Here is a 128,237-nt window from a genome sequence, read left to right as displayed (position 1 = left end):
GCATCAGAGAGAAACTTCAAGTGAGTGTGTTGGAGTGTTTGCATGGAAGTATCTGTGTTAGAATGTGTGTGTGTATATCTGTGTGTATGTCTTAGCGGTGTGTGCCTCATAGTGTGTGTGTGTGTGTGCATAGAGAGTGTGGACAGACTGCATAAATGTAGAAAAACAGAAATAAAAACATTTTACATTCAGCCGGTGTAGCGTGGCCCCTCGGTCTTACATGATCACATTACGCAACTTGATTTGGAATCACTTTGGAGGCAGACGGCGTCCAAACGTTTATTATACATTACGATTCTGGAAACTTTGAACATCGGTGCCAAATTGCTCCAGCCTGCTTCTGTTCTGCTGCCGAGACCCGACCATAGCGGCGACAAGCGAAGCCGGGGTTAAAACAGGGAGTACGCGCCATCCGTCGCGCTTCCTGTGTCTGCACACTGCCAACGTCCCCTGACCCTCCAACCCCCCCCCCCCCCCCCCCCCCCCCCCCATCCCCATCTTCTCCTCCTCCCTCCTCCCCAGAAGACAAAGCGGACGAGCTGGAAAAAAATTGAAATGGGCTAGGGGAGTGGAGTATGTAGACAGCATTAACACAGGCCTTGTTCCATGAACACCTCCCGCTTTCTCTCTCTCTCTCTGTCTCCCTTTCTCCCTCTCTCTCTGTCTCCCTCTGTCCCTGTCTCTGTCTCTCTCTCTCTCTCTCTCTCTCTCTCTCTGTCTCTCTGTCTCTCTGTCTCTCTCTCTCTCTCTCTCTCTCTCTCTCTCTCTCTCTCTCTCTCTCTCTCTCTCTCTCTCTCTCTCTCTCTCTCTGTCTCTCTCTCTCTCTCTCTCCCCTGTGATCTAGGGCTTTGTGCATGGAGAAGATAAACGGTTTGGAGCTGCGTGGGTTGTACTCCCTCCGGAAACCCCAAACAATGCCAAGATGCCGACAGTGTGTGTGTGTGTGTGTGTGTGTGTGTGTGTGTGTGTGTGTGTGTGTGTGTGTGTGTGTGTGGGGGGGGCTCTGGGGTAAGGTTTGTGGTGCTGAGAGGTGGGAGGAGGAGAAAGACAGCGAGAGCGAGGGTGGTTGTGGTGGTGGTGGTCAGGGGGGGGTGGTGGTGGTAGTGATGGTGTTGGTGGTGTTGGTGGTGTTGGCGGTGGTGGTGTTGGTGGTAGGCGGTGTTCAGGAGATGCGCAGATGCCTGTGGACCTCAGAGACCTTTCAGAGGAAATGGAATGGAGGTGCCCCCCCGGGTGGGGCTGGCATCGACCAGAGCGACCCATCCCCCTCGATACAGTTTGCCATTTTCCCACCCCGGCCCGCTGAGACCCCCCCCAACCCCCCCCCCCCCCCCCCCCCTCCCACCCCGTCTCCCCTTCCAATCAATGGCTGCCGTTTTGGCTGGCAGATCTCCACTGGCTCGCGGAGAACACGGCCGAGGTAATAAATGCTATCAGCCCCAAACATGATTAGCCTGAAATGGTGACGGCTCTGCCCCAGTGGACCGCTTTACACAATCGCCGCTCGGCTCCGCCTGTGAGTGTGTGTTTGTGTGTGTGTGTGCGTGTGAGTTGTGTGGGCTTGCACCAACATGCGTGCGTTTTGGCGGGGGTCTTTTTTTTTTTTTTCGTTTTTCCTTTTCTTTTAACGGAGGGGGAAGGATGTCATTCGTCCTCGGAGCGACTTTAAGGGGCTCTGGCGACTCCCCGGTGTGCCTCTTGCCAAGATCAACGTTATTGCAGACCTGAAATCAGGAATTGATTTCTGAGGCCGCAGGCCCAAATCCACCCCTCCCACCGGAGCCCCGCAGCCTCTGGTGGTGTCTGCAATTTCAAATATCAAGGTTTACCCGGTAACCCAGCTCCACTGAGCAGCGCCAATACCCAGCCCCCCCACCCCCCCCGCGCTCGCTATCTCTCTCTCTGCTCCCACCGACGTACTTTTGCCTCATTAATATACATCTATGTACTTTTTCCTCACCATCTGTCTGACACTGAAAGTGTGTCAACACATAGGCTTATACGAAAAATAAATGTGTGCATGCGTAAACCGTTCGCTTTTTTTTGTTTTTTTATACACATTCCGCATAGAGTAAGATTATGATAATTGGTGTAGCTACGAAGCATACATACACTCCACACTCAGATCAACATTATTTTAATCCCCCCGCAATCTATTCCACTCATCGAATCGCGTACGAAACAAGAACACAAAAAGAGGTTTGAATTGGGGACACAGAGAGAGTGAGGTACTGAACAGAGGACAGAGGGCAAAAGAGAGATGAAGGGCAAAGTGAAAGTGAGAAATGTAAGTCAAGAACAGTCAAGATATTATTAGACTATCGCGAGCGGTAGAGCCGCACATTGACTCTCTAGGCAGTTCTGCACATTATAGGCTATAGTTCCACTACTGTCCTCAATTTGCTGTTTGTGTGTCTGGGGATGAGCTCCACTGTGTGGTATAATGGCCACATCTTTGGTTCAGTTTCCCCCCTAACATTTTTTGAAGGAGTGGCACTTTTGCAAATTACCAAGAGAACAAAAAAGTATATTGTTCTGAAAACAACACAAAAGCTATTATTCAGTCTTTATCTTTATCGAGCAGAGAGAAATGTTGAGTCTCCCAGTGTGCAAGCGTGTTTTCTTCTAAAATGTAGGAGTCAAGTTCGAATTTGACCCGGACAAATTTAAATGTTAAATGTTTCAAAAGTTTCGCTAGTTATGTATTTGTGGATTTTGCAGGAATGTCACTTCACCGTACTTTGCTGTGCACGTTCAAAAGAGACACCTCTTGTAAGTGGTTCTGGTTCATCAGGCATGAATATTAAAACATTTCAATGAATGGACATTAAAACATTGATAATGAATTCCCCTTACATCTCGTAGGGCAGGCGCTTAAAACCACCAGGACAACTGGTATTGAGATTCTTTGTTTTATTCAAAAGCATCATTTCCATTTCATTGAATCGATCTGACACAATGACATTCCTCAAGTGCAATGCATAAGCAATACATACACATATACTCCTTGGTTATACGATGGGATATCACATCACAAGGATGCAATGATATATCGTTTCAAATAAAACACTGTATAACAAGAGAACGGTTGATCCTCCGATTGGCACATGCTGATGCATTTCTTATCGTATGGCTGGGGGTGTTATTGGAGCAGAAAGAGAGCGAAAGCCTTCCGACGGTGCAGAAGACACCATCCACCACCCACACCGTTTTATCTCCCTCGATTCAGGAAACACACTTAATCCTGTTCAGCATCATAACCACACACACACACACATACACACACACACACACACACATACACACGCACACACACACACACACACACGCGCACACACACACACACATGCACACGCACACACACACACACACACACACACGTCAAAATATCGTCAAACACACAAACCGATTCACATATGCATACGTTTGTGCACACATATGCTAATCTCGCGCCTCTCCTCTTCTGATGTGACCAACGACAAGACAAGCGCAGCCGAGCAAGGCATTCAGACAATGCTAACGAGAGCGCTTCCCGCCCCTGTTAGAAGCTAGCTCTTGATCTAAGGAATGCTGGCGAGCCACCAGTAGCGCCACCACAAGCCAAACACAACCACACAGCAGCAGACAGACAGGGAGAGCATCCATCGCTATTATTAACACGGTTGCTAAGCAGACATTTGCTCTCAATGTCTTTCGATGGAGCGAGCGGCTTCACTTCCTGTGGCGACGCCTCTATAGCGACTGCTGGTCTTCAAGACATAGTCGCCTAGAGAAGACACACACTGTGGCTCCAGACCATTACCTACGCTGAAAGAACATCCAGGCAGTAATAGCCACTCATTAGTTGTATAAAAGTAATCAGACGCTGAATACATTCACACAACTATATAATAGCACTCTCAATGTACTTAGCCACTATAATGAGGATTCTTGCTATATATATTATCAGCCTTATACTAATACTATTTATGATACCCAATATCACCCATATGGTTGACTGGACATGGAGGAGGACATCTGTCGGGGCAGGTGTAAATAAATCCCATTCCTTGTACGCCACATATTCAAGTCTGAACAGCCAGAACTCTGGGCACAGGAGTTGAGTCAGGCGAGATTTCTGGCAGATTTATCTGGCTTTGGTGGAGGATAGAGATGGAACGGGGAGGAAGGCGAGGAAGGAATAAGAGAGGAGAAGAGAGAGGGAAGGGAGGGGTAACAGTTAGAAGTGCCACAGCTATTTTAAGTGGTGTGAAACTTTGTGAAAAATAGCAGATGCAATGCCTCCTCGCTGCATATTCAAGCACACTTCTCCATACATTTTTTTTTCCCCCGTAGAAAAGTTCTGACATCTACTTGACTGTTTGAATTTGTCTCTCTCTCTCTCTCCTTTCTTTTTTTAACAGGAAAGGGGAAGCAGTCACTTTGTACACGCCACAAAACTTGGGGGCAATTCTTTTTCCCCCGCTGATGTATTTATCAGTGATGCACGTCTCTGAACTTGACAGAGTGTTAGGCCTACTTGAACGCGCACTATCGCGGGCAGACAGCAAGCGGATGTCGCACATCAGAAACGTTCATTTGATGGGCTCACACAACGAGAGGCTCCACTCTGTACGTCGACATACCACCAATGGACAAAACAACGTATGGCAGGCAGTCGCACACAGACAGACGCACGCACACGCACACACACACAGATTAATACATACACAAGCACACACAAACACACACACACTTATACATACATACGCACGCACACAGACACACAAACACGCACGTACAAACATTCCGCGATGTATGCCTTTACACTGGCAAAGAGACCCTAGGGCACGTTGGGGACCAATAGGTGGCGGCACGTTGCCATGGAAACAGAGACGACCGATAAGCCGTGCCCGGGTGCGTTAAAGCGCTTTCCCAACCACATTTCTGTTTATGGAAACGCCACAGGATCAGCCAGCAGTCAGTGATCAACTAGCGAACAGCTCCTCCTGCTGAACAGAGCTCATTGTGTGAGAGGAGATGATATCTCAAGCTGTCTCGCGTGTCCACACTTTTAGAAGAGCAGGAATAAAGTCCAATTTAGACCAGCTCTCTCGTCACTCTGACACGTGTCTCTCGACACGATACATCCTGGTCCACTTGCGTCTATGTGCTTAGGGTTTTTGCCATTTCTATATTAACGAGGCAAAGCATGACAAGTTATTGTCAATTATGCAAATGTTAAAAATAGGCAGGTGGAAAAAAAGTCTGTCATAATGACTTTTCGGTCAAATCAGTGTAAACCTTGCAATCAGTCAAATATCAAAGATGAGGCTGGATTACAAAGAGAGGGTTGCAATTAAATCGCTAACCTTGAAGATTACTGATTCGTTCTGTTTGGCGACATAAAGTGTTTGCAGGTGTGTTTTTGGATCTAAAACGGTGTCGATCATGAGACGTCAAGAGGGGGAAGTTGCATTACCGGCGACGCTAGCAGGCCGGAAAAAAGATTTTCCGGCCATGGCTCAATCAGCATTTTGTTACCTCATTTGGTGATTGTAACTTAACGGGTATCTATTTACCTGAAAATCGCATCGGTTATTTTTCAATCAAAATGTTTTACGAAAGGTTGCAATTCATTTAGAACAAATATCATAAAAAAACGTTACATCTCAGTTATTGTTTTTTTCATAGATAGAGAACACACTTAAGATTATTAATGCAATCAATTAACCTCTTAATCAAAATTAATAATTGCAATCAGAATATCGGTGAAAAGTATTGCAATGCTAATCTTTTTCATAATCGTTTAACCCTAAACAGAGCAGAGTCTGTTCATAAGCACAAGCTGGGCGGTATTTTCAATCCGCAGCAAGGATTTCATTGGAGTGACACTGAAATGTGGCCACCGCAGACATAACTGTGATTATGTGAAGAGGCCAGCAAAATATCTACATTTACACTTTGGTATGTGTCATAGGGGCGAGGTAACAAGAATTTAAATGTTAACTTATTCTATGTAAACGTGTCTACATATTCTGTCTGTCAAAAAATTAAGTCATTCAAGTCATGTTTCTATAATGAAATAGACTCAGAGATGAAATTCGTTCAATATTAAAACATTTTTCACATTTTGTGAGAATAAAATGCGAGTCTCAAGTGGCTTTACCCTTTGATAAAAGGCACAGAATGATGAGCAGGAATGGAAAAGTGACAAGTACCCATTCAGTCCTGCACTTGATGATTGTAGAGTCCTTTGGTGTGATTACTAATTATTAAACCTGCACTATGTCACTTTTTCACACCAGCCAACACTTTTGTTCAAAATGATTTGAAATGACGGTATAATATTAATAAAAATCCCATCCACTGCTCCCCCTTGGTTATTAAAATGGTACCAGTTGATCACATTACTTTTGGCCATTATTCCAGAGGCGGATAGATTAAATGGATTTAAATGTATTCTTTAAATGTTCATCATTCAAATACTTTTTATCGTCCAAAGTGGCTACAGTGAAGAGGTTCTAAAATATAGAGATGAGATTGCATTGTTTTCATTGTCAAATCCCCCCCCCCCAAAAGACTTCAAGCTGACGGTATCACGGTAACCTATAAGCAGCAGTCAGGCGTTTGATTTGAATGTGTTTATTGTTATCCATGTTACAGTACTAAAGTAAAGGACATAGAAATACATTTATCATGTACATATCAGTTCCATATCCCCAGATCACATCCACTCCCCTAGTCAACTAATGACAATAGAAATGCTTTAACTAGGCAATAGTTTTTAATTTGAAACATAATTTTTAGCAGAAAGAGCACAATGAAAATCGACAATCAAAACTGGTTCCTTCTGCTTTGAGTGAAGCTACATTGTTATTCTATTACATTTATACATTGTGTGTACAATATATGATATGTGTAATTGCACTTTTGACCAGGGGTTTCTACAAGGTAGGGGACACTGAGGAATTACATTTACACCTAAGTAAATGTAAACAAGCATTGTTTACATTTGTCCACAATGCATTTTTATTTGTTTAGCTAAACCACAAATGCACAAGGAATACAGATGAGTATGTATGCTGATGCGAGACAAATAGCACTAACATATGAGAAGATAAATGGTGTCTCCCCAAATTGTCAACTTGCCAGGTTGAACGCTTACCCTGACGAAACGAGTTGTTGAGGAGAAGGTCATGATAAACACAAGATACCATTGTAAACATAAATAGCGCCATTATTTTGTCAGGTATGGTTAGGTTGGTTCGCCAAAGACAAGTGATTGTTCTCTATTTAGAAAACACCTTAGGCGGGTGAGAGAATACAAGACAAGTCTTTAGTTAAAGAACTACAGAGTGGTTGTTACCTTTTGTCAACCTCTGGATGAAAACGGACAGTAAAGTCCGTCTAACAAATAGTGGTATGGTAGCGCACACCGCGGTCAACAAAGACATTCCTGTCCTGTTTTTCTTCCACAGTAAACCAACCAAACACCAACCTCACATTGTCTGGTCAATACTTTAAATCACAATGCGACACAGAGACGGTTTATTTGCCTCCCCTCTAAACAGAGGGGAGGGAATAAATACATTGACAAACACCTGTGGTGACCCACAATGATCGCAGTGTGCCATTACGCAATGACAACAATAATAACAATCAGAACAACAAAGCGCGCTGCTTCCCGATATTCTTTATGGATGGACTGGTCAAGCAACCGCCTCGACCGCAACACAAAAACAGTGGCGTTTTGCTTGGAGTCGATATGACGATATAACCCTTAATAAAAAAAGAAAAGAAAAAAAGAACGCATGCACTTCATCCATGGGGGAGGGGGGCTCTCAGAAGAAGGAGGTGTCGGAGGAGAGGGCCCCGGCCAGTCTGAAGTCCTCCCTCAAGAGCACACAGAACAGACGCTGGGGCAGGGCCTTGGAGTACGGCGCCGGCCGCGGGACGCACGTCCGCAGAAGGATCTCGCGCCCCGCGGGGGGCGGGAAGTCGGGCACGTTGAGGCCGCCGCCCATCGGCTTCCTGTCATCGGCCCCGCCCCCTGGACGGACCAGGTCGTCGTCCATGGGTGCCAGTAGGGCTGCCTGGGTTGGGGGGGGGGGGGGGCAGAGACATTTTAAACTAATTTTATGGGCCATGCACAGATGCATAAAACCAAGAGATTTGCCAACGCCGAGGTCTACGGGTGTTCGTTAAAGCCTCCTGAATCGTTGGTACGCTGCACACATAAAGCAAAGGGGTCCACCGGGTCCGTCTGTTGTAAATGGCCAAAGCAAACCCAGGCAATAAAACATAATCCTTCATTGATTTCATCGATCGTGTTCATAAAGAGGAGGGGGAAATGAAGGTAAAAGACGGATTTGCCAGGTTTAAGACTAATGAGACATGGACTGCACGGAAAGGTTGACAATTCGATACGGGGAGACGTGCTGGCACACCATGCGTACGCCACTAGCCTGAGTCATACCAGACAGCTGGGGTACAGAGCGGTGACATTCGTACCTACAACAGAGTGAGGCATGGTTAAAACATACTTTTTTTTAAGGGTGGATAACATGGCACCAGTTAAACGGGAGCTGACTCAGGTTTGTACCTGCAGTGTTATTTATTACAAATGAATAACAAAAGATAAATCTTTGAAACAAAGCTTGAATCTATGATGGGGCCAGGATTGGTGTTATGGCGGGGGTTTTGATACAAAACCCAATGTAGTGAAAGATGTTGTGCCAGCAGGTATTCTCTGGATCAATGGAAATACAACTGCACCGAGATAAACATGGAAAAAGGAGCCCTAGCTTAGGGACAAAATAGCCCTGCCAGTGTAAATGATGGTCCTCCACTCACAACCCAAAACCTCCCTCCGGTTCCACATCCCTTCACCACTGTGAAGACCTACACACCGGAATCCCCAAGGATTGTTATCCGATTGCTTCAATAATGGCTGAACTGGTTAGCCATTTGGGACAGTGGTTAAAGCAGTTATTAAAGGTTCAGGAAGGAGAACTAGCACTACTGTACTACAAACCTATTGCTACAAAGCTAATGCTACAAGACTAGTGATCGGTGGTAAGGACAACAAATATACTAGCGTTTGCTATGAAGGATGGAACGTCCCGCTAAAGCTAGGCTACGGTGAAGCTCTGTCATACAAACCTCCATGTCACCCAGAAAGCCCTGATCCCCCACGCACCAAGGGTCCAACGAGAGAAAACGAGAGCAACAAAGAGCAGAGGGGTTAGCTTGAGAGGGATCAACCATTCTGGAGAAGGACAATCCTTCCTGGGACAGGGTAAAATGGTGCTTTGGGTGTAGCTGATGGTGGGTGGAGGTCAGCTCGGTGAATGGTTGGTCAAATTAAGGAAGGCGCAAGGGAACACCGCTGGTTTCCATTGTGCTCTCAGAGTCCAGCTCGTCTGAAAGGGACTATTCCTTGCACCATACAATGACACAGAGGGTGGCCAACAGGGACTGCGGCAGTCTCTAGCAATTTGCTCACAGGGATTCGGCTTGTGGAGTTGCCCATATGGACATGTCCGTGAACAGATTGGCAGCCGGTATACTTTCTGCAAACACTCATGCCTGAACTGGTTCGCTATTTCCTATATTTGGTAGGGATTGAGAACATGGATATGTTAACATGATGTCGTGCCAAAAAGGCTTCCTAATACTCATTTCAATGAAACTGGGTCACCCGGGGAGAAGGCCCTAGCTGCATTATGCTGGGCGTTCTCTAATCCTAGGATCCCACCGCTCTGTGACTCGAGATCCTATCATCATCACTAATTTACAATGGATGTCCCATTAGAAACAGGCTGAATGTTAAAGGATCTTTAAGTAACCGATAGGCCGAAACCATGTTGGTTTCTAGGATTTATATTATTTTCAGGTAGCAGCACCATCCTTCCAAACACTACAGCTCTGCTCCAACTTAGGTCAATGCCGGGCTACAGAAAGCTGCACTCAATAAGACCGGCATCTCAGGGTTTGTGTTTGATGCAGAGCACTTTGGCTCCAGCCTTGCATATTCTTGGAGTGGAGGATCGGCCTCACAGATTTAAAAATGAATACAATATATGTACCACACATTAATCTGGTGTTGAACTTTGATACGAATAATTTTGTACTAAAGCTGTGTTTGCGAAATTGAAACATGCTTGTTATTGTTTATCGTAATGTTATGTAAGACGCAATGAGCCAGTGTGGACTTTTGCGCTGTGCCAATCATCTACACTAGATATTAGTGCCAATTATAGTATCTAGTCTTTGGTTGAGACTTCTGACCTGACTACAAACCTCAAGTCACAATCATTATGCAGACATTCTCTGTTGGCTTCGTACCCAAAGCAGCTCCGGAGCCCTTCCTTTCTGCGGCAGACTGCTGCTCGTATTTGAAGTACACTACAAGCTTCGCACTTGAGTCTGTGTGCGCGCATAATCCATTGGGAGGGGTTTCAGTTCCTAAGAGTGAGTGTATTAGTACAGAAATGGCCAGTGTATTTTCCCAGAGGAGGGGGCGGGAGGGAGTTGGTCTAGTTGCTAATGGTTACCTCATCACTGGTGAAGTCAGTCAGCTTGACATGGGTGATAGGCAAGCAGCATTAGGAGAGAAAAAACGACACAAACACAAAACACATGTAACACAATGGAGGTAGACCAACCCCAGGAACCAACCGCACACAAAAACATCTCCACCACAGTAAGAAAATAGAAATAGTGACAGTAGGAAAAGGGAAATAATTGAGGACCAGTTATAAAACTGACCGACGCCGTTTCGTTGACGTGAAACACGTTGAAAATACTAATGAGCGTGCAATCGAGCCATGCCAAAGACTAGCAAGGGTCCAGAAGAGAGGGAAGGAGCGAAGCCACCGCACAGAGTTTTTCGTGTCTACTGTCCAAGCAATCTCACAGCTCAGGTTTGAGGCGGAGCCCATGCCGTCAAATCCACAGTCTGTCTGTCTGTCTGTCTGTCTGTCTGTCTTGTGTCTTTCTACTGGCAGAAACTCACCTTTATGCTGTGTGCTCATTTCACCTGATTTCCATATGCTGGGGATAATTGCTAGCTTTCTATTTAGAGTGTGGCAACGCACAGGCTATAATTTAATGCTCAGACATCTCACGCCGGAGAAAAGAAGCAAAGGGGTAGAAAAGTGATAGTGGAGGTGGAGAGGAAGAGAGATGGAGCGAGAAATAAGGAGAGAGAGCGAGAGATAGAGTGAGAGAGAGGGAGAGTGTAAGAAAAGGGAGGGTTCTCTTCTCACACCATTGTTTTAACTGCGCGGCGCATGCACGCACACACACACGCACACACACACGCACGCACACACAAAGAGGCAACGGCGCAGCAGAAGGTGTGGAGCCAAACATTCACTCCAAGATTTTTCTTCTTGCATTTCTTCGCGAAAACAAGAAGCGTGGCGAGGATCTGAAGCTGCAGGCGCCTCATTCATTAGTTGATGAACTATCGGATACAAAGTTACACCAGAAAGTAAAACTATATACTGTATATATATATATATATATATATATATATATATATATATATACATATTTATATAAATGAAAACTCATCCTTTCAATTGTGCAGAAGACCAGCTCCTCCGGAGACACACATTATCCCAGTTCATGCTGGTTTCACCAGTTTGGACGGATGTGCATGAGGTGTTTATTCCACACAAGGCATGGCGGGAGCGGTGGAGGTTATTCTCAGACAGCTTGATTTACATAACCAATAACACATGCTGGGCGTCCAGGCGCCAGGTGTGGACGAGGCTGGGGGGAGGGGGGGGGGGGGGGTGGCTGTTGTTGTGTTGTCTTTGCTGTCATTTCAAATCAGGGTATATCAGGCACGTTGAAGCACATGCGCGCGCACACACTCCCCTCGCACTGTTGCACGTACACGCACGCAAGCACACACAAATACGCACGCATACACCTGTTCCCCGACCCTTCTGCTGATTGTAACAGAATGGCGGAGGGGGGTAGATAGGAAAAAAATGGCTTTGCTTGTGTTTTTTCTTGTAGTGTAGCCTCTTGAGCAAAGTCCTGCTCAGGAATAAAAATGTTTTTTTTTTTTTTTTTAGTTACGGTAAACTCAGCAATGTGAGGCTACGTCGTGACAGTTGCTGCGGCAACGACCCATCCTAACTGCTGACGACACAGCAAACCGCTGAGTCCGACCCTAACAAAGTGAAGCCTCCCAAACCAACTGCCGACTGCAGTTTGCTTTTTCACCAGCCAGTCTCTAAATGGCAAAGGTCAAAGGTCTTCAATCGAATGGATCCCGTCTGGGGGGACTGTGAGACGATGGGCCGTTCTGTGTCAAGGTTTAGCTCTCAATGTGTTCAGAATTGCTTTATCGCTGTGCGTGTGTCTGTGTGTGCATCTGTGTGTGCGTGTGTGTCATCCATCCCAGCATTCATGGTAAGGGAGGGAGAAGTTACTGTAAGGGATGTGTCCAATTAATCAACTAAATGTTGCTGTGCTTGCTAGTCGGCCCCAAAAGTACTCCTACAATAGTACTCGGCTAAACGTTTGGGTTTTTGGTGATATACACAATTGAAATGATTGCCTTGTCAACCCTAATCAAATATTTATAGAACATTTGTTAGTCCTACAAACAGTATTAATGCGTCATTATGCTGGACCATATTCGCTATGTGGTATCTGGACATTTAACAAAACGTTAACATCAAACCGAATCAGATTTTGTCAAAGAATAAAAGATTAAGCATTTCAAACTGCTCTTATGATACACGCAACATTTTTGTAAGACCAGGATTAGCCTCTTAGATTGCAATGTGCTCAATTTCATCTGATTTCTACGTATATCTTTATCCTTCCAGTGGAAGGAACACCCCTTCTGATTATTTGCCTGTTCTGGATGGCAGGTACCCTGTTCAGTGTGAACCTCCTTTGGGTGCCAGGGGAAGGGGTGTGTGTGTAGGAGATGCGGGTGCGTTCGGGGGTATATCGCTATACGTGCCTAGGGAAGGTGGGCAGTGTGTGTGTGTGTGTGTGTGTGTGTGTGTGTGTGTGTGTGTGTGTGTGTGTGTGTGTGTGTGTGTGTGTGTGTGTGTGTGACACAGAGGGGATCTCTTTACCCTCTGAGAGCTGACAAACAGCTTGTGGATGATGCTGCCAGCCGGCCCGCGTCCAGCACCCAACACCGCCACCTCGGGCTCCTCCAGCAAGGAGATGACGAACCTGAGCAGGACGTAAGACAGACAGACAGACAGACAGACAGACAGACAGACAGACAGACAGACAGGCAGAGTGAGGGATGGAGGGAGAGGAATGGGAGATCGTGAGAGAGGAGAGATACAGAGAGTGACAAATGAGAAAGAGAGAGACAGACAGACAGAGATGGGGGGGAGAGAGAGAGAGAGAGATACACATAGACATGAGCGAGAGACAGAGATAGATAGAAAAAGGGGGGAGTGAGAGACGGAGAAGGGGAGAGAGAGCGAGAGAGCAGGTAAGAGATATATAGAGAAGGACAGGAGATGGAAAAAGGAGAGAGAGCATAAAACATAGGTATGAGAAAAGTAAGAATTTGGAGACGAGAGAAAGTGGAATATGACAAAGGAGAGAGACAGAAGGATGGCAGAAAATAATAAAAGAAGTACAGAGGTGATAAAACAGAGGGGAGAGAGGAAAGGAGGAATCAAAGTACAGAGAAGGTTCAGCGCAATTAGGAGGATGTTGTCAGAATCTGTGCCAAAAAAAACAACCTGATTTAACAAATTTCTAGTACTGCGAATCAATCGATGACATTTGATCGCTCTTGCCTTTTCCACAATCTGCCCATTTGTGTAAAACAGGAGGATTCCTGACGAACACCCACACAGTGCTCTACCAATAAAAACAAATCACTGCAAGAGCAACCAAAACACCGCAACAGCACTTACCTTTACAAGTTGAGCCTGCCTCGTCCAAATTCCCAGTGTTTTGTTTGTTTCTCTCCTTCTTTTACTTAGCCAGTATTATCCTATCCCAATTCCATCCATCCATCTCACTATATTAGCAAGTATGGGAATCTGCAAATGTGGCAGATTATACCCAATATCCGTCAATGTCCAGGAGTGGGTAAGTAACGCTTAGCATCTTAAATTGCAGGGGGGGGGGGGGGGGGGATGAGTTCTGGGACGTAGCCGGGACTCAGGGCTCTCTACTGACACAGCAGCTTATCCAGGACAAGTGCTCTGGAGACGGGGAGAGAGGACGTCGCTCCGGGCCTGCCCTGGGTGTCCTCTTAATGAGTCCTAATGCTGTGTGTGTGTGTGTGTGTGTGTGTGTGTGTGTGTGTGTGTGTGTGTGTGTGTGTGTGTGTGTGTGTGTGTTTATACGCATGTGTGTGTTTAAGTGTGTGCGGGTGTTCCGTCCTGTTCTACGGAACATAAAAGGTATTTGTGTGTGTGTGTGTGTGTGTGTATTTGTGTGTGTGTGTGTGTGTGTGTATGTGTGTGTGTGTGGGTGTGTGTTGATGAATGTGTGTGCATACATGTGTGTGTGTTTGTGTCTGTGTGTGTGTATGTCAATGCATTTGTGTGCATACATGCGTGTGTGTGTGTGTGTGTGTGTGTGTGCGTGTGTGTGTGTGCGTGTGTCTACCAGAGATGCAGACATTGTTCATGTGCACGTGTGTGTAGGTTCTGGGACTGATCCGTACACTGTGTTTGAGTGCGTGTCATCTAAGTGTCGGTCATGATATCAATCTTATTTTCTCTTGAAATTAATCGAATGGAAATGTATGAAAAAAGTAGCAGGGTAATAACAAATTCTGGTCCGCTCATAACTGAGAACTTCAGGTTAAAGAGATTTAAATCTTAGAGTTATGACACTTTTAAAAACACCATTGCACACGGCAAGAAGACAAATTGTAATGTTGGTTTAAGACTTCTCCTAAAATCTGAAGAAGGCCGAATATTGTCAGCCTCTGTCTAAATTGGAAAACACAATGCAAATATTTGGAACATGCCTTGGGTTTTGAATACATTTGGTATACGTATGCACACGTTCACACACAGACACACACGCACACACTTTCTTTGTTATTAAAGAAGGCTGACATCGGCTCCATGGCTCATGGTGACACTGGCCTCCTGTTATATGGGACTTTAATACTTTTAATAAAAACACAATGCTGGTTTTAACAGAGGCTGGAGGTGGTGAAGGGCGGGAGCCATACACCATTACCCTTCACGCCCACCCACCCACCCACATCGCCACTCGCTTCGGCCGACATATATTAGAGCTCCCCCAGGAAAAGAGAGCGAGAAGTGAGAGAGAGAGCACGAGAGCAAGAGAGCGAGAGAGAGAGAGAGAGAGAGAGAGAGAGAGAGAGAGCAGAGAGAGAGAGAGAGAGAGAGAGAGAGAGAGAGAGAGAGAGCAAGAGAGAGAGAGAGAGAGAGAGAGAGAGAGAGAGAGAGAGAGAGAGAGCAAGAGAGAGCAAGAGAGAGAGAGAGAGAGAGAGAGAGAGAGAGAGAGAGAGAGAGAGAGAGAGAGAGAGAGAGAGAGAGAGAGCAAGAGAGAGCAAGAGAGATAGAGAGAGAGCAAGAGAGCAAGAGAGAGAGAGAGAGTTGGAGAAAGAGAGAGGATCAGGCGCTGGTGGTGAAATGAAAAAGCAGCTTGTGATATTAATAAAGGGAGAGAAAGAGGGAGAGAGATAGAGAGAGAGGCAAAAGACATGGAGGAGTTTGGATGGAGTTTATGCTTTAGTGCTGGGTTAAGACCAGTTCAGATAGTGGATCTCCAAACCACAAAAACCTGCAGAACCACAGAACGGACTCAGAACCCTACAAAGGGTCAGCTTGTAAAACCAGCAAAGTTTGGGACTATTTCGATTTGCCCGGACAATGAACCACACCAAGTTGGGTGTGTTGGCTGTGCAACAATGAAGTGCGGCATACAACATTTCAACTGGCACTCTGAGGAACCAGTTTGGCTACAGCCATGTTGGCATTAAATACAGCCGAGAACAGACCTTCAGAAGCATTTAAAATAGAATCGCTCTCATGAAATTAGATTAAGCGTTTCAAATGGCTCTTGCATTCCCACAATATTGGTTCCGCCCATGTTTGGCCTCTTCCATTGCAATGTGTTCATTTTGAACAGATTTCTAGGTATTTCGCTTATTATAGATTGGTCTACAGAACCCCGGGGGCTCGGGAGTTGTGATGCACACCAAGAGCTTTGGCTGCAGACTTCTCTGTTTGTTTGCTTCGGCTGGGCTCAGATCGGATGAGCGGCAGCCAGACATCAATACACATACCACACAGAGTATAGCTGTGGCTGCACCACATGTCCTTTATACCTGGTGGACAATACCTAAGGATGTTCTCACTGCTACGTGGAGGGCATCAAACACCAACTGATGGATGGATGGATGGATGGATGGATGGATGGATGGATGGATGGATGGATGGATGGATGGATGGATGGATGGATGGATGGATGGATGGATGGATGGATGGATGGATGGATGGATGGATGGATGGATGGATGGATGGGGGTGGTTGGAGGGGTGTGTGCGTGCATGCGTGGGACACTCACTTCTCCAGATCTTCGGAATCCTCTCCTGCCTCAGCTTTGCCTATGCCAAACTTTGCCTTGAGGGAGCGGGCCCGGGCAATGACGGTCTCCACCGCCACCAGCTGACTGATGACTTCCTGACAGCAGGGGAGAGCCGCGAGGAAGAGACACGGTGTTCAAGGGCATTGGACGTTCATCCCCCTCAACATTGAAGGAAGGAACACCATAGACCAGGGTACGCCCGTTCAGAGGGTTTGCTCGGCCATTAAGGTAACCCGGGTACTGATGTTAGGTCAGTTGAGAAATTGACAGATGTGCCAAATCCAACAATAACGTTTGACGAGATTGATACGTAATGCCCCAGCTGTTCTTGACTTATTATTGTGTTGTGTTGATTAGCATCCTCGTTTTGATTGGCAGCATTGAAGACACTGATGACTGACAAGACATTTGAGGATGTTGACATGCACAGCTCACTCATAGTTTTTGAACTGCCCGTCAATCGATTTCTCTGAAAGATGTTTCCGCTCCGAAAGTGAGTTGTACTGTGTGCCATTGTAGGTCAATACTGTGTAAAGACCCAACATGCATCTTGTTTACGTGTTTGTGCGTATTTCCGGATGAGTGCGCCAAAGCACTCGGAATATCTTATTTGGATCTGATAAACTAGGTGCTGGGAAGCGGGAATTGCTCCGGGGAGAAACAGTGGCAGGAAACAGCGCTTTAGCCTTGTTGACATTAGGGTTGGGCAATATGCATTTTCATACACAGCTGTAAACATTGAGGTTTGCGGTCCAGCCGTTTTGTTCAATTACGCGAGAGCGCCCTCTTACAAGTCCCTGTCATCATGTGCTGTGGCGCGCTCTTCTGCCACAGGGTGGGACCAATCGTCTGCAAATCAGTTTTTTTCCCCATTCTTGTTTCATACATTATAAACCCATTAACAAATCCAGTATAAGGCTACTAGGCATGTTTGATTAATAGACTAGGGATGAATTATGACCTTCATAAACGTGCCATTCGTAGCGTTGTCTAAGTGGGTTAGGCTAGGCATACAAGCCGAAAGGAATCGTTAAATCAGCGATATATCTGGCGATCGGATGCCTCAAACGGGGGGGGGGGCTTTGAAGCAGTTCTACCAGGAGATGGAGCGACGACGCTGCCAGTCAGCTTGAGAACAGCATTAGCATCGTGTTTCATTATTCTGCTCCATACTCTGCATGAAGGCCGATTTAGTTTGAGACCTTACATTTTACCTTACTCATTTGTGCTCATCTCACATGCAGTTTAAGGTCTTGGAGGGAAAAAAAAGTAATCAGCATACCAGCACTTTAAACTTCTGCTTTCATCAATATTTATATATCCTAAGCTTCGCTCACATATCGACCTTAAAGCCATAAAGGACGGCTTATTTGGGGGGAAACAGGGTTTTGGATCGGGCACTCAACTTTTTACACAACCGTGATATACTGCTCTATCGGGAAATCCCCCATCCCTTGTGGACAAAAACCTGGAGTAAGCAGGTTCCAAATGGGTTTGTAGCGTGCATGTAAACGCACTGTTCGTCTGATAATTTGCATCCATCTATTGGCTAAAAGGCACTGACTCGGGATTGAGGCCAACGATAACATAGGGTGATAGATAGAAACATAACAGGGATAGAACAGACAGAAGAGATTGGACTGACTTCGAGCTTCTTGTGGTCGGGGTTGGGGTGTCGTAGCTGCTTGCTGGCATGAGAAGTGGCCTGCTGGACAGCTTTCTTCACTGAAGGGATGTCCTCCAGGGACTCTGAAGGAGGGGAAGAACCCTAAATGAGATAACATCATAACAGAGGACGGAGATAGAAACACAGAGAAACACAGAGAAAGGCTTCCGGCCTGGTTGGCCTTCTAAATATTCCTATGTAGGCAATTGGCCTTCATGGTCTTCCTCTTAGCATTAAACTTTCATAGGTTCTCCGTCCCTGGTGCTTAAATTGTGCTGCTCACTTACCTCAAGATGTGAGGTATTAGAATAAAAGAGCCCTTCTAGCATTTCCAACCAACCCCATCCTTCTCCAAGGCTAACGCCCTTAACCCCCACACAAACACACACACACACACACACACACACACACACACACACACCCACTCCCCCCCCCACACCACTCCCCCCCCCACACCCAGCCACCCCAACCATCCCCTTTTCTCCCCCCACACACTCACTAACCTCCCAACACCCACACCTTGAAACACACACAAAAACACAGACTTGTAAACACACACATCTTTAAACACACACACAAACACTGTTAAACACACACACACACACGCTCAGACACACACTTTTAAACACACACACACACACACACACACACACACACACCCTCCTCCTTGAGCTTGAGCACAGCAGCATGCAGGATGCATGGCAGGAGATGCCGGGTCAGGTCAGCTGGTTTTTGGACTGACAGGTAGTGCAGGACCTGAGAGAGAGAGAGAGAGAGAGAGAGAGAGAGAGAGAGAGAGAGAGAGAGAGAGAGAGAGAGAGCGAGAGAGAGAGAGCGAGAGGGAGAGAGGGCGAGAAAGAGAGAGACGGGCGAGAGAGAGGGGCGAGAGGCGAGAGAGAGAGAGAGAGAGAGGGGCGAGAGAGAGGGGCGAGAGGCGAGAGAGAGAGAGAGAGAGAGAGAGATTGAATGTTGGACCTAAGCTTTACTTGTATTTTTCTCCCTGCTTCAATTCTACGACCCTTTGGCTCCCCCCCCTCCTCCCTCCCACCCTCCCTCCCAACCTCCTCCCTCCCACCGACGATGATGATTGCAGAAGCTGTCATGGACCCCAGCGCGGTGCTTGACATTTCTAAAAGCCGTTATTCTTTTGAGTAAGTGGCTCGCTCGCACACTTTTGCCTTCCCCCCCCCCCCCCCAAAAAAAACCTTTTAAGTTCCGCTCGCCGCACGCTGCAGCCCCAACGCCACCAGGCTGGCCGTAGCGGAGGACTGGGCTGCATCCTAATGCACCGCCTCGCACCTCCGAAAACCCACCGCCAGGGTCATGTGTTCGCACCGGACGTGTAGGAGCAGATGGGCGGGGGCGCGGGCGGGGGCGGGGGGGTGATGAGGAGGAGGATTTGGGAGGGGAGGGGGGGACGTGGTTCTACTGTCCCCCTGATCACAGCCAAAGGCTGCTCTATTCGAGAGGTGCCAAGAGGAGCCCGTAGGAACACGGACGGCGAGCCTCCTCTCTCCAGTGGGGATCTGGAAGGCAGTCAGCGGCAAGAGCCCTCCGACCGCAAACCAGCCCTCAACGCCGGGCACAGATAATCTAAACCAGCAGGATACACAGAAATCAGTATGGATCTCTGTATACATTTTGGTATGTATCTATATTTATATAGAATTAAACCAATATATTATTGTTAATCAATAAATATACTTTATGAACATATATATATATATATATATATATAATTATCAATAAATACATAAATATGAAATGATATATATATTTATATATATAATTATATAGGCCTACTTATATAATAAGCGCAGTTCTGCCACCTATTCAGAGGGCAGCTTATTAGAGCAAGGAGAGGAGGGAGGTCAGTCCACCAAAGAGGGACAGAGGGGGGGTGGAGGCGGGCTTGTGAACGCGAAAAATAAAAGGGGAAAATATTCAAACCAGCAAATTAATTCCGAGCTAAATCCTGCACCTGGAGTTTCCCCCCAAAGAGCAGCGGTAGCGTCGCCGGTTGGCAGACAGCTGAAGGACAAGCCAGAGCCGAGCCAACCGAGGGGTGGCTGCTGACTTTCAAGGCTGGCCAAGGTCCCCCTGAACTCTGGGTAAACTCTCCAAGAGTGGAGGAGGAGGGGGGGGGGGGGGGCAGTATTGTAAGGGGGAGGGGGGTTAGCGGGGACCCTTGTCACGGACATCTTGTGTTCTGACCCACTTAGGAGCGGGCTCGGCTTTGCTGGGAGAGGCTGGGAAGAAAAAAAAAAAGGGAAAAAAGTATCTGGGCCGAGCAGGCAGATTGCGACGGCACCTGGAACGGTGGGACCGTATCAGCACTTTCACGGTCGTACTTTGAACCGAGCGCGCGCATATGGCTGCTTTGCACGGCGCCGGGCTGGAAGCCTGCGCCGCCACTCCGCAGAGCTTTGTTCCACCTTCCTTTTTAAACCCTGCCTTTTTCCAAGCAGGATAAATACAAGGGACTGAATAAGAAGTGAACCGAAAAAGAGGGGCAGTGCTTAATGCCACTTTGAAACAGCGGCTTTGAAGGAGAGAGGGCCCGTGCTGCCAGCGCTGCAGGGGAGCCCGAACGGACACTGTTTAAAAGGTAAAGCCTTTCCCTGGCTTCTCCCCATGTGGAACGCGGCCATATTTTCTAAAACGGGCTGGTGAACAATTTCAGCCGGTACGTGGTGGTGAGCACAACAGGCACAACAACATATACACAACAACTTATAAAGCGTTGCCCTCCTTAGATGAAATGCATGCATTATACAGCCAACAAAAACTCAAGGCTTCCCGCAGTGTCTATCACACTTTTTCCCAACTATTTCTGGAAGGTTCACAGGCCTAAAGGTCACTCTTTTCCCCAGTAAAACATGGGGAGCACTGACGGAATACTAAATGGCCCTCACCTGAGCCCTAGATGAAGCCACTGCCTGCAAGAAAGTAATTGTAATACCCGCAGGATCAGAAGGAGAAAAAAACGCAATGACAGCGCAGTTCGGTCTTTAATACTACGCAGTGATCGGACGCTGGGAAACAGAGCACCAAGTCGTCCCAACTTCCAGATCTTGTGACGTCATGGACTAGGCTTTCAAATGAGGATGTGTTATTTTAAAGCGTATCGGCATTCATAACACACCCACAAAAGACTTTATACAGCTCATTAAGTCAGCTTTTTAGCTGACATTGAGACACTTTTGAAATGTTCCTGGCAGAGTAGAGTAGTTTTGTAGTGGACACATCCTCTGTGATAAATATGTTTCGGTTATTTCACTTTTTAGACCCTGTTGTCCATCACTTTAAACGGGGACGGATTCTCCTGTAATAAAAGGCTACATTGGCCAGTTCAACAGAGAGAGAGCAGGATGAATCAATTTAATGACATTGTAATGTAAAACCATGGAATGGTTCTTCTCCTAGCCATTGGCTAGAAGAAAAACAACACTTTTGAGGCAGACATTGAAACACATTGTTGCTCCTGGCTTTTTCATGCTCCGTCAATGAGAAAGACAAAACAGAACTACAGGGCTTGGCCTTCCTTTAAAGAAGATGTGCAGGCTGGCACACCTGGTTAATTCATGTGGAGAAAAACAGGGGGAAACGTTGCACAGTGACAAGCTGTCACTGTAAAAGTAGAAAGAAAAAAGATGTTGCACATTATCTTTCCCCCCCACACCTTCATCATCCATGACCCGGGGGCCAAGCCAGCCCACACCTTGCTCTAAAGGCAGGAGATCTGGTGGAAGCCCTACCTTCTCGGCCTCTTTGGTGTCGTCAAACAGCCGCTTCTGGCGGCGCGCGGGCACCGACCTGGCCGTGTCCCAGGCCTCGGCCCACATGTTCCCCGGGATCTTCATCCTGGCACTCAGCTCGCCCCGGAGCACGGGGGCGCCCGCCTCGTCCACCACCTCCTCCTCCACGTAGTCCCGGGGAGAGTACCAGCGCACAAAGTCCTCCAGAGAGCAGCCCGGGTTGGCGGCCTGCGGACACCGGGGGGGGGGGGGGAGCAACGTGTGGGTGTGAATAATCAAATAGGAAACCGTGTTTGCCTGCGAAGCGGCAAACGCCACGCCCCTGAGTCCTTCATAAGCGACTGAGCTGCAGGTGCTGGTTCACAACAATGATAGAGATGCAAATTGTACATGCAAAACAGTAACTGTTGGGACGACACAAGCTCAAAATAACCTCGGGGTGATTTTGCAATGACGGTAATGTAGAAAGACAGCCAGCTGTAGTTACAGAAAAGTGACGCCATCACCTGGAAAAGCTAGAGTTGAAGTTAAACAAGTCTTCTTCCCTTAAAACAAAGCGTGTTCTCAGCAGCCATGCCTCCCCCCTGGACTACATGGCGGTATATTTCTTTTCTTTCACCCCAGGCATTGCATACAAGGTTAGTTGCAGAACAATGAGCGAGCGTTAGCCTAATGACAGAGGGTGAGTGGGTCTTGTCGTCCATGAGCGACTCACGGTTCCGCTAGTCTACCGTGTAATGTTAAGCACAATCATTGAGCCTCGTGGTGTCACAGTACCTTACGGCACAAGCATTTTATTCTCTGTGACCCTTCGATTTAAAGAAACGGTCGACGGGGCACAAGAACCACCGTACAGTGAAAAGGTTTCAGTGGCTTTGTAATGCAGGAGTTGACAATATGGAGCGCCCCACCCCCTAAACCCTTTACTCCATGGCTGGCCGTGCTAACTGTGGCACAGGGTGCAGCCATTCTATGCTCCAGCAATTTCAATGCACAGTGGACACCGCAGGGCATTGTGGGGCCTGGCAGCCCGTTTGGAAAGCATTCGGACACATTCAATTGTTCACACACTGCACTCTTGGGCAGCAGCGCCTGCCTAGCATACTGGAACAGGGCGGGTAACGATGCTCTTCGGTTGCTTTAACGATTCAATGTGAACGTTGTCTCTAAGTGCCGATTTTGTTTAACTCTCGAATTGTTGTGAGTTAATATCAGTTAGGAGGTGACCAAAACAATATGCATTTCAAAGGCTACGCATAGATGGTTCTGCTTGTCCAATATGAATAAAATGAAATTAATGAGTTTGTGTACGTGTGTGTACGTGTGTGTGTGTGTGTGTGTGTGTGTGTGTGTGTGTGTGTGTGTGTGTGTGTGTGTGTGTGTGTGTGTACACGCGCGCGTCCGTGTGTGTGCGTGCATGTGAAATGAAGGGAGCTTGGGGAGAAAATCATTGGTTTTTGGTACACTGTTTTAAGCCATGTCACAGCGCAAGCTCTACCAACACGCCCTCCTTCTTCCACAGCTATATGTCCTCCGTCCCCTCAGCATACAGGCAGGGAGACCGCCAGTCCCTGTCCCCAGCATAGCGGCAGAGAGACCGCCGGTCCCTCCGTTCAGCATAGCGGCAGAGAGACCACCAGACCTTCCCCTCAGCATAGCGGCAGAGAGACCGGCCGTCCCTCCGTCCAGCATACAGGCAGAGAGACCATCATCACCCCCCCTCAGCACAGAGGCAGAGAGACCTCCCGCCCCTGGGAGACATCCACTCTTTCCTAGGCACTGTCCGTCTCATAACACAGAGAAGCGGAGCTGGCCGATACACATCAAGGCTGACAGGTCCATTAAAAATAAGGCAGGCCAGCCCCTGCTCCCCCCCCCCCCCCCCCCCGAGTCTGCCTCTCAAATTATTCCCAGTTCGATCAGGGCCACATCCAACCTCGAAATGAGATAAGGCAAAAGAAAACACACACACACATACACCCCAGTGCAACATAGATGTTATTCTACTCACTCCTTTGACAAGTGAGCCGGTGTGTGTGTGTGTGTGTGTGTGTGTGTGTGTGTGTGTGTGTGTGTGTGTGTGTGTGTCTCTCTCTCCCCAGGTACTATCAGGGCCGTCTCCCAGTCCCAAAGCAAGTCCAAAAGTCTAGCTTTTGATTGTGTGTGTGTGTGTGTGTGTGTGTGTGTGTGTGTGTGTGTGTTTGTGTGTGTTTGTCTGTCCGCCTTCATTCAACAATCACAGCCTGACACATTGAGCTCATAACTGCACAGAAAAAAGCAGGTGGCTGCAAGTGTGTATGGATGTCAATAATGATCTTTATGTGTGTGTGTGTGTGTGTGTGTGTTTTTGTGTGTGCGTTTGTATGTGTGTGTGTCTGTGTGTGCATTTCTGTGTTGCGTGTGTCTGCGTGTTATCCATTAGGGACTGCCCTACCATGGTACATGTTTGCAACAAAACATATGAACGGGTAAGTGGTTGGCCTGGTTGGGAGAACTGGTTCAGTCTGCGACCACCTGACTAATATACCCAGCATTGTGTTCCTACTATTGTTTGACCTTTACATCATGCAACACGATGTAGTGTGTGTCTAAGTGTGTGCGCTGTGTGTGTTGATTGCTGAGGAGTTTTCTTGTGTTCCTTCCGTAGGGTGTAATTAACCAGAAGGCTCTTCAGCAGCACAGAGGAGGGGGCGCTTGATGTGAGGAACGGTAGGAAGTGTGTAGGATGGTGTAGGGAGCTGGAGAGCATGGGGGGGGGGGGGGGGGGATTGATGACGGGGTCTAACCCAGTAAAGTGGAGACAAGGGGGGGTGGGGGACGGGGGGGGTGTGTTGCTGTAGCCCCAGGGGGGTGAGCTGCTACTGCTCATGTCCCCTTCAGGGAAAGATACTGCCTGTGTGCAGTGGCGAGGGTGTGTGTGTGTGTGTGTGTGTGTGTGTGTGTGTGTGTGTGTGTGTGTGTGTGTGTGTGTGGGTGGGTGTAAGCGTGTGTGTATGTGTGTGCACTCATGCAGTCGTGGCAGCAGGGTACAAAAGAAGGAAAAGAAAAAAAAAACTGAAGAGGCCTTGGTGGATCATTCAGGATGCTAAGGCTGTCATATTCTGGAGTTGCACCATTCATCATAGCCATCCCAGTCGGCCACGCGCCCAGAGGGATCTGGTAATTAAAGCCAAAATGCCAGATTATGCTTGGCTAAGCACAATTACAGGCCTGCACCCTGCTAAATTTAGAGGCCATTCTCCCTGCTTAGGGGGGCCCTATACCGCAGTACCTGATGTGTATCCACAGCGTTCCCGCATCGTCGTTTAGAAACCCGGGCCACTGCTGAACTTGAGGCTTCTCAGGTAGGACACGCCAGAGGAAAATCCTTCCAAAGTAGAGCGTTCAGCGGGACACTTTAAACAGGGCACCGTAATGCGACAAAACACACGCAGGAAGAATAATGGAACGCCGTGGCCCCGTTTGACGTTGCGAGGAAACGCTATTTGTCAAATGCTAGCTCGGGAAAAGTCACCAACGGGCGTGTGTACCCCCTCGGGATCGCCGCAGATGCAGCGCGGTCAATGTTCATTTTGCCAAGTAAAGTCGGCTGAAGTTGATTAATCAGAGAGAAGGGTACAGTCTAACCCGGTTAGCTCGGCAGCAGGTTGCTTAGCGAATCACTCCCGTAATTAATCAACGTGGCCTTGGGTGTCACTGCTCTAAAGAAACATCCTTTTTCTTTGAACAGAAGTAGTCTTCACGTTTACTTCAACACTAACCAAGGCTATATAAAGACCTAATTGTTAACGCAAGATGAACAAATTCTGGTTCATCTGTTGTGGAAAGGGGATAGATATTTTAATGAGGATACTTGTGAAAGGCCAATTTTAAACTGCATTAGCAGTACATGTAACTTTTCATTCCCGGAGTTAGGATTAGCCTGAGCATGCCTCTATGAACATGATATTAGATGATAAGAGCCTGATTTACTGATATTACAAGTGTTGGTGTACCATGACTCCTTGCGAGGTATAATGCTGCCAAACTTACGCAGCTTAAATTGCTGCAACCACGAAGACAGAAACGACTTTAGTCTCGGTGAGCATGAATCAATTTTAGGCAGCTTATACATTAAAACACTATGTCTAAGAGAGCCGACTGCACGACAGTGTTGAAAACGTGTTTTGGAACTTCCTTTTTTCATTGTGTTTTTAGAAATGTCTCAATTGTGCAACACAAGGCGGAAGCTCGTTCCTGGAAGCTCGTTCCTGTGAAGCGCGGGTGATTTGTAGATCGGTTGTCTCGTCACAGTTGACCAGTTAGACACCGAGAAGTCCTGAGATGCCTTCTGTTAGGTAGACAGGATGGGTTTTGGAATGTTGAAACTAGAGAGACTACCGTAATTAATACCAATTCATTCCTTCAAAATGTCCAAGTCTGAATTGATTTTTTTACATATGGATCGATCGTGATCCCGACAAGCGATGCATTCGAATCGTAAAACACTCAAATCGGCCCCCGATGCGCATCGGTGAATCTTAACATCCCTAATGTTAATGAGGATGCATTAGTAGATAAAAACCAATAAGGCGATTTATTTCTAGGACTCATCCCAATCAATTTGAACATATTTGACACCTGTATCCACAATTACTCAATCATTCAGCGCACGCCCGTTATCAAATGTCAATATCATGTTTATTGGTAACATTTCTTTTCTTAAATGCCCAAAAAATAACATACGGCCTATATGAACCCCTAATGTCTGACACAAAGAGTTAGCATTATAAAGATCAACACTGGGAGCAGAAAGACAAATGGAAAAAGTTGGCTGCTGGAATGCACAAATGAACACCTGCTTTCATCGATATGAAAGCTGCAGGAATGAGTACAGATAATTGCCTTCGTTATTAAACTGGAGGGAGGGGGACGGGGGGAGTGTAGCCTAACGTTTTCAAAGGGTCCTTAAAGTTTAAAGTAACAGCCAATTTTTCCTCCTTAAAGAAATCTTTATATTTATTGAATGCTGAGGTGGTGGTCAAACGTAAACAGGGGCTCAAAGGAAAATGTATCTGCTTGAGGAAAAAGGAAGGAACGATCCAAAACTTTCCTTGTGAGTTCGGCTGCAACCTTTTCCCCAGACCTCGCCCCCGCTGCCCCCCCCCCCGCAGAGTGGTCGACACCAAAGACGTCCAGACTTACCCGCCACCGGTCCATTGATGATGTCATTAGCAGGACGGTGCGCCCTGTGTCCGTGTGAAGGGTGGTGGGCTGAATCTAATCTATGGCCTGCCGCTGTGACACATTGACTGAGGGCCACAGCACAACATTAATGGGCTTCATGTCAGCCGCCCTCGTGTGCAGTCTCTCTTAGTGTCGGGAGGTGTTTGTGTGCTTGTGCGTGTGTGTGCGTGTGTGTCTGCATTCATTCACCAATCACAGCCTGACACATGAGCTTATAGCTGCTCAGGAAGAAGCAGGTGGCTGCAATGGCAATAACGACCTGTGTGTTGTGGAGTGTGTGGTGTGTGGCGTGCATGTGTGTGTGTGTGTGTGTCTTGATGCGCCCTCATCTGCCATGACATGTGACTCGCAGCAACAATAACCTTGTATCTAACTGAACAAGGTCCTACCACTGTACTGGGAGAACGTTGGGCCTGGTTCAATGATAAAGGAATTAAGCCACATCTCCCCCAAACAAAATGTTAACAATATGTTTCACAGCGTTGTTTGATATCTAAACTTTATATATATTTTTATTACCTTACTTATGGTGTACACAAAAAAAAACAGGTCTGCAGTATGCTAAATCCAGTGCACAAAGAAGCAGTGTTCCCCATTTCTAGCACGTTCCGTCTATTTCCTGTGTTTGAGCCGAGGGGTCGCAAGAAGGTGCAACAGAGAGGCCCACCACGCGCCATCACCTGTTTGAAAGTCCAATATTTCAGCATAATTCATACGCATCTGGATTTAATTCCTGGTTGCACGTCTGGGGTGGCACTTTAGTCAAAGTGTGTGTGTGTGTGCGTGTGTGCGTGTCTCTCACCTTGAAGGACTCCATGTCGGAGAGCAGGCAGGCGCTCTGCATGCGGGCCCGGAGGTGGGCGCCCTCGGCCGTGGTGCCCAGCTTGGCCAGCACCTCCGACTGCTCCTCCAGGAGGTCCTCCGTCATGGGGGCCGGCTCCTGTGGGCACACGCACACACGCACACACATTAGCACGGGCACGCACACACACACACACACCAGCACGGGAACGCACGCACACACACCAGCACGGGCACGCACACACACCAGCACGGGCACGCACGCACACACACCAGCACGCACACACGCGCGCATACACACACCAGCACGCACACACACACACCAGCACGGGAACGCACGCACACACACCAGCACGGGCACGCACACACACCAGCACGGGCACGCACACACACACACCAGCACGCACACACGCGCGCATACACACACCAGCACGCACAAACACACTAGCACGCACAGACACACACATGCGCACATACACACACACACACACCAGCACGCGCACACACACATGCACGCACGCGCATGCACATGGGCAGACACACACACACACACACACACAAGCATGCAGACACCCACACAAGCACGAACATTCACACGTGCAGACACATGCACACACGCACACACACACCCACACAAGCAGACACACATGCAGACCCCCACACAAGCACGCACATGCTCACGTGCAGACACCCGTACACACACACACACACACACACACACACACACACACACAGTTGGTTACCATTATCCCCTCCGGTCGTTGTTTGTTATAAAGTGATGTCACGAGCGCGGCGGGTAAAATCATTAATGTCTGAATGATCTTTGTTCGTGATTATGTTTCCAAGTGTGTGCGCCTCCTGTACTCGATCTCAAAATGAGGTCACTGTTGTAGCTTGTAGCTTATTGAGCTTACCATCAGCATCATTGGAAAAAATCCATTTCTTTATCAAACCGATTGTACATGCTACAATTACCATTTGTGAACAGCATCAAGGGCTGCTACCAGGCTGTTAATAAAAACGTCCCCTCCTTGTTTGTATCGAAGGTTCAAAAAAGGAAAAAAATTAAATTAAAATCAGATTTTGATAGCGGGCCAAAGAAAAAGGATGGAGACTGTGAGCTGACCCCTGTCACTTACTGGCCAGACATCATCCTACGATGGCGAGAAATCGCTGACAGCTCCATCGCTAGCGCCCGGAGCCGATCTCAACTAAGGGGAGCAGCTGTTCCGTCAGGAAAAACAATCACAGCCTGCTAATCAATCTGTGTGGCCCTCGCTGACAATTGAAGTCCGGGTCCAACTAACTAGTACGCACTAACAAGACAGGAGTACGCACGCCTCTGATGGCATGTTATGTAGGGTTCAAACTCGGGGACCTCCGCAGTAGTAGAACACGCTGGGCCACACAGGGGGTTTAGCCTAGGTCTAGTATTCCAGATTTAGAGCTAATACGCGGGCATTACAAGGCCTAGCGGCCCGTCTTCATACCAAGGCAATGCCAATACACTTTTGTGACGACAAGTACGGTTGTGTGTTCCTGGTGTTACTGGGTCAAAACAGAAGAGAGAGCATTGTAGTCTGAAAATATCGGCCATCAGCTTGTTCTCTGGAAGTGAGATTGCAAATTGAAATGAAGGAGGAATAACAAGACGAAAAAAGTGAATCCAAAGCGAGCGACAATCAAAGACTTCTTGGTTGTGAACAAACCACTGGAAGGAAAGAGATGAATTGAAGGAAGAACTGTTTTTATCTTTATTGCATTTTTTTTTTTTGCGCCCCCTCCTCCTGGCCTCTGCTCCTTAATAGCTGTGAGCTACAACTGGGCTGGCGCTATTACCTCCCATACGTCCCCTGCCCTGACTTAAATGCTTTCTTTAGCCTCTTGTGCGGTGGCGGCCACTAATGGCCCTCCTGTGACGGCACCAAAAGTGCTTTACTTAAATCGGTGGCTTGGTAGCCGGAACGCTTGACACCCGGTCTTTCGAAGCGCGGCTGAGGCGCTCACCTTGTCTGAGCTCTAAATCAGCACTATAGCTGCCGTCGCCACCGTGAGTTAGAGGGAGAGGGAGACAGAGAGAGACCGAGAGAGAGAGACCGAGAGAGAGACAAGAGACCGATACCGAGCGAGAGAGAGAGACCGAGAGACTGAGGCCGAGCGAGAGAGGGAGACCGAGAGAGAGAGACAAGAGAGAGACCGAGAGAGAGACAGAGACCGAGAGAGAGAGAAACCGAGAGAGAGAGAGGCGAGAGAGAGACCGAGAGAGAGACAGAGACCGAGAGAGAGAGAGACCGAGACAGAGACCGAGACAGAGACCAATACCGAGCGAGAGAGAGACCGAGAGAGACGAGAGATGAGAGATGAGAGACGAGAGACGAGAGACGAGAGACGAGAGGAGAGAGGAGAGAGAGAGAGAGAGAGAGAGAGAGAGAGAGAGAGAGAGAGAGAGAGAGAGAGAGAGAGACAGAGACCGAGACCGAGCGAGAGGGTAGGGTTGCCATGTATTTGTGATGTCGTGCATGTCATTGCGTGACGGCTTGTCTTTTCCCGTCCAGGCGGATCGATAACCAGTGAGGTGTATGTGGGGAACAGCGCACGACTCGACGTGTCATAATTGTATTTTTGTTATAAAAGGGTCGATTATCGCACGTAATGAAAAAATGTTAATGAAATAATCATCGCTGGCAGCGGCGCCATTAGGCCGGCCCTGAGTGGGCGCGCCGGGGGTTTAAATGGGCGCAGAGGAGCGTGGGTGAATGCCCGCCCGTTTCCGCGGCGCAGACTAATTAAAGCCGGGCAAGGTGAGTCGCGAGCCGAGCCGTCCGCCTCATTACAAATGAAGTGGTCACGAAGGCCCCCCCCCCCCCCCCACCCCGTCATACCACATCCCGTACCCTGACTGACACACACACACACACACACACGTGCTTTCCCTTGCCGCACCCCGGTACTGTACTGTACCGTGCCGTCACGGGAGAGGCGAGAACTATGTATGGAAAAAGAGCAGATCGGAAGAGCATAGCACCGAAATCCTTTAAATCAACAGCGGTTCAAACTATTGTATTGTAATTAGACAAAAGAGACCGGGCTGTTTCTCCGCTCCTTTCCGATATCTGATCACGGAACCCTAATCCGATGTTCCAACTTCCTATTGGCCCGTCGTTGTGTACAAATCCTAGACATGACTTTCATCGTCACCTTCAAATCGAAACGCCGCAGCAACCCATATAATATTGGACGTCTGTCACACACAGACGGAGAGACGGGGACAGCGACGGGGACAGGGAGAACCGATAAAGGATTGATGAAGAGGGAGAGGCCGTGTCTCGTAGATATACGGCACCAGGACAGAGAATCAAATAAAAAAGAGGGAGAAGCAATAATCAAACATGGAGAGAAGATAAAAAAGACCAAAGAAGTGTGTGGAAGGTGTGTGTTAGGTACAGTGGGAGAAGAGAACAGAGGAAGAAGGGGGAGCCTTTTATTTTAAGCAAGCCAAAAGGAAATCGAAAAAAGGATCTTCTGGGTCCAGGATCCAAACCTGCACGAGATGTTCAAATTGTTGGAGGCGCTCAATTTCGAGACGAATGTGCACATGTGCAGTTATTGTTTTTCGCCTTTCCCTCCCAATTGCAGGCAAAACAAACAGACACACAGGAATACACACACACACCGACACACACACACACACACCGACACACACACACACACACACACACACACACACACACACACACACGGCCCCAAGAGAAACCGTCTGGCCAGCAGCAGTATTGCTGATGCTTGTATCTTTTTCTCCCTTGCACACTTAATAATTCCTATTCTACTTCTCCCCGTCTTTCTTATTCTCCCCCTCGCTTTGTCTCTCACTCTCTGTGTCTCTCACTCTCTCTATCTCCCTCTTTTCTCTCATTCCCCATGTGTATGTCTCACTCTGAATCTCCCTCTTCCTCTCTCGGTCTCTGTGCACGTCCCCGTCTCTCTCCCAGTCACCCAACACTATTTCCGTTGTGATCCTCCTGCACCGCGGCGTTCCCCCTGCACCACACCAACACACATGTTACCTATGTGATCTTGCACGTGTGAAGAGGGCATTGGAGATTGCGCCGGTGGGGTACGGAGGCAGAGATGTACCTAAGGCTACTAACTAATTTCTCGAGAGAAGCACATGCAAAGTTTGGATTTCAAACTATTCGATATCATAAATATTGGGCTAAGCCCAAACTTTGGTAGCCATCAGAGAGAGAGAGAGAGAGAGAGCGAGAGCGAGAGCGAGAGCGAATGCAGGGGTCTACCTTCCACCTCATCCTCACTCGTCTCCCACTGTTAATTATTGAGCAGGGTCAGCTCTTTCCTTGTCTTTTCCTTGTTGTTTCTGCATTCATTAGCCCCGACCATTCCGCCTCCCTGTATAATAGATGAAGGGGGGGAGCGGGGCGGCGGCGGTGGCAGAACCTCCCCTGGCTAGCTCCCAGCTAAATCCCCACCCCCCACCCCCCCCCACCCGAATCCTCCTCGCCAACGGGAAGGTCCGGCGCCAACTCCCACCGCCTCCAAACTGGGGCGACGGCGCCTCACTCACCAAGCGCTCCCTTTAAGATGGATGGAAAATAGCCGGAGAGACGACCATGGCCGAATATATATATTCGGCTATATATATATATATATACATATATATATATATATATATATATATATATATATATATATATATATATATATATATATATATATATATATATATATATATAATATATACACATGGACAAGTCGATCCGTCTTGGGGAGCAGCGAGGGTCTCTCTCCTCCTCAAGCCAATTAGGTGAATTATGCTGCAGTGATTTATCGTTAGTGCGCCGTGTGATTCAGATTAACCCCAGAGCAGGAGAGATGGGGGGGGGGGGGGGGGGCATGAACAGAAGAAACAGTCACTGCGCAGGGAGGTGAGGGTGCACCTTCCGCATGCTTTGATGACTTTAACCCGCAAACCGCTTTGTCTTAGCTTTTATTGGGGGTTTTGAAGCCGACCACAACGGAAACGAAATGGGCGAAGAAGGTTTGAAATGTTCTTTCTTTAGATTGGAATAAGCCACCCCATTTTTTTTTTACATGAAGACAACCAGATCTAGAAGAACAGGATTATTGAACCCCAGCTGGTACTGTGTGTCAGAGAGAGAGGCAAAGAGAGAGAGAGAGAGGCAGAGAGAGGCAGAGAGAGAGAGAGAGAGAGAGAGAGAGAGAGAGAGAGAGAGAGAGGCAGAGAGAGAGAGAGAGAGGCAGAGAGAGAGAGAGAGAGAGAGAGAGGCAGAGAGAGAGAGAGAGAGAGGCAGAGAGAGAGAGAGAGAGAGAGAGAGAGAGAGAGAGAGAGAGAGAGAGAGAGAGAGAGAGCAGGGGTGGCATGTACTTGTGACGTCGTCGAGTGTGTGTGCATGTGTGAGTGAGGGTGTGAGTGTCTGCGTACGTATGCACGCGCGTGCCTCTGACCTGCGTGACGGGGATGTACATGGGCTCTGTGGACGGGTTCAGCAGGGTCATGGTGCCGTGGGGGTGGAGCCTGCCGTCGGGGGGCTTGGCCCTACCGGCTCCGCCCTTCTCCGCCTCGCCCTCCTTCGCCGCCGCCGCCTCCTCCTGGTCGCTCAGGCACTCGAAGAACTCGTCCTCGCTGTCGCTCCACGAGTCCCACGACTTCCCCGGGGAGGCCTCCCGCGCGGCGCCGGAGCCGGCCGCCGTGGCGGCCGTGGCGCCGGCCGCGCCCTCGCGGCGGCTACGGCGCCCGTTTTCGCCGCCGCCCGGCAGCGGTCGGTCCCGCTCCTTTCCCCCGTCGCTGGCCTTCCGGGACTCGTCCCTCGCCCGCTTCCTCTCGATGCAGCAGTTGAGCATCTTGGTGGAGAACCAGACGCCCGCACACAAGCGCACACACCCGCAAACAAACACACACAAATACCCAAACACACACAGGCAGAGACAGAGGGTGCTGTTAGTAACACACTGCTATGGTAGGTCTGTGTGTCTGTGTGTGTGTGTGTGTGTGTGTGTGTGTGTGTGTGTGTGTGTGTGTGTGTGTGTGTGTGTGTGTGTGTGTGTGTGTGTGTGTGTGTGTGTGTGTGTGTGTATGTGTGTGTCTGTGAGTCTGTGTGTCTGTGTGTCTGTGTCTGTGTCTGTGTCTGCGTGTGTGTATCGAGCTCAGAAGTGTCGGTACGTACATGGAATACCAATATACAATAACAAAGGGACTCTTTATCATTCTTTGCCGTTTTGAAATGTCTCGCCTTTCGGCCCATTCTTCATCTTTAGAGCGAACGACTCCACTCTCAACAACCTCATCTCTCAAAGAAGCGCCAGGCCTGCCACTTAATAACCACAAAGAACGGCTGGGCCGTAACAGATGGTGGCCGAAAGGGTTAAAAACAACAAAATAATAGAAACCGAAAGAAAGGGAGGGGTGGGGGTAACTCAGGTAAAGCAAGAACAATGAAGAAGGAAGAAACGGAGCGAAAAAGGAGAGAATACGCGAAGCATATCTCACTGGGGGACGTCTCTGTTCCAGAGGATTCTAACCTCTCCTCCCGTCTTCTATCAGAGCTCCAGATGTCTCTCAGAGGCCCATTGCCTCGCTCTATTTTTACACAGCTGAACATGCCCAGGGCCAGAGAACAAAACACCACTGCAGGTAAATGACCTAGACTGTATGTAGGGGGGGGGGGGGGGGGGGGGGGGGGGGGGGGGGGGGTTGGCCGCATCAGAGCGAAGGAGAGCACAAAGTCGGCTTCTAATTGATCGTGATCAACCAGCAGCTAATTGTTACAGATGAGGCTCTTGTTTCAGCTCATAATTCAAGTCTTAATGCAATCAAACTCAACATTCTTCCCCCCGTTGTAGTGCTGCTGTTTTTTGGGAGGGGGGGGGGGGGTTTGTGTAATTTTTCCAGCACATTAACCTTCGTACTGTTCCATGGCATCAGCGTTGAGCGGTTGGCCGATCAAATTAGCCGTTCATTTGGCTTAGCGGCATGATTGAAACGCAAATAAAGCCGGTTGAACAGAGAAATTGCCCAATTAAAAAACGTCAAAGTTCTTTAAATAATAACAATTGTGTATTTCGTAAATTGGCCATGACAGAGATAACTAATTTAACTCAATATAAGGGCAGTTAACACTTTTTAAATTAATCTCATGTTTGCAAGAGGATCGTTCAAATTATACGCTTTTACATTAACGCAAAATATCTTGACATTGGTTAATTATCTTTGATTTCATTAACTCCATATTAGCTACAGCACCCTATTTCCTTCCTATTAAAGTAGAGCAAAGCCGTTGTGAAGTTAAGTATAGCCGAGTTATCTCCGATTTTAATGCGCAAGATGACGCACACCATCAAGGTGATACCTGAAACATTTCAGTACGAATTACATCTTGGGCTGATTTTTTTTCTTCTCCCTTCCTGTTGACAGCGTTATTGTGCGTGGGAGGTCATCGATTCCCTTTCCTGGCGAGTGAATCCGTTGTGATGCGATGCACACCATTTGATAGCCGTCCCCTCCCAGCGCTTGCTCATCAGCTTCAATTCAAATCAAACACTCACAGGCCCTCCTGGGACACTGGTAATTTTCTCCTAATATGTTTTGTATAGAGACGGGCGGCTCTCGGCTTGCAAAAAACACATATTTTAAATTGCTGTGTGCTTTGTTGGCTTTCTTTTTCTGCCTTTGTTTTTTTTAAGAATCTCTGCAACATTTTAAACCCCTGTTTCATCCTTTATCACCATTTCAATCCTTATCCTGAATTACACTTTAAAAAAAGTAAATCAGGTAGACAAGTTGGCTTTGGTACAGGATTAAATTGGGAACCACCCCAATCGTGCGTTCAAAGTCTCACGGGACAAGAGACGCAAATTCTTAACCGTGGTGCTAGTGATGCTTCAACCGTGGACACATGCGTGGGCCAAGACTGCAATATCCCCAGAGCTGAAACCCATCTCCGGCTATTTCTGCACCGTCCAATGACACACAGATGCAGAAAGCATCACACTGGATTTATTTTTGATATCACTGGCTTTCAATAAAAATAGCTTGGTTAAAAACGACAGATCTCTTTCAGAATAGTCTCATTTGGAAGACTGGACATTGGACAGTATTTCGCACAATTAGATGGCTGATATTGATATTTAACCAATTTTTTACTAAAATCAATGGGACATCGTTTTTAACACTTGGGGAACTGTTAGACGTTGTCCAATGTGTTCTTAAAACAAGACTAATCTGAAATAAAGCAGCTCTCTTTTCTACAAGCTATTGAATTTGTGTGTGTGCATTGTGTGTGTGTACATACAGTATGTACGGGGTTTTTGTGTGTGTTCGCGTGTGTGCGTGTGTTCGCGCGCGTGTGTGTGTGTGTGAATAGGTGTGTATGTCAGTGGTTACCTGGAGCTTCTGATGCAGCAGACAACAGCGGAGATCAGGGGCTCCGCTGGCCAGCCTAGGAGTTGGAGAGGAGGTGAGAGGGAGTCAGAAGAGAACATTCAGACCTGCAATACCATTCTCTAATTCGGGCTCTAAGGAGGTCGCATCCTAAGGGACACACAGTGAAGAGATAAGGTTCATTTAAGAGCACAGGTAGGGGTTAGGGCTAGGGTTGAACCAGGAAACTATATACTTTGGCTTTGAGCAAAAAGCAACCATAGCCATCTGTTTGAAATTGTTATTGTTGTTGGGAGGATAACCCCTTGAGATGAAACTTCTCGTTTTCGATGGGGTCCATCTACATCTATCCATGTCAGATGGCATGCAATTCAAAAATATATATTTGCGGTCAAATGTACAAGTTGTATTATTGACACAAAATATTCATCATGACTTTAGAACAGTGCCGCGGTATCCAACTCAGTGATTCATCAAATGACAGCCCTGTGAATCGGCTTGTGTCAGGTGTACCACCAATGCTCTGAAGGCAGGAACTGCACAGAAACGCACTAGTACATTCACTAGAATAAAAAGGCTGAAACGACAAACGGGAAACGTTGGTGGATTTACAATGCGCACACTTGGAAATCCAATAGCATTCAATGCGGAATTATATTATGCCTTTCCTTTCAAAGTTTGTACCTGTATTGTGCTCGCCTAATATCTATTATTATGCCCCTGTGCTTCCCCTCTGACTTCCTATGTAGACCGCGTGAGTTCATCTGAACGTCTTTGACGATGCCAACTGAATGAAAGCAGCCCTCGTTAGTAAAAATGTCATACAAGGTTGTCGCCATGGCAGCCGCCATACTGTGTATCCCGATCGGCTCTTTTTATGGGTCTCATAATTGAGACCTGCCCTCCTTGTTTAGAATGAAGAGCTGGGTTCCATTGAGGTGACTTTCTGTTTTCCAGTACTGAACATGATGATGATGATGATGATGATGATGATGATGATGATGACAAATAGCTGCATGCAAATAAGGGCGCTGGCACCATTAAAGATGTATGCTTTTACTATTTTGCGGTTGAATGTAATATGCAACGCTACGTACGGCTAGGTGAGCGATTGCGCGGCTTTCCACTTCAGGGTGGAAAAGGTTTAGAAAATGAAGGTCAGCCCTACCCTTAGCTGAGACCCCATGTTCTAGAAGAATTCCCGGGGGGAGACGGTACAGAGCCCTGACCCCAAACCAAAAACCTTAAGGGGCGCAGTTACAGCTTGATGCTTGTTTGGTTACAGAGGTATTCTTACGAAGAACATGGATTTGCGCAAGTTTATGAAGAGTTCAGAAGAGGGTTTGAATAAGTGTATTTCTTTAGTGGTCAGACAACAAGTTGTTGATATGAAATCTTAACAGACACATTACTAGTTACCAACTGCTGGCTGAGTTTGGGCGCGCCAATTACGTACTTCCAATCATGTCGCCTCCAGTGACATGATTGGGTAATCAAATATGAAGGGACCAGAGAAGTGAAACGCTTGATGGTCTGCCATCAGCCTATAGATATTAATCTAGAGTCTGATTTGAGAGAATAGACCTACCCGTAGACTAGGTGGTTGTTCTCCCAGCGGAAGCGCATCTCTAGGACAAACTCCTGCCACAGATGGGCCAGGGCGCGCACGCCACCGTGGTAGAAGTTTACCAGGCACACGCACAGGGCCAGCCGATAGGTCAGACTGTCGCTGGGTGCCGACTTCAGCTGGTTGAACAGGTTCTGGAAGGAGAGGGAGTCAATGAGACGGGTGGTTGGCATGAGGGACTTTGCGGGGAAAAGTTTGGACTTCAACTTTTATAAACGTGGAATATATAGTGGCAGAAAGGGAATACCAATTATTCACTGGCTGCATGAAATGCCACTTGAAGAACTAATTATCGCAGCCTTTTGTACACAGACGGCATTTTCACAGATACAAAAAACACAAAGCCGCTTCTTTTTATCTGTCTTTAATGTGTAAATGAGCCCAGAGATTATTATTTTTTCCTGCTCAAATTGTGAATTGTGCTTACTTGTAAATTGTGCACAATCCGATAGTTTGGCGAGGTGTTTGTTAGCGCTTCATCCGATAAAGGCTTTGAAGTGGCTGCGGAATTTCTCCTTTCCCTTATCTAAAGCAGAAACCTCTTTTTATCCTTGAATTGGCGTATTCAAGCCGCAGAACTACTGCCCTCCCCCCATAGCTCTCTTTTCTCTCCCTCCCTCTCTGTGAACACCCCCTTTTCTCTTTAACGTGCCATTAAAGAGCAGCAGGAATAATTTGTGTCGATGGGAGGCACGTTAGACCCACATAATCGGAGTCTTTATCGGGCTCGCTCCTGCCGCCGGTGCTAGGTGGCGGCGCGGCCCGGCCGTCGCTGGCGTCCGAAGCCCCCGTCGAAGACCTCTCCACCGCCGCGTCCGGGAATAAATACTAAGAGGGGGGAGGGGGAGGGAGGGAAACGAAGAAGGGACGAAACACAGACGCGTTTTAAAACAAGGATATCTACCTACAAACACACACACACACACACACACACACACACACACACACACACAAAGACAAATATTCTGCCTGGCAGCATTAGGCTAAACTCAAAAACTCTGCAACACGTGTTTCTTAAGAAAGAGGAGCTGTGTGGGGGGAGTCGGATGAGCCGAAAACATAAATAAATGACCCTAGCAGGGATGAAAGAGACGGGGGGGTTCTGACGGCGGAGGGAGCTGCGGTCCCCTTGGGAGGGCTTGTAGCTCCCTTTCTTTTAATAAGCTGTGATGTTTTATTCACAGCCCCGCTCACCGGCTGGGCCTCTAGGGCGGGTTAAAAGGCCAGCCAGAGTATCGGTGTGGTGGAGGGGGGCCTTTGGTCGGTGGACCCCCGCCCCCCCCAGCAGACCCCCAGGTGCTGTGTCAGCTCCTCTATGATGTGGCGTATAAAGGAGGGGGGGGGGGGGGGGGGGAACCGACCATTTGCCAAAATCACACATAGACAGGGTCCGAAATGAACAGCCGATGGTGGATAACTTTGCTAATTTGGATTCGTAAAAAATAAAAAAAGGTGCAGGGTAACTACGAAAAAATTGCTTGTCTAAGTGGATTTTCCGTCTCCGGAAGGTAAAAAGCCGAAAGGGAATTTTGGACCCTGCAAGACAATGTTCTGAGAATGGACGAGATGATTAGACGAGACTGGAGAGGGAGAGGGAGAGGGAGACAAGACTGGATGGAAGGGGGAGGAAGGTAGACTAGACTGGTAGGTGAGGGAGGAAGATGGACTAAGAGGCAGAGGGAGAAAGGGAGACTGGATGGGAGAGGCAGAGGGAGGATGGGAGACTAGAGTGGGTGGGAGAGGGAAGATGGGAGACTAGATTGGGTGGGAGAGGCAGAGGGAGGATGGGAGACTAGAGCAGAAGGGAGAAGGAGAGGGAGGATTGGAGACTAGAGTGGGTGGGAGAAGGAGCGGTAGGAAGATAAAATAGACTTGATGGGAGTGGGAGGAGGGGGGGGGGGGGGGGGGGGGCCCCGAGTGTCTCACCAGCAGGATGGAGTTGAGCACGTCGTTGCTGAGCGGCGACTCGTCGACGCGGCGGTGGCGGCGGATGTGCTTGCGGGCGCTGTGCACCATGCTGGAGACGGACAGCTTTGACATGGGCGCGGCCGCCGGCTCCGTCAGCTTGGAGAGAGCCGCGCTGAGGTCAGTGTTCTCTGCGAGCCGCGGGACGACAAGGGAACAAGCGGCGTGGTTAAGCTCACCATCCCTGCAGAGTAATTACTAATCAAGTTAGCCGACGCAGGCAATTACACTGGACTCAGTATTTTTAACAACGATGATCCATTATATTGTGAGCGGGCGTGTGCGTGTGAATGTTAAGCCACGGTGTGCTTAAGATACAGACCTATATTGCTGTATCAACATCCATGTATCGGGTAATGTCTAATAACACCAGATTGCTACAAAAAACGGTACTACTTTCAAGCTCGGAGAGAGCTTAAAAACACATTGTCTAGCCCTGTGGGGGGGGTGGGGTTTGCATTCAGCTACGTGCCTTAATGGCTGTATAATCTTTGCAGTGTACCATCAGTGCACCTCTCTCTCTCTCTCTCTCTCTCTCTCTCTCTCTCTCTCTCTCTCTCTCTCTCTCTCTCTCTCTCTCTCTCTCTCTCTCTCTCTCTCTCTCTCTCTCTCTCTCTCTCTCTCTCTCTCTCTCTCTCTCTCTCTCTCTCTCTCTCTCTCTCTCTCTCTCTCTCTCTCTCTCTCTCTCTGCCAGGGAAATTACCAGGCAACCGAGAGACAGGATGATGCTGAGAGGAGCATATGCTGCTTTGCATGCAGGGCTAAACAAACATGTTTATAGTCCCAGACTACCAATACATAAAGATACTGCAGTGGGCGCTTTGGTTATTTTCAGAGCCGCGTTCTGGGACATCTTTTAAAGAAAAAAGAATGAAACTTGCAAATGCGTGGCGATCTACAAAGGGCTATCAAAGAGTACCGGTAGATAGATCACAAAATGTTGAAAGTCAGGCTTTGGGCTGGTTTTGCTTCTTTCCGGGGGAACGTAGACATCGTGTCTTTCTTTTGGAAAGCAGTGAGCGTTGGCGTTTATACGCAAAGGCGGTCGCACTGCTGTCGAAGACAGCGCTTTCGACAGAGTACAATACACTGTTCGCCTAATGATGCGAATGGATGATCCCACATGGAATCACTCATGTGGTATTGTGGTGCAGAGCACCAGCAGACAGTCAATTTGGTGGCAAACCTTGCATTTGGTCTGTGCGGGTATGGCAATACCGAGTCAGATTTAAGGGTAGCTTTATATACTTAAGGGTGTGAAGTGAGTGGGCGATGGAGCATTGCAACTCGTATGACAATACATTGTTTTTGGCAGTCAGCCACAAGCTTAGTTGTTTGAGGACAGTTTTTGGTAATTGCAAGACAGACCGGAAGCACAACAATAAGATAATCAGCAGCACAATTTCCTGTAATCATCGACATAATATAATGTGAATGTAAATGTTACACCTGCACAGGCTTAATTTTCATTATTGCACACTCTCAAAACACCTTAATACACAGGCATTTACATTTTCACACATTTTTCATATTCCACACTCGTTATTTAACACGTTTTCACAGATGTCGCTGATGAGCTATGAATATTCACGTGGAGCAAGAATCGCAAGATTATAGTTATTATTCCAGAATAACACCTATGTTTCATTTAGCGCCTATTGTTTGTTAGCTGTCATTCATCCTCACCGATATTAATATTGCAGATTCTCTAATGGCACAAGGTCCTAATCTACCCCGAGATAACCAAACGGAAAATAAATCTATAAAGCTGTCGTCGATACAATCTGCTAACCCGACCCCAAAAAAACAAGCTCCTCCAATGGCGAGACAGAATGCTAACCTTTGCCCTCTTCCTCGGTCAATCCTCTGCCCAATATCTCCTCGGTGGATTCCTTCCTACAGCAAAGCTTGAAGAACTCGTTCAGGAAGTCTCCTGGGGAAGAGAGGGAGAGGTGGGCGATGGAGAGAGGATCAGTAAGCTCTGGGAGCAGACGAAAAACAGATGCTTCAGTGTGCATCTCAATTCTGAGGCTACAAAGCTACACCGTGCTGTGTTTATTAGCTATAATGTACAGGGTAATTAAAACATGGTATCTAATTTATGTAGCTGGCATTTTATTTACCTAGTTGAAGCCCCAATGAGGAGAAGGAAAACATTATGAAACAGTAGACATTGTTGGGGTGAATCCTAACCCAAATGACAAATTCTGAAAGTTTGTTTGTCCCCCATTTTGCAAACAAAAAGATAATAATAAGATAAGTTATTTTGATGTATTGAAAGGTTCCACGATAGTGGGTAAAGATGTTGGAAGAAGGGAAAGTAATGCGCTCATCATTTCTTAAACTAAACTGCCAGACATTCCATCAATGTTACAGAGCTTGTATTTAACCCACATCATAAACACATTAATCCAGTTTATGGTCACAAGAACAGAAATTCAGAAATTCCCACTGACCGATGTTTACTGCCATACCACTCTGTTGGTTTGTTCTTTTAAACCACACTCTGTTGTCCATAGACTGTGACTAATAGGCAAATGAACAGCATGCGACAGCTATGACTGCTATGCGTGTTTTGTTGATCATGCACAGAAAACAAAACGAGCAAATAGCCTTTTTCTGTCCATGTTATCAGAATATGAACACTGAAACAATCTTTTAAAGGGCTTCCACACAGACCTAACCGCTAGGGGGTAGCTCCTTCCCACCAAGCTAATGGAACTTTCAACCAACTTTAGGTGTGCCACTGAAGGAGTCTATATGGACAGAACTGTGGAAGCTCTTTATTAGCACTATGCGCCACACCCGTGGTTGCCCTTCCATGACACATCTGTGCAAGGGATCCGTGCAGGCCATCAACGCACAGCAGGAGGCCTATGGGGGGATAGGGAGTCCGCAGAGCAAGCACATGGAGACGGCCTCTTACCTAACAAGCATTGGGGATTTTCCGCTTTCCTGACTCGCACAGACCAGTGGGGGGCTTGGAGAGGGTCCAGGTCGCTGCCGGGTCACACACACAGAGCGCATATGGTCAGATGATCACACACAGAGAAAAGCAGAGAGCGCGTGTGTTCGTGTGTGTGTGTGCGTGCCAACCACATCGTGTCACCTACACCGAGTACTATCAAGGTTGAAAGTATGCGGGGGCTAACTCAATATGTTCTGGTATTTTGTGGAGAGATATGGATTCCCACAATGTTTCACAATCCAATGAGAAGACCAAACACAATCCAATGGATCTCCCCAAGTTCCTCTAAATTGCATGCATAACCTTTAGCAGTATTCTCATAACTGCAAAAACATTTAAACAAGCGCTTTCACATTTGCCCAAGGCTTCAAAATGTGCCACAAATAGCTGGGAATGTGAACCCAATATTTAGTAGTCGGCACATCGTAATATCTCTTAGTGTATTCAGCAGCCCTGCAGCCTCAATTAGAAACGAGTTTTTAAGTCTACATTGGCATTCGCTTTATTTTACTGAATTCCCTTCCCTGGCATTTGCTTTTCAGATGTATTGCCACCCTTATTCTCCACTCTCTCGTTTTCGGGTGGAGGTATGTAAAGGAACAGCGTTGACAATGTCTTCTCGTCCTTGAATGACACACAAACCCGATGGAGGAGGTTTGAAGGCGAGGACTGTGTTTGCTGTGGTATTGTTAAAAAAACAACATAAAAAACGAGTGGTTGGAGGGTTGGGCTTGTGATGAGATAAACACAAACATTACAGTCGACTATAATAACTCGCTGGCTGAGCAGCATTTCCTCAGCAACGCAGTGAAGCAGAGAATGATTCATTTGGAGTGAATCAGTGACTCTCATGATGATGGAAAGGCGCTGGATGAGACTACGGTCCTTAGGCTTTCATGTAAGTAAATATATAGAAATGTATATATACACTTCCCGATGTACATGCAGGTACATAGTACTTAGAAGTGAATCATGATGATTAATCAACAGCAGAGCAGGTGGAGAGTTTATTTTGCATACAGTTTGGCCTTCTCTTGTTGTTCAAAAAAACCAAGGGAATTAAAACCGCGTTTTACCACCGCCAAAACATCAATTCTCCCACTCCTCATGGCGAAGGCTGTCGGAGAGAGTGCATTCTATTTTAATTAAGTAAAAACAATGAAAACACACGTCGCCATTTAATTAAGTGCGTTCCGGTTTTTTCCACTCGCTTTCTCGACGTACGTGTCTCGGTCGAGGAGCAGAGAAGGGTTAGAAAAAAAGATGGATTATGAAGTGGCGGTGATTGACACTTACGAGTAGACGTCGTTATCCACCACAATGCCTTCGGTCAGGTGCGGCCAAGTGGTGGCGAGGTGCAGCTCACTGAGGCGGTCGATAACGAGGAGGGAACAAACGAGAGAATGTCATTCTGCATTTGATTATTCAATCAACCGTCTTACCGGCGCATCAGTGTTGTTCCGTCCCTGATTTGACAGAAAATATCTCATTTAAAAAATAGTATTGAAAATGTAAAAAGAAAGAAAAAAAAACACTGAAATACAAGGGATGGCTGTGGGGGTGAGGGCGTGAGATAAATTAGGCGTGCATTGTCGTCATGGCTTCGGTGCCCTCACCTGATTGGGTCCTCGCAGGCGCCGAACGGAAGCTTGCCGAACTCCACCCCACCCACCTCGCCTCCGAGAAGAGCGTCAAAGTCTGCCAGAACATATATCGAACACACCCCTCGCTCATTATCACCGTATGGGCTACGGATCAGAGTGATTTATTGCCAAAAGGACGGGTACCAAAACGCAACATGTAAACAACTCCTACCGATCGCCTAGTTCATAGCTCTGAGGCGGGCAAAAAAAAGAAGAAGCAGGGTCAAAGCCACAGCCCACGTCCTTCAAAATACAGAATCGAAGGAATAACTTGTAAATGACCTTTCTGCTCTAACTACTGCTGCTTTCTCACACTGCAGGGGGATGGATAGATGCGTTGCCAGGCGGGAGTTATTTTTATTTTGGACTAAAACAACATATTTTGTTGACCTCCTTGTGGTTCCTCTGCTTTCTCTGCTGAACGACTTTGAATGGGGAGCTTCTCTTCGAGCCGCTAAAGGCCGTTGGGTAGAACACGCTGGTGAACACACAGAGCACGGCAGGGATGGGGGTTATATCAGCATCGCCCTCCTGTTGGGCGGCTGATACGCTTGGGTTCACTGATCTCGTACACATTACTCACTTGACCTGCCGTGCATCCCCGACCCATGACTGACATCGCCATTATTCCTGTCAACCTTAAATATGAATTAAATCTAATTCTAAGCATCCGTTTCCAACTCTGTTTCCCATCAAGAAAACTACATTTAATTTCAGTGTGCCGCATGAGTGGGCACGCTGAGAAGATTCAGCCAACTTTATTTTCCACCCATTCCCTGATTGGGCAACTAGCGTGAGCCGATTAAAAAAAAAGGGAGAACGACAGACCCTTGGAAAAAAACTGAAAACGATGAAAGATCAAGAAAGGAAGAAATGGCAGACTGTCTCTTTAAGGCCGGGCCAGGGGATTGGCAGGTATAGGACCCCCCCCCCCCCCCACCCCGCTGTGTCGGGCTGTACCTGGAGGCTGCTGGGGCCAGGAGTACTGCTGCCAGTCTTGCAGGACGTAAGTGAAGCGGATGGCGATGGTGACGGGGGGCAGGGGGGTCAGGGGACAGCCCTGATGACAGGAAAGATAGGAAAACAAATAAAGAAGAGGAAGAAGAAGAAATATGACATATCACATACATTAAGATAATGTATATCTAGATGGAAAAATACCGGGAGGAAAGTGAACGCCAGAGAGCGGGAGGACACATGAAGGGTATCAAAGAGGAGAGGAATTAGGACAAGGGCAAGAGGAAAGTCAGCTGTGGGCCTGCGATGCAGAGGACACTTCAGGACAGCGGGACCGGGATTAGATTCATGCCCGTGGTCCACTCACACGCCTGTCCGAGCGACCGTTTCTGCCCCCCCCCCTCATTGACGTGCGTCCGTGACACCACTCACTATCTTGGCCTTGAAGATGTCGAGCAGGCCAGACAGGTGGTTGTACTGGCTGGGCACCTTGCGGAGGTGGACCATTTCAAAATCGGTGCGCACGCCCGGACCCTGGCACTCCCCGGCGTACAGCCGCCTCCACTTCTGCTGGATCTGCACAAACATTGGCACCTGACTGCGGACACCGGGGCAGAGGAGGGACGGGTGGGAGGGAGGGATTTAATAATAAAAAAAAGTATTGTAAGTCCGTGTCAGGTTGTTCCGTCAGATACCGTTGTAGGCGGTGGAGCAGGTTTTGCTGCTCACCCCACCACTCGCCCCCCTCCGGGCAAGCACGATTTCTACAGCAGCTGCACAGTGCCACCAGGTGGACGCTTGCGGAAATGCAGCCAATAAACGCAAAGCGTTGAGAACCTCGGGATGTTGCGTTCATGTCGTAAACGACGGTCATTTCAACGTGAGGAGAGAGAGAGCTCACCCACTAATGACACTGCAATGCCACATAGGAGCAGTTTTGTGAACATTACATTCATTGTCTGAGACAGCTCGCGTCCAGTGTCATTTAAACCCAATATAATTAGCATATTCATGACTGTTATGTATTGTATCTCCCCCTATGCCTTTCTGTCTACAGCAGCAGTGAGAGAAGAAGGGGGGTAGGGGGGGCAGGTGACCCGAGCTGTTGCCGCCTGCTGCCGGCATTTCAGTTGCTATGGATACTGATTGACCCAACGTGATCCGACGCCACAGCGAGAGTTCTGCACGCCCACCATGTTTCTATTTAAAAATCAAAGGGCTGCTTGATGTATAACAACCTGCGGATGCAAAGAAATAAAGAAAATCTGCCTTGATCACACATTGTTTTTTTTCCTCACATCAAGTCTGCGCTCGCTTCCTCATTGCGGGTTAACAATAAATAAATGTATGATTTTGTATTATTTAAAAAATCAGTTGACTGTGAACCAGATCACGTGACCCAGCTCATATCAAGCAGCTGATGAACAACAGCACAGCAGACAATCTCCACCAGGCCACAGCCAGCTACAAACAAACCCTTTTCACCTCACACCTCGCACAGACACACACACACACACACACAACAATCAGTGTCTGCAAATTAATAAATGTAGAAGTAATCCACTCCTGGGATGTCACCATGGATACACGACGTCGCTGGTGAGACGTGCTGATGTGCATAAGCTGTCCAAAAAATGCACAGTAACTTGGCAGCGATTACAAAGCAGCACAATGACGCTGTCAAGCAATTATCTTCGCCATTGTCATTGCACCTGTAGTGAGATGTCTCATGTCAGTAATGTTGGGAAAATTCCTCAGAGGAAAGGAAAGTTGCTATCTGACAAATGACGGATCATCGAAATAAGCAACAGTACCCTGTGCGTGCCATATTGACTCAAAGCAATTTCTACTCCTGATTCGATTTTTTTAGGACAATATGATTGCATCAACTCTAACAACAAAGTTACCAAAGTTAGCAAACAATTTTAATAGCTTTCTTTTTTTTTTAGCATTTGAGCTAAATATTGGCTTGACATTTTTAGTCTCAATTAGTCAACCATAAAGCAAGCCTTACCATTTTCAAGTAAAATAAAGATTCCAAAATATGTATCTTCCTATAGAAAACGATATGGCTACGGGTATATGTCTACTAAAACGCCCAAAAAACAGGTTCCCTACCACTTTGGCGCAGTGGCAGTGAAGGAGCTGGTTGGGGCACCATCAAGGATTAGTGATTCCCAGTGTGGAACCACCAATAAATTACCTAAAGTTCGTCCCACACTATTTAGGTCTCGTTTTTTTTAGAAAACACTTGAAATGTAAAAATCTACAACTTTTGAGTTTTAACTCAATGGTCGGTTCATCGATATAAATCAAGAGTAGGATGGTAGGATGTGATCTTGTCACTCATGCACACGTTTTTCAACCAGCTCGCCGAGGATCCCACTGAATCCGTTATTTTGTCTCACAACAGCAGAACGAGTTCATTCATTGCTCATTGAATTGTCAGTGCATGTAGTGCATGCATTGGATATTCATGAAATACCCCCTCATTCATCTCCGTAATTGGTGGCCAGCTGAGCACAGCCAGCGAAAGTGTAGGAAGAGAAACTGGGAACCGAGAATATGCTCCTCGACAATGTTCGGAAAAGCAAATGTGCCGACAAATGCATTTGCTTGCATTATGGCAATGCAGGCACAACTTAATCAGCACATTTTAAAATACTAGAAACTAAAGGCTTAACTGTGTGCTGCTTTACATCTGTCATCAGGGCTCACTCAAGGATCATCTCTGCATTGCTTTGTTTTTGTGTGCAATGCATACTACTCCATGGTAATTGCACAATGGAATAGTGTATCGCTTCCATGATACAATCCAAAACATATCTCCAGCACTGCACTTTAGGGTATGTTACTTTGCACACCACTTCGGTGACATGCCTATTCCAACATCGTCATGACTTTTCACAGCCCAAAACTCATTAACTATAAAACGTCTTCCTTCTGGAATGTAACCGCAGCTATCTCACAGGGAATCAGATTGAAGATCCTCCGTCTCCATTCTGTGACTGTCTACATTGTGCTTTACACAAGATATGCAGAGAAGATTGATCAATAACGCAACCCTGATTTTAACCCAGCTCCAATCACACATCAGACCTACGGTAGATCAAACATACCTGTTAAACCTTGTGAAATGAAAAGCATTCTCAACCTAATAACTAAACCTTATTTAATTTCCGATATGATTATCTTATAACAAAAAACTCATTCTCAAAAAAATATTTGTATCTATTTATACCCAAGCTCAAAGATCGTCATCCAATACCTTAAAATAACCATTTATACTTAAACCTAAATAACTTTTTGTGCACACATGCACTTTTAGATTCAAACATTTTTAAATCATGACTTAGTCTTCTTCTCAAGAATATAACTCCTCGACCAACGGCTTAATAAATCCAGTGTTCTTCTCTCTAAATCAGATAAATGGTCATGGTACTGTAGCAATAAATGCAATCAGTGAGGGAGCGCATGTTTAATACCTAAACATGCATGCAGCATCACGTTAAAATGCTATCAGAGAATGAGCAAACGGCGCGTCCTCTGTGCATTCATGGATATGATTTCCTCCGTCACGTGGTATGCCATCGTTTCCATTCTCGTCCTCTCCTCCTTATCGCAACTCGCAGGCTCCCCCATCTGGTATAAATTGCCATTAAACGCACACAGCCAAAGTTCCAGCAACGTATACAGCTATCTGCTCGCATTAGGACCACCATTAGGAGCCACAGGTCACCCAAAGGTTTAAGTACGTACTGACAGCATACTGTACACGAGAGCAGCACAGCATGAAGGAATAAATTGCATTTGTATTTTGTCTTGTTGACACTCATAGACAACAATGAAAAAAATTCAATAAGAACGATGCAAAATATCGATGAAAGGTCAAAATAAGACATTTTAATGTATACAGAGTAAAGAGCAGAAAGGGGGACAGAGAGTATGCAGTACATTGCTTCTTAGTTTAAAACTAAAATTTAAAATTGAAATGGGACTCACCAGCCGCTGTTGGCCAGAGATATAGAGACGGAGCTGAGCAGTAAGTTGCACTTGGACTCGCTGGTGATGGCTTCACAGTTGGCCCCCGGTGAGATGACCAAGAACTCTCGCATGCCATACCTGTCGGAACAGACCTGGGAAATCAATCTCAACGCCCCAGAGCACAGCTTGGTTATTTCCCCTTATCCCTTTCTTTCCGTTTTAATTAGGATCTTTTTTTTTTTTTTTTTACCTCCTTCATGTCCCTGCTGCTGTGAGACAGCTAAATATCCTGTCGGGGATTAAAGCTAGGGTAGGCAATTTGGAGATACCAGCCAGAGTAAACTAGATTTTAAAAGTATCCAACCCAAAAAAACAAACTCTCTCTTCAGGACTCCCTCCCTGGCTAGCTTAAGTAATAGGTCTTCCTAGCCTTTTGGAAGACTCTGGTCATGGGCAGTCAGTGCACAGGCAGAATCCGCAAAGGTAGCTGGGTAGGTAGTTTGAAGAAGAGGTAGGCGATCCAATGATTTCAATCGTTTTATTTTTTTGTGATAGCTTTTGAAAGATTGATTGCTGTCGGGGGGTAAGGATTTCTACAAATATGGCAAAAGACTCTTAGAGAGTTTGTTGGAACGGCGAAGTTGCCTTAGCAAATACAAAATGCAGAAGATCATCTTCTTGGCGTATTGTGTACTGTTCTATATGGAGACAGAATCTAAGTAACTCAATGCATGTTGATGTACGTCCATGGCTCACTGCATGTACTGTACATTTATAATTATGTATGTGGCAATAGATTTGATGCTATTCATTGCATTCATATCAGGACATACTAGTACAGCCGGCCAAGTTGCAATAGCAAATAAAACTTCAGAAGATCATCTTCTTGGCGTGTTGCATCCGTCAGGTTTATGTCTACCATGTTCACATTTTGATATTCTGTGTGTGAAAAGGGGGGCACTCACCATCGCACCAGACAGTGCGCCCTCGGAGGAAAATCATTGTTCATACACAGGAGGTCCTGCATAGCCAAGGGAAATGCATCTAGAGACACAGAGCAGATCAGTTCAGAGGGAATGAAGCACTTCTATTAAATAAATAAATCAATGAACAAGGCAAGGGCCAGAAAATCTCAAAAAAATTATTAGCATAATCGATTTTGAAGTTGAATTGAATACAATTAAACTGTAAACTAATTTACTAAAATAAATAGAATCTATGATTAAGTAACGGAATCGTTTTCTTGATATACATTCAATAAACTGTGCCATACTTATACATTTTAAGTGCAACAAATACCATATTATACATAGCAATGTGGGTTATTCTGATATTTGCCATATCGCCATGGCAGAAGGAAAACTAAATGACTACTGTACCTTCCTCGAGTTCCTCTTTCAGATCACTCTTGTCTGATTCCTGCTTCAAGTAGTGGTGGGTTATAGAGAACTTGAAGTCAGCGAAGTTGATCTCCTGAGACTTTTCCTCCCAGGTGCCACTGGTGTATTCACCCTGATAAGAATACATAATAGGTTAGCCCTTTAAGTAAGTAACTTTGGCAATGTTGAGCAACCGCAGCTTCACCTCAGCTGCATCACCAGTCCCGTTGTACATTCATATCCAATGAAAGGACTCTCTGTCCTGGATTATTCAATATATACCACGGTTATCAACAATGACTTAAGATGCCACCTCATCATTAACATTGTTGATTTGTTTTATCTACTTAATGAGCTGAAATGAACATGTGCTTCCAAATGCTTTGGGCATTTATATTTTTTGACATCAAGGTAACATATCGTTGGATTTTGTATTTGACCGTTGTTTTTATTGTCAGCTTTGTAGCAGAGGTGTCTGTTAACCATAGACACCCTTGGAAAGCAAATAGACAAATCAGGTTAAAGTATTCAACAATGCTTTATAGAGAATATAAATAGGTATAAAGAGGAATCAAAATATGTCTTCTCAGAGGTCTTACTTTGGGGAAAAAGGTAAGGACCAGTGAAAAGATGGGTTTACCTTCTCTGGAGAAGCCCTTCCGGCAGAGCTGCCAATGAGCTTCCAGTCATTTAACACTTCCTCAACTCTTGACACAAACCTGTCGAGGGACAATCAGTTTTAGTTCTGCTTTCATTCAGTGCATTAACTGCGGGCTCAGAAGCAATCAGCGTAAACATGTACCAGGAAAAATAAATGCAAAGCAAAATCATCCAGCCTTTAGATTAATTCAACAGCTGTATGTGAGTCAAGATGTACTTATTAATACTACACAGGATTTTTAAATTAAATTAATTTAGAACGTTTTAAATATCTTGGACCCTCCCCCATTTTGGCCCCCCTGCTTTCATATACGATTCTAGCTATACTATAGCTTCAGACATGTCACTTGTAATAAGCAACCAACACTGCTCTATGTGGAGACAGAATCTAAATAACTCAATGCATGTTTATGTTTGTCCATGGCTCACTGCATTTACTGTACATGTATAATTGTGTACGGAGCAATATAGTTGATGCTATTCATTGCGTTCATATCAGTACATACTAGTACAGAGATTGAACGTTTTTCTGAAAAGTTCAATCATATAGCGCAAGGCTGAACATAGAAAAATGTAACACCCAATAAGATGATTGTGCAAGCAAGTTATTTTATGGCAAGGAACAGATTAGCACTTTCAACCATGTTTTCTGCTTGGCTATCCACATGTCTCGCATGAAGTTGAACATGAGGTCAAACACAACACTCAAAACCTCACTTTATTATTATCAATGACGAGTATTGTTTAAAAACGTAGCTAGAAGTATCATAAGAGAGGTGAAGCCAAAGCTAGCTAGCTCTCTCCTCACAGCACCTTTCCCATTCGGACGCGGTAGTGAAGTCCGTGATCTCAAACACCTCCGTCTCGGGCTGCGAGGAAAATACATTATTGTCACTTCAGTCGTTTATAAGCATGGGATCATATTGCTGAAATAGTGTCATAGTTGTTAAATAACTCACATCACTGTCCGCTGCCATCGTGAATACCTCTTGTTTACTTTTTTGTCATATGTTTCGTTGCATTATGGGAGTGCAGTGACGTCAGCACCAAGCCGAAACAGCTCGTGCCTGACGTGGAGCATCAGAGCCTGCAGGAGTCAGCATAATGGATGTAAAGGAAAAACCGCAACAGGCTGCCCGTTGGGAGGGAAATCATAAACAAAAATCATGTTTTGCCACCAGTGTTAAGTGATAAGAGAGTAAACAATCGTACGACAGTGCATCTAATTCAGAGGGACAGAAAGTCCCCGAGACAGGATAGAAGGGGATGCCAATGCTATACCTTTTTTGTGATCCTGCTATCCCATATATATTTAATTCTGCAGGGGTTGTTGTAGCCATGTCACCATTCGTATAAATGGCATTCGTAAAAATAATCTGCCTTTTTCTAGTTTGAGGAGGCAGTAGGAACGTCCGAAGTAGGAATTCTAATACATCGGACAACATAGGCTACATATGCAATAGATTGTATTGTTTTGTTATTTTCATTTACACATGAAATAAATGTCATCCCAAAAGTTTTTGATACATTAATTAATTGCGCAACGCGAATTAATAGCCAATAATGTGGAAATAGCATGTCCGCAAACAAACGTATTCACAAATAGGTTTGCCTAAAGTGACCAGCAGAGGTCCCCGCATGATGCCAAATTATTATTCACCATTACAAAATAACTTTATATTCTTTAACATGATCAAGCTAATGTATCAGTCCTAAAGTCCTAAGCCTACATAGCTGTAGTTTGAAATGCTACTCTATATTATTGAATAGTGGTATGGCCCTGGTCCTGGTAAATTATGGTTAATCTGAATGCAATGTCTTTGACCTCACAGGGGCCAGTTCTACACTACAAGATACAAGTGACAAGAGCTGAACTTAAACTACAACCTCATTCCTCCGAACCCCAGTGTTCCAAACTCATCTGCATTTTTACATATTTAATCAAATAAATGTAACATTCTTTGCAAAGCAAAAAATTGACCAAAAGTCTTGGACCATGTTATAAAAATTGCTTCAATCACTCATAATCAAACTCATACTTATTTGAATAGGCAATGCCTTATAACGAATATTCTAAGAACAATAATTGTAAAATGTACACAACATTTACTAACCATTCACTTAATTGATATGGAAGATATTTCTGAAGAAGATAGTAAAAGGAGTGATGTAGTTAACAGAAATTAAAATACTGCTTCCATGCACCCAGTGTGCTGGTCAATTGGGTCTGAGCAGGGCCTTAGAGAGAATTATCTCTATCATTTTGGGTCTGAGTATTAACCACGTATCCTGCACAATAACCTGCTCACACGTCACACCTGCCGCTCCGCCTTTTAATGCCGTACCTCTTCATCTACCCATCGGTCTTCCTCTTGACGCACTGCTTGCTCTTTCTGTCCCTTTCCCTTTCCCTGTGGCCGTCCCTCCAGTTTTCTCCTGTGTTGGGTCTTGGCTGAATGCTTTATACAACTACGGTACCTTTAAGGACGCTGACGTAACCATTTGCTGGATCGTGATAGGCTTATTGAGTTCCGCTTGCCCGGCTTGAGCAAACAGCATGGCGGAGGAACTGTGGAATAAAGTAAACATTCCTTTTCCAAGTGCTGCTTCTTCTGTAAAAATAAATCCAAGAATCTTAGAAGGTATTTATTTTTTCTGAATCATGTATGAATCCATCTGAATTTGACAATGTAAACAGCCGTGGCACGTGTGCTTTTTGTTACCCACGAGGCTATGACCTATGTAAATAACTTGCAGTAGTGTGTGACAATACGTTTTTGTTTCGTTGTTTAATTTGAAAATACTTTGCATTTGTAGATGCTGATATTAGATGGCTGCTGAAGAAAAACGACACGGTCCTTGGTTTGCTCAAAAGCCACATTCTTCAAACGGAGATCCGAGTTCTTTATGAGCTGCTGTTCACTTGTAAAAACAACCATGGGACAAACCTGACGTTTCGGGCTTTAAAGCAGGTAGGACAGTGATTCGACGCTTAGTGTTCCGTACACGGGCTTAGATGTGCATTGTAATAAGTGGCGAGATCGGAGGGAAGCAACATTAAACATGCATTGTTGTTATTTTTGTCCCAAAGGTTGAACAGTGTATCAACAGACTGAAGGAGATGAAGCTTGATGCCGCCCTCCTAAATCTTGCAGACTGTTGTGCAAGCAGGTTTAAAAGGTATTTGGCCAGTGTGATGGATGACTGCACCAGTTTCTTCAGACTTGACAACGGTGGAGCCGATGTAGTTACCCCTTTTCCTGATCAGCTGTATTGTTATTTTTGCGGAACATACTTGAAATATCTTTGTGTTTTTTTTGTAGCAAGATCTACCCCGCAGCGGCTTCGTGTGTTAGCTCATGTCCCAGTCAGCCCATGCTGGAGTGGGTCTCTCTCAAGGTCCTGGGAGCTGCCCGGCTATTGGCCTGCGTAATGGATTACTGCAGCAGATCATTCACGTATCCTTATGGGCTGTTGAGCAGCATTTGGGGTGTATGCATTTGTATCTGACCTATACTGGAATTCCAAAGGTTTTATAAAGGTTGCTGCCTTAACTTCTATCTTCTATCACGGATAGCCGTGCAAGGCAGCAGCTTAAACAGGACGAATTTATAGTCCTAAGTGTGGTAATCACCGGCATGGTTAGTCGTCTATGGTGAGTGCATCTACATTTTATCTATTTGTATTTATTTGTAATAATAGCATAATTCTATTTTATTTAATGTTCCTCTAACTCTGGCCCCACAACAGGGTGTATTTCAGGGCCATGGTCGTTGCCCTGGTTCCACTGTATGGACACATTCAGATTCTGCTTGCGACGGTGTCCCAGGCACAGCCCATGCCCTTCCTCACTGGCTACCACCTGCCAACCGACCTGACGCAGTTCATTGGGCCATCATGGTCCTCACTGATAACCACAAGCTTCAAATCGGATTGGCTCCTCAATACGCTCGCTCCCTCAAACCCCGGCCTCCCCCCCACCGACATGAATAGTTACGATGTGGGCGTGGCACTCCAAAGAGGTGTTTGGATTACATGATCTGCTCTATTCAGAAAAATATTCCTTGTATTCCTCCTGTCCATCTTAAAACACTTAGAGGTGCTGTAGGTAAGATTCGAGAGTGTGGCTGCCTCTATCATTTCTGATAAGCCTGCTTCTTTTCCGTGATGGTTTGGAAATATATCTTGCCTTTTGATCCCAGTCGTATAAAATGCTAAACTTATCAAGGGCTGAGATACGTATCAAGAAGAGCGCAAATGAGCGAGGGGATGTTTTTTTTTTTTTGTTTAATTTCAAAAACTTGCTCTCTTTTCTGCTGTCTCTCTTTACAATGCTCAAATCTTATCTACAGCACCTTTTTAATTAATAGTTAGCATATTGAAACTATGTGGCGAGGGGCATAGAAATCAAATAAATGGGCGAATTGGACCCTGAACGCAGGAGCGTTTCCATATGATTCCTGATGAATTTTCCATGCTTACTTTTCAGTTCATGACGTAGACAGTGATCAAAATCCTTCAATCAAGATCTTCAAAAATGTTAGACGGGTATGTCAGCTACACTGCTCTCGTGTTTTGGATTTTAGAAATTACTAAAAGGAATATAATGATAAAATAAATTCACTGCTGTTTTTATTGGTTGTTCCCATACAGGATCCCATGCCATCTTCCTTTTCATGGAAGAGTGAGCAGGGAGAACAGGAAAGGGTTTTCCTTGCACAGGTCCGATCAGCTGCTACTTGTAAAGATTTGGCCACCCACCTGAAGGAGATGATTGCATGGTGTGTATCTCAGAAACGGAAACGGGAGAAACCGTATTTCTCGTTCCTGCATCTTAAGTGCAGAAGGTTGGAGCGCCTTGAATTGGCAGGAAACAGGTGAGAAGGACGACTAGAGCCCTCGTCTCAAGGATGTACCAGTTTATCATTGTGTTTACCTGTGTCTTTAGAGGTCTACTTTTTGTAACTGATTTGACATTTAAACAGAAAAACACATTTATGAACACGAATGTTTAAAATGTAAATCTCCAATAAAGACTAGGGTCAGAATCACACTGGTATGATCCTTTTGTCTTCCAATGATGTGTCAATACTTTGTGAGGATTTTGGAATCATCTATAATGTCATGGATATTGTGTGTCAACTTATTTATTTTTTATTTTTTAGTTTGCCGAGGAAGATGCGGCGTCTCAAAGGCGAGGTCTGCTGGGTTCTATCCCCCTCGGACCCGCTCCCTGTATCCTGCCACTCGCTCAGCACCTTATGGAAAAGGACCCATCCCAAGAACCGCTTCCAGCCGATCAGGTCTCGATTACGGACCACGGGAGCTCGTGTTAAGGTTGGTGCCCAGAGGGAACCGCAGCTGGTGAGGCGACGACCAAAGCAGGGAAGAAGGACTTGCAACACAACCAACGTGTCTGCCTCCAGTGGGCAAGATGAAATAGATGACATATTTTCTTCATTGGATTTTTGAATGCATTATTGGGTTTACATACCTCACAAATCTTTTTGTGGTTAAAGGAGACCCCAACTTTAAATATCAAAACCAAATGGACTCCTACAGCTTGTTTGCCACAATCTGTAAGGATATTAGGCAAGCTTTTTATCTACTTGCTGCCAGGATCATCTAGGCTTGAATGACGGTAAATCTGGCTGAAGAACATAGAGTTTGGATGTGCTTATTTTGTGCCGACTCCAATTGCATGCATGCTGCATCAGAACTGTCTGCAATTTCTGGATAAAGTGTTTCCAACAAGGCTTCTCCAAATTAGGAAAAATTATGGCCGAAGATAATTGCGTAAAAATAAATAAAAGGTTTCTAGCCAAACTTAGTTGATTACGTCCTTGTCCTCAAGTCAGCTGTGAGCTTGCTCTCTGACAATTTAAGAAGATTTGAACTCCCTGATTAGTCCACATTAATACCTTTATGGTAACAAAGAAAAAACTGATTTTATCAGTACTGGATTTATCCACTGAGTAGACAAAGAACAATATGGCCTTAGTGTTTGAAAGGTAATGCTCAAAATCAAAAACCTGGCACACCAGTATTTGGATTAGGTGTCTGCTTTTAATGACGTATTTTAAGGTTCCTTCATTATCGAATGCCTTTACTGCTATGATGTCAAAATGTAATTGTTAAAGTTATAATGGAATTTATCAGTAAGTGCTCAGGATCCAGTGAGATATAGATACAAAATTGCAATATTGAAAGAGGTTGACATATCATCATGGTACTGTGTCTGCACGGCTCACCCATATTTTTGTTGTATCTAGCCAGAAGCAGAAATTTCCATTTTCATTTGTATTGAAAGTACCAATGGTATATTAAATGGTGACCTGTAATGTTGTAGACTCATTGAAAGCTTTTGACAATGTACTGTTTTGGTCGATTCAGGCACATACACTTTATAACATGTTTATTAATATAATGTAAAACAATAAATATTCAATATAAATGGTTTCAGGTTAAACGTTGGGGAAACTAGTAAGAAATAGGATTTTAAGAAACATATTTTTGTCTGAGCATGTTGTGACATCACATCCGTTCCGCTGTCTTCCTGGTGGCAGCACATCCGGAAGGTGGGGTCTTCGTTGTAGCGGTTTGTTACCGTTTGGAAGTCGGCATACATTGAACTCGTTGTCTTCTACCATATGCACTCTCCTGGATAGTATCAAGCAAAAACAACAATTCAATTCCTCTTCTGGTAAGATTTAAAAACATTTAATTTGAGAGAAATACATGTTTTCATAAATAAAAATGTATAATTGGAAGGGGTCCTTAATAAAGGAACCGCGACGCACTATGGATAATAACACCGATATAGGAGGAGAGTATTTATTGTGTTCCCTTAATTCCTATGTCCTTTCTTAACATGCTGGTGGGTGTTGGTCATTTGAAGGGTTTCTGAGCTTTTAATTAATGGGCCAATCTCGCATCGTTCTACTGATCATCGCCCCCATGCAATGAAGCGGGCGGCAGCATGTAGGCAAGAGACCACTGATATGAGTCGCTACGTTACACCGACGTTTGTGTCGTACAGTAGTCTACATTAATCAGGGCACGTTCGTGGTTCCCCTGAATACAACTTTGTTCAATGGTTTTTCCGTTTAAGTTTTTTGTTGATGAACGCAACCATATTGAAGACAGCGGGGCAGATCGACAATAGCGCCGTCTGATTTGAGTTGTGTTGACGGGTAGTCTATGATGCTGTAGCGAGGTTGCCATTTGACATGCAAATATCATTAATTCAGATGCTTACTTTAGACCTGGGGACATGCCGTTTTCCCATGAGGCTATGACACGCCCAAGGTTATTTGCCTATAGTTGAATCCAAGCCAGTCAGCACAAAATACTGTTTTCACAACAGTTAGCTTTGGTCAAACCGTTTTATTATGCGTTGGTGGCGCGCATCTACAATACTGTCAATACAAGGGTGTTCAATAGATGGTGATGAGTTCTTCAAACCTGTAGCGTAAGGTCATCAATCAATATTCTTTGTGAAAGGTTTTAATGACACACACACACACACACACACACACACACACACACACACACACACACACACACACACACACACACACACACACACACACACACACACACACACACACACACACTGGGTCAGTTAAACTACATCCATTTCCTCACTTTGAGTTATACCTTGAAACTGAATTCCTAATTAACCTTCTCACTTAAATGATGCAAATAACTTTAAAGAATAGCTGTTTGGTCGTGCCTCAAAAACGGCATACAAATCAAGTTTATTTGGAATGATTTTCTTTCAGATTTCATTGCCCCCTGTACATACGGAAGACTCATTATATAAGACATATGCCATGGAGAGAGCAAATTCAGCACATCTAAGCATTAGAGGATGAAGCTCATCATTAACGTGGATAAGATTAACCTGATTAGTGGAAACGATCATTCTGGGATTATGTCCCTTATAGCAGTAAATCAATTTACACTGTGATAAAGCTGTGATAAAAGCAAAGCCTGTATACATAACAGTTAAATTTCTCAAATGAAATATAGGCCATACACCGATTACTGAAATTGCACTATGCTGTATTGTTTACATGACCACTTAAATAATCCAACCATTGTTTTATACCGTGTATAATCTGGTTATTATTGTCCAGGTCAAGATGATTTTTGAAACGAGTTGGAGTTGGGTTTGGCTTTTAATAGGCCTTTGGACCATATGGGAAAGATGTGTCTCATTAATGTTTGTGTAATGTGTTATAATGTTGTTGGTATCTCTATCTCTGTGGTGTCCTTAATTAACACAAGGGCGAGGCAAACCTTCCATAAAAAGGCTTCTCTGAGCAGTGACATACAGTCTATGGTTAACATGGGTCTCCGCCAGGAAGAGCGATGATAATTTCAGCCGCATACTTTTAAATGGCCACTTGTTACCAACATTTCGTAATTTAGATTATCTAGGAATTGTGGGTCACTGGTGGTTTTGGTCTTGAAACAGCAGTTTATTATTAAAGCTTACCCATTGCACCTCAGCAGTTCACAAAAATACCTGATGGGTTATTTGACGAGCATCCGTCAACATGTACTTTCCAAAGTTTCGATGCAACTACATGTTCATATTGTTACCACTATTGACCATTGTATTCATGTGTGTGAGTGTGACTGACCCATGTAACCCTGGCATGGGCTGACTTTGCATTGATCCTTCCAGTTAAGGAAGTTAAAAAAAACAGCTTGTTTAACCACAGCTATTAGCAGATTGTTTAGCCAATTCTAGATAATTTTACATTGACAGAGATTCCTTTCATGGTTGCACCTAGCATTCTCTTTAGTGAAAACAATTGAAAACAATCTTTAGTGAAAACTTTGGATAAACACATATTTTCATGTGTTGTGTGCTTGATATATTGCCTCTGCAATAAGATTACAATATTGAGCTGGGCACCAGACGGGACTAGTTTCTAAGCTTCTTTGGCCTGCAGCTTCTTCTCTTCTGAGAGGCAGACAAAGGTCATGTGAATGGAACTAAATCAGCCGTACATTTCATTTCCCCCACGACTGGGACCATCTGATGTTTATGCTAGTGCTTCCAACAACTTCATTTTCCATCAACCTGTCAGAGAGATATTTCCAATGCATCGGTGTTTTTTTTTTTTTTTTGAGAGGAACATGTCATGTTTTTATTCATGATTTTATATCCCAACTTACAAAACAGCGATTGCAGTATTCAAAATAGTATTCAAAATATTATTTTGTATTCAAAATATTGTCCATAATCAAACTTTGGGTTTGTTTGCCAGGTTTTGGGACTTGCCATATGATCCATATTAACCAATCAGGGTTTGCCTTAAACGTTTTGGAGCAGTATCTGAGGTTTGATTAACTTTACCCGGCTTAATCTCATCAGAAATCTATCTGTTGATGGCAATGATGTTATAAGTCTAGGCAGGATGACAATGCTCACCAAGTCAAATGGACTTTCCACGCCGGACGTGAGGTTCTGGGGAAGGGTTATTGTTTGATCTATTCCCACCGGTGTATATCCCTTAGAAAACCCTGGGTTGTCTCCCGTTCTCCCAGAGCAGGATGTTGGTCCAAACTCAAGCTGCAGAGTCGTGTATCGTGGCGCATATCTGGCATCCTATCTCTTTTCTTCCCCTCTGATAGACTGCAAAGGCTTGAACAACATCTCGCCTCGAACGGCCAGATGTTTTGTTTAACAGTAACAGAAGGAAGATGCCAGCGCAATTAGCTTTTAATGTTGGCCTCAGTTGAACTGGGGTGACTTTGGTCTGGAAGGAGAGTCCTCTCGTTCACAGAAATGGTTTGAATTGTTGTGTCATACTTCTTGAAGTAAAGAGACGCGATCGTTTTCAATGTCATTGGTTTCATGTTAAATGGTTGAAGTGCTTTTTCTTTTATAAACAAGGGATCATGACTAAAAGCCAAGGTAACACACTTAATAACGGAACATGATTCTTGATACAAATTGGCCTAACCCAAATCAAATTCACAGAATGTCAAATCCCTAAATGACTTGATTGTGCTCTATTTCAATATGAACTAGCTGGCCTTGTTATTGTGGTTGTTCTGCCAGATCTTATAGACGTATGCCAGTGGTGTGTTAGGGGATGAGTAATGTCCTGCTGTAATAAATTCCTCTAGTGCTGGCATATATTACAATCTTTATAGACATCATGTGCTATATACTACCTAGTACCTACAATACAATTGCCTATGCTAAATCTAGTACTCTTAAATTCGTTTTTGTGGTACATTTACAGAACACTTACTGTGAGTGGGTTTAAGTGGCTGCTTTGAAAGGCTTGGACCCAACCCATTTGATTCGGTCAAACTAAAATATCATCAAACCCGTGATCAGGGGTATTTATGAATTTATTTGAAGTTTTCTTCTTGGTGCTGATATTGAGTCTGAAAAAATGTACCATTCATTTATAGGATAATATAGCAGTACATTGTAGTTGTCATTCTTGAAATATGGCTCTTAATTTCCTTCGTAATTTAATGACTAGATATCTAATGAGAGGATGAGTTTCTGCTGCTGTCTCTGAGGATGAGTGAATTGCCACATCTGCTGCCTGTTAGATGACTGGAGGAGTGTTTACGTCCAATGAAGAGGTGCATCGGTTCTCTGTTGGAGCTCATATTTACAAATGTTACTGATTTGCAAATTTACTTGAAAATAGTTGATCATGGACTCTATAAAAAATATTGTTCAAATATGTTCACAAGCAGCAAGTGCGATATTTTGTTTGGTAATTCAATACTATACGTCGTCCACCGTACGTTGGTCATTATTTCTTTTTAGCGAATGAAGGCCAAGACACCATAACAACTAGATATTTCCTATTTGAATGGATGACTTCTGTGTGCATCCTCTGTTGCTGCTTAGCATCAACAGCTCTATGTGACAACTGGAGTTTCATGGAGCTGCACTGGTTTGTTTAACTCTGTTCGACTACTTCCTCTTACCAAAACTTTTACCATTAATACATACCCCCCCCCCCCTTATGTAGGTTGCATAAGTTTTTATCTGATCATCTCACCAGCATCCTTTCATTATGAAGAGCAGAACTTGATGATTATAGATTATAGATTATAGTCCACCCCAGCCAACCAGCCCTTGTTAGTTTTCCGCCAGCAACCTGACGGTTTTCACACCATTACTTTGAATAAAGACTGACATGATGAAAAGGGTTTTACAGATGGACATTTGTTTCATGTATAATGTGTATGGGTTATTTAGTCCAAGCATTAGTCAACTCTGAAAAGGGAGTAGCCTAGCTTTTGACTTTCTGCGTCAACTTTTTGGAATGCTGAAGTAACAGGAGGGCGGTTAAAACGCCAACGGAGGGTTGGCTTTAACAGTGATTAATTTACCCTCCCTTGTGCTCTCTGAATCATATCGATATGCATGGCTCTGAGAACCAGTCCTGTCCTGTGGCAGTTTCTCTATTTCCACTGGGTGTTGCACTTAAAGCACTTGACTTTTTTTGCAAACTTTATGCAAATTCCACTTCGGGGGTCATGGGTCAATTCCATTGAGTACGATTTCCCTCCCCCATGTACAATTTAATACATTTTCAAGCAACATTTTCTGCTTATGTAATTTCCAATATCCCTACAGAAGTTGATGCGTTGAGTGTTTTCATGGAACTTTGGGCCGGATACAGCTTTAATAGTTTTTACACATCAAATAAACATTTGATTCTCACACCCAATCACATCAAATTAACAGGATGTCTGATATGCATCTCTGGTCTTTGGAAAGATTTTTAGCCATATTTTAAAATCAAATCACAAAAGGCGCAACAAAACGGCTCCAAAGACGTGCCATACTTTGGAACCACTGTCACTGTAGGCATAGTCCAAATAAAGTGTTTCAGTAAGTGTTCGTCTGTCCTGTCATTTCCCTGACATTGAAAACTAGCACACCGTTTTCATGCCCTTGTCACTGCCGTGTAAACAGATCAATGAGCAGAATCACAACCGTTTTTATTTTAAAGGAACTCCTATCGAATTGAGGGGAAGTGAGGCAGCAGAGTGTGTTTAAGGAAGAAGAAGCCTACTTAGTAGCTACTGCCAGCGTAGAAGGGTTTGGTACCACAGTGGAGAGGATTTAACACCCCCCTTCACCTCACATCTTTTACTCAAAGCTTCCTCTGTGCAACTTGCTGGAGCTGAAGTTAGTTAGTATGCACCACATCGGATCTGTTGTTGAACCTCATGGATGCATGTTTTCGTGAGCAACCCCGTGAATTTAGTTTTTTTCAACCCAGCCATCCCATAGACAGGCTGTCCCCTATCTTATCTCCCCGGCTTTTTTGTTTGAGATGCTGACAAACTGGCATCTTTTCCCTTGTCTCGTCTGTTTTGCTCTTCAATTATTCATCGTAACTTGTTCATGCCATAGCACCAACAAGCCAGAACAAGTAGGATTTCTTTGCTTGAATCCTAACAGAACGACGAGAGAAAACAGGTGTGGTAGATGTTGATGCCTCACACCAGGAGTTGACTTGAAGGCGGGGTTATATTATTGAGAAGCGTTGCATATTATTTGGCAAATAAAGTGTTATCATTTATGAATAAATAAATAATGGGGAGAGCTAAAATACAATTCATAAACACAAGAGGCAGAAAGAGGCTGCATTACTCATCGATTGTGCCACCTGTAATTCAGTTTACACTGTGCAGGCTACAGCCGATCAAATGACTTTTAGCTTGGTTTGGATAAATGAAAGGCTTGAACGAAGCAAGGTCATGCCTGATAAGGATTTTAGTGTCTTTATCTTTATGGACCTGGCGTACCCACTGTTCACTGTACGCTACAGACTGACAAAGGTCACAAGGTCAGCATTCATATCATTCATTGTTCTTCTGGTGTTCATTCTTATCGCACATGTTGAGACTATTTGATGTTATCCACATAAGGGAGCCCTGCTAACCTCCGGTAACGGTTCCCAGGTCCTGCAAAGAGGAAGTGGAGGGAGAGCAGAGGCAGGAACTTGGGACAGGTAACCCCCCCCCTCACCCCCATTCTCAACCGATATAATGCAGAGGACATTTCCCTCCTGTTGTTTTCCTCTGGGCTGGAGAAAGGAGGGGGAGGATGTATGGTAGACTCCTCACGCACACGCACGTACACACACACCTAGTTGTGCGTGGAGCTATGCCGGGCCATTGTTTGTGCCTCGCTCCATTTCTCTCCTCATCAACTCCTGTTTTTGTCTAACTTTTTTCTACCATCAGCAAAGCAGCCCCACCTCACCCCACAAACAAAAGGTAGAAATTGCCCACAAGCACCACCGTGTCTCCCCTGTCCTGGTCTCTATATCTCGGCTGTCTGGCTGCACTATCCACAGGGGGGGAGGCGGGTTGGTCTCTCTCCTCCGACTTTTCCATCCCCTCATGGCCGTTTTCTCCCTTGTTGTTGTTTTGCTTTATTTCCACTGAGCGCGACAGGGGCAATAGGGCGTAGAGACGGGCCGTGATGTCATCAGCAGACTGTTCTGGAACAAACCGTCTCCTCCAAAGGTTTAGGACAGGAACACCCGCACGAAGAGTACTGAGAAGAAAAAGTTGTCTTGTATTCCCATGGGATTCTTGCTTAAAACCCATTATTAAAAGCAATCAGAGTGTATTATAACCTTCTATGTATTCATGCAGCCTAAATAGATGATTATAGTACCCCCTGTTTTATTATACTCCCTCTTTAATATTTTGAATCTATTATGAGCTTATAAATGGTGCAAAGATTTGGTCAGTCTATTGTCACAGTGACCAAACTATGCAAAATAAACTAAAAATTTGAGTTGTGATTGAGTGGATATGTGTTTGTGTGTGTGTGCACAGGTGTTTGAGTAAACATACATCATTGGGCCTGTGCATTGGGGTCCGGCTGACAGCCATCAAATGAATCTTCAACCCGTCCCTCTGGCCTGCCTGGCGGGCATGCTCTCTGTCATCTATATTTCAGCAGCGGGGCCCCAAGTTATTAAAAGAGAGAGAGAACCCTTTATAATGAAGCTCCCATCTCACTTTCTCTCCCCACCCATTGCCGTCCCGTATCTAGGTCAAGAAAGACGTCAGCAGTTTCTCTTGAGCCACATCTACTATCTCTTTTTAGTTATGGGAATTTCTTTTGGGGGGCGGTGCATACTGGAAGAGGCATTGCTTTGGTCTTCTTTCAATATGTCATATTGGAACGTGCGTTTGGCCCAATATTTAGTCCTTGTTGTGTGACATTGTTATTTTCATGCCTGGCAGTGCATGGTCGGTGTGATCTTTTTCACATTCGCTCATTGATTCAAACTCACAAATGTGTGTTTGTGCATGTGGCCGGGTGGCCCACTTCACAAAGCTGCTGAATGACAGTAGTTTGAACGACAGCAGGAGAAGGGGGGAGTGTGGATATCCTTCTTGGTATATAGCCCTCTAATTCCCATGACAACAGGGAACAAAGCCAGGAAAACTCCAGGGCAGAACCCAGATTTCCTGGTTATAGAGTGTGAGGACAGACCTGGCATCCACCCCTGACCCCTCCCTCAACCCCGAGGCCACGAATCGGTGGCGTCATCACATTATAGCCCAGTGCTAAACCCATGACTATGGCTCCAGCGTTAACTATATAGTTGCTCTTTGTCGAAAAAGAGTGATTCCATTAACTCACGCCAATATTCCTAAATAATCCATTTTAAATGTTGCCAGATTCCATCCGTAGGCATGTCATATTGGGTAGGCACAATGTCATGTGAGATCTGGTTTCATAACACTATTTTGCAACTGAAACCCCATATCTGCTGAATTCAAATAATGATATGACCACCAGGCCACATCATTTTCAGCTCAAAACAAACAAACACATTTTGCTCGATAGCAAATAATGTCGATCGATATATAAAAGTGCAGTGCATACTGTGCATATATAAATATATGACGTGGAATGTTTGGCTGCTTGTATCTTCTCTGGAAGGGCAGAAGTTTGAAGGAGAAGGAGTTCTTATGAGCGTTTCTTTGACGTGTTAACAGTGTCTTTGAGGTGGAATGATTCTACTGATATCGGGGGGGGGAGGCCAGTGATTTTGAAGGATCGGTTGCTGATGCGTTGGAGTGCGTGTGGCTGCCTGGCCGAGCTGTGGTAACAGACCGCTATGGGGGATGTGAGAATGCATTCAATGATAGTTTAATTATAGGAAGGGTGTAGGAGATGCTGTTTGAAGTAGGGGAGCCAATTTCTCTGCACTCACGGAAAACAAAGACTTAGAGCAAATCAACAGTCACGGTTGGTACATTTGCTGATATCTCTGTTTTTGACCACCTTGTGAATGCCTTGTAAAGAACGGGACAAGAGTGTGTTTGCCGTTAAGGATTGCAACAACATCTTTTGGGACATTTGGGATTCAAATATATATATTATAGCGGATAAGCTGCCCATTTTACACTCAGGGTGCGCCGAAATTGTAGGGACCACAGGTTGTGACAAAATATTTTTTGGTCAAACCGGTGTAATTTAAAATTGGCTGTTGAATAAAAAATATAATTTGATCCACTGAAGACGCAACATTCCAACCTACTAAAATGATTATAACATTTATTTATAAACCCAATGGTAGTACAGTACATCACGTGGAATGCCAAAAACGTCATTAACGGTCGTGTTCGGGTGTCCAGCAGGCTAACCGCTGGATGGGAGACAGACGGCAGGAAATGAGAGGTGGAACGAGGCCAAAAGCCGCGGCTCTCGCTGAGGCTTTTTGTCGGCTCTGGCATGACACATTTCAACGGCAACAGTTGCTAGAGAGACGGCCTCTGGACTGCTGGCATGCTGATGGGCAGGAATCAGGTGATCACGAAATGTGTCACAACAACACAGGGGCCAGGAGACAACTAATTCAATGAGGAACCATTGAGTTAATATTTTCAGGGAACACAATACAGTATTAGACAAAAAAATATATAATTTCACTATTACTGAACAGAATTATAATATAACTTAGCGGAGCAAGGAAATCTCTCCATAAATGAAGTTGAAAAATCGTGACCTCGTCATGTGACCAGTATCGAGTTTAAATCCATATTGTTCATTAAAAAAAAAATGTCACTGAAGTTAAAATACTGTTGTATTCTGTGCCAAGACGATGACTGCTGAGGTTCACCGTCACCTGACTCTAACAAACTTTGATGGAGCCTGGGCGCTCAGTGGTACAAAGGCCACTTCGTTTTAAAGAGACTGCAGGCGGCCCTTTATTAACAACATCCACCAGTACACCTCATCCTCAGCTTGTTAATTTGGATGTGGTGAACGCTGGTCCGACAGAGATGGAGCACACACCACCAGTCACCCAGAAGCAGCCCCTCTCTCGATTCCCCTGCCCCTCTGGGGTTAAGAGTCACCGGGTGCAGACCGATGTCCTGCCTTGTCTTTAAACGAGGTTCGACCCTTGTGCCCTTCTTTAATACACTCGTAAACGGCTTCCTAAAGTAGAGGGCCGTGAGTCCTCTAGCGGCAGGGACCTTTTGATGGGGACCCCGGTTGAGTGGGGGTCTTTGTTGGGCCAAATCCTGGGGATTTGGCAGAGTATGTTATTGCCATCTTGGAACTCCATTAATGCAATGATTACCGTCTGTCCTGGTTTGCTACCACACTCCGGAGAGTCTCCATATATCTCTGTGCAAGGCCGGACCCTGGTTCCCAGTTTGCAATTGGAGAAAAAGGCATCGGCCTACATAATGTTTGTCAACGACTAATGATTTCACTTTTTGTTTTCCGCACATGCAGGTGGCGCCAGGTGTGTTTTCGGGGCAGTAACCAGGAAGAGCGTGTGCGTGCGTGTGTGTGCGTGTGGTTGTGTGTGTGCGTGTGTGTGTATGTGTGCGCGCGCACGAGAGAGGGAAACCGAGGGATTCAGCGATGGCTAACAGCAAGAGCAAGAACCAGAGCTCTCTGGCCCTGCACAAGGTCATCATGGTGGGCAGCGGAGGAGTGGGCAAATCGGCCCTCACGCTGCAGTTCATGTACGACGAGGTAGGCTGCCAGCTCGCCAGCGGTTGCTTCGGATAGTTGATCAACAGCCCTAAGGCAGACACCTGCACACCCACGACCCACTTCACTGTAGAGATGTAAATACACCACTGGCAATGCAGCCTTCCTCGCAAATGATATACTGTGCATTAGGGTTGCCGCGGTATACGTTATTACCGGTGTTGCCGGTGTGTAACACCGAGTAATTGGTGTTGGCCTCAACACCGGTAACACCGGTAATACCGTATACCGCTGCGCCAAGTTTTTTTTTTTTCAGTAATAAAAAACAAATTCAGTAAAAATGAATAATATAATGAAGAAAATAAAAATGTGTAAAAATAGGCCACAGTTTTGCTCTGTGCGGAAGAGAATTGGCGCGCTTCCTTACAAGACCGATAACCATAGCAACGCCGGTAAACAAACCCCGCGAAGCCCAATCCCTACGTGAGCTCCCCGCGCTACGGCCATCCGGAGGCGCACAGAGCTTTTGGCCGTGATATTATGATAGATAAAATGATATTATACTATTATTTATAGAACGTTATAAGACGCCAAGAATTTGTGCGCTGCCAGCCGCTGTCACCGAGTGTGAGAGGAGAGTTGACGGAGAAGATGGCGGTTGACCTAGTTTCAAAGTTAATACCGTTTATACCGGTAATACAGGTGTTGACACAAGCGTATTACTCGGTGGGAAAATGTCCACACCGCGGCAACCCTACTGTGCCTTCACACATGGTCTGAATGGTATTGGTTGAAATTAATTAATCGAGTTCGAACCTTTCCAAAAGGAACAAAATTGTATGTATTGACATTCAAGTATTGAAGTTTAAAATTATACATAATATACTCGTATTCAGTATTTTATGATAAAGAAACCGTTCAAACATGCCTACAATGAAACATGAATGAAACATATCTTCATGGTGATTAGGCCTTTGATTTGAGACGCACACCATCAGAGGAACATCCTTAAACATCCTTAAACAACCTCAACAAGCAGGCAGCATGGTGAAGTGCCCTTGAGCAAGTTGTTAAACCTTCAGTGGTCCCATTAGAAGTGAGTCTGTTGCCCAGAAGATGACTTGTGTATGAGATGTTGTGCTGAGCCAATATCCACAGGGGCCACCGTAACGACAACCCACATCCTCAGACAACTTTGCCTGGAAGGGCAAAGAAAACACGGATTTATCAAACTAATGGCTTTCCCTCAACTCAAAATGTAAACACAATGAATCAAGACACACATTGTGGTGTTTTGCACATCCTTTTTCGAAATGTTCGACACTTACTTATATCATATCTGTTGCAAATGAATTGTGTGTGTGGGGGGGGGGGGGGAATTTGGCTAAAATCTAGAAGTATAACCCTAATTATACCGTCCATAATAGCTCATACTACTAAACCTTTTATTATAACAGACAAGAGTCCTACCTGTCTTATCAGTATTTGAGAAGGAGGCAACAATGTCTGCAGAGCAATAATCTATTATATACTGAATGGGTGTTGATGTTCCCATTATCAGCAACACATTTTTTGATGTTTCTTTGTTCTCCTCTGTAAAAAACCCTCTACTTCCCTCTGCATATCATTTTATTTAAAAAGTATGCGTGATTACAATCTCACAAAGACGGTGGCAAACAGTATTTAGTAGAGCTGTCAGTTAAACGCGTTATTAACGGCGTTAACGCAAACCAACTTTAACGGCGTTATTTTTTTTTTATCGCGAGATTAACGTAATTATTTTATAAAAAAAAAAAAAAAAAAAAGATTTCTTTGGCTCAAAACAAAGAAGCAGTAGCCTGACTGCTATGTTCAAATGACATTTGTTCAAAGCAGTCGTTTAATTGCACTATAGGCTCTTTTTTTGTATCGTCCTGTTTTGATCAGTGTATATGCCAATGTTGTTATCAATACAAAATCATTTGCACAAGGCAAGCCGATGCACTTCACCATGTTGATAAGAGAATTAAAATGAGAAGAATTATGGGACAAAAAAATCAAGGGATATTTAGCATAGAAAAATAATTTGCGATTAATCGCGATTAATTAGAGTTAACTGACATTAATGCGATTAATCATGATTAAATATTTTAATCGCTTGACAGCTCTAGTATTTAGCTTTGGAGTTTTACTCTAATATGCACTTTGAAGGTGAAAGCCAGACAAAGAGATGTTGATTCAAAAGACTGAATGTGCATCGCCTTGAAGGTGATTTACCCAAGAAGTGGATAGCAATTATGTTGTCCTTGGAACTGAGCACATCTTTCCACTTCATCAGAAAGTGGTGTCCTTGTTCCTAGCAAAAAATGTAGTTTCAGCCTCTCTTGTTTCCCTTTCCTCCTGTTTTGATGAATCTAATGGAAAATGAAATGGTTCTTCCTGGCTTCCAGCATGTAGTGGTCGCATGTAATGCAAGGGTCTATTTCACGTGGAACATATGAGTAGGGTGGGAATAGCTTTTACTAATGTGGCTACAAGTACACCAGTTGTTTTCAAATCTGCAATTCTAACCACACTTCATCAGTCACCCAGAGGAGCTTGCTGAAAATTAATACCATAGCCTTTTGAATATCGATCACATCACAACACTAAAATGTGAACGTCAGTAAAAATAAGTTCTGTGGCATGCATTTAAAAATACTGATACATCAATTGAACCATTGTGTAAGTGTTATACCGAGGTGTTGCTCCACTTCCGGTCCCATTGTACCAGCAAGCCCACACTCACAACACCCCTCCCCGCCTTCTCATTGCACCCAGTTCGTGGAGGACTACGAGCCCACCAAGGCGGACAGCTACAGGAAGAAGGTGGTGCTGGATGGGGAGGAGGTCCAGATCGACATCCTGGACACGGCTGGCCAGGAGGACTACGCCGCCATCAGGGACAACTACTTCCGCAGCGGCGAGGGCTTCCTGCTCGTGTTCTCCATCACGGAGCAAGAGTCCTTCAGCGCCACCGTGGAGTTCAGGTACCCGCCCCCAAGGTCTTCCCTTACTACCACTGCCTGAACGCTGGTCTGTGCGTTATCTAACTTTGTGTTTTAAACCAGGAAACTGGGTTGGTTGCTAGTGCAACGGTTTGTCATGGTCGAGAGCCAAATTTATTATGGATGTATTTATGTGTCAAAATACGTCTGTACGGGAGATTGACAGACAACATAACAAAATGTGGTATCTGTGTTTCTTATGGCATCTATCTTATCTAATCCAAACAGAATTTCATAGCTGAAATAAGAAAAATATATATTCCATGCAATTATAAATATAAGGGATATACTGTAACCTGGGATGAAACGGTGCGTTCCTTTTGTTTGGGTGCTTTTTTTTTACAAAACCTCTTCTTTGTAAACTACACCAACATAAACCATCTCATATGTTGGCTCCCCCCATGATTCTGGCCCTCTCTCTGAAATTGGGGGTTTACAACCCCCTTGTTCCATTACTATAGGAACACTACCGCAATGGGGATATTTTTCAGGAGAGATACAACAACAAAAAATGCTGCGACTTTGATAAATCCAACATAAAAAACACAGTTTATACAGTTAACTTGAACATAAAATGTGGTTTCAAATTCCCATGGGGAGGTTTTACGCCGACCTACGCATCTCACGCACCCAGCAGAAGGCTGACTTGGTTGTCCCATTTTCCCAGGGAGCAGATCTTGCGGGTGAAGGCAGAGGAGGACAAGATCCCCTTGCTGCTGGTGGGGAACAAGTCGGACCTGGAGGAGCGGCGGCAGGTGTCCGTGGACGAGGCCCGCGGCAAGGCAGAGGAGTGGGGCGTCCAGTACGTGGAGACCTCTGCCAAGACGAGGGCTAACGTCGACAAGGTAGGACCACTGTTGTCAAAAAAATGTTTTACTTAGATTTATTTATTGTGAAACTTTGCTACTCTCATGTGACCTATCAGTGTTGCGTTCGGGGGTGTCTGAACATTTTGTTTTCATTTGTCCCCCCTCTCCCCAGGTGTTCTTTGACCTCATGCGGGAGGTGCGAGGCAAAAAGATGTCGGAAAACAAGGACAAAAACGGCAAAGGAAAGAATAAGAAGAACAAGAAGAGCTTCAAGGAAAGATGCTGTTTACTGTGAACTTGTTTTCTGTGCAAACCGTAAAACACACACACACACACACACACACACACACACACACACACACACACACACACACACACACACACACACACACACACACACACACACACACACACTGACACACACACACACACACTGTGTATGTCTTGGGAAGGAGTTCAAACATTGAAGGCACCCCTTCACCCGGACCTCTCCCGTGTTGCTCATGTTGAATCAAATATGTCTGTATGTTTGTTGAGTTTTTTAACAGCTGCTCGTGATAATGTCTATCGAACAATCTTAAACCACTTTTTTAAACCATGCAAAAGGAAGGTAACCACTAATTTGAGACTGTGACTTGTGATGGCTTGGAAGAGGCCAAATGACCAATTGTCTGCTGATTTTCTCCAGATTGACTTTAGACCTTTCTTACGCCAACTCGAATATACTGCCAACGATCCCTAGTTTCATTTATTGCTGTGCACTTTTCCTTCCCACTTTTTTAACATCCAGTAAGCTTAGATTCACAATCAACTACTTTCCTGGGATCTTTTAAGCCTAATTCTGTACCTGTGTACCTGCTGTTTCAATGAAATTCATACATTTTACTTTCCAAATATAATGGTACACTTTTAATATTCAGATGTTCTATTGACTCATTAAACTTTTCTAGGTTTTTCTTGTAAATACAAAACACAATTTCGACCCAGGTAAACATCTTCTGCTTTTGGTCTTGAATTTGTTGAGAAAAAGTCCAAGACCAAGGTCTAATGGCAGAGTGGTGAAATTGAATGGAACTCTCTTCCCTCCCACATTGCAGTTTGCAATAACAGTGAGGGGAAATAGTCATTGTGTGTACTAAACCTTGCATGGTGAAGGAAATGCAATCCGGAGGGCGATCTAACCCCTGTTTCAAAGGGCGGACATAATTAGCCACGATGGTTCTATTGTTTATCCTCCACATATAACCTTAAGTCTCTGTCTAAACTGCACTACATAGGCCTTCATTGCCAATGCCGAAATAATAAATAGCTCAATGAATTCATGCTTGAGATGTAACTTGAATGTGCCATCAGAATCTTACGTCGATATGTCCAAATCCTTGGTTCTCGTATTGGATCTTGTGTTTTTAACTCAATGTATGTCATTTACTTTGTGCGTGAGTGAATGTGAGATGGAAACATGGACATTTATCTAGTGCTACAGTGAAGTGTTTTACACTTGCCTAAATCAAGTGTTCTCCATTACCCACGGTCTATCATTTTATTGTTTGCTCTTTCTACTGAAACAGCAAGAGTATGATAATCCATTTGAAAAGACAACCTTTAAATATGTTGCCAAATAAAAAAAGATCCCTTTGTACATGTGACTGGAAGTTATTTTTTGTAATGTAAAATGTTAATCCCAATGTTACTTGACAAATTTGTTCTAAACTAGTTAAGCTAACGTACATAGAACTATTTTCAAAGAGCTCTCCTAGCAGGTGTCTCATTTATGTGGGTCATATAACCAGCGGGGTCAATGTGAGTTAGTAGGCTACTATGACTCCCTACATAAAAGGAGTAGATCGTTAATTAATGTTATGTGCAACACCTGTGTTGTCATACTCCGATAAGACGACGCATCTGGAAAAAGTATCAAGGTATATTGACCCTCACTGGATTGCCCTCTACTGGTTAAACTGGGAAAGTTAATTGACATTGAATTGGAACGCTCAAATTTCAGCAGTTATTTTTTTTGATCGACAATTTGTTTAGAAAATATATTTATCGACAAAAAAAACTATTACAATAGATAATGTATTTCACAGTGGATTTTTGGCTTCACCACAATTTTATTGACGAACTCACGGAGTTTGACTTTAGTTTGAAATGTCACTTTTGTGGGCGATGACACCACACGTCAAGTCCGGAACGATCAGATCAGGACGGGGCCTCTACGAATTCTTTTTTTGCATAGGAAATTTCCTTTAATTTCCAAGAACGCACGGATCGAAAGAGCTTTTGTTGCAGTCCAACTTCTGAAAACGGTAGTTCCACGCTAGAGACGCTAGAGGTCAGCAATATTCGCCGTCGCGCAATGAATTCATTTTAAACAGTGCTGTCTTTTGTTCTAAAGGAAGCACCTTTTCATCTCTCCTTGACCCGATGACGTTTGCCACAAAGGTCAAGGAAAGGATGCATAAAGGTTAGGGGATTTGGCTATGCGTAGAGGCCCCAGATCTCCCAAGAAGAGAGTCCAAATCAGCATCAACAAAAAAGATGGATAAACATAAAATCGAAAAATTACATTTGAAATTATGTGTGGGAAAACATTAAAGATAAGAGTTCTAAAGGTGAACATTCCATGGTACAACGTGTCAAGTTTCAGTTACACACATGACCCCAGCAGCAGCAAGCTCATGCCACACAGTGCTGGCATGCCCACTAGGTCAGTCTGCCTTTTACTTTTCCTCTTTGGGGCACAGTGCCAGTCTCTGTGTTCCCTCGCTTACATGATTTGTGAAATTGGCTTATTAGTTTAGGGCGCAGTGACAATGCAAGCTGTGTTTATTAGTTTTTCAATTAATGTGCTCCTCAGTGGCCGACATGCCGTCACCTCGAATCTTCATGACTGATTTAGCCGTCCTCCATGATACATTGATGTAGGAGATCTCTTTAGAACTGACAGTATTTCGATTTTGTATCTCACAGGCTACTGCAGTGCAAGGTCTATGCACTGGCACTTCTGTGCAGGGCTGTGGAGAGACATTCTGAGGGGCAGGGTCTCTGATTCAAAAAAGAGCATATGGAAGAAGATTTGTTAACAATATATGTTCTCTTGATTTTTAAATAATGAATTACCCTTGCTAAAAAATATATATTTTGTAATCTTACAATCGTACATAGTAGTATATACTATATCCCTACAGACAATGTGAAAATGTACCTAATGCTAAATCCACAATTTAACCTAAACTAAAAATGAAACATGGGGCATTACTTCAGACTCCATTCACATGAATAAACACAAAATAAACTGTTATTCAACTAAATGTAATCTTACATACAGTATTAATGCTATATAAATGGCTGTATCAAATTTGACAAAATACCAAATCCACAATACTGTACACCTTAGAATGAAATATGGAGACTTACATCAGACTACATTCGCACAAATAGTATCCACCCAAAATGCAACAATCTGACATCATACTATATGATTCATATACAAACTATGTGCTACTATACAGCGATGAGAATGAGAAAAGGTATTTTAATATTTTTTTGGTGAATATTTTAAACTATTAATTGCATCCTGTTTCACTATATAATGTGAGATATCAGCAAAGAAAGAATATATATCTATATTTTTTTATTGATTTGAGGTGATTCTTTCCTGAAACAATTCCATGTTAGAGACTATGCCACCAGTCTGGGGCTTGCTATTTGTAGACGATCCCTAAAGGTGCGAACACACCAAGCGCGTACCTCGCGTATAGACGCGTATAAAATCTGCAATTTTTCCATAGGGAACCATTGGTTTACGCGCGTATGAGGTGCGTACACGCGTATCATGCGTACCAAGCAACATTTTACTCGCGTATGGGGCGTATGAGGCGCGTATATATACGCGCGTACATATATGCGCGTACATATACGCGCGTACGCGAGGAGTTCAAAAAATTGAACTTTTTACGCTCATACGAGTGATACTTAAGGTACGAACACACCAGACGCGTACACGCGTAAAGATTTACGCGCGTAACGCACCTAAAATGTTGCTTGACCATTTTGTGTCAAAAATGGTCCTACGCATACGCTCCTAACGCGCCTACGCTCCTAACGCGCCTAGATGAGTCCATGTCCATGCAAGTGAACGGAGCGTTCCCTCTTCGTCATAACTATCAAACCAAACATCCTTCACATTCACCGAGCGAACATTACGAAAGTAAAATGCACATTTCTCGCTAAAAATGTTTCCATAAACGCATTTAATGGCGTAACTATGTTACTATTTCCAACCAGAATGAAGAAAGTTGTCGGCCGTGGCTGCGCTGGAGTCCGAGCCGAGGTAGGAAACCCAAACGCCGCTGTGTTTGGGTGATAGAGTTTAGATCGGGTTAGATTAAATTATCTCGGTTAAATAACTTCACATGGTGTGTCTGGTGTGTTTCCAGCATTCGTAGTGTTGATCAGCAGATATATAGTCCGCCAAGACGTTGAGGTTGCTTAGTAACCAGAGACTCTGTCCATGCAAGTGAACGGAGCGTTCCCTCTTCGTCATAACTATCAAACCAAACATCCTTCACATTCACCGAGCGAACATTATGAAAGTAAAATGCACATTTCTCGCTAAAAATGTTTCCATAAAAGCATTTAATGGCGTAACTATGTTACTATTTCCACCCAGAATAAAGAAAGTTGCCGGCCGTGGCTGCCATGGACATGGCTGCGCTGGAGTCCGAGGTAGGAAACCCAAACGCCGCCGTGTTTGGGTGATAGAGTTTAGATCGGGTTAGATTAAATAATCTCGGATATAAATAACAATAATCGGGTTAAATAACTTCACATGGTGTGTCTGGTGTGTTTCCAGCATTCGTAGTGTTGATCAGCAGATATATAGTCCGCCAAGACGTTGAGGTTGCTTAGTAACCAGAGACTCTGTCCATGCAAGTGAACGGAGCGTTCCCTCTTCGTCATAACTATCAAACCAAACATCCTTCACATTCACCGAGCGAACATTATGAAAGTAAAATGCACATTTCTCGCTAAAAATGTTTCCATAAAAGCATTTAATGGCGTAACTATGTTACTATTTCCACACAGAATAAATAAAGATGTCGGCCGTATGCTTCTGTCCAAGCTCACTACTCTCTGCCAGTGACGTCGGGTCAAGCTCAACGCTGATTGGCTATTGTGGCGCGTATGAGCGTAAAAAGTGAAATTTTTTGAACTCCTCGTACGCGCGTATATGTACGCGCGTATATATACGCGCCTCATACGCCCTAACGCGTGTACGCGTCTCATACGCGCGTAAACCAATGGTTCCCTATGGAAAAATTGCCGATTTTATACGCGTGATACGCGGGTAACGCTTTTGGTGTGGCCGTACCTTAACGCGTGTACGCGTCTCATACGCGCGTAAACCAATGGTTCCCTATGGAAAAATTGCCGATTTTATACGCGTGATACGCGGGTAACGCTTTTGGTGTGGCCGTACCTTTAGCCGCAATAGCCAATCAGCGTGGAGCTTGACCCGACGTTACTGGCAGAGAGTAGTGACCCTTGCACAGAAGCATACGGCCGACATCTTTCTTTATTCTGGGTGGAAATAGTAACATAGTTACACCATTAAATGCGTTTATGGAAACATTTTTAGCGAGAAATGTGCATTTTACTTTCATAATGTTCACTCGGTGAATGTGAAGGATGTTTGGTTTGATAGTTATGACGAAGAGTGAACGCTCCGTTCACTTGCATGGACAGTCTCTGGTTGCTAAGCAACCTCAACGTCTTGGCGGACTATTTCTCTGCCGATCAACACTACGAATGCTGGAAACACACCAGACACACCATGTGAAGTTATTTAACCCGATTATTGTTATTTATATCCGAGATTTATTTAATCTGACCCGATCCAAGCTCTATCATGCACCCAAACATGGCGGCGTTTGGGTTTCCTTCCTCGGAATGAGCGTATGAGCGTAAAAAGTGAAATTTTTTGAACTCCTCGTACGCGCGTATATGTACGCGCGTATATATACGCGCCTCATACGCCCTAACGCGTGTACGCGTCTCATACGCGCGTAAACCAATGGTTCCCTATGGAAAAATTGCCGATTTTATACGCGTGATACGCGGGTAACGCTTTTGGTGTGGCCGTACCTTAACGCGTGTACGCGTCTCATACGCGCGTAAACCAATGGTTCCCTATGGAAAAATTGCCGATTTTATACGCGTGATACGCGGGTAACGCTTTTGGTGTGGCCGTACCTTTAGCCGCAATAGCCAATCAGCGTGGAGCTTGACCCGACGTTACTGGCAGAGAGTAGTGACCCTTGCACAGAAGCATACGGCCGACATCTTTCTTTATTCTGGGTGGAAATAGTAACATAGTTACACCATTAAATGCGTTTATGGAAACATTTTTAGCGAGAAATGTGCATTTTACTTTCATAATGTTCACTCGGTGAATGTGAAGGATGTTTGGTTTGATAGTTATGACGAAGAGTGAACGCTCCGTTCACTTGCATGGACAGTCTCTGGTTGCTAAGCAACCTCAACGTCTTGGCGGACTATTTCTCTGCCGATCAACACTACGAATGCTGGAAACACACCAGACACACCATGTGAAGTTATTTAACCCGATTATTGTTATTTATATCCGAGATTTATTTAATCTGACCCGATCCAAGCTCTATCATGCACCCAAACATGGCGGCGTTTGGGTTTCCTTCCTCGGACTCCTAAATCCAGCGCAGCCACAGGCGCGTAGCTGCGTACGTAGGACCATTTTTCACACAAAATGGTCAAGCAACATTTTAGCTGCTTATCGCACGTACATGGTACGCCAGGTACGCGCTTGGTGTGTTCGCACCTTAAAGGTGCGGCCACACCAAACGCGTTACCCGCGTACCTCGCGTATAAAATCGTAAATTTTTCCATAAGGAAACATTGGTTTACGCGCGTATGAGACGCGTACACGCGTTACATGCGCTAAAGCAACATTTTACGCGCGTACATTTCAAGAGTTCAAAAAATTGAACTTTTTACGCTCATACGCATGACGATTAGCCGCGTTGCCCAATCAGCGTTGAGCTTGACCCGACGTCACTGGCAGAGAGTAGTGAGCTTGGACAGAAGCATACGGCCGACATCTTTCTTTATTCTGTGTGGAAATAGTAACATAGTTACGCCATTAAATGCTTTTATGGAAACATTTTTAGCGAGAAATGTGCATTTTACTTTCATAATGTTCGCTCGGTGAATGTGAAGGATGTTTGGTTTGATAGTTATGACGAAGAGGGAACGCTCCGTTCACTTGCATGGACAGAGTCTCTAGTTACTAAGCAACCTCAACGTCTTGGCGGACTATATATCTGCTGATCAACACTACGAATGCTGGAAACACAACAGACACACCATGTGAAGTTATTTAACCCGATTATTGTTATTTATATCCGAGATTATTTAATCTAACCCGATCTAAACTCTATCACCCAAACACGGCGGCGTTTGTGTTTCCTACCTCGGACTCCAGCGCAGCCACGGCCGACAACTTTCTTTATTCTGGGTGGAAATAGTAACATAGTTACGCCATTAAATGCGTTTATGGAAACATTTTTAGCGAGAAATGTGCATTTTACTTTCGTAATGTTCGCTCGGTGAATGTGAAGGATGTTTGGTTTGATAGTTATGACGAAGAGGGAACACTCCGTTCACTTGCATGGACATGGACTCATCTAGGCGCGTTAGGAGCGTAGGCGCGTTAGGAGCGTATGCCCATTTTTTACACAAAATGGTCAAGCAACATTTTACGCGCGTTACGCGCGTAAAAATTACGCGAGATACGCGTTTGGTGTGGCCGCACCATAAGACAGATAGCAGCCGCCGGAAGGTAGATTTAAGCAGTGTTGTATAGTAGCGAAGTAGAAATACTTTGTTACTGTACTTAAGTAGTTTTTTGGGATATTTGTACTTTACTTTACTACTTATATTTCTCTGTACTTTTACTTTTACTTCACTACATTTTGCGAAGAAAACAGATACTTTTACTCCGCTACATTTCCCTTGAAACCTTCGTTACTCGTTACAAAATCAAAAAAAGAATCATGAGAGATATGAGAATAACGTTGGGGACTGTGGTAGAACACAGACTGCAAGCCTGTTTGGCGAATCAGCTGTCCCAGCGCACGTTCGCAAAGCCCCCTTGCTTAGTTACTGTTGCTACGTCGATCAAAACTCCTACGACTGTCAACACACAAATGCATGGCTAGGACGAGGGCAAGGGCTATCAAAATTCTACTATTTGTATCAGGCTGGTTTGTACACGCAGTATTACAACACTATCTTATACACTTCAATACGCTGTATATGTGCCATTTTTGCTACAAAGCTAATTTAAATACCCTTTTTGGGCAGGGACTTAAGTTTTCCGAAAATCCGCGATCCTGGATGACACCAAAATCAATATTAAGTAACGTGTACCAGCGCACACACACACACGCACACGCACGCACACACACGCACGCACACACACGCACACACGCACAGACACACACACACACACACACAAACACTTTCGGTGCTGTTTTAATAATGATAAATAATTAATTTAATTTGTATAGCACACTTTAACACTGCAAGGAGGTTTGAGTGTCCTTGATTTAAAATGAGCGGTGAGGAGGTTCTGGAGGTAGGTTGGACCGGAAGTGTTTATGGCCTTGTGGAGTTTTGCCTATTGTGTTTGTGTTAGTTGAAATAAACTCCATTATTCTCAAAATTCTGACCCTTTGCTTTTTTATTAACAGCAGTTACTTGTACTTTTACTTTCAGTACTTAAGTACATTTAATATCAGAAAAGTACTTTTGATACTTAAGTACAGTAAAGATCAGATACTTTAATACTTTTACTTAAGTACTATTCTAAAAGGTGACTTTTACTTTTACTTAAGTAATTTTCCAGTAAGGTATCTGTACTTTTACTTAAGTATGGCTTTTGAGTACTTTATACACCACTGGATTTAAGTGCTGTTCTCGCACAGATATCGATTGCAACAACTAATTCTGTTGTGATTTTTGCCAATACAGTGCCCTAAACTGTCAACATACTACACCCGTAATGTAGTGAAATTGTGTTGATGCATCAGATTGCGGGGTAAGTCAAAAACCGAATTTCCGGCGAATATCAAACCAGCTGCTAATTTTACCTGCTACAAAACTAGATAAATTGTAGTTTATGTTTCAACATCAGCTAAATCGTTTTGTAACAGACAGTCGGTATTGATCTTACCCTGCTTATCACCGTCTCTTAAAACAATAACAATATGATATATGCTATATATACGGGGCTATATATCTAGCCCCCCAGGCTAGATATATCGATATTTTTTCTTTTCTTCAAGTGATAGATTGAACCTACCCCCCCAGGTTCAATATATCGATAGGCTGTATAGATTTTTAAATGTATTTCTTCAAGCGATATTTTGAACCTACCTCCCCAGGTTCAATATATCGATAGGCTATATAGATTTTTTGTCTTTTCTTCAAGTGATATACCCCTCAGGCTAGATATATGATTTTTTTATTTTCTTCAAGTGATATATTTAACCTACGGTAGGATAAATACATCGCTTGAAGAAAATATAAAATCTGTCGATATATTTAGCCTGTAGATATATCGACAGATTTTTTATTTTCTTCAAGCGATATATTTAACCTATCCGCCCAGGCTAGATATAACCACAGATATTTATTTTTTATTTTCAAGCAATATATTGAACCCAAACCCCAAGCTAGATATATCCACAGATTTTTTATTGTTCATCAAGCGATATATTGAACCTATCCCCCAGGTTCAATATATCGATAGGCTATATGTTTTTTTCTTTTCTTCAAGCGATATATTGAACACACCCCCCCAGGCTAGATATATCGACAGATTTTTTATTTTCTTCAAGCAATATATTTAACCTACCCCCCAGGATAGATATTTCCACAGATTTTTTTTATTTCGTCAAGCGGTATATTGTACCTACCCCCAGTTTTCAATATATAGATAGACTGTATTTTAAAATTAATTTTTTCAAGTGATATATTGGATCTACCCACCCAGGTTCAATATATCGACCGTTTTTTGTTTTTTTTTCAACCTACCTACCCCAAATACTTATTTAAACATCTCTTACACACACACACACACACACACACACACACACACACACACACACACACACACACACACACACACACACACACACACACACACACAACCATTCACATGCACACGGCTCGCAGATCATCAGATGAGTGTTACAGTGTTTGAAGTTGTGCAGGCAATGGTGAGGAGATTAAGTGTTTACACGATGTCAGTCAGTGGATTATTCTGCATTTTAATGCCAAGCAATCAGTAATGTGGGGGCATCTTAGTGCTCCAAAGGTAGGTCTACAGTGTAATTTTACTGAATGCAAATAAAGGTTTAGGCTTGTTCTTACAAGGGTGTGTGTGTGTGTGTGTGTGTGTGTGTGTGTGTGTGTGTGTGTGTGTGTGTGTGTGTGTGTGTGTGTGTGTGTGTGTGTGTGTGTGTGTGTGTGTGTGTGTGTGTGTGTGTGTGACGTGTGTGTGTGTGCAGTGTGCATGTGTTTAGGGTGGCTACTTTTAATGTCTGTCTACTGGAGAAAAATGTGACCTTACCTAGGCCTGAATTTCCCTCAGACTTAAGAACGTAAACAAAAAAGGCTATAACATACAGCATTGTGCATTGCTTCTTTTTGTCCAAGATCATTCACTACAAATAACCAAAGGCCTATGTGATGATGATGTCTACCCCAGTCCAATGCTTGGCTATGTTACTACTCAGCCAGCAGTCTCTCACGATGTGTGTGTTGTGTTTGTTCAATATTGCACTGTTAGAACACTGGGCACGTCCTCGGGTGTGAACTTTTCGAGACGACATTATTGGGGTCAATTGATTCCAACGTGATCTTTTGTCGCCGTCTTGTTTATTTACACAGATTGATTTTTGAATAGTTTAAAAAAAAAAAAAATGAGCGCTTCAAATTCAGAAGGGATATGCCTTGAGGTGATAACGAAGGGGACTGCACAAAGTCACAGCAAAGTGGCCAAGACGCAAGAGGTACAGGTCAACATCTAAAGTTAGAAGCTGTGTACCACATATAATACAGCCCCGTGTCTTGAGTAATCACACAATCGGCCAGCCTACTTGAGCCACCAGAGAGCCCTGGGTCGCCTCGCTCTGATAAACCAAGTCCCTCCCCTTTTATCTCGCCTGTCAGCCGCCTATGGGTTTTGTCACTTGCTCTTAAGTAGGCAGATTAGGGCCAGAGCCGTGGCGAGACACTTATTTAGAGATATATATATGAAAGGGCAAAGTGAGCCAGCCTAATGAGCGATGCGTCGTGTCAGCGGTGCACTCGCAGGTATTCTATCACCCGGTGGAGACGGGGCCACCGTCCTCTGAGTAACCCTCATTATATCTGAGCTAATGTTGTGGCGATGAGGATGTTCAAGTGATGAAGCACCATCACCGCTCTTCATTATGGAGAAAGAGGGAAACATACTCTGTGGATTTGCTCTCGACCTGTAAGATAAAAGCAATGGATGGAGAATAACTTCTATTTTAGTGAGTGGGCCATATGCAGCAGTGGCTGCTTGCATGGCTGTCTCCGCGGACTTTTATAAAAAAAAAAAAAATGTACGTTGCGGCCATGGGATGGCAGTCACGTCTTTCTGAAAGTCCTGACTATGTCCAGTTAATGCGGCTCTATTTATGTAGTCTCATAAATTCCGACAGCAGAAAAAGGATTTAATATATTAATATATAAATAATTAGTCGATTGATTCCCTTAGTTGGAATTACAACCAGAATAACACAGCGATAAAATAACCACAAATAAAGTGGTTTTCATTGCTGTTACTCTTGACAGATGAAAATACAAGACTGTTGAAATTAATTTTGGCCTTTGTCACCCCTACGGGAGAAGACATTAAATCAATATTTGTGGAAACAAATTTTCTTTCTGTCAATGGCAAGAACGGAAGATCAAATAGCGGTGCTGTGACGGCCACAAAAGGTTACACGCAGAGAGCTCCTACGCAAAACAAACATTTGAATACTATGCTCCGTTCAAGCAGGCTTTTGGAATGATTTTGGTTAAATGGTCTTGTTCTGTCTGGCGGTGATGAAACAGAAAAAGTAATACATTGCAAAGCAACCCTCAATCCGCCAAGTACCTGTCTATGAATGTTCTTGTCTTATCAAAACCTATTTCCATCACCCAATCCATTTGATCTAATTGATTTTATATAGTCCAATCAATTATTAAGTAACTCAAGCCAAAAGTCAAAGATTTGTTTTCTAAACATTGTTTTACTAACTAGCAACCCAAAACATAAGTATTTACCATGTAATCTCAAAGAGAAAATCAACCAAATATTAGCATTTCCAAGCTATAAACAGAAAGACTTTTGTATTTCCACGTGATAAATGGCAACAATTATGACAATGGTCTCTTTCGATGATTATGTATTCTCAAAATTCCAATCCATTACGTTCTTTGAACAATGAAACCAAATCACCCATGACTACACATTGTGTTCAAACGTGAGCTCAATGAGTATGTAGTGATGCAGCTTGGATGTCCAATGAAAGAGAGAGGGCCAGGGTTAGGGATTTAATCAGCGGAGGCTTCCCGTCTGTACTCTGCCAACAAGCTGAGCGGTCGAGATCAGTGGTCGAGTAGCCGGCTTGAGGCTTCCAGCATGCCATTCTCTCATTCAATCTCACTTGTTGTGCAATGCAAATTATACAGTGGGCCTACGTGTTGCGTGTATACTTGTCCTACCACAACACCAACAGCAAACCATTCTCCTACAACTACAATTGGAGGGGCTTAACAAGCCCGCCTCCTGATACGGCGCCATTAACATTCAGGAGGGGGTTTGCAGATTTTCAATGGAAAGTGGCTGTGAGTCAGCCGAGCCAAAGACACTTTGGTTTCTAAAAAGCACAATCAAATGTGGGCTGGCATTAGGATTTGGATTCATATCTTAGGTTTTACATGAGGCAGCTTTGTCACTTCTGCCTGACCTGACAAAAAGGTGAGAAAGTTAGGGTCTTTGCCTCGGAGAGGGCTAGTAATAGTGCAACACCTTGCCTCATTACAATTGGAAGCAATGGTGCCCATAGTCATTTTAATATTTAGCAGTTTTCATGTCTTCATTTCCTTTTTCATGTTCATTGTATTTGTTTTTTACATGTGATGCAAGAAAGGATTAAAGTGGGTGTCGGTGTGCATATTTATGGGGATGGTTATGGGCAGATCATCGAAAATAATAATTGTCACATATAGCGAGTAGCAGATGTTGATGATGACAATAAAATGAGGTTGCCAAGATTTGTGTATTCTAGGGACAATTTATGAAAATAATAATAAAAGAATGGCATCAATAACATTTAACGTATTTTGGCTAAGGGGATGGTTCTCACAATCAACACAATCTTTTGTTAATGTAGACCATGACTTGAGGGGCCTTTCATGCCCGCACGCACGCACGCACACACACACACACACACACACACACACACGCACACACACACACACGCACACGCACACATGCACACGCGCACACACACGCGCACACGCACACAAACATTATTAGTGGTGTTATTCATCCGCATTGAGGGGCCTGCGTATCTACTGTAGTAGTTGCAGCTACTCAAAAGGCCAACTGTGTGCTAGCAGGTTAAGGAAAACGGCAACAGAGGTTACATATTAAATTAGCATAATTCTGAGGCTGCTGGCTGATACGACCGCCGGAATCTGAATGGGTGTAAGCCGTTGACAGCGTGATTGGGAATGTGTGGGTTGCGACAGGTGCAGCTGCTGACTGCCTCCTGTAGTTTGTGGCAACACATACCCTTGACTGACTCCTACAGTATAGCTGGACTATGCATAATTGATGTGCTCATGTTTACAGAATGCGTGGAAATTGCACTGCTCTGATTCCCTCTGCGCCGATGTCCGCCTTGTTGGTTTTGGTGTGGCAGGGACGGACCCATATTGCCTGTGGGACTACTGAAGCCTTGGCCCTAATTCAGAGTTTCTCTCCATCTCCATGCTAATCAGCGGCTTTCTCCGTCTACCACTCGTCTTTCTTCTGGGTCAGCCTTCTGCGCGACCCTCTGTAACAATCTCCCCCAGGTATATCAGTGGACTGTCGGAAAACGTGCACATTTGCATACGGTTTTCATTCGGACGAGAAAATTAGGGGGCAATTATGTAACAGTGGACCATGCATTGCTAAGAATCACTCTAGTTTTCTTGCTAGGGCAGTTGCCTTCTGTTGTATGATTTCTTCCCGGCTCTCTCCGGGACTTCGGATCAAAAGGCTGAATGAAGCTTCTTTCCATTACGGTGTCCCATGTGATTTGTTTTATTTTCCACTCCAAGTGCATGGTCCGTGGCGTGCCGTATCGCACGAAAGGTTCAAGGATTCGTGTGAACCTTGCAGAGATTTAGCACTGATACAACAGACTTGTGGAGTAGGCGTGATGCACCAGCCTCACTGGCATTTCGGTCACTGCCAATCAAATCCAGCCATGGGCAATGGTGTCCTTCAGGGGGGGAAAGTGGAGACAGCAGCTGAAAAGCCTGGCCTCCAACCTGTCAGTCTGCTAAGGCCTTAATTATGCACGCAACATCTCTGTTGCTTATTATAAGGGGTACCAATAAATATACATTTACACACGCATACTAAATCACACAGGCATGCATGTAAAATAAAAAGGCATGCATACATAAAAAGCTGGTAACAAATGGAGATTGCCAAACAGACCCACACTTTGTTTGGTGTAGCCCAGTGTTTATTTTTTTGATGCGTGTGACATGTTTTTATAACCATTTCTTTCTGCCTCATTTAATCTAGGAAAACGGTCATTAGGAAATGTGGGCACATTTTCATTTGCCCTCACATTGGCAAGCCGGAAGAAAAGGGAAGGTAAGGGTTGCTTGACAAATTGTCTCATTTAACAACCTCAGTGGAAAAATTATGCCCCTGTTGCAACAGATGACTGATGCACACCAATTAGATGCCTGTGGCTTTTTGCCTAACTGTCGCAAGCTCTCCTTTCAGGCAGCTTCGGAAATAAACTTTATAAGCACCACTTCTTCATTCATTGTTCAGAAGGGCTCACATTCCTTTTTCGCTGAGAGGTCAGTGATTTGAACTGAACGTGTCTCAATCACAATGGGTCTCAGCAGATGAGTGCATGTGCTCTGTGAATTGCTATTGTTATTCAAGCTCCAATTAATTTTCCTCCATACCTCAGAGTGAGTGCTGTTACATGCTTCTGTGCTACCTTGCAGCAACCTTTTGGGATACATCTCTCAGATAAAAGAGGAAGTATTCCTGAGATTTTAGGCTTCACTCACAGCCATGGAAGGGATTATAAATAGGTGTGGCATAGACTGAAGGTAGTTTCTGGACCGTGGACCATAAAAGTCACTTGGGTTTAAGATAATGTTCATTCCAGGATTATCATCAAGGCGGTTAAGGTTAATTTTTAAAATGAATGTGTGAGCCAGCCAAATTAATTTGAATAGTTAAATTGGAATTGAACGACTCTTTGAGAAATGTATATTATTGTCAACTTCAATCTCTCTTAATAATAATCTCTTCAGTCTTTATTGAAGTATAATGTCACTCTATTCAATTGTGTCCACTGTTCCAAGTTCAAGGTGAGGCCACATTGTGGGGCACGCGTAGAAAACCCTAACAGGACTCTTTAGCCAACATGAGGAGGAAAATAAGCTTGCCTTGCGAGATGCTTTAAGGAGCATTAAAAGATTACCACAACAGAGGAGTAAATTCGCATGGCAAAGAACCCTGTGTGGAATATTGATTATACAGTGGAATTAAGTCAGATTTATGGTAGGATTTAGCACTGTATCCAACCCTTGTACTTGCTCACTCAGAGCCCCTTAATGGCCGGGAAGTGTCTTTGGTTCTTGGCAAACAAACACGGGGAGAAATCGATTCAGAACCAACAGACATCATCAGGGGGGTATGTCTGTCAAAAAGCAAACCGCAAATCCCCAAATCATTACTTTCTTATACCACCCAAATATGAATAGTCTTTACTCAATCGAAAGCCTGAACATGCTTCCTTGCTTTGCTAGGACAATGCTACTATTTTGGATAAAATCAAGAGCAGGGCCAGAATGGAGAGACGCCATCATTTAGCGAGCACAGTCTATCAGGGATGGACAGCAAGGTAGCAAGGCGTTGGGATAGTAGGGTTAGGACGTGGAGCCTCTGTCTGGAAGCAGCCCCAGGAATGTCTTTAAGTCTTTTTTTTCTCGGGGCTGTTGTTATTGTCGTTTTGCTTGACAGGCAGCTATTTCACCGGCCATACTTTAACAGGTAAGCCTCAAATGGGCCTCTGGAGCCACCTAGACATTTTAAGGGCTCGTTTTCTGGCTCGGTGGACATGTATGGATGGAGCTAAATCAGGGAGTCATGATGAGTCCTGAAGTAAATATGGGGGGGAGGAAATGCCCTGAATTATTAGTTGCGGAAGCGGGATGCATATGAAAATGCAAAAAATCTCCACAAAATAACCCTGAACCCCGACCATAATTCAATGTTGGGCTGATGATGGTCAGTTTCCCAGCCGCTCCCCAATGGAAAGCTCATTAGCCCCCAGCTGTTTGGATGTCTGTTACATCCACCCACGCAGTCAGCACACCTGCCGCTATTCACAACCTTGTATCAACCCACCCTTTTCTCACCACGGCCTAAAAAGCTGTCTAAAAGTACATAGTCTTAAAAAAATGATAGTGGAGTAAACATTGTAAGGTTGCAGATTTAGGAATGGCTAATGATGTGTACTCTCGCTTTACATGCCATCAGCACAATCAAACAAGGCACGAGAACAAGCTAGTACCAACCCTGTGGTGCTTGTAGTTAACAGCGCCAGCTTGTGCCCCATCGCCTTAAAGTACCTCCAATGCCCATGTGTTCCTCTGTGCGCCCGCCAATGCTAAACCAAAAATCTGTTGCCCTTGAGAAACTCCTAAATTAAGGGGAACTGGCTCAGAAGTTTTTTGTTTTCTTTTTTTCAAGCAGAGTTGAAAGAGCTCACTGTTTTGTAGCAAGAATATAGCAGAGCGGTCTTTTGAGGGCTGGATTTAAGAGAACGAGGGACCACCTGATGTCTCTGTCTCGCCAATTTACAGCACTCCTAAGCCTTTGCTGAAGCACAAAGCAGACGGCTGCAAAGGGGGAATGGGACAGAATGGCATTAATCTGGTTTTAGGCAAAGGAAGACTGTTATTATTATTTGTTCGATATGATGGATAGGTGGTCCGACCTGATGTGTGTCTGAGAGTGTTATGCTGTGCGACCGAGGGAAGGGTCATCCATCGATTCACAGCCATTTCAACTGAGCCTCTAATAAGACACTTGGCATTTTCCCCGGTGCTGTATTGCGCCATAATGTGAGTCTCCTCTACTCTGTCCAGTTGTATAGGGTAGAAGGATACGTGTGTGTTGTTGTGCATTTTGTCTCTCTCTCTCTCTTGCTCTGTTGCTCTCTCTCCACACTTTATATAATAAAGGAGTGTCTCTGCATATAGCCTACTTGCAAGGGAATCTGTCAAGCCTCAGGAGATTGAACCTGTGCGCCCTTGTGTGCAGTCAGTAAAGCGAGAAGAAGTGGGAAAGCAAAACAAAATGCTATATGATTCCATTGCAAAAGTCACCTTGAATGCGGTTCAGGACAAGGTGATGAGGTTGCACGCCTCTGCAGCGTCGTGCCAGACCGCTCAGGCAGTTGTTTTGATGTTGTAAGAGGAGAGGGGTTATATGTGATGCTGGTGAGATCAACAAGAGGACAGATTGGGCATTCATTCTCTGTACTCGGCGCCAGCCAGCTCGAATCTAATATCCATGTGTATTATGTCAGTGTATTCAGCATTATCTCTGGGTTGCTTAATAGCCCGTTGATGGTTCAGGATAGTTTCCCCCCTCATGCATCTAATGTGTTACTATACTCTGTGTACATATGCGCATTCCCTAAAGTTCTTCCGAGTTTTTGTACGACAAACCAATTTGTTCGCTTTCCCCGAGTGTTTAAGCATAATTACCCACGGCGTAAAAAAAACAACAACAACAAATAAATGTGGAACGCGGTGCAAAATGGTTAGCACTTTGTATTTATTTAGGAATATAAATTGAATTACTCGCTCTGTTACATGTTGGATGGCTTCCAGATTAAAATGTCTCTGTTAATGAGTCTAAAAAAAGCCCAGTCAACAGAAGCGGGGAGCCGTAGCGAGCCGGCGTGTCCAAGGTCCGCAGCCTCTGCATGGCAACAAATACATCTCAGGGAAGAAATGATGACGAACAGAGGCCTTTAAATGTTCCCATTTTCTCCACATGTCAGTTGGAATTGATGTCTCGCTATGCCCGCGCCACAAATTACCCCTGGAGAAGAAAGAAAATGGAGGAAAAAAAAAGAGTTTGCCGCTGACAGTTAGGCGGCCGGGAATCTGTTTCAGACCGCCTGCACTGTGTGTGAAATCCACCGTACACGGCTGCACTCCAGCACCCGAGGGTCAGCTATGGTTTCTCATACTTCTTTATTCTGTTCCGACCACTTTGTTCAGAACTCTTATGCTAATAAAAAAACAATTTCGCCGCAAAGCACTTAACTATTCATGGCTCTTGTACCGATCCCATACTAATGTGACATTGTTACATGTTACAATGTTACTTGTTGGGCAACCTATTTATAGATATTTTATTTAGATAAGTAGTTTTCCAATTTGGCACGCAGAGAGCCCGATGTCCTATCAGTTCCCCAAACGGGCACTGGACGCCTCAGAGTCTTGGCCTGCCTGCTGAGTGCATTGCTGCCCACTGTGCTTAAAATCTCACTCCACTCCACTCCCCATGCGTGTCCCCCAGATTGGTTCAGTGCTGCTTCACATGCGCCGAGACCCGACTCTGGGGAGAAATCATTAACTGATAGCCGCAAAGACGGAGACATCATGAAGACATGCATGTGGAGAGAGATAGATTGACAGATAAAGTGGATGGAGAGAGAGGGAGGGAGAGGAGCCAGTCTTCCACCTGGAGATAACATGATGTTACTGAACATATCAGTTATCTTGATGTAACAACCGTTGGTGGCGGGCAGCTCTCCTCTTCCCTACCGCATAGAACCGCGTTCAACGATGGACGTTAAGATTCGAAAAAGGGCATAACAATGACATCATGTGTTTGGTTTGGAGGGTTAACCTTGCTAAGGTTTGACTTTACTTTGTCAACCAGTATTGTGGAACCCTGACAAACGTCAATAATGTTGGTCAGAAATATTTATTTCTACATTGTTGACCCCCTCTGTATACTAACTGTGCATTATTGAGAAGCTATCCCCGGGGGGGGAGAATTTTCTGAAGACTGTGTAGATGAAGGCCTATCTTTCAAAGCACTCTTGTGCCAAAATAGCTGTCTGAGTGCTTCAAATCTTTTTTTTTTCAAGGAGGCTGTAGTTCCTGCAGGGTTCCTGCAGATGCATATAATTATTATTAAAATGTCAATTCAAAATCCAGTGATGTTGACACTGTTTACTGCTTTGTTTATACTTTTTAGTATAAAATAGCCAGCACAATTTAAATGAGAAAATCCCACCACAAACAATATTATTTTTTTGTCGCCATTCCAAGTCAATTTAAATTATTCTGTGCTCTCAGGCCTTTGGATTATTTATAAGAAAAACGTAGTGCGTGTGAACTTTTTGTTGGCCTTATGGTCATTACAAAGGATAAAAGTACCACCTTTATCGGCCATAAACTGCATTGTTTTCCAGTCATGTTTAATCAAGCCTTTACTTGTAAAAAACATATATAACGAGTGTTTATGGTTCGGAGATGTATGCCATCGATGAAGCATTCTCTTTATTGATGGCTCATGGCTAAATGTTCCAGCACTGCAGACAAGGGGGACGCAACGTGAGGCACAGGGAGTGAGAGAACCCTAAAGAGGGGCTAAGTTAAGCCCCCCGATGCCACGGGTGCTGTTTAGAAGGGGAGAGTTCAATTTAATTAGAGGAGCTTAATGCAGCCTTTTATGAGCCCTTGAGGGGATTCTCCTCCTCCTCCTCCTCCTCCTATCTTCCTACATATTCATGGTTCTTCCAGCACTTTCGGATAATGAAAACGCATCGAGGGTAGACTTGGGAACATTCTTTGCTCCGACAAAAGGCCCAGAGGTCCAATGCATGCTAAAATGCAATGGATAATAGGATCCAGGTCTGAGAGAATTGAATGGCTCTGTTCGCCTTGATCACTCCGTAAGCATGTTGAAATTTACAGTTGTATTTTACGTACATGGACAGAGAGAACCCTACAAGCGAAATGGTGAAAACAATTTGCCTCGGATACAGCATTTGCAAGCCAAGCCAACCACCAGTAGGCTTAACTCACAGCAGATCCAGGGCTGTAAAATGCAAACGATCATCACAACTGTAATGACGACCGTTAAACAGGCAGCAAGCGAACGAGGGGTCACTGCTAGTGGCAGCTGAGTGATATTTAGTGTTACTCCGAGTCCAGAGGCTTGATAATAAATAAAGATAATGAGAACCATTTCCTCCAGCCGTTATCCGGTGCTAATTAGTATTGCTTAGGCTTCCCATTAACAACAACCGGACCAGGTGTAAGGGCAACAGGACGGCAGCATGGCTGAAACTCCTGATCAGGGCCTTGCCTGAACAGAACAATGTGTTAATTAATGTTCCCGGAATTAGATCCTTTTTGAGAAATAACAAGTTAAACATGTGGGCGGAGCTTTGCTCAAGGTCGTCCATTTTGTCCACACATGTTAGGAAAACAAGAAAATAATAGCACAACATTTTATTAATTGATCTCTAATGCAGGCCGAAAACTATATGCACATGGACTGAAGGGGAATGTTGATTTTCTTATGCGAATAAGGTTTCTCTCAAAGGAAATTTGATAAAGCACAATAGAGGACAGTGAAAACGAATCCCATGCCGAATGTTTGACAGATGGCTACAAATGAAACTAATGCAACCTAATTGCTTGTTGGATGGAGGAAATGGAAATGTATGTAAATATATATATATATATATATATATATATATATATATATATATAATCAGTGACAATAATGCAGCCCTTCCTCTCCAGGTTGTCACCAGTGTATTTAATGGCTATTGTATTTAATGAAGGATTTAACAGGAGGCAGAGGCAAGGCAATGCAACACCGGTAGAACGAGTGTCAATTTCATTCCCTTGTCCGTCTGAAGGCGTATGGTCACTGACACGTATTACTGGCACATCATTATGAAATTATTATGATTTTCCTCACTTTTGCAGATGGTCAGCGCCTGCAGCATAAGTGAAATAATTGTCTCTACATAAATGGCGGAGTACATTTATGAATGGATACTTCTCCTTTGGCTGTTTCCTATATTAGATAAGTGATTGATGTAAAAGGTGCTGTAGATAAGATTTAAGAGCATTTGCTTATGTTTTACTACTTGTTTTTAGTTCCCAATGCCATAGCCATCATTCAACTGAAAGTCAGTGAAATGTGGTGTCAGAATATCTGTTCCTAGTTGAGTGCGTCTGACTCTTGATGAAACCATTTACATTGTAGGCAACTCCTGGCTCATTCTGACCAATCACGGCATTTCTCCATCACAGCTTTTTTTCCATTATTGGTTCAGGGAATCCACAAGGCCTGTCAATCACATCTTCACGCACTGTGTAGTCATAGTTTCCCAATAAATGCACAAATGCAACCCTTCTCAATGGAGGAGAAACAAACAGGCAGCATGGGAGGGGACATTTTCCGGGTTGTTTAGTTTCAAAATGTTGCTCTTTTTTTGCCCTCCCTTTTTACAGCTCCCTCATCTTACCGGCGACACCTTTTAAGACGGTGAGCTCTGGAATGGTTTATATGGGTGGCAGAAGGACATTCACTGAGCCATGAACTTTTTAGGGTTTTATATTCCTCCAGTACTTCCCTCTTCTCACTTCACAGCCGCCGACCCTCCTCGTGTTGGTTCACCATCACAGGGCCGAGGGCGGAGATGTAACGGGCACTGGGCCATCAGAGCGCCGGGGCTAACGACCTCCTCACGCAGACAACGCCGCTCGCACTTCACTTGCCTGTGAACTCCTCCTCATGGAGATGGCGGAGGAGGAGGAGGAGGAGGAGGAGGAGGAGGAAGCTACCCAGTGTCACATGACTCGTTCTCCGTCAAAGCGTTGGAAGCCCTCCGCCAACAGCCAGAGCGTGGCAAACAGCTCGTAGAATGTCGTCCCAGGGGAGGTCATTACGACCACGATGAGTGCTTTTCTCCAATACGGACCATCTATTGTCAGCGTAGACGGAGCAAAGAGTGTGGATGTGTGGGTGTGTGTGCATGTGTGTGTGCGTGAAGAGAGACAAAAGTTGTGTGCATCAGCAGCAAAAGAGACAAGAGAGAGAGGGAGAATCGATTTAATCGTGTCAGTCAGGGCAAACATAAGGGAAAGAAAAACAAAGTCCCAACAACAACGTCGGCTGATGGGCCAATCAAATTGGGTCTTTTGAACAAGAGGAAAAAAAAACCTATACACTCGGGATGGATGTTCTCTGACCATTACCTGGGCCTTTAGCTGCCATGTATCAAGAGTAGCAAGGGGGTTTGTGCCCTGCTAAAACCCCCATCATGGGAACAGCCACTGCTCGTCCCCCTGAAACATTTGTTGTACGTAATGACCGCATTATGGCTTGTTTTCTTTACGACTGCAGCACTTTCTGTTTTTCTTTCTTTGCTCCACTCCTTTGAGAAGGGCTGGGATATGGAAGATATAGTCCTATCAAATAGGCCATCACTTCCGGCCCCTTTGTCCTTCGTCGCTGCGTGCTCCTACTGATTTGCAGTGATTCCGTAGCATTGATAGAGGCCTGAATTCCCAATGAGATTCTACTAGTCTTACTCATTGGCTCCACTAAGCTTTATTGGTTTAGTTTGCCATTGTTCCTGCCTGATGAATAGTTAATGTGATATGTGCTATGAGCCATAGACCATTTCCTGTGTTTATTGACGGCTTTAAGCCCCCATATCACTTAATCTTTTCTTTCCCTCCGTCTTTCTGAGAACTATCCCGGTGATAATCTTTCTCTTGTGCTGGTATTAATAATTTGCATTTGGTAATTGGTATGCAACAGTGAATATGTAATTGCCGGCGAGTAAGGACTGTTAAGAACCCCCCCCCACTCCCACGCCCCAGTCATCCAACTCTACCCAACAGACTAATAAATTAACAATGGAGTCATCAAATGTGACTCAAGGTGTGCTTTTCCTCCCCACAGTCGGAGCATAATGCGTGTCTGTCTGGAGATGCTGCCCCCAATCCTATCTCGCGAGCGTCAGACCCCGGATCCCTGTCGTGGTCTTAATTGCATCTCTCGGTAATCCTGTTGCTTGTCAGGAATGCCGTCGCCAGTAGCACAGAATAGATAAACACAAGACCGTAGGGGCAGAAACAGCACACACACACGCACATGCACACGCATAGACATACACACACACACACACACACACACACACACGCACACACACACACACACACACACACACACACACACACACACACACACACACACAAACACACATGACGCACACACACACACACACACAAAATACACACACACAGACACAGAAACATGCCTTCCTTCCTTCAAGAACACCAGATGTGCACAAGGACTTTGATGTCATATAGATATGTATTCAAACCTTTTATCCCACATATTCAGAGCGAAACAGCAGAGCAATGAAAGGATAGGATAGGGATCACTTGCATCTTTAAGAACTCGTTTGGTTCCTTTTTATGCACAGCAATAGCAAGATCTCACATGGAATAAACAAAAAATCAATCAGACGTGTGTTGAAGGGTGTCTGAAGAAGGAACACATGCTTCTTTGTAGAGCCACTGCTGACGATCCCAAATCACTGGGCCTATTTGCTTTTGGAAAACAGAAACATGGGAATCGATCGGTCCAACTCTCTTAATGCCTCAAGTAAGAGTTCGAGCTTGATTGTTCTGCCTTGTGATGCTTGGTATTTCTATTATCTGGTGATGTGGGGCGCAAAGCTGTACAGACTGTGTTAAATTACGTTGAGAAGATCAATCAATTAATTAACAAAAGTGTCAGATTAAGACATCTTAATTATTGGGCTGGTGGTGGATTTTTTTATTTGTTTTTGGTATCTTTGTATGTGTGTGTGTGTGTGTGTTTGTAGATTTGTGTGTGTGTCTGTTGGGTGTATGATTATCTGTTGTGTGTGACAGTGTCTTGGGGGGAGGCATAGATGTTGTTTGTTGTTCGGTCCCTCTTTCACTTATCCGTCATATTCATCTTAGCTATCGTATGTGTTTTTCTCACAACAATCCAGTTCCCTATTTTTTTTTCTATCCGACTCTTCTTTGTCAGAAGTCTGGAAAAACCTTCCATGCAGCTAATGGCGGCATGTACTTGGTCCTTGTTATTAGGAAGCCGTGCAAAACCCAAAATGGAGGCAAAGAGGCACTTAGCGTAGGTCTACTAATCACCTACAGCGGAGGTGCTGCCAACGGGGAGGATTTGCCTGGCGTGGCCAAAACCAAAGATGGCCGTGATTTTGATTAACGCCCAAGTCAGCAGGCCAAAACAATCCCTCCCCCCCATTACCCCACACACACACTCCGTTTCCAGGGTGACTTTGATTCCTGTGCGGGGCTCAAAGGAAGGGAGAGGTAGGATTCGGTTCTCTGTCGTCATTAACTTGGAGTACCTTTTGCCCAGCTGAAAATGTACAAGTGCTGACCTCAAGTGTCCACCAGCACCTTGACAGAGTGTGGCCCCGGCTCTGGAGACATTAGTGACCGGGCGGGCGCTGTGGGGCCCCGGCTGGTGATGCATGTAGCCTCAGTGGACTTGGAGCCAGTTACTTATGGAGGTGACAAATTGCCTTAACTGGGGTCCTGGTCCCAGCGTGGCTCCCAGTATGTGCGAGCAGGTCGATACTGGATGCAGGGAGGTGACTTGTGCTGCGAGCCCTGTTGTTTCTGCTTAATGGACGAGCCAGAGGGCACGAGTCAAAGGTCACGCCCCTGAGAGATGAACGAGGGATTGCGAAGAATCCTCGAGGTCAAAAAGGGCAACCGTGTGTTTTGTTTCTGTCCTCGCAAACTTTGACGAGTCAAAACAAACATTTATTTTGGTTTATGTTCATCGATTTTTTTGCCCTAACATTTATATGTTCACAGTACATATAGTCTAACTTTTTCCATCTTTGTTACAGTCTGAATACCATTTAATACAATGTAATATTTAACGTATTGTGTGTAATAACATATTATTATAGTGATACAGTGCTACCTCGTTCAATTTGTTATTTCTATGCCTGAGCACGTATAGTGGTTTGTTGTCAGGTCAAGATTATATTTGCAGATTTACCGTCATAAGCTATTGTAGATCCGAAGCGATAGAGATGATATACTGCTTTGTGTCATGGTGTCATCAATATTCACAGCAACATGGGACACACATTTATTTTCAATGAAATGCCACAACTGTGGTTAGTATCAGCCATTTTCACACCATACTGTAAAAGAGACTGAAGAGATTTGAATAGCAATTTATAAAAAAATATATATACATATATTCATTTTTTCCCCAAGTTGCTCGGTTCAAATGTGAAGCTAAATGTGCGGTGACAGTCGATGGAGAATGCTATTGGGCTGTAAAAGGCTCTGTGTTGCAGAGAACCCTCATGCTACTGAATTGAAATGCAGTGAGCGCTGTGGCTCAGTGGCTAACACTGTCTCCCCCTGAGAGCTGTGTTTTGTTTGTGCTTCCTGTCTTGTAGAGTTTGCATGTTTTCCTCCAATTTGTGTGGGTTTCTGTGTGACTCCCTGCTCTTTTTCCTTGGCAGATTTCCCTGGCATCATAAATCATAAAGTAACGTTGCAACAAAAAAACCTTTTGGAGGACAGGCAGTGTGCAAATGTGTTGTTTACTGAACTGTGTTCAGGGTAATTACATGTAATGGGACCAAGATATCAAAGTTGACTGTTGAATCCTTACATTGCACAAATGGTGAGAGACGATCTAAGGGAAAGCAGACCAGTCAAGATGAACTACCTACCCACAAACTATGGTTACGACAAATTCTAAGACGAACAGTAGGTTTTCTACAGAGGAAGGATATTGCAGCAACATCATATTTAATAACTGTGCGCAAGACGTCCTTTTAGTAGCGGCATGATCGTGACTAGCAATGACTTCTGGATGTTTAGCATGCTGTGTCACAGCTTTCACTGGATGGTTCAATTCAACATTTGCACTCACATCGCCACCGATGGTGAGCGAGAGCTAGAGAGAGAGAGGGAGAGAGTGGACCACTCATTAGCACCGCTATCCATAGCACTGACTATCCCCATAGCCTTCCTCTAGGTGGGTCTGGATCCTCTCACCTCCAAAGACGTGCCGGCCTCGGCTAATTAGAGGCTAAATTGGACCCTAAATTCCCCCTCCTCGTAATTGTCTCCCCCGCCTGGTGCCTATTGACAGTCAGCTGGGGAGATAGCCCACCGCCTCGCTCCCCCCGAGCCCTGATCAGGTATAAGTGGAGAAAGAAAATGGAGTGAAGACATGAGATTTTGACTGTCCAAAAGAGTGAGGTAGTGCTGTCACCTTGGGTGGATTGCGTCAACCAATAACTTTTAATGGAAAACTTTCCAGACCTGCATAAGGCTTATGCAATATCCAGATCTTGTGTCTAATATGCAAAAAAGGCCACATCATATTTTTGCTGTGTTTTTGTAGACTAATGAAAAAACAATGATAAATCAATTACAATGATTCTGAATCAATAGTCGTCATGTATTCCTTTGACTTTGAGTGTTTGTTTGATTAAGGCCCCGTTCACACGAAGACGAAACGGGCGAAACCGTTACGGTTTCGATCTATCCGGTTTCGAAGTATCTCCGTAAAGACGAAGCCAAGCGAAACCGGGTAGATCTGTAGAAACGCTGTAGTACACATTCCAGGCCCATAAGGGGCGCTGCTTCTGGTACAGAAATCCAGAAGAAATGAAATAAGAAGAAGAGGCGAGCATGCGCATAAAGGCATAGGCATAAAGGCTGCCCTTATGCGCAGGCTCGCATGTGATTTCTGAGACTCCGCGGGCTTAAGAGCCATTGGCTAGGAGGTCGAGGGGTGGGGCGATGACGTCATGGTTTGCGGTTTCAGTCGGTTTCAGGCGTACACACGAATCCAAAACGAAACCGGGTAGATTTGAAACCACCTCCGAGGGTGGTTTCAGAAGTTTGCGGTTTCGGTCAGCGGATTCGCCGGCTTCGTGTGTACGGAAGGCGGCCGAACCGTACAAGACCTTTGCGGTTTCGCCATGAAATCGGCTTCGTGTGAACGGGGCCTAAAGCCCTATGAACGTGCGTCTCGCCGGATGTGTATCAACCTGACTCTGGACTCTGGACGGTTGACCGAGCAGTGCGACTTTTGGTGGCGGGGAAAAGGTTATTACAGGGCTGTCACTTGCAATAATCGTCAGATTAATCAACAATAATCAAAATGATCATCACAGCTCTAAGTGGTACACAGCCGATATGAAGGGACGGGTAAAAAGGGGGGCCAGATGCACGTCCTGCAAACCCACTCTCCGCTGTCACCTGGTTGAAATTTGTTCATGCAATCATCGATGAGGACAGGTTTATTTTGAGGCCCCCACGAGGCCGCCGCTCTTTATTAAGAGGAGCGTCGTCGCGGGCCTCCCCCCCAAAAAAACGCTTGTCAATCTTTATAAAAAACGTTACCTCCTCGGTGCCCATCCAGAGGAGCACCTCCCGAGGTGCTTGAGTGACACGATAAAATGAATAGTAAACGCTTCCTTAGATTGACTGTCAATTATTATGTTAATGCAGCTCTCATCCCGGTGTGTACAGCGAAGGTGCAGTCGCAGCGACTCGACTACAGATGGCAATGCTTCTGACACGAGGCCTCTCGAGAAAAAAATCCATTCCTAAAACAAGGAGTCATACCTCTCCGCCGCCTCGCTACGTCGAGACAAAGTGAGTTTTGCCTTCCGAAAACGGATTCATCGTGGCGTGCGGCGTCGCGCACAGGAAGACGGCAAAAAATGCTGGCGAATCTGTGCCCCATCTATAATGAGTCCTGGCGCGAGCAAGCCAAACTAATAAGTTGTCGTTGTTTTGCGGGCCGACATTGTCATCCCCGTGTTTCATAACGTGCTTCCAAGGCAGCTGCTGGGCCTCCGGTTCCTGTCCGCCATTATGGGATAACAGAATTACCCGTGTTTCACAGGCCCTGCTGGAGAGTAACGGCCAGGGAATACCGAAATGGCCTCTTGTCTGTCCCCACTTTAACAACCACTGCGCGAGGTCACAGGGTCGAATCCCTCGACTCTCTGATGCGAACGCTCCCATCTCACGGACGGGGCTGGGACGTATGCAGAACAACAGGGCTATGGCGTCGGCGGTGCGTGTCTTTAAATATTCCCTCGCTCCGCCTCCAATTAGGCTTTGATCTCGCCAACAATCAGGGAGGGGACGTGACCTCCTCGGCACACCTGACCGTTTTTCAGTGTTGTGGAGAAGAGGTGAACTCTCCCGGGCCGGAAGAAAGAAGGATGGTAGGTGTGGAGGAAATATATGGGTACTTTTGCTTTGTTATTTTGCTTCTTTTTTTTTTTGTATTCCCTATTTCCTGCATGACTGGACCCAAGGGCAGCCGTTGGTTGGGTCCGCTTTTGTCTCCTGCGCGCTCCCTCGTGCCTCCCTCATCTGTTTCTTGCCTCACGCTTGACATTTCTTCTCCATATAGGTCAGTCACTACAGGAGTGGTTGAGTGTGTAAATGTGTGTATGTGTGGGCTGTATAAAGTCCACTGGGGCTGCAAGGAGAAACAACTATTAAGGAAAGTGGTGATGTTGTGTCGAAAAGGAAGAGGTGCTAATTACCTCGACTCTGAGAACGAATCGTGTCCCAGACCCCCTCCCCCCCCCCCCCCCCCAGTGACTATCCTTTTTATTCAAAGTGCCGTTTGTCGGCTGATAAAAGAAAGTAAGATCAGGTTTTTATCTACAGAAGAAGGATAACAGTGATCTGCAGGATGTGCTCTTCATTACCGACACAGAGTGAAACAGGTGTCGATTTTTTTAAAGAACACAAACCGGGACGTGAAAAGTGGATCAAATGGGATTTGATCCCGTGAAGTCCACATGCGAGAGAGCCAGGACTTAAAGTCATTTTCGAGATAAATAAACAATACACTGCAGCTGTCTGCCCTTTTACCGGGATCTATCTCTCTCTCTCTCGCTCTGTCTCTCCCGCTCATCTGTCGGTGGGCCTTGTGCCGGCCTCTGCAAACATATCAGGGAGAGATGATGTGTCCCTTGGGATCTTTAAGACGCCTGGGGAGGGAGGCCGCTCTTCATCACCAAAGACCCACTTCTCTGGCGCTTGCTCCTATTGTCGGCAGGCGAGGAGGACGCTCATGGGCGTGCTCTCGCACAAAATCCCATAGATTTGCAATTTGCATACTTTGCAAATTACGCAAGCAAGTGTTCCCATCCATTTTGGTCTACGTTTGACGGTCATGCATGAACGGAGCTTGTAACTTATTTTTCACCATCGTGCTCTACACAGTGGCCGTAATTAGCTTGAGTACCGCTGTTGCGGCTCTTTGTTAAGGCATACGTGGCTCATTAGGACGGCCATTGAAACAGGGGGGCTCTTTCGCTTCCATCTGGCTCTGGCATGTTTTCGTCGGGGTGTGAGACACCAAGAAATGTGTCGCCAATCCCTTCCCTCACCGACCACCCCTCTCCAACCTGGGCATCTGTGCACTGGGAAGAGGCCCAGTTCCCGAGCCGCTAGAGTGGCTTGTGGCCGGTCGGTCAAGATGCTCCACTCCACTCGGGCTGGAGGAGAAGGATGGCTTGTGACCCTTGGCTGATGGGACCGGCGAGTTCTTTCATGGAGAGGGATAAGCCGTGATAAACAGGACCATGAGTTTGAATATCCCTTGGTACTTGAGCTGAAATGGTAGATGTGTCAGTGCTGTCATGTTGTCTGGACGTGCTTCCTTTGTATCGGTATCTTGCTGCAGACGTGAGGGGTGTTTTTGACCTCGTGTTTCTTGTCTTTTTCCTTGTTGTTGTCCCAGCGGAAAGTTGATTAAGTTGTTGTTGACATTCTTTCCTGCAGACAGGTTTAGGAAAGATTAGCTCGAGCTAAGCTATGATAGACACAGCCTATTACAACCTGTCGACCTGAGGTGGGATTTCTCTTTGAAAAAAGGCTTCTAGTTTAAAGAATACCTTGAAAAATTGCGGATTATTTCTTTCTGTTCGGTTTTCAACCAACAATTTCCAGCCACATATGAGTTGAATACAACTGATACATTTTTTGAGAATGTAGTTGATTTATACTCGATTTTCACAAACGTAGATGCTTTCAATTCTCAACTTTTGCTCTAACGACTTTTATGATTTTAGAAGTAATAACAGATCAGTCAAATGTATTATTATAACTATTATTATTGTTGATATTATTATTATTATTATTGTTATTATAAACGTATATACTGTTACAATGCAAATTGAATACAAAATCTTCGTGATGCAACGTGCATGACCCAAGGATGTGCCCCTTAGGTTGTAGTACCATTAATTGTTGGGAAATGTAGAACCAGTTGTTCCTCTTGTTTCTCATAGTTTTGGCCCATAGGGGGCAGTAAGGTATCAGAGTCAGACGTATTACAATTTGACCAGTCAATAAGTAAGCACACGTAATGGGAGAAAAAAACGCAGCATTGTGACTGATGGGAGGAAAATCTGCATTTCGTTGTCAATTGTTGGACTTCATTATTACTGGTTGATGAAAAAACTCTCTAATGCTAACCTGCAAAGCAAACAATCAATGGGTGAATGAGCGAAGGGAGGTCTGCCCTCATTTTGTCTTGTTTAGGAAAACAAGGGGATGCAACTCAGACCCCAAGGCAAACAGTGGAACTGCATTTAATATTCAACTCCTGTGAAGGCTTGATTTTTATTTCTTTATTTAGGCTGGTATATGAGACTTTAGAAATTGCATTCTCTCTCTCTCTCTCTCTCTCTCTCTCTCTCTCTCTCTCTCTCTCTCTCTCTCTCTCTCTCTCTCTCTCTCTCTCTCTCTCTCTCTCTGTAATAACCTATTTAGATTCTACCGGACTGCTACTTTTTCTGCTACTAGTGAGGATGAAGCTGTGAGTCCAGAGCTACGTGGGGCGTGGCAGGTAGTATGTCCTGTGAGCCATTCTCAAGTGGTGTGAAATGCTTTTCCAATGGATCAAACTAATAAAATCAATAAATCATGCCACATACTTTCAGAAGAAAGGCAGAAAATCTAACAAGAAATCAGGTGAGATCTTACGAGGGTTTCTTCCCTTTTTATGATACTAGAACGAAGGCAGCTAGCTTTCTCCACAGAAACCCCATCGTTATCGAGCTTCCGGGGGGGGGGGGGGGGGGATTACGGGGTGATTTTCAGCCAATTTTGAGACAGCAGGCAGACGCGGGTTCATTGTTGATATCGGTTGGCCGATTCATCTCAATCAGCAGTGGTCATAGAGTGGACATTTTGTTTCCAGGAAGAGAGGGCTGTTTATCAGCAGTGATTGATATCCACCGACACAGAACTACCTGGGGCCTCAGTCATCCATCTAGTGCCAATCACAGAGCTGCACCAGTCGAATTCACACTGCCTTCAGTGGGCGACCGGAGCCCGGACTTCAGTGGCATGGAGTGGACAGCCTTCTGGCACTTCATACAATTACAGAATGACAATCGCATTAAAACAAAAACATTCCAACATTGTATTACGATGATGAAAATGTGGTAAGCAAATCGTTTTGTGCTTTTTTTTAAGAAGAAATGGGAAAGTCTCCAGTTCCTCCAGCTGTTTGTTAGCTGAGCACAGAGAGTTAAAAGTCTGTTTTGGGGTTTCTCAATTTACCTTTCCCCCCAGCGCGGGCAAAACCTCGAGCCAGCGTAAATGAGCAATTTCTTACGTTACCTTTTAGATTTAATTGACGTGTCAGAAAACAAATGAATTACAGACCTCCGGGTGAATTTAACATCAGCAGAATAGCCACAAACCTAAAAGTGAGAGCTGCAGCAGAACACCACCTATCCCTAACACCTAACACACTTAAGATCCCAGACCTTGCCACCTGAACGTATCCATCCTACGCAATTCCAAGGCCTTGGTAAATGTAGGAGAATTCTGAAATGAACGGCATTATATTAAAATTGATTGTGATTGCAGTCTACATTCTGTTCGAAAGTTTTTTTATTTTGGTGGCCCTGCTGTAAATTCTTCATTCAGTGACAGTTGCCATCCATGATTTGCACTATCTTCCTCCACGACAAACCTATGTCTTGTGTCTCATTTAAAAAATGCATTTTGTTTGTATCTTGTTAAATGTGTCACTGGTTTGTTTAATTGATTAGTAGTTTGTTAGCACTGCACGTGAAAACACTTATTCCAAAGTCATCTGGTATGTGCACCTATAACGATTGTGGTATTTTGAAATAATTAAAGAGTAAATACTTTACTTAATGTAGCATGTGGGTAGCATGCAGTCAAGCATTCAAATATATTGATATCAAATAATCATTACATATCAACATGTTACATCGAAGGAGTGCAGCTCAGTCTCGAAGCGTATACATATGCTTAATCAAAGTTGAAAATAAAGAACTATTGAAGAAGGCAGCACTAAATATATACCATATCATGTCCCTTTATGGAACTGGGATTCGAGTCCTGCTCTCTACCACACCTGTGTTCTCGGGCCCAAAGTCCATAGCTGGCCCTGACCCACAACATGGAGGTTGAAGTTAATATTGCTAATCGTTACATATTTACCATCCTTTCTTTGTTGACATCCAAATTAAGATTGTTCTGCTGTGTCACCAAGGCAGACGTTGGCAGACAGAACATTAATCCGTAATACGACAAATGGATGAGTGTTGGGGTCGCCCATCTATTACGGTTATAATCAATGTTAATGAAATGTATTAAAGTATATGCAAAGCAGCCCCGATTGTGTAGGAGCGCAGTTACGCCTTCTGTTCTATCTCTTAGTTCTCCTAACAGACACATTTAACATCCTGCGTTGAATAGATGTAATCAGTCAGATCAACTGTTCTTAATACTATTCTGGAGGATTTAATTTGTACACATTCTATAAATGGAGGTAGGAGGATTAGGAGTAACATTGGGTGACATAGCTAATGGAGCTATTGTCTGCACTTCTTGCATATTGAGCATCGGTATATATATATATATATATATATATTATGATTGCACACGTTTCTGAGATAAGATGAGCATTTTGTATGTAAGGAACAAACATGAACCGGTAATTCTCTTTGCACTGCCTGTATCCAAACATAACAACCAATACGCGGGTAGAAATTCCTCGCATGGAATCCACCCTGAGACTTTCCATAGCAATTATCGCCAGGGCTTGTCATGCCTCGTCAGAAATAGACACTTTCATTTTCAAACGTGTTGTTTGCTCGTCGTATCGCTTGAATGCAGCTTGTGTGGTGCACTTCGGTTTAAGTTATTTATTTATTTAGGTGAGCGATGTGGGGATGTGGGATGGGGGACAATCAAAGCTGCACTTTAGCTCAACTCCTCTGTGAAATGTTGACATATGCCAGGAGTCTTTGTATTCTTCAGAAGCATGTCTCTGCGGATGGTTGCATGCGAAGAGGTCTGTGCACCACAGCTATGAGTTTCAGTGCCTCGGCGTCATCAAACTGACTTGTTTTGGAGAATGTATCCCAATTTGTTATTTTAATTCTAGTTGCTAAGATATTTGGAGTGACTTTTTCCATGTTGAGGCAGTGTCTGTGGTGTTAGATAAGACTTAGAGGTTTTATCATTATTTATGTCATTTTGTTTATCTGCATGCACTCAAAAACACTGCATGTCAGAACATTTCCCAACGGAAAATTTACGTTTCTCTCTAATGTGTACATTTTTACAAAAATGTGGATGACTAAACTTAGACTATATATTTGTCACATAAAACAACTAGAAGCCTCCACAGTAGCATATATGTACAAAATCGCTCCTAATTGTAATTGATTTATTTTTAATATGTGCCTTGTTTATTTTGAGAAATTCTCTGACACAATAGCCCATTGGACCAACATCGGTCATAGTGTCTCACTAATTGCAATGGTACAGATGAGCTTCTGCAATTGCTGGCTTCATGTGTTTGTTGCCCATTTCTGAAAAACTCCAGATGGTCCATGATGTATTCATGGGGACCGCAGTGGCTATTAGCTCCTAAGTACCTTTATACTGTTAAATGAAATGGCTGTTCTTGTGTAGTTTGTCAGGTAGTTGGGGAAATGACTAACGAATGTCTTCTTTTAGTGGGGCCAATGCCGCTGCCAATGCCACATAGAAAACACATTTAGGTGTAATGTTCACATCGATTTTTCCTTCAATTAGGGGGAAAAACGTAAAGTAGCGCACTTTGTGACACCTTGGTCTTGTCACAGTAATTGTCGGGGATCATTCAGAGAGAATGAATCTAGCAAACAACATCTGTTCCGCCCACATCTGGCCCCTTCAGGTTGGGCTCGGCTTTCCCACCGCATTTCATCAAATGACTGCTTCAAAGTCAATTGGATCCAGACTGTTCACGTAGACATTTCAGGTAGCCCCTATCCGACCAGCCTCCCGATTTGTATCGGCGAGTGCAAAAGGGATTTTGAAACAGTGGTATATCTCAAATCCTGTGAGTTTGAAAGCAGAGATTCAAATTGTAGCTTACATGTGGAAACACTAACCTATTTTTTTTAGTTGAATGCCATATCACTCGAATTCTAATAGCAACAATAGTTTTACGATGACCCACAAATACACAAACATCTTTGTCGCACACTGCCACACACTCGCACTTACAAACCTATAAAAAGCTTTGTGTCACTTTGATAGGACACAAACACATACTTCAGTTTACACTGGGTTCGGCTTTTTGTCATCCTCAAAATGTCGAAGCTTTCCTCCTCAACATTCCCCCGAGGCGTGCATGTGTGTGTGTGCGTGTGTGCGCATGTGTGTGTGTGTGTGTGTGTGTGAGAGTGTATTTGTGTCTGAATGTGTGTGTGTGTGTTTGTGTGTCCGTCTGTATATGCTTGTTTGTGTGTCTGAATGTGTGTGTTTGTGTGTGTGTGTGTGTGTGTGTGTGTGTGTGTGTGTGTGTGTGGTTGTCGGGGGGGGGGGGGGGGGGGGGGGGCTAGCCCTCCTGGTGGGACAGCTGTAACAGATGTGCTTGAGCAGGGAGGCCTGCTGATAAACATGGACAGACCAGCAAATGTGGCGCATCTGCCACCGGAGGCGACTCATCAATGGTGCCCACCCCCCCCCACTATATGGGTTACGCGTTGGCTGTCTACCTCCACAAGCTGTCTGGTCACCACACACAGGGCTGATGGGACACCATTGTGTATCCTTCGCACTGGGCCAACGTGGAAGGAAGCCGAAAAACACATATTTTTGTTGGTTTTGCCCATTAGATAGAACATAGTCAATGTCAATGTTTGAAGCTGTAAACGAGTACAAACATGTAGGCCAATTTCTGAAGCAATACGGACAAAATATTATTTTTTTGTTTGATAAATGACTCAAATGAATCAAAATGATGATTAATTTGCTCCTTGATCTAATCAGTTCATGCATGATAAAGTTTAATTTTACTCTTCTCTACAATAGACCAAATCCTCTCCAGAAGCTTTAAGGATTTTGACCTTTAAAACCAGACACAGTTGTATCTGGAGCACCCCAGTGTGGTTTGGCCATATGCACATACAGTATTCTCCAAGACATATGCATGGTTTTGATGTGGATACCAAAATCCATGCAATAAACATAGCCTACATTGCATGTATTCATAACACTTTTACAGCTTCTGTGAAAAGAGTAAAAAAGGCATCACACTGTATTGTAGAAGTACCACAGATGCATTGCCGACTAAATCAATCAAAGTAGGCAGGAGAGGCAGGAGAGTTACAGCCGCTAAAATATTTTTCATTTTCACAGGAAAAAAGGTGCGGATTTCTACAGCACAGGATCTCACTTCCTGTGAGATGGTGAGACACCTTGATTTCACATAACACACTACAAACAATTCAAATGATCTATTAAACTTACATTTTTAAGGCGCCAATACTGAACTACGGAAGTTTGAGTTCAACTTTCCCCCTAACAAAGACTGCATGGAGCTCTTCCTTGATTGTAATGACATATCGCTCCCCTATATTGCGGAGTGGAATAATTTGTTCTAGGTTCTATTAGTAGAACACCTTCCCAGGCAGGTCTCTTTTGCAGCGTCTGCGTAAATTAAGCTTCATTGGTGGCTTTGATGTGCTGATGTTCTCTCGCACTGTTATTGTTCATGCCGAGAGATGCACCTTGAATGAACTCTCACATCTGATACTAAATGTTACTCTTTTGTTGTTGGATGGGAATTTATATTCATGGAACGCCCTATCAGAACCACACACGAGACGTGCCGGTAATTACTCCCTGGTGTTGTTTTGTTTTTGTTGTGTGTCCACCTTTTAAACTTTGATTTGATGACTAAGATTGAACAAGGCAAAAAAATAGGCCATTGTTTTCATTTTATATTTCATATTACAGTTACTGTTTGAGGTTATGTTTAGACATTGTTATAACAAAATAAAAAACAACAACATGATTACCAGCCTCCCTGTATTGACCCGATTCTGAACCCAGATCTTGCCAAATGACATTTTATGGATCTTCTGATGGACCGAGGCAGAATTATGGATTGTCTGATAACAGCCGCCCAGCATATCAATAACCGCATATGAATTCAAACCTATGCAGTGTGGAGGGCTATTGAGAATGGGTAGAGCCTGCGTGTTTGCAGTACCTTCTTCCATTTCATTATCGGACCATTATGCAGGCCAGACCATGGTAACATTATTGAACATAGCTGTTCTAATTATACTGAGTGACATGGACAAATAAACTGATAAAGATGCTTGGCAAGGATGATTACAACTCCAAGTCTAAAGTTGAGTGTCTTCCTGTGGAAAATCCGATGATCTGAAGGAAGTTGCGGGGTTTTAAGGACATTCCACTTAAGGAATTGCTGCAAATCAGGTTCTTTCAATGATTGTAAGCTGCAGCAGACCTGATTTGTACCATTAACAAACTAGCACAGTATTCTGAATACCACTCCGAGAGAGAGAGAGAGAGAGAGAGAGAGAGAGAGAGAGAGAGAGAGAGAGGGAGAGGGAGAGACTGTTGTCAGGACCCTGTATTAGCAAGTATCATTGTCAGGTAAAAACTCCAAGGAGTAAAGTCCAAGAAGTATTACTTCTCTTGCTGCATTTTCCTCGCTGTGTCACAATACTGCAGCTTGTGAGCTTGATAATAAATGAGTGATGAGGAAAGTCTATAGGTCCCATTGTCCTGTACTGCAGGAATCACCTTGAAACGTCTCTGTGCTCTACATGCTTTGAATTGGAAAAAATGCCATAATGTGATTTGTTGCAATTGGAGGTGAATGACGCTGAGTAATAGCTTGGGTTTTGTTGTCTTCAACCTATTAAGCCTCAGCAGATGTAGTTATTTACGTACCGGACAATTCACTTCATTGCAGCAGAATCATCGCTAATGTTGCATTATATACAATTTCATTTGAACTCTGTTACCATTGCCCTTATTCCTATAATCAGTGGTGATCAATACTATACGTTTCTTGCCCAAAAATATATTAAGCCTTATGACATTTCCTATCACTCACTATGCATTCCTGAAATGCAGATTAACCGTGGTTAATAGCGGTAGTTCTAGACTGGATGCCGCTGATAAAAATAAATCGCTTTATTTTGCTTGGAATTTTCTGAACAGTTATTATGGTCATAAAATATTCCATTTCAGGGTGGGGGGCTTATATTCATTTTGTAAACTGTAATTGTTCTCGACGGTTGATCGTGGCTGGGGTTATCACTTCCCCGGCCCACACTGTCCCGTTATCTCTTCCTGGTAACCAATAGGCGAGCTGTGAAGGAAGACAATGAAAGCCTGGGTGGAACTATCTTCATATCTGGGGAGAATCCGGAAGAATACAAATGCATGTTTTTTGAATTTCATGTGAGAGCAAAATATCACATCCCCCCCTCATTCTTAAACTATTTGCATTCTTTCTCCCAATGATCATCTTATCATTGTGTCATTAAGCTCAGCTGAATACCTGGTATTACGTTTCACTGCTGCAGCAATCATACTGCAAGACCAGGTGATGTCGGCATCATTTTAAACGCTGTCTAAAAATTTCATATTTCTATTCCCAAGGACAACCGGAACCTTTTTATTTTGGCTTACACCAGTGTTTCTCCCGTTTTCAATTATCTGAAGAATTCCCATATCAATCCTTGCTGGAAAGAAGGGCTTCCCCTCAGGGGGAAGCAGCTAGGGGCAGCAACCATAATGGAGCTTCTTCATCCCCTCAATGGAGTGGGAAGGAGCGGTGCCTTAGTTGGGCAGGAGGTTGGACATATAGAGACACTGATTGAAAGCAGAGGCGGCCCGTGAGAGCTTATAAAAGGGAGGTGAGATGGCTGTCGAACAGCCACTCTAGGGAATGAGCTTCCTCCGCTGGGATTTCTCCCGGGGGAGCCTGGCTGTATTTGGAAACACATTTTATGATTTCTCAGAACGTGAAAGGGATACAAAAGGCAATGCCTGGGCCCCGGTCTGTAACTGCTCTTAAACAGCATTGAAGAGGAGTTGCGTCTGGCAACAGCCAGACAATATCATCTTGGCTGGTGAAGGATAATAAGAAAGAACTCAATTTAGAATTTGTCCTAGGTTGGAGCACATTGCTGCTGTGTGCTGAGTAATAGAATTTACAATCGACTGAAAGACAGAGATGGACTGTTCATCATGCCATCATGACAGCGGTAAACAATAATGAGGGATACACCGATTGTGAAATTATTGGCAGATACCGCTTCCGAAGTTTAAAACAACAATTTGGCTGATAACCGATTCCAATGTTTTTCTTTCCAATTAGTTTTTTCGTTATTTATTCTTCCTTTTGTGCCAGGCAAGCAAAGACATTTTCATTAAAAATATCTTTACTTAATTGACTGTTTTAAAGTCTTGCATCTTTTCATCACACTATCTTTGAAGAAGCAAAATATGCAAAAAAACAACCTTTAATATAATTTTTCAACGACGACTATTTGCTTAAAAGTAACAATGTCAAAATGGATGCAACACAACAGACTCAGCCATTCATGAATGCCCCCTTATTTTGCAGATCGGCTGATACCAATGTACGGGCGATAAATCCGAGGTGCATCCATAACACTAACAAATAACATATATAATAACCCTTTCGGTGGTCTTCAGGAGGAAGAATTGTAAGAAAACATTTAACAAGGTATATTAATATTCAAGGCATCGCTTTGTCCTTCGCTTCAGATATTTGGGACCTGATAGTTTGTTCAGTATGCAACAAGTGACTCCAACATTCTTTGTCCACCAAATAAGGTCTGCACCTATTTAAGGATAATAATGAATTACAAGAAAAACTAAGGTAACACTCACTTAACTCCAGGCATTGGACGTTGGAGCAAAACAAACCTTTTAAAAGTTTCCAATGTCAGCACTGGTCTGACTGAGAGCCAAACTTGAACTGCAACTTGAGCTGCAATGCCAAAAAAAAGTTTAGTTCTGTGCATCGAGTCCTGGATTTCTCTCGCACATAATTCATATCTGGCATTGTACTCTGAAAAGCTTTTAGCACTTGAAGAAGTGAAATGCATTTGTGCAATTAATATCAATTTTGAAAACGATACTGACCATCAGCTGATTGCGACCATTAGCTTTTCAATGAGCATTGTGTTCTCCAAGTTCACCTTTTAAATGCAAACCCCGTATTTCACTTTGAGACTTACCACAGCAGCAACTCCAGTGCCTTAAACTCTTAATCACTCTAATTAAGTGTACAGTAATTAGACAACTGTGTTTCTGAAATATTCATGGGCCACTTAACTTTGCCTCACTCCTCAAATATGCCATCAATCAGGGCGGGCTGACTTTTCTTTGGAACTGCACAGGGCGTCCCACTGATCTTTCACAAACATTACATCCCATTAAGGCGACAGGCTTTGAACCTGACAATCCTGAGTGACTTCCGAGACCGGGGGGCTGGCGGCGGGATAGGGGGAGTATGGACTCACTACCTCAAACTCTCCCCTGCAGAGGGTAGGGTGTGAGGTCCTCAGTCTTCCTCCACATGCTAATGAAAAGACCAAACAAAGAGAGACAGAGTTATCCCGGGGATGCCTGTCGCTTGGGGGGGCACACGGGCCCTTGCGTACGGCTCTTCCCTTTCGAAAGCCTCAATTTCATTTTTCTCTCGGCTGGCGGGGCGGCCATCTGACGCTCTTGGCTCGGAGACTCCTCCGTGATGGCCACTCCCTGGTTCTTCTCCCTGTCTACAGAGCTGCTCAGTGGCTGGGTTCTGTTAATAGTGCTGTCCTCATATTGTTGTACCATCTGTTTCGTCGCAGGCCGTCAGGGGGATCGGAATCATTTCCACTGTGCAGATTGAATATTCACGCTCCAGTATGTCTGTCTGTCTGTCTGTCTGTCTGTCTGTCTGTCTGTCTGTCTGTCTGTCTGTCTGTCTGTCTGGATGGATGGATGGATGGATGGATGGATGGATGGATGGATGGATGGATGGATGCAGTGTATATGCAGGTATGCAGAATGATTGTATGTATGAATGTATGTATGTATATGTATACATATAAATCGAAATATATACAGTACATACACCAAATCTTACTGTTCACTGCAGAGAAGGGGAAACAAGATGTGCAAAAAGAGGTTGATGGACTTGGAAGACAGCTAGCTCTGGTGTCCATGTCTTAGTCCTCTCCTGATTGGTACAGCAGCACACAGGCAAGACATGGGGGCATTTCATAACCCCACAATCCCCCATTACCATTCAATCCCTGAAGTGAGAAGCTAGGCTACCTCGTACCCTGAGGCATAGCCCCTCTCGGCTCTCCTGGCAGCACAGTAGGCTGTGTATTATGAATGAGCTCATAATAATAGAGTGCTTGACTGTCACTGATTCAGTAGATTCCAATTCAGAAGTCTGGAGTCGCAACGTCATTCTTTGTGCGGACATTGGAGGCATCAAGATGATGGGTTGGTTTGTATGTGTGCTCGTTTGTATGCTTGACTGGGCATTTCTGTGTTTGTTTAGCGATACCAGTGACTAAATGGTTATTATTGTGCCCATTGTGACGAGAGGAACATTCTTCTTTGGGGGTGTATTGAAAAGAAAAAACTCAACATAATAGATTATCTCCATACTCAGCGAGAAACATAATCCATCACCAAGAAGGCAAAGGGAAATTAGGTTTGTGTATTGGGTGAGATAAGCAGAAGCAGGGGAAACACACGCGCGGTAATCAAACTATGCCTTAAGGCCGGTACGTAGAACAGCCCTACTATTCACGAAGCGGACACTGCGGCCATATTTATGACAAAAACATGCATTAGTGGGCCTTCGTGCATGGGGAAAGACTGTGTGAAATGTATTTCTTCAGTGCAGTTTGGGCCGGCTGGACTAGGTAATGCAAAAGAGTGTGGCACTGTCAGCCTATAAAGCTTATAGTATGTGGCCTGCACAAGATATCGGAATACAGTAAATACATGTTATAGCACATTAATAGACGACAATACAATTATTGACATAGTACTTAACGTGATGAACAGCATAATTGCGCCTCTAACTATGTTGTAAAGATTTCGAAAGGTGTGCATTAATCCTCAGAAAGGGAGGTTACATCAAATACTTTGCAATCTCACGTAATTTCAGTCCATTGATTTCCTTTTATTCCTCAAGTTGATGTATTGGGTGGGAGTCTATATTCCCTTCCGGACTTTGAGGAATTACAAACTACACAACAGAAGGGGGGGGGGGGGGACCACACCCCCCTACAATGTTTGATTGGTTATGGTTATTTTGAGCTCCAACATCCTGTGCTCCATCACTTTCAATTCTCACTCAGCGGTTGAGGAGACCCAGTGGCAGGCTAGCGCTTCTTAGCCCAGACCGCAGGAGCGGTAAGACTACTGAAGGGTGGAAAGTTCAGTCGTTATTATTTTTTATTTTTGTCAAAGATTGCTCTCAGAACCCTGATGACTGTTTGGGAGCAGATTGCTTTTATTCTTCCCCGCTGAAGCTGGGATGGATGAACATGTGATGGCGTTGAGTGCAGCCTCTCTTGATCAATGGTAAGCGGTCCGAGCGCTTTTCACGTTTAAGCTCTCGCTGCACGCAGGTCCTTTCACGAGGACCATTTGGAAACATTGGACAGACTTTTAACTTGTCCTGTCCATCCAATTTTTTGGATTGGGTTTAACATGGCTGGTAAGCTTTCATCTCATTTTCTTTGTTTTGTTTTAGTTTCACTATTGCCTTTTGATCCCAACGTTTCATGTTGCCTAAAGGCTGTATAAACCCACAAGGCCACTCCGGTTCATCTCCAGCCTTCCAATTACATGATTTGATTCTGTGTGGAGCTCTCACAATAATTGTGTCTGACAGGCCCTGTGTGTGTGTGTGTGTGTGTGTGTGTGTGTGTGTGTGTGTGTGTGTGTGTGTGTGTGTGTGTGTGTGTGTGTGTGTGTGTGTGTGTGTGTGTGTGTTAGTACTGTGTGTGTGTGTGTGTGTGTGTGTGTGTGTGTGTGTGTGTGTGTGTGTGTGTGTGTGTGTGCACTGTGTATGTGTGCACTGTGTATGTGTGTGATTCCAGTGTCTCTGCTTGATTGTGAGTATTAATCATGCAGTCTCATGGATTCCCTCCTAGACATGAGCAGGAATCTAGCGAGCAAGAGCAATGGAGTGTGTCATTTTAATGCCCAATTTCAGCTCGAGTTCCCGACCTCCTACCAGCCAAATCGATTGCTTATTCACTGCTGCGACTATTTTGGCAAGTCACGCCTGCCACAGCAAGTGACTCTCTCTCTCCCCCGTTCGCCCTCCCTCTCTCTCTCTCTCTCTCTCTCTCTCTCCCTCCTTCCCCCTCTCTCCATCCGGGTTATGGGTATCATTTAGGGTTATGTGTTTTTTAACCATGGTCATTTTTTTTTTCTGAAAACACCAATTGGACTTCAAACTGACAGACTTTGGTAGTTACTGCGAAAAATGGACAAACATCTACCTATCTTTACTCCTTTAAGATACACACCATATGTGAGAAGGCTTATTGAACCCATTAAACTTGTAAAAGCGCAAAAAATAATCAGTTGTATCAATAGAGATGGTAAAGAGAGAGGGTTTGTGATAGAGCTGTAGTTTATCAACCAAGTCTGCTTTGTTTATATTGATGTGATTTGGTCAAAATATATGTTATATTCTGACAATGAGACTGGTTTTGATCGCTGCAAGGTGAGCCCTTCTTACTATGTTTTCAAGATTACATTTATTATTGGAATTCTTCAAATTGAAAATAATTGACTGTTTGCATACAATAGCAACAAGGGTGGTACCGGGTTAATAAGAATAAATTCAGCCATATTAGACTTGAGACAAGCCACCCATCGCCGCCCCCTTGCTAATAAATCCAATCAGATCCTGAGCTCGGTTCATATTTGAACACGCTGGAAGCTGGAGCTCTCCCAGGTGCCGACTCCCAATTAAAACAATGCTCAATGGTTTTGTTCTCCAGCACAGCCCACATTGTGTATGCATACATGGACTGTTTCTTTTTCTTGTGTGTGTGTGTGTGTGTGTGTGTGTGTGTGTGTGTGTGTGTGTGTGTGTGTGTGTGTGTGTGTGTGTGTGTGTGTGTGTGTGTGTCTGTGTGTGCGAGTGCTTGTGCGTGTGTGTGTGTTTGTGTGTTTACAATTGTTCATGTGCACGTGGACATGTTAAAAAACCAAAGAGGTACGATTAACCTTTCTCCAGCCGTTGAGTGCCGAGTCTGCATCCACTCACAGGATGCTGTGTGATGTTTGAAGGTGTCTCAGAGCAGTAAAAGGGAAAGGGCTTCACTGCACGGCGGCCATTTGGATTGTAACACTGAATAGAGATAATAACAGTGAAGCCTTTGCTGGGGGAGAATCTATGAATACAAGCGCAGAAAGAGTAACCTGGCCTCTGTGTGCATTCGGCACACAGCCAAATAAACAACTGCAACCCAATTGTCACCGACATTTTCACGAGAAACTGCTCGCCGGGAATGTGTGGGGAGTGTGGGGGTTCCTCTTAAAAGGACAGCTTTAATTGGTTTAAATGGAAGCTGGAAGCCAGGCGTCACTCACCCTCACCTGTATTATCGACATTGCCCAGGCTCTATAAAGGGGAGGGCGCTGTGATATTTGATAAGTCACCTTGGTACACCGGTCAGGCTGGACTGGCGGAGCGAGGTGGAATAGAAAAATAAATCTCCATCAAAGTCATGTTATCCCCTCAGGGGGAAAAGCTGAGACCTGTTCTCATTGTTTGAAAAAATGAGATTCTTCAAGAGGGTGGAAGTTACGGCGGGCCTTAGAACATCTTTTCGGTTTGTGCCAAATGAAGCCAGAAACTAAATCCAAACAACATTTGCATGTCTATATCTTATAATATCCATTCCATGAAAAGGATGACTAGCTATCATGACCATTGACTGTTCATTCCTCCCTGTATTTTCACACATTGACATCCAGCCTGTTTGTGTTTATCAAGCCTTCGATGAGTCATTGACCACAAAAAGAGAACACACATAGTTTAAATATGCAGAAGCACAAGTTGCTCAAAGCATTAAAGCCTGTCCGTGTTCTCATGTTATTTTTGTATTGCCATAAAAAGCAAGCGCTACCAACTTAATAACTGATTTTCTCAAGGTCAAGGAAGCATCTAGCTGGGTTAGTCTACCCGGGTGTTCCTATATGGCACACAGAGAACATTAGCTTCACATATTTAGCTTAATCGAATGTTGATATTTGGGTATTTGGGTATGCTATGGTTTATGACCTTCCTTTTACTGTATTATGTAAAACTTGTATTTTGTATGGGATGTTGAGCACAACATAAATGCCAACAGCCAGGGATTGTTAGCTCAGGGAAAGGTTTTAAGACTTCCCATAACAACCCTCCATGTGAGTTAAATACAATGTCCACACTGACTAGAACTGAAATCAGTATAAAGCCAGGTGTTTGGTTTTGTTAAGGGTATAAACTCAATAGCTAAGGGCACATACTCTTGTTTCTCGTTTCCTCTTCAGGAACAATCAAAAATAATATCAGTTGTTTTTAGTTTTTATATAATCAGTTGTTTTATAGGTCTTGGCAGTCTCCAACTGTTGCTATAATCGAGGCACTATCACTAGCATGGGATAGCAGGGATGGTAGAAGAATGTTGTGAAATGTGAATCCCAACTCAATCCTATAGAGGAAAGCAGGTTATTCATTATTTGATTTATTACTTTTATTTGATGGAAGATGGGTACAAATGGATAATTCTGTTTTACTTAACCATCTGTAAAGGTAGAGTATTCCAGAGTTTGGGGGCAGAGAAGGTTCTATCACCCTTAGTTTTAAGGCGTGTCTTGGGGATACAGAGAAGATTCTGAGATGAAGACCTAAGTGACCTTGGAGCGCTGTACGGAATTAATAGGTAATCTGTATACCTAGGTGCCAAACCATTGAGGGCTTTGAAAACAAAAAGTACTATTTAAAAATTGACTCTGTGCTCCGCAGGTAACCAGTGCAGTTTAACCAACACAGGAGTTATATGCTCATGTTTCTTAGAGCCACTTAATAATCTAGCTGCTGCATTTTGAACTAGCTAATGTCTTTTGAGAGTGGAGTGGGTCAGGCCTGCATATAATGACTTACAATAATGAAGCCTTGATGTAATGAAAGGATGTATAAGAGTTTCAAGATCGGAGAAGGACAGAAAGGGCTTCAGTAGTGTATTGGCCTTTGGTCAATTAGCCCAAAATATGTTATTTTCGGTTCCCTCCTTCCGTGGCGTCCCTGTCGATTCCCGTCCCTATTTGTTATGCTACCTCACCTAATGACCTTCCTAACAGACATCCCATTTCAATGTAACTCATTGACTTAGTCAAACACCAATTCAAACCAAGGCTACAACGTCAAGGTATATCGAGTAACGTTTTAAAAGAAGGACTCATGGCGTCATGTTTCCCATAACTTAACCTAATTCCAACAAGGCGGTGATAGAGTTCAGTTGAATGCTTCCGGAGACAAGAGGACCGTGTGCTTAGTGCTTACCTAGCCTTGTCTAAAGCGAACCCACTGCTAGCATCACACCCTCTCAATTAGCACTGCTCACCACTTACCGCCTCTCTGTTTTTACAGCCAGTCAGCGTGACCAGTGATCCCTGTGGCCTTTTTGTTCCCAGCAAATAACATATGCAAATAACAGGCAAACGCATTACCGTCAAGCAGGCCTCCACGTCTGGGTTTTCCCAGGACCGGCGGGTGGCGATCAGCAAGGCGGCGGGAGAAGCCGGAATAAACCCGCCGCGTCTTCGCCTGACATCCTGGCAGTGCGCTGTATCGGGGCACCCGTTGTTCACCGTACATGAATTAGCATCAACTGCATAATTCTACAAGTCCTTGAACATGTGCTGGAGGCAGGCACACACACACATGTTAGATGCTGAGACACATATATATACACACACATAAGTCACACATACGTCACAGACACACACGCACACACACACACACACACACACACACACACACACACACACACACACACACACACACACACTTGCGTCACATGCAAACAACCATGCCAAGACGCAAGTGTCACATGCACACACACACACACACACACACACACTGTGCATACATACATCGATACATACATACGTACATCACACATACGTCTCACACGCACAAACACACACACGTGGCACATGCACACACGCACACACGTGTTGAAAGTGTACACACACACACACACACACACACACACACACACACTTGCGTCACATGCACACAACCATGCCAAGAAGCACTTGTGTTGTCCACCAGCCTGGCTTAGTAACACAGGACTACTGCAACTGCTCAGAGCGTCCCTTTAAGGGGGCCAGGCAGTCCGCGGGGCTGTTGTTTTAGAGGTCGGGAGGGCTTCGCTGGGTATGGGGGTGTCAGATATTTTGGGATGATAAAGCAAAGAGAGGGAAAACACAAGACGGCCCGTCAATCTTTCGGGGCGAGGGGTACCATGTGAACCACAGCGGACAGCACATCAAGGTGCTGACAGATACTTCTCTTTCTGCGAGTAACCGGCTCCATGTTGACTCCCTGCATGTGCTGTTTTCCCGCTCATTGGGGATAGATGTGGGGAGGACAGCGGGGTAGGCGGGGGGGATTCAGAGACTTTACTTTAAGGCTGAGTTGGTCAGGTATATGTGTTTTTACTCGAGAAGAGGTATATTACGGAGAAAATGGGATTTGCCTAGTTGTCAAATTGATTTGCTGTGGGAAATGTTCTAAGAAGAAGATAAATTGATACTCCTATCTATGTTGTCGTGTTTAATTAAAACACAACTCATCATCTTCAACCTCCAATTCCCATCAACCCAACCATGCATGGTTCAACTGGGGAAGGAAGGCCTGCCCAGTCAGTAACGCATACTAAAAGGGTAGAGAGTCTGATATCAGCCAGTGGTTTATATTGTTGAGTTGGGGCCAAATCACTGCTGAATTGCTGTGCACTTCTGCGCCAAGCCATCTGAGAGAGGCTGCTTTGAGGCTTTTTTGCTTTATGAGAAATGAAAATAGAAGACCACGCTATGCTGTGCACTATACTATACCTTTCCTGTTACATGTGCAATGTAGAGGTCGTTCTTTTAGTGTGTCCTTTTTTGTTGATTTTATAAATCAAAGTTATTATATTTTTTTCAGATTGATCGATTAAACCGTCTCTAAAATGTCCTAATTAATGGCAAATGCTGCATTAAAGGTAGGCTTAAATTACATATGCACATATTTTGCAATATGATTCGTCAAATCGACAATAGTAAAGATAGTTAATAGATAAATCAATGGGCAACTGAAGCGGGCGGGGAAATCTGAGAGAATATACATCGGCGCATTATTGATTTTTATACAATTAGGCTTTTATCCAAAGCGACCTACATCAGTTAATACACACATTGACACACCGACGGCAGAGTCAACCATGCAAGGTGACAGCCAGCCCGTCAGGAGCAGTTAGGGTTAAGTGTCTTGCTCAGGGACACCTTTCAGTTACAAGACAGCTGCTCTACCTACTGAACTAATCCGACTTCGTTATACAGTTGGTGCTGCAGAGCAAATTAAGAAAATATATCACGTTCGCCTGTAGAGTTAGTTTTTCCTCACTACGTAGGTCCTACGTTATATAACAAATATCCAAATAGCACCAGCAGGCATGAAAGGAAAGAGGCCAGGGGCCCTTGCCAGTGTGACTCAGGCCCCTTGATATCTTTTTATAAAGTTTTATTTTTGTCATGCCCGGTCCCCAGGGCCCTCGCCCCTGCTGCCCTCACCCCCTGGGCGTCTACATTATGCAGCGAGCACGGCTATAAAGGCCTAATGACCACTTGGTTTTAGCCATGCAGCCGCAGCACTAGTGTGCTGGGTAATATTCAGTTACAGCTGTGCTGGCTGAGCAGGGGAGCCGCAGAGAGCCTGCCAAACCATCACTGAACCCCCTCCATTTGCGGTCCTCTACCGTGTCCGTCCGGCCGGCCTCCGAGTCGGCCTGTGGAGCCGCTAGCCGTCTCCTCCGCCCCTGCCTCACCCCCCCCCGCCCCGACTTCAATAGATATTCTCCCTCTTGGTTCTGCTCTGAGGACTTCTGATATAAGAAGCTGCTGCACACGGTGGTCGTCTATCTTTCTCTCCCTACAGCCGAGGGGGAGTCAGCCTACTGTCAGGGGCAACCTTGATTTTGGGAAGTGGAACGGACTCATCAAATATAAACTGGGTTTTGTTTTCGTGGTAAAGACCTTATTTAATGGGGACCCGTCACGCTTGGCTATCTTCTAATATAAGGGAGTACTGCTTCCTACGTGTGTCGTGCAAAGAATCGCAATCTGCAACATCAGCTGGAGAAAGGGATATTATTTTAACCCCCGGTCTGTGTAGCAGAGCCGGGCTGAGGAGCGGCACTAACGATGATCAGTCTCACCTGTGTCATGGCTTTATAAGTCCACCCCCCCCAGTCTGGATCACTCTGACCTGCCTTGTGTTACAGCCCTTTGGTTTGCTTTTCTGTTTATTTTCGAGGAGAACTGCTAGCCGTGTTTTTCTGCCTTTGTTTTGTAGTTTAGTCTTTATGTGGTGTCGGCAGTTTGAGGGTTTCTGCGAGATCCTACAGCCCACAGCGGGGTTGGCCCGGCAGTTTCTCCTCCTCTGTTGTTTGGCCAGACCTTTAAGTGTTACCAATTAATTAATTCATTAGTTTTGGTGGAACATGCTCGTGGATCTGTACGCTCATATATTAGCAAATAGCTGAGCGTGACGGTGCCCCTTTAATCTTTATTTAAAAGCAGTATGAATAATTTAAGGAATTGTGCAAGGCGGTACAGGGGTTGTACAGCCAAATGAATGTATAGGTTCTTTGTGGGTTAGGATGCCATTTTGTAGTACTGTCAATACTTAATAAAGGTCAATATACCGTATCCTAGGATAATCAAACCTTTTTTTTTGCTGCATGTTGCAACAAATAATTTCACGATTTATTAGTGAACAATAACCAACACACTATTACACTATTACTATTCTTATGCTCCCATACTTCCAAAATGGAGGGGGTCATTGAGATGTGACGTCACGATGCACAAGCCCAGTTGCTGTTGCTTATGGCGCGTTTCCACTGCAGGGTGCGGTACGGTTCGGTTCGCAAAGGTGAGGTACGTATTGCGTTTCCACCGCCAAAAGTGGGCGTGACCCGGACTGCGCCGTACTCGTTTTGCCCTCGTCTTCAGTACTCCTCCGTTGGGGTACTGAGACGCCTGAAAGGGTGCCGGAGAATTCGAGCTACACACCCGGGCGACGTGGGGATAAAAACAAACAAACAGTAGCCTCGAGGTATTATTCTTTACAATGAACATCTCACGTAAAACGCTTGCTTGGACGAACAAGGAGGTGGAGACGTTCCTCTGCATTCTTGGGGAGGAAGACGTTGTTTACGATGTTTACGTAGCTGCCGCGGCGATCGACATCCGGCCTACCAAGGGTACTGTCGGCGGTGGAAACGCAACCTCGGAACTGAGCTGGGCTATACCGCCCCCTCCCTACCGGACTGAGGCGATCCGAATCGTACCGCACCCTGCAGTGGAAACGCGGCATTAGTCACAGCGACATTGGGGTCTGAAATCAATAAGAAATACTTGTTGTTTGACAAAAATGTTTGACATCCAATATTAGACATTTTCATGTGCCAAAGCTAACGTGACATTTGAGATCAGATTTCAATGTTTCAATCAGCATATGCATGAGAGGTTATTTTGGAAAATTTGTAGACAAAAATAAAAATAGCCAAAATGAAATGGCGCGCGGGGAAGTGGGGAGCCGATATGTTTTCTCAGACAACTCGGCGGTAAAGCATACAAGCATGAAATGGAACCTCCGCTTCTTGTGTGTCGACTGTGAATATTTCCTTTGTTTGAGGTCAGGCAAATTCGGTGGAAGCTTCTTCCAGCCTTTTGTGCAAGATTTCACAGTTGACGGATCCTCACCGCAGATCACACACGGTTGTTGTTGTTAAACCCTCTCTCTTTACCCCCCCTCTGTTCAAATATAGAAGCTACCGCCGCAGTGAAGGGTGCAACAACACAGCGAAAAAGTGGGCCTAGCAATCAACAGTAGCCCCTAAACTCCCTCTATCCGATGCCTTACCACGACCACACCCTTTTAAGCCCTGTTCCTCGTTGCATCCCCTGATAGCGGGGGTGCGGGCCTAGCACTGAGCTCAGATGGGGGATCTCATCACTTACCGTCTCTCTGCTGTGGAGAGGACATCTGTACACCCTTTGTAGGCTGAGCATATCCCTTCATTTATATTTCGCAAGCCAAACTTGAACCTTTCACTTTTCTTTTTTTTACTTTCTTCCTCTCACATGAGATAAGAAATGATGAGCACAAACGTGGCGGCGACGTAGGGAAGCCTATTTGCGGCCCAGCGTTTATAAATCAACGGATAGGCGTTCTGCCAGATGAATGGATGGCTGTCGACCACATACCAGTGTGCCTGGTGACAGATAACTTTCCCTGTGCTGATGAAAGAGATTGAAAGATATACATCTATCTCAATATAGGCGAGATGTTTTTTTTATATTTCTGACAAGAGTGAGGAGGTAATTAACATATTTCTCTGCCGGAGCTCGGAGATGACATCAGCGCCGAGAGAGTCGCAGCATGTCCTGCCCCACCCCTGTAGTAGAGCGGGAAAAATCTTTAGTCAGAGGTGATTATATTTGTCAAGGCCGTTGATTGATCCTCAGTTTTATAGGGCCGGTTCAATATGGGTTGATCTCATGGTAATACTTGCAGAAGTGTGGAAGTGGTGGGAGTGCTCGGGCTGACATGCGTGTCCTTCTTCTGGGGATGAATTGCCATTTATGCCATAACGTTACAGTACTTAATGGTTTTATTGACGAGAAGCACAGACACCGAGAGGAGGAGTGGGTTCCTCGGAATGGGTTGTATAACCGAAACGTCATGATTTTGATCAACTTATCCATCCATCTAAGTGCAGCTTTTAGCAGGGAGACACTGTGAAAAGCAGCCGACAAGCTTTCATTGTTCGTGGAGAATGCGAAATGAAGGTCATCAACACATGTCACATAAGCTGAGCTCTGGTCTATGTGTAATGGGACAGGTGAGATGGCTTAAAAGCTAATTAGACCCAGGGGTTGATATTTTTGTCCTCTCTACAATTGCAAGTTAAACCAATTTTATGAGAAGGCTTTAGCTGTTTTTGTTTTGAGTGGGATTGTGCTAAGAACTATATTTTTCCCTTCATGTTGATGGGTCTTGAAAATGAAGGGCTCCGACTGTGCCCTGAATGAAAAGCTACGAGGAATGCAGATCATTATCGTTAATATCATTTTAACTTGATGCCAATATTAAGTGTTTACGTAGCAGTGCATCGGAAATTGTTTATAGTCTGGCAACACTGTTTGTTGTAATGAGACATTACCAGCCGAACAAATCCTATGCATTCGCAGGATTGACGTCAATATATATGAGTGGAGAGGAATGTGAGCCTATATTCCCTTATTTATATCAATACCAACCTTGCTATTTTTAAACAGCCTGCATGAACCAACGGGGTAAGAATGCAAAGTATCTAAATTGCATGTTTAGTAGTCGTTCTTCGGAATATTGTCATTTCACCGTGGCAGATACATGTCCATAACAATAGCTGTTTATAGCAATGTCATCCAGAATTACATCACATAATTGTGTACCCTAGAGTCAGTGCATTCGGATTCCCTCAGCACAATGGTTGTCTTTTCCTCATGAATCCTCCTTTACATCTTTCCTTGACCTCAAGGTGTTTTCCATGGAGGTCAAGGAAAAGTGGTAAAGGAAATGACAAAGGATGTCATTTTAATGACTATCTGACCGTAACCAGTGTCATACTTACTCATGTTTTCCTATAACATAGAGGTAAATCATGTCATATCAACAATACCACTTTTAAAAGAGCTCAGAACCATTTAATACGCGATAGAGAAAGGTACTCGTCTTCAAGGTTTGTGCAGTGCATTGAACACATTGCTGCCGACCGTTCATTGCTGAACTACAAACCACCATCCTAGGGTCTAGGAATTGTGGCTTCTTTACACAATCACATTGTATGCAGTGCAACATAATACTCAGACATTGCATATCGTTATCTGGATTACAAGAAATACAATTGAATTGAGGGTTGTTATATCATCGTGGTTAACTATGCGTAATTAGCGTTGCTACCAAGGTTTGTGTCTGTGTGGGTGGAGAGCGGGGAGAGTCTTATCAGCTTGCCTCGCATCAAAAGTCACTGTCGCGGCGGACAGGTGTACGGATGTAGGTACGTATGTAAGAGGCCAAAGCCTCTGGATGGATGGCTCACCTCCAGAGGCGCATGCACTGGCCTCATTGTGGCACACAGGCTTTGACACTGAATGGTGGGCGTCACCTGTCATTCATAATTGGCTCTAAATCAGGCAAGTGTGACAAAAGAAATGATTTATAGATTGCACCCTGGGTTCATTTCTCATGGCATATCTTGCTATCACCTTGCTGACACATAAGGAAAGAAATGTCCCTTTTTGATGAATGGCAGCCGCAATAGGTTGAAGCCGACTGGGTGGTTGGTTAATTTTGGTGAATCTTTTGCTATGTAGGACAGTGCCCAAAATCTCCATGTGTGATCCACATTTGTACATAAAAAAAACAAAACTGGATAGATTTAATATTATCCATGATGAATGTGCTCAGCCTGTACAGGCAAATAGTATTGATGAGGAATAATTAATTGGTTACTTTGAGACTTAATGAATAGCATGTTAACATGCTGGTCTCTCACATCATTACACAGTTCCTCTGCCTTTTCAGTATCGAGAATTGAACATTCATGCTTACTGTAAAAAATATTTAATGTTTTGCTTTAAGATATTTACAAAGCTCGTTTAATGTATTTGCATTTAATAAAATATCAATAAAATAAATTATCCTAAATGGTTTATTTAGCTTTTTGGATGATTTATTTTACCTCACCTTGTTCAACCTATGCGACTGTTAGTAGCTATCATTATTCATATGCATTTCTGTCTAGTTCTTAAATTGTGGTGTTCATGGTTTTGGAACAGCATATTCTGCTGAGAGGGCTCAGCAGTGGACACTCACAACACCTGAGCACATCTAGATGGATGGGTAGAAAACACCTTTTCTGACCCTATAAATTGAACAGCACCGACCACAGATGGGGCGAACACAACAACAGACTACCTGCACTGTAGAAGAAAAATAACACGATAACGCATCCGCTTATTAGATTAAAAATAATGAAAAACAAAAGGTAATGGTCTAATTAGATAACGAATGTGTGGGAGACAATTTTTCATGTGATGCTGCTTGGCAATCTGTTGCTGAACGCTCACATTTATTTACACAGCTCTGTAGGCACTCAAACAGATTGGATATACGATCGCCCTGACTTATTAAAAATAAGACAGTGCCAGCAGGGAACGTTCTCTCTGCAAGGGTCCCTGCTAGTTGATTGCCACGTCTTTTCATGTCAACAAGCTCCTATCATCATATTTATTGAACATTTCTTCTTCACATCAACTGTGAAGAATGGGCTGTATTAGCCTTACAGGCCTATTGTTATTTGGTAACATGTTCGTCATTCACGGCTCATGTGTCTTCCGCGACCGTCTGCATTATCTGCTGGTGCACTAGAACAAATGCATTCTCATTGTTTGTATCTCCAACTCAACTCCGCCTAGTTGGGAAAATGTAACAAAAGATAAATAAAAACCTCTCATCTCCTGGTACACCTCTAATGTGAACCTGATCCCTTGACTGCCACCCCCAGTTTATAACGAAGCATTCTGGTAACCAGGATACAGGGTCCTACTTACCTGGACGGCATTGTCCATGCTCCTCTCCCCTCCTCAAGACAAAAGCATACCAGGTGTCTACTTATTCAGCTGTGACATGAATACTGATTCTTTGGAGATGACGCTGACAATGTACCCAAGGAACACCATCCTCAACCTGTGAGACACAACTGGCACAAACTAAAACCTCCATGTCATCCTTGTAATTATGAACAGCCATGACCTAAACGGCTTTAAACCTATTGCTGTTCTTAAATACTTGTTATTAAAATAGGATAACTTAAAATAAACATGTATCCACGGTATACTAGTGGTTTCAATGTATTCGTTGGATTCTTTGGCCTATAAAATATGGATTTGTCTGCCCAAAAAAATAATCCTGCATGGACTCTAGATATTTGTGTTGGTGTTGCTGTTTTATGTTCTCAACATATGTCATCTATTACACGGATGCTAGGAGTTGAGTGTCAATGTTGGCAGACATCCATGCATCAATCAAAAGTGTCACTGGAGCCAGGTCGTCAGTCATTCCCAATGTGTCATCTTCCCCCGCTCTTCTGCTGCTGATCAAACACACAACAGTCACACTGGAACACCTTTTTAGCATTTGCATACTGATGCAGATTTCCGGCCACCGTCTTTGAAGTTCCTGTCTAATTGCCAATGGCGTTTGAAGTCCCATGGCTTATAGGGATGATAAATGAATCGCACGACTTTGATTCTGGTTTAATCTTTGGACCAATTGGCCACGGTTGGCCATCTCCCTACCTTCACTCCCTGCCGCCACACACACACACACACCTGCACTGCGAAAACACACGCACACAGACACAGACACACACTCACGCACACATTTGGAAGGACATTGGCTAAGCTTTAATGTCATCCTTCTCAGATTGTGTCATCACACTTTATGCAAATAGACTAATTCAGCAATATAGCCAAATCCAATTTCGGTTTCAGTCCTCCCAGGTGTTAATGACCCTGAGCAAGGT

General features: G+C 44.5%; 3 protein-coding genes across 6 annotated transcripts; 2 read left to right on the top strand and 1 right to left on the bottom strand.

The window, feature by feature from the left end:
* Window positions 1–6,608: 6,608 nt before the first annotated feature.
* On the bottom strand, window positions 6,609–54,048 carry rab3gap1 (RAB3 GTPase activating protein subunit 1). 2 transcript variants are annotated; one of them, XM_030342602.1, is made up of 26 exons: window positions 53,962–54,048; window positions 52,576–52,703; window positions 52,430–52,485; window positions 51,597–51,675; window positions 50,957–51,089; window positions 50,543–50,621; window positions 49,596–49,715; window positions 46,026–46,191; window positions 45,597–45,696; window positions 44,610–44,691; window positions 44,290–44,358; window positions 42,952–43,025; window positions 41,866–41,958; window positions 39,987–40,156; window positions 38,766–38,888; window positions 38,022–38,194; window positions 36,437–36,491; window positions 33,502–33,897; window positions 28,019–28,156; window positions 21,991–22,218; window positions 18,892–18,988; window positions 18,212–18,315; window positions 16,546–16,661; window positions 13,095–13,197; window positions 10,539–10,562; window positions 8,084–9,165 (listed from the first exon to the last, which is right to left on the bottom strand). In XM_030342602.1, the coding sequence occupies exons 2-26, from the start codon at window positions 52,591–52,593 to the stop codon at window positions 9,076–9,078; spliced, it is 2,886 nt and encodes a 961-aa protein (XP_030198462.1). In that variant the 5' UTR covers window positions 52,594–52,703; window positions 53,962–54,048; the 3' UTR covers window positions 8,084–9,075. The 2 variants fall into 2 exon arrangements, with proteins under 2 accessions (XP_030198461.1, XP_030198462.1); XM_030342601.1 differs by lacking the exons at window positions 8,084–9,165; window positions 10,539–10,562 and adding an exon at window positions 6,609–8,075.
* Window positions 54,020–57,957, top strand: rmp64 (ribonuclease MRP subunit p64). 2 transcript variants are annotated; one of them, XM_030342606.1, is made up of 9 exons: window positions 54,020–54,258; window positions 54,434–54,588; window positions 54,708–54,796; window positions 54,940–55,074; window positions 55,194–55,271; window positions 55,367–55,638; window positions 56,106–56,164; window positions 56,270–56,397; window positions 56,782–57,957. In XM_030342606.1, the coding sequence occupies exons 1-9, from the start codon at window positions 54,174–54,176 to the stop codon at window positions 57,086–57,088; spliced, it is 1,308 nt and encodes a 435-aa protein (XP_030198466.1). In that variant the 5' UTR covers window positions 54,020–54,173; the 3' UTR covers window positions 57,089–57,957. The 2 variants fall into 2 exon arrangements, with proteins under 2 accessions (XP_030198466.1, XP_030198463.1); XM_030342603.1 differs by having other exon boundaries at window positions 54,021–54,258; window positions 56,270–56,493.
* A 203-nt stretch (window positions 57,958–58,160) lies between these two features.
* Window positions 58,161–74,077, top strand: ralba (v-ral simian leukemia viral oncogene homolog Ba (ras related)). Of its 2 annotated transcripts, XM_030342608.1 has the most exons (6): window positions 58,176–58,319; window positions 64,586–64,635; window positions 68,400–68,645; window positions 71,403–71,611; window positions 72,297–72,474; window positions 72,611–74,077. In XM_030342608.1, exons 3-6 carry the CDS (start codon window positions 68,532–68,534, stop codon window positions 72,731–72,733), a joined length of 624 nt encoding a protein of 207 aa, XP_030198468.1. In that variant the 5' UTR covers window positions 58,176–58,319; window positions 64,586–64,635; window positions 68,400–68,531; the 3' UTR covers window positions 72,734–74,077. The 2 variants fall into 2 exon arrangements, with proteins under 2 accessions (XP_030198467.1, XP_030198468.1); XM_030342607.1 differs by lacking the exon at window positions 64,586–64,635 and having other exon boundaries at window positions 58,161–58,319.
* Window positions 74,078–128,237: the final 54,160 nt, after the last annotated feature.

The sequence above is a fragment of the Gadus morhua genome, chromosome 20, assembly GCF_902167405.1.
Source record: "Gadus morhua chromosome 20, gadMor3.0, whole genome shotgun sequence".
Taxonomy (NCBI): Eukaryota; Metazoa; Chordata; class Actinopteri; order Gadiformes; family Gadidae; genus Gadus; species Gadus morhua.
Note: the sequence above shows the minus strand (reverse complement) of the source record. Positions and strands in the feature narration are given on the sequence as shown.

Excerpts from the sequence above, each read along its gene's own strand:
- rab3gap1 (XM_030342601.1), bottom strand. Across the intron at positions 40,157-41,865 it reads GACCGAGGAAGAGGGCAAAG|AGAACACTGACCTCAGCGCG; the intron begins GTTAGCATTCTG and ends CGCGGCTCGCAG. Across the intron at positions 36,492-38,021 it reads AACAACCACCTAGTCTACGG|GCTGGCCAGCGGAGCCCCTG; the intron begins GTAGGTCTATTC and ends TCCAACTCCTAG.
- rmp64 (XM_030342603.1), top strand. The coding sequence starts at position 54,174 with ATGGCGGAGGAACTGTGGAATAAAGTAAACATTCCTTTTCCAAGTGCT. Across the intron at positions 54,259-54,433 it reads AAATCCAAGAATCTTAGAAG|ATGCTGATATTAGATGGCTG; the intron begins GTATTTATTTTT and ends TTGCATTTGTAG. Across the intron at positions 54,797-54,939 it reads TGTGCAAGCAGGTTTAAAAG|CAAGATCTACCCCGCAGCGG; the intron begins GTATTTGGCCAG and ends TTTTTTTTGTAG.
- ralba (XM_030342607.1), top strand. The coding sequence starts at position 68,532 with ATGGCTAACAGCAAGAGCAAGAACCAGAGCTCTCTGGCCCTGCACAAG. Across the intron at positions 68,646-71,402 it reads TGCAGTTCATGTACGACGAG|TTCGTGGAGGACTACGAGCC; the intron begins GTAGGCTGCCAG and ends CATTGCACCCAG. Across the intron at positions 71,612-72,296 it reads AGCGCCACCGTGGAGTTCAG|GGAGCAGATCTTGCGGGTGA; the intron begins GTACCCGCCCCC and ends CCATTTTCCCAG.